The sequence below is a fragment of the Pezoporus occidentalis genome, unplaced genomic scaffold, assembly GCF_034315485.1.
Source record: "Pezoporus occidentalis ecotype Australia unplaced genomic scaffold, CSIRO_AGI_Poc_V1 ctg73, whole genome shotgun sequence".
NCBI classification, from domain to species: Eukaryota; Metazoa; Chordata; class Aves; order Psittaciformes; family Psittacidae; genus Pezoporus; species Pezoporus occidentalis.
In genome coordinates this window covers 295,312-419,530 of record NW_026916082.1, presented here as the reverse complement: position 1 = coordinate 419,530, position 124,219 = coordinate 295,312, and the positions used below count along the sequence as shown (strand labels likewise).

At 48.6% G+C, this 124,219-nt stretch overlaps 3 protein-coding genes and 1 long non-coding RNA gene across 18 annotated transcripts; 2 read left to right on the top strand and 2 right to left on the bottom strand.

The window, feature by feature from the left end:
- The first annotated feature begins 6,888 nt into the window (after window positions 1-6,888).
- LOC134155077 (solute carrier family 2, facilitated glucose transporter member 9-like) lies at window positions 6,889-14,499 on the top strand. Its single transcript, XM_062601851.1, has 11 exons — window positions 6,889-7,047; window positions 8,364-8,524; window positions 8,603-8,727; window positions 8,998-9,143; window positions 9,223-9,355; window positions 9,672-9,859; window positions 9,984-10,094; window positions 11,476-11,577; window positions 12,065-12,140; window positions 13,634-13,761; window positions 13,994-14,499. The coding sequence occupies exons 1-11, from the start codon at window positions 6,913-6,915 to the stop codon at window positions 14,228-14,230; spliced, it is 1,542 nt and encodes a 513-aa protein (XP_062457835.1). The 5' UTR covers window positions 6,889-6,912; the 3' UTR covers window positions 14,231-14,499.
- Window positions 14,500-30,292: 15,793 nt separating this feature from the next.
- Window positions 30,293-52,060, bottom strand: POLL (DNA polymerase lambda). 8 transcript variants are annotated; one of them, XM_062601830.1, is made up of 10 exons: window positions 51,823-52,060; window positions 46,255-46,311; window positions 41,322-41,465; window positions 40,758-41,055; window positions 39,955-40,123; window positions 36,573-36,896; window positions 35,839-36,012; window positions 34,731-34,859; window positions 32,508-32,676; window positions 30,293-32,130 (listed from the first exon to the last, which is right to left on the bottom strand). In XM_062601830.1, exons 3-10 carry the CDS (start codon window positions 41,434-41,436, stop codon window positions 31,766-31,768), a joined length of 1,743 nt encoding a protein of 580 aa, XP_062457814.1. In that variant the 5' UTR covers window positions 41,437-41,465; window positions 46,255-46,311; window positions 51,823-52,060; the 3' UTR covers window positions 30,293-31,765. The 8 variants fall into 8 exon arrangements, with proteins under 8 accessions (XP_062457814.1, XP_062457812.1, XP_062457816.1 ...); XM_062601828.1 differs by lacking the exon at window positions 46,255-46,311; XM_062601832.1 differs by lacking the exon at window positions 46,255-46,311 and having other exon boundaries at window positions 40,758-41,212; window positions 51,823-52,058.
- A 2,176-nt stretch (window positions 52,061-54,236) lies between these two features.
- Window positions 54,237-116,777, bottom strand: FBXW4 (F-box and WD repeat domain containing 4). 7 transcript variants are annotated; one of them, XM_062601837.1, is made up of 11 exons: window positions 116,387-116,514; window positions 113,596-113,652; window positions 110,710-110,869; window positions 103,680-103,775; window positions 100,715-100,900; window positions 99,413-99,545; window positions 96,795-96,889; window positions 68,910-68,975; window positions 55,534-55,674; window positions 55,244-55,385; window positions 54,237-55,005 (listed from the first exon to the last, which is right to left on the bottom strand). In XM_062601837.1, the coding sequence occupies exons 3-11, from the start codon at window positions 110,724-110,726 to the stop codon at window positions 54,889-54,891; spliced, it is 993 nt and encodes a 330-aa protein (XP_062457821.1). In that variant the 5' UTR covers window positions 110,727-110,869; window positions 113,596-113,652; window positions 116,387-116,514; the 3' UTR covers window positions 54,237-54,888. The 7 variants fall into 7 exon arrangements, 5 of the variants coding, with proteins under 5 accessions (XP_062457821.1, XP_062457822.1, XP_062457817.1 ...); XM_062601838.1 differs by lacking the exon at window positions 113,596-113,652 and having other exon boundaries at window positions 116,387-116,499; XM_062601833.1 differs by lacking the exons at window positions 110,710-110,869; window positions 113,596-113,652 and having other exon boundaries at window positions 116,387-116,759.
- On the top strand, window positions 116,382-118,188 carry LOC134155069 (uncharacterized). 2 transcript variants are annotated; one of them, XR_009961418.1, is made up of 3 exons: window positions 116,421-116,520; window positions 116,890-116,977; window positions 117,401-118,188. It is a non-coding gene; the product is annotated as an uncharacterized LOC134155069 (long non-coding RNA). The 2 variants fall into 2 exon arrangements; XR_009961417.1 differs by lacking the exon at window positions 116,890-116,977 and having other exon boundaries at window positions 116,382-116,520.
- Window positions 118,189-124,219: the final 6,031 nt, after the last annotated feature.

Genomic DNA, 124,219 nt, shown 5'->3' with positions numbered 1-124,219 from the left:
CGCCTCCTGCTCCAAAGGATCCTTTTTTCTTTTTCTTACTTTTTTTTGAACACTGAAAAAGCTGGAGAGTTTCATGTGCATTTCTCTGCTCCCAGGTACGTGTTTCCTGCCACTGCCACATGTTCCTTTCTCAGTCTGAGCAGAGCTCCAGGCTTGGTTCTGAGAATTTTCTCGGCATCCCAGCTCAAACGGGAAGCACATCTCCAGGCTGAGCTCTTTGCCTAACTTTATTAGCTTCCTTTAACACCATTTTAGATCTGCCTTTTGTGGCTGATGATTCCCAAATTCACTTGAGGGAGGCATATTTGTGTTTGATAAATCACAGATGATAGCAGCTTTTCCTAGCTAGAGAAGTGGACAAGAAGGAACAGCCAGCCTTCCTACTGCAGGTACGCTCTTAATTGTGGGAGGAAAAAGAGTAGACACCCCAAAAGTTTGAAAGCTAGGACAGGTTGTGGGGATGGAGATGGATCTCCACAGAAGTGGGGACAATGCTCTTAGCCAGTGTAGTTGACTCGGAAGAATAGAGGTTTTCTATGAGCACAACACAAGTCATGAGAAGGTAGTCAAGTAAGGCCTCCAGCTGTTGAACTTGCCAGTTGATGCCCCTCTTAGGTTATGCTGGGGAAAAAAGGGATGGTCTAAACTACACTTGCCAAGAGAAGGATGAACTTTGCCAGGGTCTCCAAGTGGCATGCATGATGCATCTGACATGCTGAGCCTTGCCCTGCTGTTGTTCCCCCTGAAGCAATAAGCAGCAGCTTCCCAAAAGGAGGGGGGAAGAGCAAGTGACCCAGCTGTCCCCAAAGGAGGTCTCCATATGAAATCCCTCCATCCTTCTGTTGGCAAATCCCTGCTGGATTGATTGGCATGAGGGATGCACAGTCTTTTTGTCCCCACTTTTAATTCAGATACTCACAGATGCAGCAGGTCCCTTAAGTGGGTTCCTTCTCCACAGCCCTAGCAGTGGGTTGAGAGGAATGGCTGCCTGCTGGGGCTGAGCATTTGCCTTCCCCTCCTATCCCCCTCGCCCCATTTTCTTTTTAAATGAGGTATAGCCAAACTACTGGCAAATTCCTGAAGTGTCTCTGCCAGGGTGAGCCTTAGCATGCTGCCAGGGTAAGTCATCCTCTGGCTTGTCAGAAAACTCTTATGACTTTGTGCTTGTTTCCAGAGACCACTGTGTTTCCACATTTGTTGTCCAACAGATACTGCATGGGAGTTAGCAACACTGGTGAATCCTTAGCAATGTTAGCCTGATTGATGTTAATCAGAGGGATGTTGGTGTATGTACATGTACAACAAGCGCTTTAGGTATTGTAGCCAACTCTGAAATACGTCCTTTTTTTTCAATAGCCTATCACCCTAAATGGTATCTTAATTTCTGCTCAAGCAGGAGCCAAGTACAGCTGTGGCCAGAAAATCAGTGTGAAATGCCAGCCTTCATCACAGAGTGGCTCTGCTCGTACCTGTATCATGAATAATAATTTGTTGCCTTGAGTGCTCGCACTCAAGCATTGTTTTTAGCCTGAGCAAAGCTCCACATGCAGGAGGAAGGCAGTGCAGGCTGTCCTGGGCTGTTTGCAGGGACCTTTACGAGGAACTAGCTGCGAGTAATTTGGGACAATTCAATGTGAAAATCTGGAGCTGCTTTTGAGCGTAAAACTTTGCTTTCAGCTACTTTGTCCTTATCATGTGAGGCATTGCAGGGCTCAGCCTAGCCACGGTTTTAGCATGGCAGAAAAATAATGTGGACCTCAGCAAAGTCTTGACAGATCCCGTTTGTCCCAATCGTTTTCCATCACAACATTCAGGAGAGCTGCGTGCCTGCCAGGCCAGCCTGTGCTTCATCACTCCTGCCTGCTCAGGCTGAGGAGGGTGTAGAAGTGGGAGGTGAGAAAGAACATGGTTTCTCCAGAGTTTTCTGTTTGTTACTCTGCTATATTTGTTATCTGGATTCTTAAGTAATGAGTGCTTTGAATTTTGTGATTATGTTACGGTGATGTGTAGTTAATGTACTAATGTTCACTTGAGCTAGGATCATGGTAACAGTGTGGTTTAGTTTGCTTTGGGTTGTTTTTTTTTTTTTAACTGTTCAGAGAATAACTTAAATACAAATACAAAGATCAAGCCATGAATCTCTCCTGTTTTCCTTTGGGGGGGTCAAAACATCAAGCCTGTATCTTCCTTAAGCCCCATGTATGCAAGTCACATTTCTGCAACATGCAGTGTAGATGACATTTGCAGTATGAACACCTGAAATGCTGTGGCCATCAGGTGGACAAGGCCTGGGTAGATGCAACCTCACAGGATGCATAGAGTCTGCAGCAGCCCCTTCCACCTCTGAGCTGCTGCTCATTGATGAAGCAGCATGAAAGACTGCTCTGGCAATCAGAAAAAAACATTCCTAAAACCACAGCATACTTTTTAATTAACAAACTCTCCATTCATAGCTGGTGGCCTCTGGCTGGGGCAAATGAGTCCGCCCTGTAAGCCAGAGAATGGATGTTACTGACGACACAAGAGCAGGAACCATCCTGCCCATTAAAAAAGTGGGGGGAGAAGCTATAAAGACTTTGTGTTTTTCTGGGTACTGTTGCAAGATCCTGGTAGGAGAAACATGAATTTGTTTTATAAGCTAATCAGAATCCTGCTGTTCAATAATGAGTGAGTAATTGACATATCGCAGCATCACCATGCAGCTCCGTTGCTTGGGATGCTGTCATGCTCATGGCTCACCCCAATTTTAGCACAAGCACCCTTGCCCTCAGAACACCTTTCTCTTAAAAACACTCCTCAGACAGCAGCCTTGCATCTTCCCTACTTAACAGCCCCTTTTAAAACAAAGGCCACCACAGATTTAAGATCCTGACTCCTGGGGTGGTCAGAAAACAAACCCTTGCGCTCCGCAGCCTCTCTCCCTGCTGGCTCCATTCTTGGGAGCCAGCAGGGGACTGGAAATTGCGAAGGCTCCTGCTTTTCTGAAGCGCTGGGAGCAGGATTCCCATCACTTCCAATCCCCGTCTCTCTTTGTGACAGGGTTCCCAGTGGCTGTGTGCTTTGTTTAGCTAAGGGTTTGGGGGCTGTGTTCCTATATATTTGTATTTATACCACTTTAACCTTCTCTGTTCCCTCCCTGCTCTTTCCTCCCATCCAGTAATAGATTTGGAAGAGGAATTGTGGTGACAGGCTTCATCCATCGTTTCGGATCAGTCTGTAATGCAGGATGCAGCTTGACTTGAACAACATGTGACTGCCGGCACACACAAATGAGAGCCCTTCCGTTTTGTACCCACAGGCCCAGGTCTCCGCGTGTACCCAAACAACACACATACTACCCCGTCCTACTAGAAACAGGTTCTCCTTGTGGGTATTTCCAGCTCTTCCTTAGCTGGTCCTTGATGTTTAGAGATGAAGATCAGGGTATTTATTTCCGATTTCTAATACTGGGACAGTGCTGTGCTGCAGGGCATGGGCATAGGCTGGAAAACTCCCAGGAATTCTGGCATCGCATCCAAAATCTCAGGTACTAAAGAGTCTTTGAGAAAGAAAAGCAATCTCCATTGTAAATTTCCACTGGAAAAGCACAAACACCAGACAGCTTATCTTAAATAGATTCAGTGGTTAATTACCCTTTTTGTTTAAAAATGTGTGCCTTATTTCCACTTCAAATGAAGGAGGAAAGTAATGTTTGCCATAGCTTCAAATTAACAGTGTTTGATCAACCTACAGCTTTAAAATGAAATTACTCTTATTTATTTATTTTTATTCTCTCCTAAAGATGCTTTCAAGAGTATATTAAGCTACTTCGGGGGAAGAGGAAATAGGCCAGTTCAGAGCTATGGGGCTAGAATTAACACAATTGTTACAAAAGATGCTTAGGATGAATTGAGCTGTTGGGTGGCACGGCGTTAGCATGAAGAGAGCTGGATAAGGAATATGGCCAGGAAAACCTGGGCTTGAAAAGGTTTCACCTGTACACATGAATAGCTTTCCTGCAGCTGGAGAATGGAGTCAGATGGGCTTTGAGTGCAACAGGGCAGAGCCAGCAGCCTGAGCAGTGCTTTCACTAGGGACACTGCTGATTCCTCCTGGAGGCTTCTGTGGTTTGCAGAAAGCCATGGCCCTGGTTAACATCTCACAGTGGATGTGTCCAAAACCCCTGTCCCGTGCCCAAAGCACCCTGCTGGCATTTACAGAGGCAGATCAAGCAAGGCCTCTCCCCCCGAGGGGGCAGTGAGTAGGGGGGGCTACAGGAGCCTCTCCCTTTCTGCAGTGTCAACTCCGAAAGGGCAGTGCCAGCAAACTGCTCTGACCTTTGGAGCTGTGGAGATGCCTGCGAGCGGCTCTGCCCGTGCTGCTCAGTTCCCAGCCCAGGGAAGGGCATTAGTGGCTGCTAAACAATTCATCTTTTTGCCTGCATTTGGGCCATTTACTGCTTCCTTGTGGACTTTGTCCTAGTTTGGACTAGACAGTGCTGCGCAAACACCAAGAGGTGGCACTGAAGGCCATGTTCCCCCCGAGGGATTTCCATCCAATCTCGGAAAAGGGGACAGACTCTTCCAGTGGGTCTTACCCACTGCTGCATTCCCCACTCCTTCCAGATGTCCTGGATTTATGAGCAGATATCCTTACGCTATTTTTTGTGAGTGTTTCACATCATTGGTGTGGGATCTCATGTGTGGCCCTGGGGAGCTGTGCAAGGAGGCAGGAGGCACCAGGTTGTCTGCCACTGCAGTGGTGCTGGCTCTGTCCTTCCCCTCCACACAAACTCCCTGGGGCAGGATGGATCCATCCTCTGCCCATACCATGGGGAGCTGGGCTCTGCTGGGACCCTGCACAGCACCACACTGTCAAGCTTGGGGCTCCCAACAGCATCCCCATCCTCCTGTCTTTGGCAAATGCAGGGTTTATGCTGGAACTGACTCTTGCTGATTTGCCTCTCTCCTGGTCCTCCTGGGTTTACTTGCATGCTCCGGGTGCTGTGTGTGCAATGCCTTGAGGAGAGGAGGTGCATGAGCATCCATCCCATGGTGTGGAGCACTGGGACAGGTACAGTTCTGGGGACTGGGGCAGCAGTGAGGCAGGAGTGGGATGAGAGCTCCTGGGGGTGTCAGTGAGAGGGGATGAGGGTGGTTTGTGGGCTCACAGATGCTTTCCCAGGCCAGGGCTGTGGTGTTTTAGCCAGGGAGCCCTTGCATGGAGGCAGGGGAAGAATAGGGGCACCTGTAAATCGCAGAGACGAGCTCCCTCGGAGCACGGAGCAGCGCGTGTTTCTCACCAGCACTTGTCTTACCGTGTGTCACTGTCACTGGGTCAGGCCGCAGGAATGTCTCCAATTAACCCAGCTCCCTAGTGACCCTTAATTGGCACCCCAGGCTTTCCTCCTGCTCTTCTCCCTTCCTCCCCCAGCACATGTTTCTCGCTTGTTCATCTCCTGGTAAACCACTGCTCCCAGCATCCCAGCTGCTGCTGGCAACCAGTGGCACTAACCCAGATTTATCCCCTAAATCAAGGCAGTGGCCACCCCCCTGGCTGGAGCAACATCCTGAGGATGTCCCTGCTTGGTCCAAGCACTGGTCTTGGGAATGGGTAAAGACTTCAGTGCAGCAGGGCTGGGATGATCCAGGAGGGCCATTAGGTGGGATGGCTCAGGATGGCAGGGACCACTGGACTGGGCACATTTAACCCTCCAGGTGCTTGTCCAAGAAACAAGCCATGTACCTGGCTGACTGTCGTGTGAGTATGGACACAACATAGCCTGGCTTATCATCCTGTTCTCGGTCTGATGCTTTGCCCTGTCTTAGCACAGGGCTTGGGGTGAGTCCCGGGGGTGTTTAGGGCTGCCCCCACAGCAAGGCAAGTGCTTTGGGCAAGGCTGGTACCCACAGGCTGCATGTCCTCCTCCTGCTGGGTCATCTCACCCATGGGCATGTCTGATCAATGGATCTTCATCCTGCTGCTCTGGGAATGAAATGGGACCATCCCCTGAAGGACCGTGACTTCCTGCAGGTCTCTTCCCACTGTGGCCTTGTCACCCAAGTCTCTTCAGTCACCCAGCGCACCTGCACAAAGGAAAATGTGATGAGACATGGAGAAACTGAGCCTGAGTGAGGCAGAGATGCTCTTGAGCAGGTGCCTGCCTGGGGAAAAGCTGAACGCTGGCAGGCTGTGGGAATGGGAACATGGCTGGGAGCCTCCCATGGTGGGGCCAACTCACAGCCTGTCCCTTTTAAGCCCTTGGAGCTGTTGCCAGCCCTGGCTTAGTGGGGTCCCTATCCTTTCAACTGGCTGTTCCGCAAATTAAGAGCTTGCTATTAGGCTGCTAATTAAAGGCACTTCATTAACAGCAGGGGAGGCAGCTCCTGGCCGCAGCAAAATTGGATTCCTCTGAGCTGCCATGAGCCGAGTTCTCTCATCTCTGGGGCTGGGCGCTGGCCCCTCTGTGTCCGGGGAAGGCAGCTGTCCTGAGCAGTGGCTGGGTGGGTTACCCGCCCTCCTACCCGATGGATGGGGCACATCTGCCAGGGTGGGAGAGGGGCTGGGGGGGGGGATGACGGGGGTGTTTGGTGATGTGAGGCTGCCCCTTCTCCCCCAGCCTCGGTGGGGATGCAGGGATCCTGCCCTGTTTATGGTCCCCTGGGCCATCCCGCTTTGTAGGGGACATGTGGGGCCTCTCGACGGTGCCAGAGCATCACACCGGGGATCCCGTTCTCTCCCGGCTGTGCAGCCCGGAGGTGCCGGCCTGCCCCTGCCCCCGGCATGGGGAGGGCTGAGGGGGAAGGTCCTGGGCTCCTCCTCCGGCCGCTCAGGCGCCTCCAATGAGCCCCGGGGCACCCAGGCTGCTGACCTGCCCCGACCTGCCTTCCCTTCCCTCCCCTCCCCTCTTCCCCCTCCTGCTCCCAGCTAAAAATGGGAGACTCGAGCGAGCCCGCCGGACCGGGGCTGCCTTCTCCCTCCCCTTCTCCTCTCTCCCCCTGCTCCTGCTGCAGCCTCGCCGCGACGGTCGGGAAAGAGACCCCGCGGCCCGGCGGGGACATCACTGGGGTGAGCTCCCTGCGGGCTGGGGGGGCTGCCCCATCCCCGCTCCCCGTCTGCCCCTCCCACCCAACCCGGCCCCTGCTCTGACATTCCCCCCTCCGCCACTTTTTCCCGGTTTGGGATTCCTGATGGGATTAGCGGGGATCTGCTGAGCGTGAGCCGGGAGCTGCTGGGTGCTACGGATCCGGCTACTGTGCTGGGGGGAAGCTGCGGGGCGCCGGGCCCTGGGAGCTGGGGCGCGGGGCGGCTGCCGGGGGACGCGGGCTCACCCCGCACGCATTACTGCGGGGGAGACAGCGGGTGCAGCACCCCAGGGGTGCCCCTGAGGCTGGGGGGGGCTGGATGCCTTTTGGTCCTGCTGTGAGCCCTGACCCCGCTCGGGACCCCGCTGCACCAGAGGATGTGGCAGAGGTGCTGGTGGGGGTCAGGGTGTAGGAGGTGGGTGCATTTGGGGAGGGATGGGATCTGCTGCAGGGAGCTGGACCTTTCAGTGGTGCTGGGCCTCCCTGGTGGGGGTTATGCATGGGGCAGCTCGCAGCACTGCCTTTTGGGAGTCCCCATCTACAGGGAGACAAGGGTGTCTCTTCCTCACCTACTTGCCCCTCTCTGCCTGCTGCCACCTCTCCGACTCCAGGGTAAAGCCTTATGCCACAGCCAGGAGACCAGCCACGGGGAAGCCGGATCATCTGGGCTTGGTGCTGGGCAGTGGCATGGAGCAGTGCTCAGCACAGGGCTTCATCACGCTGGGGTCTTTGCTCTGGGTCAGGGACATCCCTACTAGAAAAGGGCAGTGACCCAACGCAGCTCATGCCACAAGTGACCTTGTGCTGATCCCTCTTCTCTCTTCCAGCACCTCACCTTTCCCCTGCTGTCACTCACCCTCCTGGTGTCCTTTGGCTCCTCCATGCTTTATGGCTACAACCTGGCTGTGGTGAACTCGCCGGCGGTGGTAAGGGACAGGAAGCCTCTCAGGAGCAGGGGAAGGGCTCCGTGTCCCTCCTGGAGAGGGTGGGAGGACCGCTACCCAGCAGCCCCACACCAAAGCGCTGGCATTTCCCTTCGGCTCCCATGGGGAGCAGTCCCCACAGCTGCCTTTCTCCAGCTTTTGCGGTGCCATCTCCAAGTTGTCCTTAAACCCCTCTGGTGCTGAGGCTGGCTGAGCAACCAGACCAGCATACTCCAGTCAGCACCAGTCACATCCTGCCCCTCATCTCCTGCAGTGCTGTTAAACCCATGACATTTTCCTATGGGGGCTATCATCCCTTGTCTTCCTCTTTCTCCCAGCACATCTGGTGCCTGTTTTGTGTCTCTCTGCCCTGCAGCACATAAAGGCTTTCTACAACACCACATGGTCCCAGAGGTACGGGCATGGGCTGGCACCCGGCCCCCTCACCCTCCTCTACTCCCTGACTGTCTCTACCTTCTCCCTGGGAGGGCTGGTGGGCTCCCTGCTGGTGGGGGTGCTGGTGGAGCGCTATGGCAGGTAAGGGGGTGACATGGGACAGTGTGGTCGAGGGATGGGATGGGGCTGGGGGGCTGCCCTGCTGCTTGTGCCCCCTAGGAACGGTGCACTGAGCCGCAGCTCTCTCCTCGTCCTCCTCGCCGGCGGCTTCATGGGCTTCAGCCGGGAGCTGGGGTCCCCCGAGATGGTGGTCATCGGCCGCTGCATCACAGGGATCCACTCAGGTAAGTGCTGCCTGGGTTGTGGGACTGTTCACAGCCCCTTCCTCACGGCTCTGTGCCCTACAACCCATTCCCAGTCAGCTGCAGAAGACTTTCTATTCCCCATGGCCACAGGCTTTGCTGTGGAGGTCTCCATGGGGACAAGGCAGACAAGGCCACCTCCCTGGCAGAAGGGAGGTGTGGATGATGCTGGGCATGCACCAAGAGCCTGGGTAGGCGCTGGCACCCTTCTCCCCAGTGCCTCTTCCGCCTCAGTCCCTCCTGTCCCTCCAGGTATCTGTCTCAGCGTGGTGCCCCTCTACCTGGGAGAAATCACCCCCAAGAACCTGCGGGGTTTCCTGGGGCTCGTGCCCAGCATCTTCATCTGCTTAGGGGTTTTTTCTGCTCAGGTCCTGGGCCTCCCGGAGCTGCTGGGTGAGGTGAGCACAGTGCCCCAGCCACGTGTGCTGCACCCTGCTCTGCCCTCCCCATGACACATCCCCTTTTGACCCCTCTCAGGACAGGTTCTGGCCCCTTTTCCTGTCAGTGGTGGTCATTCCCGCCTCCCTCCAGCTCCTGCTGCTGCACTGCTTCCCCGAGAGCCCACGGTACCTGCTGATAGAGAAGGGTGATGTCTGCGGGACCACCAGGGGTGAGCAGGTGTCCTGGGGGAGACCAATGCTAGTCCAAGGTCTCCAAGACCACGCTGCACCCTCAGAGCACCCTTCTGTGTCCAGACCTGAGACCTCACCAGAAGGTTCAGCCTTTCTCTCCCACCCAGTTGCACCACAGCATTTCTGTGGTACCCATCACTGTGGTGTAAGGCATCTCCTCAGTTCCTATGGACGCCCAGCCCCACGGGTCAGGAAGGTCCTGTGGGGAGGTTGAGCCAAGACAGACCGAAGCCTTTCCCCTTCCATGTGCCATACCTGTGAGCACCATGGCTATGACCCCTGCTCTCCCCACAGCGCTGCGCCGGTTCCTGGGGACACCGGATGTGCAGGATGTGATCGAGGAGATGAAGGCGGAGCAGCAGTCGCTCTCCTCCATGGAGATGGTCTCTGTGTGGCAGCTGCTGTGGGACCGCTCCATGCACTGGCAAACGCTGTCGGTGGTGGTGGTGAACGCCGGCATGCAGCTCTCGGGCATCGATGCTGTAAGCCCTGCAGGGTCCTCACCCCGGGACCTGGCTCCGCAGGGCCTGAGCTGAGACCTGGCAGCTCATTTCAAGCATCCCATGGCTCCGTACCCCCAGCTCACACCAAGTCCCCTCCCCGCAGATCTGGTTTTACACCAACACCATCTTCGAGAACGCCGGGATCCCTGTATCCCAGATCCCCTATGCCACCGTGGGCACCGGCACCATTGAAGTTGTCGCTGGGCTGATCGGGGTGAGTGATGGACAGACAGATGGACACAGCCCCTCAGTGCCAGAACCTTGTTGCCAGCTCCCAGCACCATCAAATAGGGGGTGGTGTGGATGGACCCCAAATGCCAATTGTGCCACAGCACAGCCCCTTTGCTGGGGGGCAAAGGGTTTGGCAGGAAAATGAGGTGGAAAGATGGAATGAGAGGGGCTCAATTTGTGGGATCTCATCCAGAAGGGATGGGAGAATTTTGAGGTAAGTGGGTAACAGGGAGCTTGAGGGGGAGACACCAGGCTAGGAGCAGGCTGGAGGTGATGGAGGGGGTTAAGTGTTTCCTTCTGGCTCCTGATTTCATTGTCACTCTGTTAGCAGAGCCACATGTCCCCATCTGCCCCCCCCCCCCCCCAGACAAGCACCGGCCTGGCCCCAGGCTATCAGCCACGGCCCCCCCCAGCCAGGCCTTATTTAGCTGGAGAGTTAGCACTGGGCCAGGCAGATTTATGGCCCTTGTCCCATCTGCAAGTGTCACCCGGGGCCAGCCTGAGCCACCCGGCACTAAATCCGCTCCCTGACAATTACAGAGATGGATGGCGGGTGCCTGCTCCCAGAAAACCGGGGCTGAGAGAGGCTGCTCCCCTCTCCCTACAGCTCAACCCACAGCAGAGTGGGGCTCCCAGGTCACCCCCCTGCCCCTCCGAAGGGTGCCCCCTTCTCCCCTGCCCTGTCCGTGGGGCTGCCCCAGCTCCCAGCAGCCGCCTGACACGCAGCCAGATCGCTCAGGAGCAGCCCTGCAAATGGCCCCCGACGGACATGCCGAGATTGGGTATAAAATTAGAGGCATTTGTTCTGCTGTCAATACCCCGCCTGCTCCAGCCGTGCTGCTGCCCGCACCCTGCTCCTCTGCCCCACACACACCCCCTGCCCACACCAGCACCTCCGCTCTACACCAGTGCAAATGTGACCATGGGGACACCCCAGCCAGCCCCGACTCTGCACCCTATTGGGGCTCTGCGGGACCCTGCTGCTGCCCAGTGCATGCTCACCCAGGGACCTCAGAGTCATAGAATCATAGAATGGTTTGGGTTGGAAAGGACCTTAAGGTCATCCAGTTCCAGCCCCCCTGCCATGGGTATGGACACCTTCCTCTAGATCAGGTTGCTCAAGACCCTGTCCAACCTGTCCTTGAGCGCTGCCAGGGATGGAGCATTCACAACTTCCCTCAGCAGCCTGTAAAGAGTCCTGGCTCTTCTCATGCCCTGGCCCCAGCCCTGTGCCCTGAGCTCGGGGTACCCCAACCCTTAGATACCACTGAGAGCATCCTTACACCTTCAACTGGCTCTGGGAGTGCCCCCGTCCTGGTGGGGAGCTCCCCGCCACCCCATCAGTCTCTGCTCTCCCTTGGCAGTGTTTCACCATTGAGAAGCTGGGCCGGCGGCCCCTCCTCATCGCTGGCTTCTGCACCATGGGCATCTGCTTGGCTGGCATCACCGTGTCCCTGCTGCTGCAGGTAGGGTCTGCAGCCAACCCTCCCCAGGCCAGGCTTGGCCTGGAGCCTTGGTGTGTTAGTGCACCGGTTCTTCCAAGCAATGTTTTCCCTTCAAAGTTAAAGAAAAGTCGGAGAAAAGAACAACAAAGAAGAAACCCCAAATCCACATGGGGGAAATCCTGCCATTGGTGGTAGCTTTTCTGCAGAAATAGTTGTACCCAGGAAGGGAGGTGGAGAGGTCTGCAGGGCCCTTCCTCTGCCGCCTGCCCCTGGGGGATGCTCCCACAACACTGGGGACACCTCAGCATCACTGAGCTGTGCTGAGGCTGACCCTCACCAGCTTTGCCCCAAACCACCCATTGCTTGCCTGAGTGTCCCCCATGGGTGCGTGGCCGCCATCTCCAAGGGCCCCACCCAGCCAGGTGGTGAAGCTCCACCCCGGGGACCCTGGACATGAAGCTCAGGGCCACCACACCAGTAGCACCTGCAGCCCCGTGTCCCCTTGCAGACCACCGTGCCCTGGATGTGCTATGTTGGCGTTGTCTGTGTGATTGGCACCATCGCCGGCTTCTGCATAGGACCAGGTAGGACTGAGGCCAGTGGGAATGGGAGGGGTGGGCAGTGGAAATGGGGGTCCCAGGGAAGCAGGGAACAGTGGGGTTTGCAGGCAGGGAGAAGGACCATCTCCTTGGCCCCTTCCCTGCAGCCAGGCCCTGGTTTATCACACTGCACCCTACAAGCAAGACCCCGCCATAAGCCCCTCCAGCCCCATTAATGTCTGGGGCACACTCCACCTCCTCCTCTTCATCCCTGCTCCTGAGCCAAACAGGGAGGTAACCCTGGCAGTCTTCCCCAGGCTCTCTGGAGTTGTCACCCGGTCCCATCACAGTATGGCTATCACAGGGAGCATCGTCCTGCCCCTAACTGAGCCCAGGCTCCAACAGCGAGGAGTAAAACCTGGACTGGTTTACCCAGTTGATGTATTAGCAGAGCTGTTAACAGATCTATAATTCATCCTCAGCCCAGACTTTATTCACTGTAATTACATCTTTAATTAGGATTTTAATGGCTCATTGTTCACAAACAATGATGAATAGGAGTTTTAAAACAAAAAATATATATCTCTATTCTGGGCGAGCTGTGAGTAAGAGTCCGTGAGGGGCTCTGCTCCTCCCTCACTTCCTAGCACTTGTTTTTGATTTCTCTTTTCCCTTGGAGCATCTCTTTTGAAGAGGTCCCAGTCAGCCCTGTTCAGGGCAGTAGGACATCAGTCGTGTCACTACATCAAATACAGCTTCCTGCCAGGTCTCCATGTGCCCTGGGATATGTGCTGGACCTTGGATCGTGCCCTACAGCAAAGGGACAGACCTGGGATCCAAGGCTGCTGGCTCAGTGATGGATTGAGTCCTACTGAGAAGCAGCCACAACCTGTGTCCAGTTTTAGTGGCCAAGTTGGCTTGGGAATTCATTTTCAGTCATTCTGGTCTTTTAAATTGAACATGGGAAAAGCAGGTTGGAAATTGGTGTTTCTATGTCCTGCGGGGAATTCTGATGCTCAGAAATGTGGTTGCTGCTTTCCTGCCTAAATCAGCCTCAGCATCAATAGAAGCTGATCAATAGAGGTAGATTTTCTGAGCCATTTTGAGCAAGGGAGGATGGAAAGGGCATTATGGAAGGTGCCAGGAACATGTTTCTCTATGCCTGTGGTCTACATGAGATTTAATATATCAGCATTTAGGCAGATTACTGCAAAATGAGTATCCAGATGGTCCTCTGTTTTGACTTGGTCTGAAACTTCCCAATCAAGTAACCTGTGATATTGACCTCAACACCCAGCAAGGTGCGACTGTGGTAGGTCGGGGGGGACATCACCACCCACCGAGACTGACCCTAAAGGGAGACCCTGGTCCTCTGCTCCCCAGCTCCTCCAGCCCGCCCACCATCACTGCTTTGACCCATGGGTCTTGCTGGGCTCCAGCCCTTTGACCAAAGGACTGGGATGGGCAGGGCCTGGCAACCCCAGGGGTGCCAGAGGGACCCTGTCCCCCATATCCTGAGTATGTCCTTCCCTCCGCAGCCGGTGTCCCCTTCCTGATGACAGCGGAGCTCTTCATGCAGTCCCACCGCCCAGCTGCCTACATTGTGGGGGGGTCCCTCAACTGGCTCTGCAACTTCACCATTGGCTTCATCTTCCCCTTCTTGCAGGTACTGGTCTGGAGGGGCCATGGGTGGAGGAGGGGATGGACACATCCCTGCTGCTCCCCCAGGACAGGGGGCCAAGCCGGGCTTAACCCAGGGGATACCCATGCCCTTGGCTCAGCTCTGTGCTGGACAACCAGCCCAGGGAGGGGTGATGGGAGGGGACATTGCCTCCTGCTGTGCCCAGCTTGGGGATGCCTGGCTCCCTGCCCCATCCCTGCTCTCTTTTTGTCCCCAGATGTCAGCTGGTGCCTTTTGCTTCTTGGTTTTCTGTGGTGTCTGCCTGCTGGTGGCCCTGTACGTCTACCTCGTGATCCCTGAGACCAAGAACAAAACCTTCATGGAGATCAGCCACATCTTTGCCGCCCGCCGCTCCTTCCCCTCCATCCCAGCCCACCTTCGGATGAAGAAACTCGATGGCTATGGGGCCCTGGAGAGCAGCTCCCTGGAGGACAAAGGCTCCAGCCTCCCCTGATGTGGGTGGGCTGGGAAGGGGACAGCGATGGTGGAGGAGGATTGGGGCTGAGGAGGGAAGTGGGGAGCAATTTGCTTGGACTTGATAAGCTCTGGTTCTCCTAGGGCATCTCACCATGGTGCAGCCTGGAGCCATGGTTGCACCGACCATGGTCCAACCCCCCTGTGTTGGAAGAGATGTCCTCCCAGAGGAGGGGGGTTCACATCACTCCTGTGGACTTGCCAGGAGCTGCCTGTGTGAGCAGTTTAATAAACAGCATTGCACTCAGAGCCATCATATGGCAAGCCCAGGCTGGGACAGCAGCACGTGGGCGAACGTGGGTGCTCCCCCAGTGCCAGGAATGAGCAGGATGGGAGCAGGATGGGATGGGGAGCTTGTCTGCCTCCCCACTCTGCCTAGCTGAGCTGGTTAGACTTGCCCCACATTTCCTAGGCAGCGTGGTAGGGTGGCCACTGGTCTCTTGTGCTCATGCAAACCCAGAGCCTGTGGCTGAAGAGACATGGAGCAGCTCAGAGCTGGGGGTAATACTCCAGGACCATGCCCATCCATAGCCTGCTGCAAGCCCGTTGCTGCCCTCCTTGTGTCCTGGCCCCACAGAGAGTGCTCCCATGGGACCGCTGCACCCTCCCAAACTCTGCTGATTTCAAAGGGGACCCTTTGCTGTACCCCATGAATTGCTGTGACGCCAAGGTGCTCTCCAAGCGTGACCTCTCCCATGTCTTTGTCCTGAATCCTGCGGGTGCTGGGGGCCGCCCTGTTTCCTGGGTGCGGCAGTTGTATGATCCAGGATCCTCATAGCAGCTCCTACAAACACCATGGGCTTGGGGTTCCCAGGGCAACAGACCCTCAGGGAGCTATGGTTTGCAGGGAAACCGGGATATTCTGCTTTGGTAGGAGGTAAAAGCCAGTCAGTGGGGAGCGCTGCGTGGCCAAACCCCTCGAGTGCCAATGCAAGCACCACTTAATCTGTTGCAAATAATTCAGCCCCCTTTTTTCTACTTGGCTGCTCTGTGACAGCCATGGTTGCAGGTCTGCGGTCACTTGGTGAGGAGCTCGCCCCTTCTGCATCCCTTGGCAAAGCCTTAGGGTGCCTCCAGAGATGGGGTGGGTCCTGGGCCCACTGGTTCCCAGTGCCTGGTCCCAGTCCCTCCATCCTCAGCAGCTGGCTTGGGGCCCTCCTGCATCTCGAGCCATTTAAAGGGCAGTGCAAGGGGGGTCACTGCTCTGCAGCATCAGCCGCTTCCCACCCTGCCTCCCTCCCGACACGGCTGCTCTCGGCAGCAGAACAGAGCGGTAAATATGTGCAGCATTACATATGTATAATGGAGTGTAAATAACCCCAAAAAGTGCATTGTAAATAGACTCCAAGTTTATCCTTTATTAATGAGGCACTGAGTGCCCTGCTGTTTTAGAGCAGCGAGACTTTGATAATATCAAAACCTAAATTACACTTGTGTCTCTCATTCCCAGCAAACGACAGCATCATTTCAGGCCTCTTTGCCACTTGTATTTATTTATTCTGGTATTTATTTATCTCTCCTACCCAGCATGTGGGGTGGCTGAGAAGATGCCCCCTGCCCTCCATGTAAGAGGCAATGGCCCCCTTGGGAGCAGCCCCTCATCTTGGGCTTCTGGCATGGCCAAGGAGCCGGAGTGTTGGGTTATGGCCAAGGACTGCTTTGTGCTGGCTGGTGAGATGGGCCAGACCTGGGAAATGCGAGGTAGGACCCATTTCTGCCGGGGCTTCAGACACCACCAGACCCAGAAGTTCCGTCTTTCCAAGGACTGGAGGTCACTGGCCAAATCCGATGGTGCCTTTGGGTGTGTTTGCTCCTGGGGGCTCTTTTGAAGGTACCATGCCAAGGGATATGTCCATCCTCCCTCCATCAGGACCTGGAAGGGTGAGAGTCAGTAAACCCCGTGCTCATGGGACACTGATTTCTCAACAGCTCTGTCATTAGGACACTGGGGCAGGATCTTTGTGCAGGGCTCCTGTACACACTGCCTGGGGCTTATCTTGCAGGACTTGGGCTTCCTTCTGCTTGCCCTGCCAAGGGAGGCATTCGCAGCTACCCTATTGCAGGCTTCTCAGCAAGAATACAGTTGGGTGAGCTCCGAGCTGTCCCCCCATGTCCAAAGCAGCTCTCTAGATTCAGGCCTCCAAAAGCACTGCTCTGCTTGCTGAGGGTAAGGCTGCATTCTTTAGCAGTGTCCAAACAGGCCTTGAAAGTTTGGGGAAGGTGCAAAGAAGAACCCAAGGCATTACTTTGATGCCTGGAAATGCTCTTGATCCTCTTAAGGTTTTCAGAAAGGAAGATGAAGGTGACTCTCCAAATGCATTAGGTACCTTCTTGTGTGGCACCCAGTGCTAAAGGGTGGGTTTAAGCATTGATGTATACACATGGAGGGCTGGAGCTCACCCCAGCCAAACTGGAATGGGAAAGAAGGCTTCGAAATGGGCTCAGCAAGGAAATGGCCATAGCACATCACACCAGATCCTGCAGGGAAACTCTTCTGCAGGGTGCCTGGCTCAAGGTGAACGGTCATATCCTGACTGGGAAGCTGATGAAAGCTTGCTGGGTACATCCCAGTGTCCCTTTGCCCAGCACTGGTGTCTGGAGAGGCTCCAGCAGGGATGGGCTTCCAGAAATGTGTGCAAACATGCTATCAGTAAAGGCATGGAGAGGGAAAAACAGAGGGGGGGACCTGTTCCCTTTGGATGCAGGGTTTGTCCTGCATCAATCCCTCTGCCCTCCCCAGTGCCCCAGAGCAGAGTTAGAGGTCCTGTCTGCACTTAGGGTTTGGCAAAGCTTCGGGAGATGGCCTGGAGCTGCTCCCAGGCACCCTGGGGCTGGCTGGGGAGGTAAGTGGAACCAGCCCCACTTCACCACCAGCCTGGCCAGCTCTGGACACATGGGCACTACCTATAGTAATAGCTACCAGGACACAAGTGACCCGGAGTGCAAAGGTTGCACCCCCAAAATCAGGACACATCCCTCACCCAGATGGTGAAACACCCTTTCCATTTTGGGCATAGTGTGGGAGGTGTTTGGCACAGTCCTGGGGAATCTGCCTGGGAAGGGTGATTCCAGCCAGGAATGGGTCCTCTTGGTGCCTTCTTTTGTTTTTTGCTTGCACAGTGGTGGCAGAAGGGGACAAGGAAGGGGAAGGGGACAGCATGGTGGTGGCAGTGTGCCTGCTCCAGGCACCATAGCCCCATGCACACTCTCGCACTACGGTAAACCTGGCTTGTTCCTGGCTTAAAATGATCCCACAGTGGGGTCTACTGGGGCTGAGACCACAGAGCTCATCTCCTTAATGTGCAGAGCCGCTCCAGCCGAGCTTGTCGTTCACACAGACTCTGCTCAAGAGTTTCTTTGCAGGGAAAAACCTAAAAGAGGTGATATTTTTACTGTGTTCTGAAGAACGGGCACTCAGCTGAAACCCAGCACTTCAATGGGGTGGAGAACAGGGATTTGTTTCTTATAGAAGACTAAAGTATTGTCTTAGTGTCAACCAGACCCCCTCAACCCCTTGAAATAAATAAAGAAGAATATAATGAACAATTTAAGTGCATATTTGTGGGAAGCGTTTTACCTTATAGTAAACCCAATAATTCCTGTATTAACACCTGCAGGTCCGCGGCCGGTGCTCTGTGGGGTGCCGGGGCTGGTCCGGGTGCGGATGCCCGGTGTCGGGGTGGCCAAGGTGAGGGTGCCCATCGGTGGGTGCACACCAGCAGATGGCACTCCCAGAATTTATTGCTACAGCAAGCTGCCTCTCGGAGAGCAGTCATGTAGGAGATGTCCTATTATATGGGCAGTTGACTTTAATAGTCATTGTGTGCTTAAAGCACAGCAAAACAACAGTGGGAAAAAAAAAAGAAATCCCCACTCCACTTGGATGGCCCTTTTCCCCCCAGCCCTGCTAGTCTATTTGTACAGTAAATTAAAAATATGAATCACTTCTCTCTACTGCCTCCCCAAACACTCATCCTGTCAGGCTCTGTGTTGTCTTCATTTGTATTACCTTAATTTAATGTTAATTATGTTCTTCATTTACAAAGAACAAGCATTTACACTCCCTGTCTGGGGATTTTCCACGCTCGCGGTCTCCACAGACGGGGAGGAGAAGGGGAGCAGCGGAGGCAGCGGTGCTGGGGAGGAGGGGTGCCCTGTTAGCAGGGCCGGGGGGAGCAGGGGTGCCACCCCTCGAATGGACCGGTAAGGATGAGCATGACTGCCATTCGATTTATACAACCCTATCACCGCCCGTGCTTAAATCCCCACTAATAAATCCTTTTTAAAAGGTCCTCGGCCAATGGAGGGCAGTGATTGATGGGGTAGAGGGAGGGGTTAGTGGCAGGGTTTGCTGCTGGGGGTGGCTGGTGGCCTGGCCAGGGATGTCTTAGGGATGGGAGCCCGGACACCTCTTCTCTGTTGCCTGCAGACCTCTCAGATGCTGTTGATGATGGGATGACAGCAGAGACGAGGACTGCAGTTCCCTGCTCTGCTCCTCAATTTCACCTGGAGATAATTTCACCTTCATCAGCACCTGGAGATAATTACCCCCTTCCAGCTCTTCCCAACCCAGAGACTCCCAGCCTGGGTGACAGCTCCAGGCTGGGCAGCCAAACTTTTGGATGCAGCCACACTTTTGGACGCAGCCGCAGAAGTGACTTGGGGGATGTGGGTGTCTGTGTGTGTGTGAGCGTGTATCCATGTGCACATGCGTAAGGCGCATGGGTCTCTAAAACTCCATTCACCTCCTGCAAGCCTGGTCCTCCTGTGCACAGACCCAGTGTCTGCAACAAGGAAGGACATGAAAAGAGGAAGAAGAATATGAAGAGGAAGAAGAATATGCTGGGACCCTTCCTGGGACATGAGATGCTTGGCCTCCTTCACAGCCTGCCCCTGCCGTCCCCTGGCACGGTAGACGTTGGGGTGAAGGCTCTGTGCCACACAGCCCCCTTCTGCAATAAGCAGGGTTTGAACGCTGCCCACAGCTGCCTGCTCCCTGCCAGTGCCACATCTTCTGGCACCCTGTCCAGCCACAGGTCAGGAACATCAAGGACTTCTAAGGGACCTGCAGATTGGATGTGGGCAGAGGAAGAAGCGTTTCCAGACTTCCCTGGGCTGCACGAGCTCCCGGAGCCACATTGTGCTGTGCAAACAGGGGTTGTACCAGCACACTGTGGGACCTGGAGGGCAGCGGGTAGAGCTGGGCTGAGACACCCACCTGAAACCATCCCAAACACCCCAAGAGCTAATTAAAAAGGAAAAGAAAGGGAAAAGCCCCCAGACCTTCTTGTTACGTTTGATCACAGGAACCCCAGAAAATCACAGAAAACAGACTCCCCCATCATGAAAACTGAGGGTATCCATGCTCCTCCACATCACTATCACCCTTTTCAGTGGCAACAGCCAAATATTATGGGGTGTGGACCCGACCCCCTTGCTGCTGAGCCAGTCTCAGGGCCTGGGGCAGGTCTCCTCAGTGGCTGCTTATGGGGGTGTCACAGGTTTGGACCTCCAGACTTCTGTCCACATGCCCAGCTTGCCCTGTTTGTGGGGTGCTCAGCCCCCTCTGCCTTGACCCCAGTGCACACCAATCCTGTCCTTTCCCAGCTATGGGGCAACCCCACTGCAACGTCACCTCCACACACCCCCCATCCTGCTGCCATGTAGGGCTGAGGCCGCTCACTTCGGGACACGAGTGGTTCAAATACACCCCATGAGACAACCAACCTCCCCGGGGGCAGGGAGGACCATCTCCACCATCATCCACCAGCCATGCCCGCTTCCCTCCCGCATGTGCTCCCTTATTAACAATGACCTTTCCACCGTGCTCGCCGCTGATTCCCCAGCCCCAAATATCCTTTAAATGGGTTTCAGGAGCTGATGCGCTCTCTGTTAAAAGGCCATCGCATTGCACCCACGTCCTCCTGTGCTGCAGCCTCATCCCTATCCCAATACCTATCCCCATCCCCATCCCCACGCAGCGCCACCCGCACACGCTCACACTAACATTTTAATTAATGACAAGGGCTTTTTTCCCCCTCTTTTTTTCCCTCTCCCCTCCCCTCATAAGCACTTTAATGTGTGTTCGCAGCCCGGCTGATCCCCACAGCCATGGAAATATTAGGTTGACGGATGTGGTCTGTCGCCAGTGCTCCCTCAACGGGTCTGCCTGTCAGCTCGCCGATGATGACATTAACACGGGAAGAAAGTGATGACAAATGCCCGTTATCAGGGAACGAGGCCTGTGACAAATCGCACGGCGCCTCGCGAGCAGCCCCATTACGCTGTAATAAAAAAAGATGGATGGCTCAGCGCACCGGGGCCCCGCGCTAATGCGATTTTGCCTGGTCTCTCCGGGTTCTAATTAAGGCAGAAAACGGAGAATGAACAGGAGTCCCCGGTGCCCGGCCCCTCCTTGAGCACCCAGTGGTGATGGGTGCTAGCCCTCAGGGATGACGTCCCCCAGCCCCTTGGGAAAGGGGTTCTGGTGGGGCTGCGGGCAGACAAGAGGGGCAGATGTTGGAGGGCGGCTCATGGTAGAGGTGGGACACACCCCCCCCCCCCAGCCTGTCCCTGCCCATCCCGCCTCTGCTGGGTGGGCTCACAGCTCCTCCATCCAGGGTGAAGGGAGGAGGGGGGCACACGGCCACCATCAAGTGCATCACTCGCAGGCAGATGTCACCTCCACCATCTGCTGCAGCATGTGAAGTATGGGGGGAGCGCTGCGTGATAGAGAGTGGCTGGGACAGCATCAGCCTGGGAGGAGGCTCAGTGCTGCGGCATGGGGACACCAACACTGGCCTCTGGGTCCTGTGAGCACAGGGAGATGGTGGCCACCGTGAGGAGAAGGGGTGGGTGAACAGTGCATCAGGGTTCCGGGGGTGCTTGTGGGAAGCAGTGATTCAGTGATTTGCTTTGTGACAGGAGTGGGAGAAGGCAGCTGCAGAGCTGCAGGTTTGGGGGGGGGGGGGGGTCAGACCACTCCCCACCTGGGAAATGGACATCTCCTTGTAATCAAGGGCACAGCCATCAGTGTGATCAGTGGGTACCAACATCATCTCCCAGTGGACCCCCCCCACAAGTCCTCTCTGCCACCCACCCACCTGCCTGTGCATCCATGTCCATTCCCCAGAAACCTAAAGAGCATCTACAGATGTGGTCAGACTTGAGGGGTGTCTCAGTGGGCTTTAGATAACCCCCACATCCTTTGGTCCAGGTGCTGTGAGAGGAACATTGTGCTGCCATGGGGTCTATCTCTGTAGCTGGATCTGAGCCTGCAGACACCTTGCAAACATGCTGAGAGGCCACACTGGTGGGGTTTTGCCGTCTTCTCTGCATCTGGACAGCACCCAGCCCTTGCTAGACCTGACATGGGTGATGCCAAGTGAACGCAGCCCCCATGTACACTCTGCACCCCACAGGCCAGCATGGAGCAGCTGTCTCCTGCTGTGGGTTATGGATGGGTCCAGTGTGTGTTACTGACCTTATGCCAGGCAGTCGGTGGGCTCAGAGTCTCCATTCATTTTGCTTTGCTGTGTGCATCTGCACAACTCCAGGCAGAACACAGCAAGGTGTAGGAACCTGCCAGGGGATGTCACTGTCCTTGGGTGATGGAGAAGGAGTTCTCTGGTGCAGGCTGCTCCCTGCCGAAGCACCACATTGTGCTACTCTGGCAGTGCTTCTGAAGGTACTTCTTTTTAGTGTAGAACCGAGTTTTCTTCAGGAGAGATCCATGAGTGATTCCTGTCGTGTTCTGAGGGATTTATCAGTCACTTCAAGGAGTTTTTTTAAAGCTCCCACTTATTTACAGCTCCCCACACTCCTGCCCAGGCCTTTAAAGGGGGTTTGACAAACTTGAAATATTGCTGGAGCAAAACTGATCCCGAATGGCAACCGCGTTCAGCAGGAGCATCCCAGCTCTGTAGTAAAAGCCTCTAATCTAGATCTGGACTCACCTATCCGAATGCATCAACTTTTACATCCCAGATCTATTTTTAGCCCTGTTCAGAGTGAGAGCTGAGCAACATCCTCCAACAGCTTCTTCCAAAGGAAGCTTGGCCTCTGGTGCTGTCCAGCAGCACAGATTCAACCTCCTCTCCTGCAGCCAAAGTAAGGGCAGAGGCCATGGAATTTATTTCAAGCAAATCACTTCTGCCGAGAGCCAGCTGGGAATTCACGGAGCTCCTGCTGCTGCAGCAGGTTCACACCAAAGGCCATGCTTCCCTAGCTGGGATCAGCTTTGGATGCTTCACGTGGACCTGTCAGTGACCAGCGCTCCAGGCTGGTGCAAGCCACAGGCTGCTGCTGCTTGAATTTGGCTTAGATCTAAGAAGGACCCTACAGCAAAACAAAATCACCCCCATAGTGTTGCGAAATGACCTGCAGTGGGACCACGTGAGGGCCTTGGTAAACCTGGGGAGGGCTGCGTGCAAGGGTGCGAGCCTTCACCGCAGCCTGGTAAAGTTAACACTCCTTGGTGGAGAAATGGGGAGCAGAAATGTGTGTTATCAGCTGGAAAGAGCAATGTGTCAGTCTGGACGCCTCAGTGTGCAAACTGCAGCAGGGAGCCTGATGGGACTGCACCAGACCCATTCATCTGTGGGGTGGCCCCGCGGGGCCAGGAGAGGCTTGGGGCCAGGACAGCCCAGCCCTTCTCAATACAGCCCAGCAGAAAAGAGCCCTTCCCACCACAGTCAGATGGATATTGCTTATCTCTGGGAAAGTCCTCATGTCTTACATGATACGGTTTGCTAGCTTTCATCCTTCCCCAGCAGAGAGCAAAGGCAAGGGTGTCAGCAAGGCTGCATCACACATGCAGCATGACCTGAAATTTGGGTAAGACCAGAGGTGTTTAGCTGCAGTCAACAGCAGCACAAACATATGCCAAAAGCCTGGCACCAGCCCTGTCTAGAGGTGATCTGAATGAAGAGCTAAGTTTTGCAGACATCTTGTGGGGACGCAGTTTCCACCCCAGGGACTGTCTCAGCCTCAGGACCCTGCTCTGTCCCTGGGATCACACGTGCCACCCTGTGGGTGAGTCCCCAGCCAAAACAGCGCATGCTGTGTGGAAAATGCACTGGAGAGAGGAAGACTTCTGGCAAAATAAAGCCAAATCAGGAGGATCAGGAGACTGGGCAAGCAGGGAGCTCCTGCAGTGCAGCCCAGGGGAAGGAGCCTTCCAAAGAACAGGGCTGTGCTTGGGTTTGTTTCCCCTTTTGCCTGGGCAAAGCTGGGCTCCTGCTGGGGCAGGAAAACCCCAGCTTGGGGCACACCAATGACATTAACCATGGCAATACCAACCCTGGGGGGGGGGACGACACAGGTCCAGCACAGGACAGCAAGGATATTGCTGTGTTGTGCAAGTGTTCCTGCAGAGCTTCAGGAGCCAGGAACCTTGTTCATAGCATCACAGAACCAGGTGGGTTGGAAAAGATCTGGAAGATCATCAAGCCCAGCCTTTACTCCAGGGCTGCCATGGCCACATCAAACTGTGTCACTGAGGGCCTCATCTACAAGGCTTTTGCACACATCCAGGGACTGTGATTCCACCACTGCCCTGGGCAGCCTGTTCCAGTGCCCTTTTGGTGAAGAATTTTTTCCTATTATCCAGCCTAAACCTCCCCTGGCATGGCTTGAGGCCATTACCTCTTGTCCTGTCACTTGTTACTTGGGAAAAGAGATCAGCCATCTCCTCTCTCCATCCTCCTTTCAGGTAGCTGTAGAGAGTTCCTCTTCTGCTCTTGTCAATTTAAAGCATCACCAGATAGTGAGGAGTTCTCAGTGTCCAGACAGGCTCCTTCAACCCACTCATACCACCTATGCTTTCATCATCCCAGCATGGGGAGCAGCTGCTGGTGGGTACATGAATATCAAGGTTTCCAGCTGTGCTGCGGTCCCACCTCCACAGTTGCTCAGGCAGGGATTGGGGTGGCAGATGATACAGCTGTCCCCAGAGCTCAGCTCCCTTAGCCTGGCTGTGTTGCTGGGCTGGTTATCCGGTCCAGCTGGGAAAACAAACAGGGCTTACTCTGAAACACAAGGAGCCATCCCTCTAGGCTTGATGCTGCTGACCCAGGACCTCCTGTGGTTAAAAAAGAAGGAGAACAGAGTCAGGAAAAGCCCTCAGGAGTGTGGAACAGGGACAGTGTGGAGGCAGACAGGCTGGGAGCTCTGTCTGCTCCAGCCCTGCTGGCCCTGGCTCTGGGTAGCTGTTTCATTGCATCCAGGAGCCTCGGTAGCCCCCCTGCCCTACATCCTCCCTCCTCCACCCCCCTACCAGCCACTTCACTTTCGCTGTAGCTCTGCTGACCTGCCATTAGTTATAATGCCTGAGCCAAAGTAGGAGGTCAGCACAGGCTGGCCTGGACATAAATCAGCTCCCTATGGGCAAGGCGACTGGGGGATGGCCAGTGACAGGCACCCAGAACTGCAGGACTCCCCCTTGGCCCTGGGATGCTGCCCAGGGATGGAGGCTTATCCCTTTTACGTCCAGCCAGGCTCCCTGGGGACCCTGCTGTCCCCCCGGCAGGTCCTCAGGGTGATGGGAAGCACTGTGCCACCCTCCCTGGCTGGCTGGGGGAAGGGGGGGAACAAAGAATAAAGTGTACTACAGCCAGAGAGAAGTTGCATGGTTCCCCCAAGCGAAGCAGGAGGACTGAGGCCCTGAAAGCCCAGCGAGGGGAAGGAGGACCACCTCAGGAGGTGTCTGCAGCAGCGCTGGGTGATGGGTCAGAGCCAGAGGGGCGGCACCGCGGGGCAGAGGGAACGGTCCGCAGGCTGGGGGAAGCTTGATTGGAGGGAGAGGGTATCCCCAACGCGGGGCTGGCAGAGTTGCTCAGCCCGGGGACCCAGAGCAGGCGCTGGATGCCTGCAGCCCGCCCATCGCTGCCCATACCCGGTCCTCCAGCTCCCTCTGCTGCCCGCGAGGGTGGCGGCCAGAGCACACAGCATGGGGCTGCCTGGCCAGGCCGGGAGCAGCTTCTCAGCCGTCCAGGGTCCGCAGTGAGGTCCCCAGAGACAGGGTGGCTGCACCAGCATCCCCACCACCCCGGACCACTGCCCTGGAGAAGGAGTGCGGGCAGGGGATGCTGCAGGGATCACGGGGCACCCGTCCCTGGGCAGCCCCCCAGCGCAGTGAGCAGACCCTGGTGACCCCGCGGAGGGACAGACCGTGGCGAGAGCTCAGCCTCAGGACTAGACACTGGAGACTCCACACAGGGAGTGTAGCTCCAGGGTCCAGGCGTTTGTAAACTGCTCCTTTCAGCTTAGGCGATCTTTCCTCTCTGGGTAGACACGTGTGTCCGTGCACACACTCTGTGAGTGCCAGGAGCCGCAGAGCAGCCAGTCTATTTCTTTTTAAAACTTGACATAAGCAGGTAAATTATCCCCAAGTAACACATTTACCACGAGAGCGCTGCTGCCAGCACGGGAGCTCCTGCCTCCCATTCCCTGCAGTGACAGGAGCCTGAGTTATGGCCCTGTTGGAGAGACAGCGGGTTCGTAAATGTCTCTGTGCTGTTTTCTAGCCTGACCAGAGCCCATTGATCACCAGGAGCAGGAGTAAAGCCAGTGAAGAGAAACAGGAGTGGGAAAAGCAGAGGCACGTGGCCGGAGTTGTGCCAGGAGGTGAGCACATGCAGGGATGCTCAGATCTGGCCTTCTCCGGGACCTCCGTGTCCTTTCCCCTCTGGGATATCCCTGGTCTGAGGACACAGCCTGCATCTTTCATCTCTTGAACAAGCTGGTTTGCTTGGATCCAGAGAACAATTGCAAAAGGATTTAGGTTAGGACCCCATGGTGCTACAGGGGAAGGGCCCTGTGCTAGGGTGGTACAAGCAGGGAGCTCTATGGCACATACATACATTCAGTGTGAAACAAGACCAGCTTGGGAGTGAGGACTGAGCCTTTGTTTGGCCACATCTCGAAGTCCCTTGATGCTATCAGAAACTGGTGGCATCCTCACTGGATCCTCAGGAACTGGGATGCTGTTTGTACACAGTGAAAACCAGATCCTGACCAAAGGTTCAAGTCCAAGTTGGACAGGGCCTTGAGCAACCTAGACTAGTGTGAGCTGTTCCTGCCCATGGCATGGGGGCTGGAACCGGATGATCTTAAAGTCCTTTCCAACCCAAACCATTCTATAATTCCAGGATTTTAAAGAGCAAACAGCCTTAGGAGATGCAAGAAAGAGAGAAACTGAGGCAGAGGGTCTCGCTGTAGCAAGTGGAGATGTCAGAGCCTCACTACAGGACCCTTTTACAACCTCAAGCACTCACTGGAGGACAGGCAGTGTTGAGAGGCTTATCTGAGCAACATATAACCTGCTTTGAGTGAACATCCCCCCAGAGACAGGCAAAGGAAGGGCTGTTTGCCCAGTGGACTCGCATCTCCCAGCCTGCAGCAGCTCCAGAGCAGCATTCCAGATGTGAGCACACAGGTGGCAGCTCAGCAGCATGGAACAGGGCAGACATGGGGGTCATGCTGTATCTTTCCCAGAAGCTGTTCCCTTGGAGGGGTGGAGCAGAGCATGGCTGCTCCAGGCACAGGAGCTGTTCCATAAGAGCTGGCTTTAGGCACGTGGTTGCTCCCCCACTGTGAAACCACCCATCCTCTTCCTGAGCCCTGCACAGAGCTGGGCTGTTTCACACAAAGGTAAAGGATGGCCAAGGCGCTGCATTGAACCAGGTCACTCATGAGATCTTACCTGTGAGTTACAGACAGGTTGTTTCCCATTGTCCAAGTAGGGAAACTGAGGCACAGAGGGCTGCTAGGACTTGGGGAGCAGGGTAAGATGCAGTGGGCCTGTCCTTGCTGCACCATCACTGCTAAGCCATACAGAAAGTCACTTGTCTACCAAGCGTGAAGCCCCTTGTGCAGACCATCCCCATGGCATCTGGGTCAGTTAGGGAGATGATACTGGCATGCCCAGAGGGCACCGGCTGCAGGCTTTGCTCCTCCAGACACAGGCTCATGTGTTGCACCAGCCTCTGACGTGGTGTCCACCATCGGCATGGCACAGCATCCTGCTGATATCCGTTCCCCATCTCCATCAGGGCATCCCTGCCACCACCCAGGTGGATCTTCCTCCAGCTAGAGAGGGACTGCCACACAGGGCACTGATGCAAGATCTGGTGCATTCCCTGCTTCATCCCACACTCCTCCTGTCCTCTGGCTGCCCAGGCAGGGCTCTCACTCTGCATCCACTGGCTCTGAGGGTGCCCCACAGGGAGCTCTGCCCCCAGCCAGGCCCCCTCAGCAGCACCCCAGCAGCCTTTCCCTCGCGCTCCATGCCGCACCGCCATCGCCCCAGCCATCAATAGCGCTTGGTTAATTAATTTGATGGGAACAGCAGGGACCGCACTTTGCATTTAGTGAACTTCCGAGAACTTCCAACCTCATCTTCATAATTGGCCTCATAAATTTGAGGAAAGAGAGAAATCAGCAAAGCCGGAGGAGCGCGGGGGGCGGCCGAGGCCCCGCTTGTGGGAGGGCGGGTGCCTGAGCAGTGACTCTATTTGGTGTCCTTATTTAATTTTATTGCAGAGATCCATCTTCGCCCACCCCTCCCCGCCGAGCCCTCCCTCTCCCGCTCTCCCTGCTGGGTTCACCTAATCATGATAAATTCATATTCATTTCCCTGCCCGCTCCGGCGGGGGGAGCAGCTCCCTCGCATTCCCCCGGCTCTGCTGCCATTAGCAAATATTTACTCACGAACACGAAGCACCAGCGTTAGGAGGCAAATGCGCCCCTCTGCAACCCTCTTCCCCCATCCCTGCATGAGAACAAGCGTGATGGCTAAGAATGGGTCAGGATAGGGAGCAGCGGGGAAGAGCTGCCTAATGCTCAGAGCTGCAGTGATTTGTCTTGGGGTTTTTCTTCCTTTCACCCCATGGGCACAGATGGCTGGGAGGGTGGAGGGGAGACAGGAATTGCCTGAGCCCCCAGTCTGAAACGCTTTGGGGGTGCAGAGATTATGGGGTTCTGCAACAGGATCCAAGTGTCCAGCCCAGCTCCCTGACTTTCCACTTGGTCTCTAAGTGCTGCTGTGTTTAATTTTCAGGATGATCAGACTCACAGCCAGGGAGGGGGTGTGCTGGGGAGAAGAAGCAATAGCCAAAGGCCCTTCCCGGGCAGCAGGAACCAGGCAACACCTCATTAGAGATGCCAAAAACTATCTTTGCTCACGCTCACCCTGCCCCTATCCTGGGCGCTATCCCCTACCTCCTGCCAGGCACCCCAGGAGCCCATCCCTTGTACCTTCCTCACAGCTGTGGCATCCTGGGGTTTAGAAGACACAGAAGGTGTGCTGAGGTGGAAGGGTGGCCAGGTCCTGCCCTGCTGCAAGGGCAAAAGAGAGGTTTCAGTGCAGACCCCTGGCTTGGGGTCTGCAGCAGAATGGAGGGCAGGATTAGGGGCACAAAAAGGAGACTGTGTGAAGAAGCTCTGTCCCCTCTGTCCCGGGTAGGAGGCACTGCCCAGCCCAGGGCTGACTCATGGTGCGCAGCACAGTCCAGACCCTCACATTTCTTCCCTTGCACTAGGACTAGGGAGAAATGAGAGACCTCAGCATCCACGAATGTCACCTCCATGGACCATGTCCTTGTGCTCCATTTCTTGCCCTCTGCCTCCAGAGATCGCCCCCATCCACCCTTAACCCACCTGGCTGCTCTTGGCCACAGGAGGGCCCTCTGCCCCCTCCAAAGCTCCCGGGCAGGGATCTGTGGGATTGCAGGGGACAGACATCAGGCCCCTGCCCTCACAGAGCAAGAGGCTAGCAGCACTTAGCCCCAGCAGCCTCCACAAAACATGTATGAGCCAGGGCCCCCCTCACTGCCATTTCCCAAGGGATTGGTCAAAGAATCCTACTCTTGAGCAGCCCCACACATCCCTATGTCCCTCCCCACTGAGTAAAAGCAGCACAAACGGCAGGTCCAGGGCTGTGATGTGCTGCTGCAGCACCCATTTGACACCAGGGTGTGAACTGTGGCCCTGGAAAAGTGGGGTGGCAAAGGGGAAGGAGCTAGGGGCAAGCAGTGCCACATCTCCCATATCTCCAGTGATGTCTCCAGCATGTGGCTCTGGTGAAAGGGGCAGTCCCCTCCAGGAACAGCTCCTACACCCCAGTCCTTTCCCCAGACCAGACAGAAACAGGCCCATGCCCAGGGCTGCCAGTCATAAAGCTCTAGGACAAGTCCTTCAGGATCATCCCAGCACCACTGGAAAGAGAGGGAGCTCCCATCCAACCTCCCTTTGAGACAGGAGTATCCCCAGCCCTGGACAAGGCCAGCTGTGGCCCTGCCTGGCCAAGCCTGGCTGACCCCAAGGATGGGGACCCCCTTCTATCTGTGGCTGGTCCCTGGGCTGCAGAGCCCTCCTTGGCAGAGCATGCTCCCCCCGGACCTCCCAGGCCCTGGGCTGCGGCTGACTCCCCTTTGCTCCTGGATAACCCAGACCAGTCCTCACTGGCTCTTTCCCAGCAGCCTCTGGCCCTCTCCAGCTTCTCCATCTCCCTTTTGAGCCAATCATCATTGCTGCTCACCTCCATGTGCTCCCATGGCTTCCAGGCTGTTCAGATTCCCCTTGGACCAACCAAAGCAATTCCATGCTCAGGAGGCTGAGCTGTGTTCCAGGCACAGAACAGGAGACAGAGCAGCAGCCAACTCTCATATACCCTACTGTTTGATGAATATGGAAAAGCTGAGAGCGATCCCTTGTTGACTCCACACCTGAAGTTAGAACTCAGCCCAAGGCTCAGAGCTTGGGAATTGCTCTTTTCTCTGGGCACAGGCAGCCCCAGCTCAGCCACATGGCCAGTTGGATGCCAAGATAGAGCCAGGTCCTGCTCTGCCATGGGAGGATGGTGGTCAGCAACTCCCTGCCCTAAGAGCCAGAAGTGGCCATTCAATAGCATGAAGGTCTGCACTGCCTTCTCTCTGCCTACTGAAAACAGGGAAACCAGAGAGCACAGGAGGGGCTTCTGGTCAACCAGAGAACAGAGTCCCAACCACTGCAGGGCAGAGAGCAAGAAGACAGAGATGCCAAGGAAAAAGAGAGAAGGGATTTATTATACTTCAAATTTCCAAGCACCAAGACATGCCAGAAGACATTCATTTCCACCGTGTGTTCAGTAAAGGCTGGGTTGACAAATGACACTGCTGGGGTCAAGGCCTCTCCAGTGCCACTGCTGGTGCCCAGCACCCACAGCTGAAAGTGCATCAAGAAACTGTGGAAACCCAATGGGTTCAATGCCCTTGTGCCTGCCCCAGCACCAAACACACAGCTTGTCACTGCAAGAGAAGGAAGCAGGAGGCCAGGCCAGGCCCAGAGAACAGCCAGAGCGAGCGCTGGGGTCCTGGCACAGAAATGCCCACCATGGTGTTCTGGCAGCTCATGCCACAGAGCAGCACCTCTGCCAGAAGGAATCACTGCAATACCCATAATGGAAACAGAGCACTGAAAGGCTCTGGGAAATTCATCTCCAGAATATAAAATAGTTGAGGTTTCTTGAGAAATAAAACCTACTCCCATGGAACTGATGGGGCTAGCCACATGCACATGCATGTACAAACACACACTTTCTCTGATCAAAGACCAGATGGCTCCATGGCTTCCACACAAACACAATGGGAAAACTTTACTTCACCCAAACTAGAACTAAAATATCTCCTTGCATTTCTCCCTGCCTCCTTGCCTCCCATGCACACGCAGACCAGCTGGGTTACATTCTGTGCCATTACATTCAAACCCTTCCTGAGCTGTGAGGTCTGCTCTTCTCCTGCACTGAAAGGAAAGGAGCCCTTAGGGCCAAACCAGGGGGATCACAGCTCCCTGCACCGGAGGATTCTTGGCACATGACAAGCTGAGAGCCCGCAGGAACAACACACTGGGTCCCTACACCTCCTTCAAAGCTTACTGGGCACCAGGGAAAGCTGGTGGCACTCATAGCAGCCTGGCCCTGTGCAGTGAGATCCACCAGAGGACACGAGTCAGCTCAGATGGAGGAAGGACACAGCAGCAGCACAGGGGAACCTTTTGTGAGTCCTGCAGAAGTGAGAAGGGGAAAGGCCTGTCACAGGGCCAAGCCAGACCCCTGCTGCCTTCATGCATAGGTCAGGACGGAGCATTTGGGGTGTCTGTGCTCAGACACAGAGGAAGATACATCCCACTTCTCCCATTCACAAGCACTGGGAGTGGCTACATCACAAGGCTCTGCAGCCCAGCCTTCTGAAGCTTTCCCAAGGAGAGCAGGGCCAGGATAGCTGATGGGCAGCAAGCCCTTTTGGTAGGTAGTGAGGGGCTCCTGTGACATCGGGTAGTGATCCGGCACGGCTCCAGCCCTCCTCTGGGTGAAGCCACACAGCTCAGCCAGAAGCAGGGCCACACGTTTGCAATGAACCTCACTTTGCTGGGGTACGTCCTCCAGTTTGCAGTCACCACAGAGCAGCACTGGGGAGACCAGCACCCTTCCAAACAGCAGCACAGCAATGGGCCCAGGGTGCTGGGTGACAACTGGGTGTCACCAGTCCCGTTCGGAGGGCTCCCGGTAAGGTAGCCCCAGCTGAATGAAGACATCTTTCTCAGTGGGAGTGGGCAAAGTATGACCAGACGCCACCTTGACACCTCCAGGGCCCCGCACCACAGCCGAGCTGAGGGCGTGCTCGGACAGGCTCATGCCCTTGGTCTTGGCCAGGGCCCGCATGGAGCGGTTGAAGTGAGCCGAGCCAGTGAAGTAGAGCAGGGCACAGGCAAACTCCCTGTAGGGCACCACGATGATGTCGAGCCGGCGGTGACACCGGGCTGGCCCGGGCAGGCGACACACTCCCAGGTACTTCTTCTGCTCACCATTGTCCTCCTGACTCACCAGGTCATCCGTAAGGAAGCCTGGAGAGAGAGAACAGGCAGAGAGGAGCTGAATGGTAGAGACTGACACTCCCACCCTGAACTCCTCACTGCCCAGACAGCAGCTGAGGTGTCTCATAATGTGCTGCGGGATCCCAGCCTCAGCCCCGACAGCCTCACACAGACGGGAGAAGCCATGCTGGGCTGCAGCAGTACTCCCTCCTTAACACTGGATGTGGAGCTGTCACTGGCGCAGGGCCAGGACCAGGGGCAGTACTCCTAAGGACTTACAGGACTTCCAGTCCTTCAGAAAAGTATTTACCCACCCTCCAATGAATGCCATTCACCTCACTGCCTCCTCAGCCTGGCCATGCTAAGAACAGTTTTGAGCAGCATATACCAGACCTCAGCCTCCTTACCACTCCTGCGGAGGCTGTCAAGCAGCTTGCTGAACACCCCACGGTGAGACTGCCCATCTGGGTGACTGACCAGCACATCCACGTCTCCACAGGTGGGCTTCCCCCGACGGTAGGAGCCACATGCCACACACACAAGCCCAGGTTTCAGGGCCAGGGCAGCTTGTCTGACCTCCAAGAAGAGAAAAAGGGATGTATAGTCAGAGACTTGTCTCTTCATGCTTTTTCCATCAAGACAGCAAAGGATCTTGTGCCTGCCTTGCGGCCTGTCCTGCATCTCCTGAGTCTGAATCAGAGCAGATGCTTAGCAGGCATGGCAAACTGCACCACCTAGGAGCTGGCCTGCTGTCAGCACCCATGAGTCAGGGTGATCTCCACCCAGTCCTGCAAATGCCCAGCACACTGCCACACAATACAATCATCTACTACGGTGCTACCTACCATCAATTATCCACTCTTGGGGGCACTGGGCTAGAGCTGGTTTAGGACAAGAAGCAAGACACAGCAATGCTGAGAAGGCAAAGTACAGCACAACCTTTCAGAGCCTTTGGTTTCTGAGACAGCAGGAGTGAAGAGGTTTATCAGCTCTCTTGTGGGCCAGAGTAGGCAAAGCTAAGCAGCCCACAAAGATCAGTTCAACATGGTCACAGGTCATGTTTCAGAAGCAGAGATGGGTTCATGAAGAGCCTCCCCAGCAGGGCCCAACACAGCAGAATATCTGCAAGTGTTCATTGCAGTTCTCTCCTGCCAGGAGCTCTGCCCCTGCAGGTGAGCTGGGCTTCCTGACCCAGAAAAAACACAAATGTCCCAACATTTTAGACTCAACGGATGCCAACATGCTGCTGCCAGCAATCAGACACATATAATCAGAACTTTCCCTAATGCATCCACCTCCGGGCTGGACCCTAGCTCCTGTTTTGTGCAGGATTATGATACTTCAGTGCTAATTCTGATGGCTTAATTCATTAAATGCTTAAGAAAGGCTCCCATGTCCTTGGACAGGAGTATTCTTAGTGCGATTGTGCCAATCACCCTGCTGGCAGCAAATAATTAGGGGCTCAGCAATCCCCAGTGATGAGGCCATCAGAGGCTGGGGTTCAGGAAGGTAGTGTCCATGCCCACAGCCCCTTGTCACTCTTGGGGATCATCCTTCATTAGCAAGAGATAAACCCATTAACCTTTGCCCCAAAGGTGCTCCAAGAAGCCACAAGTCTTTCTCATGCGGAGCAAGCCCTCCTCTGGTGTCCTTGCCCCCCTTCTGGCTTTAAATGAAGATTTCTAGAAAACTCCCAGCCCCACCCGGGAGCCTAAAAGCTCCTAAGATCTCACTGTGACAGGCAGCACAGACATTGACTAATCCCTCATTCTCTCTCTTGGGCCTGGATCAGAGGTGTGTGCGTGTGTATGGAGGGGAGCCCAGTAATCCCATCAAGATAACAATAGACCCACCCCCAAGAGCCTGCTCCTCGACCCAGACTGCCTGGGAAAGGGACCACTCACTACCAGGATGGCTAATCCGGCACACAGGACTGACACCCCAGCAGGAGCCTGGCAGCAGTGTATTCTTCGTGGCCAGGCCCTGTGGCCGAGTGACAGGGTCACGCTGGCTGCTGCTTCCATGGTGATCAGAGAGCACAGGGGCAGCAATGACACTGTGTTCCCCAAGCTCTCTGCTCACATTAGGGTACACCGACTTAGCACCCCATAATCCTTGAGCACCATGGCTTACTAGAAAAAGCGACACCCATCCACAACCTGGATCCCCTTTGCTTCCAGCAATGATATCCATGGAATCTGTCCCCCCACTGACAACCAGATCACAGGGGGCTCATGCCTTCCTTTGGAGAAGCAGTACCAGGGAGACATCTCAGGGGCCTTGGCTGAAAGCACACATTTCAGAGAAGATGAGAGGCAGGAAAGAAGACCTGGAAACCTACTCATCCCACCATGTCACATGCAGCCTTTTTCAAAGCAGTGCGTAGAACTGACACCTGTGAAGTATCCTTCTCCTCGCCAGGCATTAAAACTGAACCTTCCTAAGGGGCAAAGTAGGCATCTTATGAGCCCATGGCCAAAAAGGATCCCCCAGGCACTGACCCTGCTCAAGAGGAGAGGCTGAAGAGCTCAGCTATAGCAGTGAGGGATGTTTCCACAGCACACATCCTCCTGCCACGTCCCAGCAGGTACAGGTACTCCACGCTGAGGGCTCAGGGCTGAGGTACTCACAGTGTGTTCTATTTCTGCAGCCTCCTCCCGAGGCATACGCTCCTGGAAATCTGTGTAGTGCTTCAGCCCCACAGCCTGCTGGTGGGTGAGGGTCGCCTTGGTGCGGATATCATCCAGTGTCCGGAAACCCTAGTGCAGAACATGGGGTGATAGAGAAATATCTACCAAGGCTTTGCTCTTCAAATACTTCCAACAAAGACTTGGGAAGAATGTGTTTAACCTGACTCAAGTCCAGGCCAGCCACAGCTTCTGAGATCACATGCAGATCCAGTTCTTTTGGAACCAGACTTAGGGCCTCGCTCCACAAGAAGGGATTTAGGCAATCCCACTACTCACACACACCTCCAGTACCCACCCTGCAATGAGTAGGAAGCTTAACTAAACTAGACAGAAGGCTACTGTTCTTAAGGCGCTGTGTTCCTACAGCTTGAAGGAAAACGGTAACACAGGTAAAGGAACAACACCCAGAATATCCCAATGAAGGAAAGCCTACAGCATGAACACAATCCTGTTCTTAAGACAGCAAAGAATCCAGTCACAAACCAAACACTACAGGAAATCAGGCTCCATCAGCTGTGTGCTCAGGAGACAAACTGTTTTTAAAGAAGGAATCCACTCAGTGGGCTGGGTTGCTCCTGTTGGCACCATTACCTCAATCTCATTTTTACAACTTCCAGATAAGGTGGATAGCTGCTCTGACAGCTACAGGAGCCAGCTGGGCCAACAGGACAGCAACTGAATCCGGAGCTTTCATGGCCAAGATGCCCTGATTCAAGCCTGGCTCTTAGCAGCGTCATTGCCATAAGCAGCGTGAGAAGAGCTCCAAGCAGTGATGCTAAGAGAAAAGGCAGTGTGTCCCCCACTCCTCCAATCATTCAACTTTGTCCTCTACACTCTCCCGAACTCAAGTCTTAGGTGGGTGCACTCCATTCACCCCAAACACATTCACAATAGGAGCCAGCTTCATAGCTCCTCCCACAAAAGCAGATTCAAATCCCACCCATGGATATTGGCAACTGGAAACTATTTGTGCAGGTAAGCCTCCTACACTGAGCAGCAGTCTTCAAACCACAGCCTGAGAACCTCTTGTATAAGGTACTAAACTTACCTGCTGGTACCACATCTGAGCTGTTTTAGCCCCTGCTCCCCAGATGTTGGAAAACAACTCCAGCACTGGCACACTCTCACTGATGTGATCCAGCTTGCGCAGGTGCCCACTCTCCAAGATCTCCAGGATCTTCTCTGCCATCCGTTTCCCAATCCCAGGGATTTTACAGGCTTCCTAGAAAGAAACCAGAGCTGCTACTGGAAAAGTGAAGATCACAGACAAACTGGGAAGCTGCTACCCACTCAGAGTGACTGGTATAGCCATCTGATTAGTGACTGGTAAATGGCAGGACTAGTTCTGCCTGACGGTCTCCCCTCTAGCCCAGGCTTACATAGGCTACATTGATTCAGTGCTAAATGGAAAAGGACATGCATGCAGAACAGGACTGAAACACTAATACACTCAATGGCTGGACTGTCACAGTCAGTAAGGCTCACATCCAGTTAATTTGATATATTATCTCAAATGGTGGCTAGTTGCTGATTTATCTCATGAGTGCTCAGGTCTGGCCTTAAAAGAAAAGGCTCAGACTGCACTTTTCTGCCATTCTGAAAACACTGCAGCTGCTCAATGAACCGCAACTCACACTTGCAACACATCTTACATCAAAGTCACCACACAGGAAGAAATTCCCAAGCCATTCCATGTACAGAAAGAGGAAGAGATCTGGCTCATAACAGAGCTAGGATGCTGAGTTTCTCTTCCTGCTCAATCACTCTGGGAAGATGTTTTACCTGGTAGGAGGTGACTGGTTTGTGGTAGCTCTTGAGTGCATTGATGGCTTTGGAGTAGCCCAGAGATCTCCACTTGTCTCCCTGGACAGTGTAGGCCTTTGCCAGCACTTCCAGCTTCTCTGTGATGCACTGGTTGTGATTCTCCTTCTTGCTGTTGGAGGACTGGGCACAAACCCACTTGCTGGCAGGCTGGACCACTGTGGAAGAGCTGTCACTGGTCTCCTCTGATGATTTCACAGGGTAACGGCCAGAAATCAATGCTTCCAGATCTCCCTGGGTGACACCAGCATCTTCTCCTTCACTGCCTTCATCATCAGAGTCTTTCTTTAGGGAGAGGTAGAAAATCAGCCATGTGAGAATAAGTACATGCCTCACATATGTCCCCTTGGCACAGGCTGCTCCTGAGAGTAGGAAGTCAGAGCACAACCAGCCTCCCAGGCATGCAGTGCTCAAACTGCCATCTCTGGAAGTGGTTGGCTATATGCACACCATAGCTCTTCACATCTCAAGCTACACATGCACCCTTTGAAGCTACATGCACATCTCACAGAGCACAGGAGACAAGACACTGCTGTCCACCTGTGATCCAAGCTCACATGCACCATCTAAGTTAAGCCTCTGAGACCTAACTGAGGTAAAACACTGCTTAAGTGAGCAACTGCTGCCAGCAGCATGGTATAACAATGCTGAAATGCCTGGCTGGGATTGATCCCGACTCCTTGCTCCCCCAGGAAACCTTTTGCTGGTCTGGTGGCTGCATAGACACCTCTCACAATCAGACTCCGTACCTTCCACCCCATGATGCAGATGACAGGAGATAGGCCCTGAACTCTGTTTTCACATTACAGACACAAAAATCTTAAGAGGGTAGTAAATTACAACCCCCTCATTTTCCCCATGGCTATCTGCAAGAGAAAAGGGGAGGAAGGAAAGACACAAAGGACTCCACATTCCTCAGTGACAGAAGAAAGAACCAATGTATACATTTGCTGATACCCTCAGCATTAGGATGCCTCTGTGTAGACTTAAGAAACAATGAGCCTTGGCTTCAGGTAACGAACAAAAGGGGATAGGAGTGGGAAGCTGCACAGAAGCTTTGCTCACTGGGGTCCTCCTCTCGCCTGATGCATAAACACAGGAGCCCACAATGATCCAAGAGCTTCTGTGCTGTGGAAGTAACCCTGAATGGCACAGGGCTGCTTGGGATCAGCCCAGCAATTATATCCAGCACACCAAGACCTGCTGTGATTTTTTGCAGTGCATCGGCCTAACATCAGAGCCATTTCCTTAGAACCTGTGGTTCTGCTGGCTAAGCAGGTCTGCAGACACGATTCCTGCAAGAGACAGAGCTGAGCCTTTAGGAAGAAGAGGCGGGATGTTTCTCTGTAATCTTGTTTTGTAACTCTGAAAACTGGGTCAGACTGAGGATTTGATAGACTAAAGTAGTTTTATTCTCCCTGAAACCCTTGAAACACAACTCCCTTAAGACACTGTTCCCTCTAACGGCAGCAAAGCCTCAGAGTGTTGTTGGTTAGTAAGGCCCTTAAAAGCATCGAAGTAGCATGTTATCCAACAACAACACAAAGAACTCTGCAGCTGGAGCATGCAATTCCCATCCTCTTGGTCAGCATTGTCACATAAGGTAAAAGAACACATAAACCCCTGACTCTCTAAGCTTCACCAACAAAGCTGATGGACTCTTTACAACCACGCATGCCAAACCAACTAGTCCCACTAGCTTCTAAGATACTCCAGCATCCTACAGACACTGACTTACTAGAGCTGGGCAAAACTGCGATGTGCATGGTTTGTCTGAAGCACAGCACAGGAGCCAGGATAGCAGCTGAAGCCCAGTAGCTGAGACAATATGAGAGGAAGGCAGGTAGCCTGGGATAACAGCCAAGGGTTCAGTCAGTCAGGAACTGGCACTGCTTGCAAAAGCTGCCTTGCATAAAGCTACTGCATCCAGATGCCAGTCACAAAGCAGTTGCTGCAGCCTGGTAACAAGGTTTCCTCACAGGAGTTTACATTCAAACACAGAACTCCCAGAGCAGCCCCTGTTCACTATGAAACACTGGCACACTCATCACCTCATAGTGAAAACACATTCACCCAAGCTAGAAATGCTTAAATGAAGGCTACTTCTAAGCTGAGATTTCAGCTTTGCTGTTGTAGCTGGGTTTCAAGAGTGGTTGGTACTGTGTATAAAGCATATTCCATGAGTTTTCCTCTCCTCCCCAAACTCACATAGCCCTAAGCTTGGGACAAGGGATTTTACTGAAATGTCTACAGATATTGCTTGTGTGCACCAACTAACAGAAAATATCATTGCTTGAGGGGATTTAAAAGAAAAAAAAGGCAACAAGGCTTCAGACTAGTGGCTGTCTGACCACCCAACGTAAACATGAGCAGAAAGCAGGGCAGATACCACAGGATCCACAGCAGTGCTCCTATTAAGGCTGAGATTTGATAATAACAATTGCCACAAAATTAACAGTCAGAAGAAATAGCAAAGATGGGGTAACTGCAAAGACGATGCAGTTAAGAGGCAGACAGCTCTGCCTATAGCGCACTGGATAGTAAGTCTGGGGAAAAAACATCCTCCCCACACACATATTCAAGCCAAAACCTAAATCAAAGGAGGTCTCAGTGGGCTGCCAGCTAGGGAGTAACCACAGGGGTTTGTGATACAAGATTTGGGACTGTGTTAGAAAACAGATGGCAGCATGACACAGCTGCTGCTGCTCTAAGAGGTCTGGAGTAACTTTGCTGCAATAGATTTGAAGCCAATGCCCGAAAAGAATTCAGCAAACTTGAGCAAAAGTACAGAGAAAAGGAAGCAAGCTAACAGCAGGCTGGAGAAGCTGACTCACAGCACAGGTCACTAATAACCCAGCACAGATATTTTAAGCACACCACCACAACTGCTCAAGTGGCAACCTGATCCACTGCACATGTGTCTGAACAGGGTGCTGGCAAAGGAGTGGAGAATGGGTCAGCATGGCTCAGGCAGGCACATAGGATGAAGTATCAGAGACAGATTCCTGAAAGGGAGGTATTCTCAGGCAGGGAATAGTCCTCAAAAAGATGCAGGGAAAACATGATCACCGGAGTGAGCCTTGGCTACTTCAGCTGGAAACGTTCTGATGAGGACATGAATTTAAGGGATGTTTTTTTCTACTTTTAACATCTAAAAGTGACAAAGAGAAGCAGTAACCATGTGTACAGCCCAAGTCTACCAGCACCAACCCACTGAAACATCCAAAAACCTTCCGTTTGCTGAGAAAATCTAGCACTGAATCCCTGCAGGGATGTTCCTAGCCAGGAAAAGCAGCATGCAGGATCTGCTCACAAGGAGAAGGGTCTGTGTGAGAAGTCTCACCTCAGCCAGCTGCTGCTGTCCAAGGGTGCCCAGGCCTTGCTGCAAGGAATCCTCCAACTGTGCTTTAGTATTTGGTTTCACTGCTCCCTCCTCTGCTGGGGGCTGAATCTCTTCACTGCCCAGGACCTGCTGCTGCTCCTTTTTTTGCAGTTCTCCCTCCTCCAGGTACCTGCTATGAATCAGATGTGTTAATACAGGAGAACTTCTCAGCCCCCAGAAAACTGACTGAGAGATTGTTCTGAATGTTTTGGGATGGAGCAAACAACTCATATAAACTGGGTCACAGATTAATTACTCTGGTTTTGGTTCAATTCCCCAATTTTCATCCACCTTGCTGGCCTGCAACTTCCACTCTTATCTACCTCACTCTTAGACTCTTTCTCCAAAACTCTGCCAAAACATTTGAATCCTAACCTGTGGCTGCCTGCTGCTCCATTCCTTATTTCCTCTTGTGACTAGATGTCAATCCTCTCTCTGCAATAAGTAAGAAACATTTAATTCACAACATTTTCTAAACAAATATCCTTGTATCACTGATGGATTAGGAAGAGGCGCCTTTAGCACTTGTTGCAAGTGATAGGACTCCTGTTAGCACTTCTGGGATATATTCCATGTTTTGTTACCCCACAGAATGGCAACCAGTCACGAAGTCACTAAATTTCATGCTCTCCATGGGGAAAAGTGACTTTGAGTCATTCCCACAGGAGCTGCAGTCTGAGATTTTGAGCAGAGGTCAAATTTTAGTACTGTTCAGTTTAGGACAGAAGTGCTGTAGTGAGGAACGACATGTGGCATTTGCGTACCTGCGAGGGATAAGGACACGGTAGGCAGCTGTACTCAGCAACTTCTGGTCTCTAATGCAAGCACTCAGCCAGGATGCCTTCACTAGCTGCAACCCTGAAGGTAGCTTGGTTAATTTAAGGAGCCGAAAAGCCCGATCACAGTCCATGTCTTCAGCCACAATGACATGTGTCACCTCTGAGGAGAGCTGGTTGTGTACAGCACCCCCATTCTGGACAATCTGCTTGTGGAAGATCTCCGCCCTGGCTTGGCCAATGCCAGCTTGCAGCATGTAAACAGCAACTGGATTCAGCCACTCTGCTGAGGAAAACACAGGAGCAGGAGCTCAGTGACAAGAGAAACAGGGTCCCAAACCAGTGGGGCTACATATCTCACATAGGACTTGATGGCATCCACAGTGGTAGGCAGTCTTTGGTGGGCACCAGTTGGACACAACAAAGCAGGCTGGCCACAATCTCTACAGAAAACATACTCAGAGGCCAGAAAAAGCCTTTGATGGTACAGCACCTCGTTAACAGGCTGGGGTAGGAGTATTATATTCCATGTAATGGGCAGACAGGACTTACCGTTAGGTATTTCTGTTCCTTCCTCTTTTGGGATCTTTGAAGGGATGCTTTTCCCTACGTCATCTCTTACTTTCTTCCTCTTGGGAAAGGCTTTGACAATCCCCCGTGGCTCCATAGGCCTGGTGGGAAGTTTAGCTGCAACTCCTGAATACCAGTAAGAAAGAGAGAGGTTGCTTAAACCAGTATTACACAAGCACAACTTCAGCTTCACTCATTTTGCTCACTCTATTTGCTGTTTTGGAGGTTGTTTTTTTTGTTGTTCTTGCTTTCTAAAAACCCTTGCCCTGAGGGAGATATATGGAAACAAGAATTGCATCCCCCAAGGTCAGAAAAATCAAAGTTAGAAATCACCAAAAAACCATTTAAGAAGATCCTGCTAAGACAACTAATGCTGAGTTCTTACAATAGAAAGTATTTAACTACTTTAGCATTTTGGAGCTCCTTCCTGCCCAGCCAAAAGCAGTAACTTAATTTCTCTGATATTTCTTAAGCGTTTTCCCCGGAGGGAAATGCCTCTCTTGCCAGGGCTGAAATCCAGTCACTGAGGAGAAGGGATAAAAGAACTGACTGACACCAAGTGTCAATACAGCCACAGGAGGAAACCCCCAGTGTGGCTTCATTTGGAAACAGCAACCTAATAAAGATTAACCAGCCAAGTTCAACATAGGTACAACTGTAGCTTTACTACCACGAGCCTTGCAAAGGCAAACTTTGGAGCTTTAACTACCATCCCAGGCTATTGAAAATTCAGTTTTCCATAGCCCAAACTACCCCCTGAATCACTGTATATGCCAACAGCACCTTCCACCCAGCTGCAGTGTCAAGTCAATGCCAACCTGGCTTCCTCTCTCTGCAGCACTTTGCGTTTTGCTTTGAGGTTCCTCACACACAGACCAGCACGAACCTATCACATTAAACCTGGAAGAGCTGAAAATCATCCCACCTGTGTTTTCTCCCTGTGGTCTCCTCCTCACCCCAGCATTAAACACAATCCCCTGGAAGACCAACACAGAACTGGACTCAAGCCCTTGCTTCTGCAAGGAAGATTTTACCTTAAAGGCAGAAGAAACCCCACTATGTTTCTAAATCTCAGCTTCACATAGATGTTCCTGTTTTCAGGACATTTTGACAAAAACCTCCTCTGAAAACAGTAATATTTAAAGAAAACCACTCCACAGTAAACTCCCCCAAGCTTCTACGTGCCCCAGTCCTTTTCAGGGCTTAGAAGAACACTTTTCCAGGTAGCATTTAACTGCCCAAGACCAAACACACGTGAGGTCACCATGCTTGCCTTGCCAGCACCCTCAGGCCGCGAAGGCTTCAACAGCCCCAGCCCAGCGGCACCCAGAGCCTCGGGGGCAGGAAACGATTCCCAGGAACGCCGCGGCTGGGCCCAGGGAGGGAAACGGGATCCCCCGTGCCTGAGAAGGGCGGAAAGAGGGCGAGACCCGCCCCCCACCAACGGGAAAGTAGCCGGAGCTCCCCATGACCGCGAAGGGGAGGGTCCCCCAGAACCAGACGTGGGGCGAAGGGGGAGACAGGCCCGGGGGCAGGACCCGCGCTCACCTACGGGCCGGGCCGGCGCGGAGGGAAGTACTTCCAGGTGGCGGCCGGAAGTGTCCGCGTTGCCGTGGCGACAGGGCCCGGTAGCCATGGCGGTGCGGAGCTGGTTGGAGAGGCTGCGGGCTGCCAGCAAGACAGCACTGGTGCAGGACGGTAACCGCGGCCGGGGAGACCCCTTGTGCCCCAAGGCGTGCTTTGGGGTGACACAAAGCTGGCGGAAAGGGGTGGGGTGGGGTGGAAGCTCCCGGAGACTGCCCGGCCCCCGGAAAGGACACAGGGCCATCAGCGCAGGGACGCGGTTCCAGTCAGCGGGACGGGGTGCCAGACAGTGGGATAGGGCCATACGTCCAGGGGTAGGTGTATTCCTGCTTAGCCTCACCACCCGCCTTGCCTCTAGGGAAGCGGAATATCCACTACCTGTTCGAGGATGGGAAGGAGATGGCTGAGGAGTATGACGTGAAGACCGGTCAGTTACTGAGTAAGTGTTGCTCATAGCTGGCCCCAGCAAACGTGGGTCTGTACTCCTGGGACTCATCAGGAACAAACTGCCCCAGAATATTCTGGCCATATGCATGCCTGCAGCTGAATGTTGTAGAGACATAAGTATGGTTCGGTTTGGACCCAGGGAGCTCGGACTTCCATGGCTTGGCAGATTTTGGTTTAGGGCAGGATCTCTCCCAAACAGCTCATCTGACCACTGAGAGAACTGGGGTTGTTTAGTCTGGAGAACAGAAGGGTCAAGGGGGGACCTTATCGTTCTCTACAACTCCCTGAAAGGAGGTTGTAGTGAGGTGGCGGTAGGTCTCTTCTCCCAAGTAACCAGTGATAGGACAAGAGATGACATCCTCAAGCTGCACCAGAGGAAGTTTAGACTGGATAGTAGGAAAAATTTCTTCACAGAGAGGGCAGTGAGGCATTGGAACAGGCTGCCCCAGGGCAGTGGTGGAGTCACCGTCCCTGGAAGTATTCAGAAACCATGTAAATGAGGTCCTCAGTGACATGGTTTAGTGGTGGATTTGGCAGTGCTGAGGTAATGGTTGGAGACTTGATCTTAAAGGTCTTTTCCAACCGAGCTGATTCTCTGATTCTGTCACAACAGACTTTGATATAATAAATGGGATTGCTGGCTTGCATAGCCGGGCACAGAGTCTGTAGCACATGCTGGGGTGAAATAGTTTTTTGGTGGCTTCTGCAGCCACAGACAAACAAGGTGTCAGTTACAGCTCTTGTGCAAAACTATATCATCTGCAGCGTGAACCCCATCATGGCTTCAGCACCAAGTAGAAAAAAAAGAGAAACGCTTCAGGAATAGGCCAGCTAACAGATCCACTCACACCAAAGTGGAAATGAATGGAAGTAAGATTCATATCATTTCAGTGCACTGCACAGCTTTGCCAGGCATCTGCTGGAGAAGTTCTTATAAAGCAGAATAATGAAAACCCTTCTTCTGCCTTCCACAGGTAGAAGATGGCGAGAGAAGAACACCCTTGGGGGCTCTGGCAAGTGGCAGGTTGAAGTGGGAGAGCCAACCTCACTGCTCTTGGGAGCACTGGAATCAGAGCTCATAAAGGAAAGCAGCTCCAATGTATGTAAGGGTCTGCAAGTACGACGGCATCTAAAGCTACCTAGCATTTTGATTACATCAGTAGTAGCAGTAGCTGGTAGAATGCAGATCACTCAAAGCCCAAAAGACAGCCTTAACCTGCCCAGCACTCTACTACAAATCATCCCAAAGCTGTGGGGCTGGGACAAAAAAAGGCAGAGCTTAGGCTTTTTTATGGTCTTCAAGAGGTTTGTAGTTTCCTTACATAGAGAATCTATACTGCTGTGTTGGCCAGCTACTATTCTGGCTTCAGAAAGAGTAGGCTGGAAGGAAGGCCAGTGCCAGGACAAGTCAGTGGATGGAAAGCAGAGGTCATGACAATGAAAGGCCAACACAGGCAGTCCGTAGCAGGCTGCTGCTTAGCATAGCATGGCTTGTTTCATCTTCACATCCCTGTAGCTTAGGGGGCAGAGGTTTTAGTCTCTCATCACCTTTTCTACAGACCTGAAACGAGAGCACAGCCCTGCACAGCACACTAGGGGAGAGCCAGGATTGAATCCAGCAGGTCCCTAGGTAGGCAGAGCTTAGTATTCATTTGCCTGGGAGGGAGAGGCCTGGTTTGCGTGAAAGCCTGTACTTAAAAGACACCCTCGCTGAATACTTTCAGCCTGCTACAAGCAGAGCAGGCAGTGCCCTGGATAAAGGCAGAGCAGTGCTAGCTCTGGAAAGTGATGCTCAGGCAGTTTATAGTTACTCCTTAATGCTCCTGTGTGAAAGAAGAGCTACTCCCATGTGGTACCTCTCAAGGTAGTACAGGAAGAAGGGGACAGGGAGGAGAGGAGACAGCTGGAGGGGCCTTGTGTCCTGGGTTCAGCAGTAGCAGTCACTTTTCTCCTTCTTAGTAGCAGGTGCAGTGCTGTGGTTTTGACTTTCAGCCTGGGAACAATGCTGATAATACCGATGTTTTTAGTTGTTGCTCAGTAATGTTTACTCTGACCAAGGACTTTCTGAGTCTCATGCTCTGCCAAGGAGGAGGGGAAACCGGGAGGCAGCAGAGACAGGACACCTGAACCAAACTAGCCGAAGAAGTATTCCATACCTCAGCACATCATGCCCAGTATATAAACTGGGGCAGTTACCCAGAAGGGCTAGATCACTGCTCGGGTCAGGCTGGGTATTGGTTGGCAGGTGGTGAGCGGTTGTTTTCTCTTCCCTTGTTATTTCCCTTATCATTATTATTGGTGGTAGCAGCAGTGGTTTGTGTTATACCTCAGTTACTGGACTGCTCTTATCTCAACCTGTGGGAGTTACATTCTTTTGATTCTCTTCCCCATCCCTTTGGGAGTGGAGGGAGAAAGAGTACAGGGGGGAGTGAGCGAGTGGCTGTGTGGTTCTGAGTTACTGGCTGGGCTTACATCACGACACCTTGCTAAAGGTACTTGTTTGCTGTAGCCTGTCTTTGTGAGGAAGGATACCCTGGGCAGCTTCCAGTGGCGGATCCGTAACCTGCCTTACCCCAAGGAGGTCTACAGTGTCTCTGTGGAGAAGGAGCAGCGCTGCTGTGTCATCCGGACCACCAATAAGAAGTCAGTAAGGACAGCACTGCCAGCGCTGACAGTCCCTTGGGGTGGGCTGGCACAGAGGGCAGGCCAGGGGTTACACAGGGGGTGTTGTCTCTTGCCTCCTATCCCCAGTGTGTCCCTCAGCAAGGGTTGAGGGGCCCCACCTTGCAGCTATGTCTCTTGACATCCAGTTTCCACTCCCAGCTTTCCCAGATGTGTTTACAGTAGAGTCCCTCAAGCTCTGTGCTGGTCTTTGCAAACTTACGTCACAGCTCCAGTAGCATGGTGTTTGCTCTGTTCTTCCTCTGTCAGATGTTACTCCCTTAGAAAAATAAAGAGCCTTGCAGACGTTTTGGAGCTAGACCATCCCATCCTCTCCCTCTGATATGATACTTTGATCTAGTCATTGTATCTGTAGGATTCACCAGGTCATAGGCACTCATTCAGACAGCTCTCCCTGCATAAACCTGCCCTGTAGTCGCAGTGCCAATGACATAATCTGGAGGTAGCAACAAAAAAGGTTGAATCTGGAAAGGAAGCACCACAGTGTTCTGCCAAAAGAAATTTGAGATGGGAGGAGAAAAAAAAAAAAGTAGGGGAAATGGCTTTTAAGTATTATCTTATTCTGTGTCTGTACATGGCATCTCTCATGGCAGGAGACACACTGCGCCCCCAAAGCATTTACAGGTTCTGTGAGATAAGGCTGAATGAACAGTATTACTGGGAAAAGATAGCAAGGAGCAAGTATTAGGAGAACAAGGGAGGATATTGGAAGAGAAATGAAAGCTATTTACAAACTGAGATGATACACCAGTATGGAAAGCTGGGCAGGATGCTCTCTGTTCACCTTCCCTCCCCGATGTTGCTGCAGAACAGAGAATGATCAGATCCGTGGGTAAACGCAACCCGTTTCCCACCCTGCCCTCTTTGTAGCTGGCTGTAGGTGGTGCTGTTGGCAAAGAACTCCTCCGCTTTGGCTGCTGAATGCTTTACAGATCGTAGAACCCGCAAGTCTTCAGGAGGAGGGATGTGTGAGCTCTGCACATGAACACACGTGAATGCTCAAAAGCAGGAGGGTAGACAGGAGGAAGGGAGAGCCTACCACAGGAAAACAGCAAGAAGTTACAGCTCTAAATCAGAAAGATGCTGGCCTAAATGCATACAAAGTGGCATGGTTTAGTGGGTAGCATGGTTGGGTGGCATGATTTAGTGTGAGGTGTCCCTGCCTATGGCAGGGGGTTGGAACTTGATGATCTTAAGGTCCTTTCCAACCCTAACTATTCTATGATTCTACATGAAGAGTGTTGCTTTAGTAGGGAGACCAGTGCAGGAAAAATGAAGGAGATTCCCATCAGCCATACACGGATACACATGGAGCTAGGACAGGAAGGGAATACGTTAACTGAAGTCCAACCACATACTGTCACAGACAGGCTTAGCTACTCCGAGTCCTACTAATAGTAGTGTGTATGTGGGAACTTCCTTGCCTGAGTAAGTGCTGTAAGGTTAAGATGTTGTACTAAGGCTTCACCCACATCCTACCTGACTTAAAGCTTTTTTGTACCCCTCTCAGGAAAACAGAGTCCCCCACAAGCAGCTGGCACCTACACACTTGTAGGCTAGTGTCAGAGAGAGTTGAAGGACCTGACAGGGGCTCACGGCCTGCATATGGAAGTTAAGGACTTCTGGCATTAAAGCTGAAAGTCACCTCACTGGGGACAAGAATGACTTTGCTGTCAGTAAGGGGCAGGGACAGATTCCAGCACCAGAACACTTAGTACCGGCTCCAGGATATCTTATACCATTTCTCCTGGGTCTTGGCCAGGGTAAGACACCACTCAGCAGCTAATTCCAAGATAGCAACAAAGGCATGTAGTCCACAGAAAGCACGCAGATCGCTACGGGAGAGGAAGGAAACCTCGGAGCGTCTCCAGCCCTTGGAAGTTGGCCACGCTGCTTCTGAGCAGCAGAGCTGTGCTGACCACCAGCCAGAGGCACAGCAACGGGATGGGTTGCCAAGTCACTACCGAGTAGCTCAGCTCTAATAAATTCTCAGCATACCAGTAGCAGTTTTCCCTAAAGGCTGACAAAAAGTGGGTTTCCAGTAGGAAAAATAATAGAGGTGACTTCACACACGCACTGTGGATCTTGGGCCAGGAACCATGCTCAGAGTGCAGTACTGCCCTTGGCCATGGGGTGAGAGGCGAGGGCAGAGAATCTGCCTGCCTCGCTGGTCTAACCGCCCATCTACTACCTCCATAGCCCAGACAGGAGCTCTTCACTTCCACCAGTCACTCTCGTTCCCTCTGGCCACAGCAAGGGCTGCTCAAGTGGGATTTGCTTAAAACCTCTTGCTGTAAAATAAATCCATTAAACTAAACTCTAAAAACAAACCCAGAAAGCCACCTCCCTGAACACCAAACTTGATTCAATTATTGTAGTGAGAGGCAGTGGTAATGTTAGGAGGAGGAGGGGGTGGCCAGGCAGATCTGGTTTCCTTTGATCTTGTCACAGATTTTAGTTTGAGGCCAGCCAAAGCCATTCTTCTCCCCTTCTCCTTAGTCCTGGGGCAGCAGAATGCTGCTGTTTCATTGATGACTCCCAAGGCCCTTTGAAACAGTGGTTTTTTTCTGTGTACTGCTTTTTTTTTTTTTTGCTTTTTTGTTGCTTTTTGCAGTGTTTTTTTTTTTGTCTAATCGGTAAGAAGTTAACACTTCCTTAACATGTCTTTGTGTTCATCTAATCTCTGCTGTTTAACCTTTGACATCTCCCTTATTATCCATGTCTGCCACCTTTTCCAAATACCGACAGCAGTGACAACACAGAAAGGTTTGAGCCCTGCGGTAACAAGCTGCGTACATTCCTCCCACTGCACCAGGAGAGCCATTTGCCCTTTGTAGCTGTTTCCACTGTGACTTGGAAAATAAACTGCAATTTGGGCAGAGGTAGCTAGAGAAGCCAAGCCTTACACACAGCCAGCTGAATGCAGAACCCTTCATGGTATGACAGCAGCCACTGCCTGTTTGCACTCTGCTCTGGGCACCTTGGTACCAGCTACAGGCCAAGTTCTTGGAGAAGATTGTCCATGAGAGTTCTGAAAGAGAGAGATTTAGAACACAGCTATGCCTCTAGGTGGGAATAGGACCACCAGTGTATTTGGTGCAGCCCCAGAGAGAAGCAGCAGATGCAGAGCAAGCCATGCCAAGCAAGAAAGGTCTCAGGCAAACAGATACAGGTCTGCAAGGCTCTGGTCCCCAGGTCTTAGGAAATCTTTTAGCTAAGACAGACAGCAAATAACCCCTCCCATTCTGAGACATATTCCCTTTCCATCATACTGAGCAAAGCCCAAGATTTTGCTGGTGAAAAGACACAGGTGGCAAAAACCTCTCTGTCCTCTGCTTGGATGTGAGAAGTAACCAGGATACTGGGATAGAGACCAGGAAAAGAACTACTAGGGGAACATGGAGTGCAGAGGAGCACTACAGCCACCATGGAGGCTGCATGGAGATGCTGCAGAGCAGAGGCTCAGGTGAATGTGGGCCTGGAGCTCTGTGCCCAGGAGTATGCCTGAGCACCACCATGCCACCAAAGCAGGAAATCATCTAAGAAGCATAGGAAGAGGGGAAAAAAAAAGGGTGTAGAAAGGGTTGCAACACAAAATGGTGCATCACACAGGAAAGTTACTGCCCTGTGTTACAGGGCACAAGGGCTTTAACAGCTGTTTGGACAATAGCTCATGGGAGCTGATACTTAGAGGGAATGAGAGGCCATGAGCAGGGACAAAGACAAGGGACACCTGTCCCTAACCATGTCTGGCACTACTCAAGGACAAGCTGGGGGGACCAAGCTTGCTCTCACACACCACAACCCTTCAGGAGTTTGCCAGCTCTGATTTCCACTTTGGAGGTTTGTTTCTAGTGCTCCTGCCAGCCTCAGGGCACCAGCAGGCACACAACATGGCACAGGGTCCTCCTGCCAACCTGAGAGGTCTGTTGTCCTCATCTACACCTCATAGAACAGCACTCTGTAGTTCAGTACTGCTAACAGGGAATAGGAACCCCACCTTCCTCATTTCTGTCTCCTCTTTCATTTGTAGGTACTACAAGAAGTTCTCTATTCCTGACCTGGACCGATACCAGCTCCCCTTGGATGCAGCTGCTCTGAGCTTCACCCATGCCAACAACACCCTGATCATCACGGTGAGGTTTTACCACACAGAACAGCACTTTGCCCTTATCTTTATGGCCACAAAGAAGTTAAAATTCTTACATGTGGGGAAAGGAGGCAGAGCAGGGTGATGTGCTGAACACTGATGAGCCCCCTTCTCTGTACACGGTCAGTGGGAGCTTCAGATTACACTGGGCATGCTGACACTAGCCAGGACAGCCCAGGCTGCAGGAAGGGCCCTGCTTGCTGCTCAAGGTGACTTGCAGATGGAGGAGTGTCAGCCATAGCCCATTTTCTATGTATTCCCTTGCTCAGACCTGAGCAAGCATCCACTCTCAGTGACAGGAAGTTTCTTTTGCCTCAGAGCATAATAAGGGTTAAGAGTCCAAGGATCTGCTGCACTTAGAGGTCTCACAGTCTTAAGTTTAAAATCACCTGCTGCTTTGTGTCAGAGAGGACACACTTCCACACACGTGATGGAAGTGAGAGACTAGCAAAGCAGGCACTTCCTTCTTGTTGCAAGGAGCAGACAGACACTTTTGAGCAGCAGGTGCTCATCTTAAATATAGAAGTCAGTTATCCAGAGAGCATCCCCTCTGAGGGAAACCTTGCAGCAGAGCTGGGGGTGCACATGCAGGGGAAATAGGCCAAGAGGAGCACCTTGAGTCCGTCCAAGCTTCTGTTTGCTACAGGCCAAACCCTTGCCAAAAAGCACCTGTATCCACCACTAAACTGCAGCTGGATGAGGGCCCTCTGAGGACAGAGGAACTGCAACTCTTACTTCTCTGTCTTTAAAAAGCAGGCATATTTTAGATATATATTTATATACACACACACACATATATATATATATTACACATGTAAGCATACAGTCAGTGAGCACACCAGGGAACTGCATGACACAGGTTGCCAGGATATTCCAGAGAGGTTGGTGGGGGCCAGGACTCCACATCTGACTGAGGAGTTTTACTTGCATTGTAAGACACCCCAGATTTGGCAAATATGCCTAGCTTGATGGCACCACCTCTCCAAATGGGCTTTGGAGGCAGCCGGTAACAGGAGGGCCTCATTTGGCAGGAGAGCCCCAGCTGTGCTGGCAGCACACGGCTCCAGTTGGTCTGCTTGGAGCAGAGGCTCAAGAGGAGTGCTACAGACATTTCTCTCTGTCCCACAGTACCAGAAGCCGAAGGAGATCCTGGCTGCAGAAGAGCAGCTGCAGAAGGAGCTGAAGAAGGTAAAGGCAGCTAACAGTGGGGATGGCGACTGTAAGACCCAGTAGGAAATGGCTGCTAAGAGGCTGAGGTGGGGAGCAGCTCTCTGACATGGCTTCATGGTATTTATTTTGCCTTTTCTAATAAAAATTAATCCTGTTGTTAATAGAGCCATTTGGAGGAATCTGTGTAGGCCCAGGGAGATGACAGGGAGGTCAATCTCTTTACTGCCTGGTCTGCTGATTTGCATAGACATTTATGATTCTTCTATGAGTTTTGGGAAGCTGCAGCATGCAAAGGAAGAGCACCGCATCCACAGCCAGCAGCCCTCTTCCCATCCTCCATGAGAAGTGCCATGAAAGCTGGATAGCTCCCCATGGGAATCCCCTCTCTGCCACCATTGCTGAGGGCAGTAACATTTGGAAAACAAGACACAACCTCCCTCACCCTGTTACCTGTGTGGGGTGTGCTTGGCAGCAACTCCCTCCTGCACTGTTGTGCAAGGTCCTCCATACAGCGAGAAGGATGCTCTGGTATCTCTGCACACAGCATCAATGCTTAGACCTGACTGGGCACAGGCTATGAAACAGGGTGTTGAGGAGGACACCCAACTGCTTTCTTACCACCAGCCATGTGCAGTGTGCCGTGCAGAATGCAGGCGCTATGCAAAGCTGCCTTCATTTGCATGGCATGGAGGAGAAAGCGACAGGGACTGCTGAGAAGAGCAGGAACTGAAATGCAGCTGCTTTCATCTGCATGGCACAGAGGGGAAAGCAGTAACAGGGGCTGCTGGCCAGCTCCCAAGTAACCGGAGCACACCCCTTTCATGAAGGCACAAACAAACCTTGCCACACAGACCCCATGCACAGCACAGAGACAATCCCTGCAGTGCTGCTTTAGTGACTAGCCCTCCAACCAGCTGCTGTCCCTCTCCTGCACCAGCATCCTGTGCTTTCATTTCTGCATGTCCTTACATCCTGGTTCATATTTGAACAGCTCCTACCCAAACAAACACTACTTTTAAGTGAGCCAGTCACAGGCTCCTAGTGTAGCTCCCCTGACGAAGACTGCTTTCAAACAATGAAAGCTTAATGCCTGGGTGGCATCCCCAGTTAGAGCCTCGCTGCTGGGTGGCTCCAGGACCCAACGAACAACATGGTCTTCCCAAGACAACGGAGGTACTATCAACTAGCAGAGGTCATCAGAGCCAGTGCACCAGCCCCACTTGCAGCTTCCCCCTTCCCCAGTGTCACCCAAGATGTGAGGGTGCATCCTTCTACCCACCAGCACTGGCACCACCATTGGGCTGCAGCTCTGCTTCAGGCTTCAGCCAGGAAACACCCAAAAGTAGCTAGGAGGGCAAAGGACCCACCAACACAGGCTGCAGGAAAGAAATGGCAGGACTAACAACAGCAGTGTTGCAGGCAGGCCTGTCATGGGAGGAGTCTCCTGCACCACTGATACTTGTTCACCTCCTCAGCTGACATGCTCATTCCTACTCTGGGCCTTGCCCAAGTCCCAGTGTAATAAAAAACCTCTCCTCCTACCCAACAGTTACTCTCGTTCCTTCACAGTCTCTCCGTGGGGATACTGCCAAAGACATTTAATATCTCCATCCCTCTCTCCCAGTTTCATTAAAGGACCTGTAACACACCAGGACCTGAGAAAAGCCAGACTTCCCCTACTCCCAAGCTCTGCCAGCTCTCCCTCTAATCTTCTATCTCCTGCCTAATCACTTACCTAAAGCTCTCCTCACATGCACAGCCCAAGATACTCCAAGCAATACAGCAGCAGTATTTTGCAACCTTGGATGCAAAGCACCATCTTTTCAGCATCAGTGTTACCAATAACCCAGAGACTCCCACAGGATCATTATCTTTGGGATCTATGGCTTTGAGCTGATGGAAGATTTTTCCAGCCATAGCATCTTTTTACAGCTTGGGGCACTTACACATCAATTCTGCTACTTACACAAGGAGACTATGTAGCACTGTGGTAGCAGTGGACTCACCTGTGTAGCAGGCACAAGTGGCAGCAGAGGAACAGGCACAGATCAGGAACTGTGACAGGGAGCTGTGCTGGAAAGATTCTTGTGAGCACATAATCCTGCAAGAAGGCCATGCTTTTAAATTACTTTGCACCCCGAGATGCTGTCTCACATCCACTGGGAATGGAGGGCTCCCTTCAAGAAGGTGAGGATCTGGTTGGTTCCACTCCCTCCCTGCTCTTGCAGGGGCTCCAGCAAACATCTCATTCCAATTTTTGTGCATCACACGGGAAAAGCAGCCTCTTGACTGTGGAAATTACATTAAGTTCCAACAAAGCACCATTCTGGGTGCTTTGCCCTAGAAGTGTTCCCCCACAAAACCTCTCCTTTTACCTATCCAAGATACCCAAACTCACAGGTAAGTAGGGTTCACACATCTCCTTCCACTCAAAAAGGACCAAACCCCAAACATGGCTGCATCCACCCACAGCACATCTGTCCACACACATCCACATTCATCCAGACAGCACGGAGCACACTGAAAGCTACAGTTGTTCCGAAATCCAATTTGGATTCAGATGGCTGACACAAAGAGGAGTGGAGCCCACTTGCATGTGCCCACAGGACCCTTCAAGGTCTCAGTGTTTACTGCTTCATTATGCAGACAGCAAGCGAGATGCAGATCCTACTTCTTGAATTCTTGTTTGGAAAAGTGACATGAGATCCAGGATCCCAGGAACTGCCTTCAATGCAGCAGTGTCACAGGATCTAGTTAGGGAGAGAGATCTGTAAGACAGCATCTGAAAATAGGCCCAACCTCCTCTGCCCAGCCAGGCCTCTGCAACCAGCCCATTTTGAACTTGAAACAAAACATACAGTCTCTTTTGTTTCCCTTCAGAGTTTTTATTTAGCAAAATGTGAACACTTCAGCCCTGCCAAGTGCACAGCCTGACCTCACGGCCAGCTTGGGGAGGCATACACTGAAAGCAGGGCTGGCTCTGCCTTTTAGTTTAATTTTTGCTCTTAGTTGCAAAAGACAACACAAGCAGCTCTCAGGAGAGCAAGCACAGGTGAAAGGTGGGCCTGGCTTCAGGCAACTTTCCCTTCCACCAAATCCCTCCACCTCACACACAGCCTAGACTTCCTTCACATGGCTCAGAGCGTGGCTGATCCCAGCCTGACCAGCACACACAGCTGACAGGGCATCCCAACTCAAGTGCCCCTCAAATGCTATATCCCCAGCAAAAAAAAAGAATAAAAAAGAAAAATAAAAATGTTAAGAAACCAAACCCTGATTTACACAAAATAAAAAGGTTAAAAGGTAAAGGACAACAGGCTGTCATTTCCACTAACAGGCAGGTGAGGTTGAGAAAGTCTGGCCCTTTGTGCACTCTTCATTGTAGCTTTCTGGTAGGCAAAAAAAAATCATCCCTTCAAAAGCCTTGGGGGCCATTCTCACCTCTCCTGCCCTGTGGTTCCCTGAGCCAAGTGTTAACTCTGCTTTGGGGTGACCAGAAGCAGCTGTGGTGCCCTTTCATGGGGCCGTGAAGTCTAGGACGTGCAGGGCTGATGCCAGGGCAGCATACAGACGGGTGGTACTGAAACGGAGGCAGTACACTGGGCTGCTGGTGGGTGAAGACAGGTGAAAGCTCTGCAAGAAAACAGGAGAAACCACCTTTCAAAGAAAGGTCAACACAAAGACCACAACCAGTATTACAGACCCAGTAGCTGAGATGTCAGAGGCTTTTCCCTGCTAGTTTCTCCATAGTGGGCTTGCTGCAAAGACAGTCCAACAGCCCCTCTCCCTTCTTCTAGAGAGACATGGGCACTGGGCTGCCAGAGAACAATACAGAAGCTCTGCTGCTGCCCAGCCTCCAGTAAGCTCTCACCTGCAGGCACCGAGTCTGCCGCTTGTCCCAGAGGCGCACCACACCATAGTAAGAAGAGCCACTGGCAATCATATGGTTCTTATCACTCCTTATGCAGTACAGGGCGCTGTCATGGGGCTCTTCCCACTCCTGGACGCACTTCCTGGATGGGCAACACAAATCGGAGCTGAACCTCCACTCCACCACCACTGGAGCTGAGCCCCAGTTTACCTGAAGGAGCTAATTCAGCTGCAGGTGAGTCCCCAGATACTGCCCAAGGAGAGCCCCAGAGGCCAGCAGAGTATGCTCACCTGGTGCTGGTCCGTATGTCCCAGTAGCGGATGTAGGTGTCATACCCACAAGAAAGGAGAAGGGAGGGTGTTTCGTAGAAGACATCAAGGACTCCAGCTCCACGGTGGAAGTCAGTCCCTAAACAGGTCATCAGCTGACCACTGCAATGAAACACAATAGGGGAAGAGTCATTCAGAGCAAAGTGCCCTTCCAATTCAGCTGGCCACAGCAGAGATGGCATCACAGGAGTCTCCTAGATCTTATTTCTGTGGTTTAACAGAATGCAGAAGCCTGCACAGTCTTCCTCTCCCTCCCCCAGCTTCTGCTGCTGGTTCAGCCACTAATTGTCATGGAGGGTGACCAGTGGGAGTCACAAGTGTAAGAGGACAGGCACAACTGATCCCCAGCAGAACAGGATCATTCTCCTTGGGAGAAGTGACCAGTACTCCATGGAAGACAATTATCAACTTAGTTGAACTCCAGCACTTTTGTGCAACAGCCACTTACCTGGTCAGTCCCAATCCATCTCAGACTCCGTCCTTCAAAATACTGCCCACTGGGCTTTTTCCCAACATCTCTGACACACAGCTCTGATCCACAGGCAAGTCAGACTCTCCTGGCCCAGTCTGCCATGGCTGCTCTCCTCAATCCCCTCCAGTTACACTGGCTACCGCAACCACTGTTCTCTGGGGTTGAACATGACAGGTCAAGAGTGACCACTGCAGGGCTGCTCCAGAAATGACTTTTCAAAGACTAGCTTTTCTTTTAAGACCCCCTTCTCCTTCTTAATGCCCCACTTGCTGTGAAGAGCAAAAGCAAGAGCTCCATAAAGCTCTAAGCCAGATGCTTTCTCACCACACAACTCTGCTGCTTGTTCATGTGCTGAACCAGGAGCAAATCAGATGGATGATGCCTGGGGAGGGCAAACCCTGCTAGACTGCAAGAAGGAGCTTGAAACCTTTCCCTGGGCCATATGAAATTGCCATCGGGCACATGGCACAGCCCGTCCCCAGTATCACTCCACTTGCTCAGCAGCCAGCAACCCCCAGCCATAGCAGACTCTTGCAGGGGACAATCTGTCCAGCTGCTTATTGCAAACCCTCCATGCCTTCCTCCTCATACCCTCCAAATCCAAAATGCCGGACACAATAAACCTTGAAGCACCTGCTTTTCAAACCCTGCTGCACGGCCACCCCTCTCCAACAGCCTCTTGGTTCTCAGGACAATGAAGCGGTCCTGAAAGCCAACAGCACGGATCCCGCAGTGGGGTCACTCCCAGCATCTCCCCCCATTATTTTGTTACTTTCTGCTCCTTGATCCAGCATCACACAGTTCTGAGGCACATCGCCAAATGCCTTAATTCTGTCTGTAATCTGGGCTAAAGCCCTCGTCGGGGGATAAAGACCACACAAAAGGAGAAATAGAGTCCCGGGAGATGTTAAAACAAGTAAACACCTTTGTGTCAGGAGAGAGAAATCGCTGATAAAGCAGATTAGCGCCTCGAGCCCTGGTGTCCCCAGATCAGAAGGCGAGCCCTGGCCGATCTTTGCAGCCAGCACGCTTCTATGATCACAGAGCTGGCGGCATGCTGGGGCCAGCCTGTTTCCCCACAGTCACTCTCCAAAGAGCAGATTATGTAGAATAACAATTTCTTTGTGGCTGTGTAATTCCCTCCGTGACCGTGGCTGTGGGCAGCTACATTGGCCCTTGATGCCAGGGCCCTAGCAACCATTTAGAGAGGCCAACCAGCCCTAGCGATGCCCCCCCCCGTGCAAACCTCTCGGACAAGCTTTAACATCAAGTGCATGAATTAATCCCCCCCAACACGAATCCAGGGGTGCTGGCTTATTGGACTTTGTGTTTCTTCAGGCAAAGGATCGAGGGGATTCCAGGCTTCAGCCCTTTGCAACCTTCTCACAATACATTAACCCTTGGAAGGTTACTTACAAACCAACCCAGCAGCAACTCTGCACCTGTGTGCAGGTCGAGATGTTGAAGCATTTGCAGTCTGAGCATTGGAAGCAAGAACTGTGGGGTTTGGCTGGGCAGATGGGTCCTCAGCTCCACCATGAGAGAAGCATGGATGGGCATCTCTGAGCTCTGGCACTTTCCTGCCCCTCCAAGCACACAGATCTCCTCCACCTGCCATTCTGCAAAGCCAGCAGAACAGATGGAGGTGCACACAACCCTTCTCAAGGCTTCCACAAAGCTTTCTTCACCTAATAGGTTATATGTGTGACCCAGAGTTGTAAGATGTACAACAGAAGTGTGAGGAGTCAGCTCCTCTCCTCAACAAGCACTACCTGTGAGATGCTTAAGAGGCCAGACTGTTCAACAAGCCATTGCTCAACATCCTCTGCCCATTGCTCAGGCAGGAGCAGGGAGTTATAGGTGATAAGCAGTCTCAGTGAGCTTAGACCCCTCTCTCCCCACTTCTGCACGCTACTTGCATTTGTTTTGTTTTGCAGGGTAGCTCCTGGACTGATGCTCTGAACACGTGGCAGTTTGGGAGAGAAAACCAGCATGGTCAGCTGCACATGTGCCATGCATCCCAGCAGTATATCTGGTATCTTCTGCTCACTTGCTGAAGCCTGTTGATGTTACTTCCCCTCCACCATTTTCCCTGCTAATACACCTTTAATATGTAAAGGGCTAAGTGAGCTCAGGGAGAGAGAAGCATTATGCTGGGGAAAGGTAGCAAGATGCAGAAGCACATCCAGGGATCTTTTACTCACTGGGACCTCTTCCTCTTCTCAGATGATTGATGCAAATCACAGCAGATCTCCTCACAACTTCCCACCTCTAAAAAACCAGCCATCACACCCAGAATGAGCCTGGCCATAGTAAAGCTTGTCTTTCATCTGCCAGACCAGACCTTGTAATGCTGCAAGATGGCAGCAATTTTTAATGGCAGCCTGGTGACATCTCCAAGCAAAACATTTCAGCAACAAAGGGACAGGAGAAACCAGACTCTGGACTCCTGCTTTCAGAGCTTATTGTTCAACACTGACTACCACCCAAGTGCCTCTCTCCCAGCGTTTTTCCATGCCTTCACACCTCACTGCAGTGGTTCCCAAGTATTCCAGAGTCACTCCTGTTTTCCTCCCTCCCCTTTCCAGCCTAGGCAACAAAAAAGAAGAAAAAAAACTGTGTGCATGTGTGTGTCTCTGGGAAGGATTAGTTTTTCTTTATAGGCAGGAAAGCAACAGGTACTTGCAAGTTACTGCAGCAAAGCAAACCTTGCTTAACTGGTTTGTTCATCAGTTCAATTCTCCTGCTCCAAGAATAGGTCAGCCAAAGCGGCTTTCAACTGGGAAGTCCAGCCCCTGCACGCAGCAGTGGTGCTTCAGCAGTTTACAGAAACAACACATTAGTTGCTACAGTGAAGCACTTACAATCTGACACCAGGGGAAGAAAATCATACTGTGCTGTACACTGGGCACACATATCAAAAGACCTGAGTGTTCTGGCACAGGCACACTTAAATTGATGAAGATGCAGAACACGATTAATATTTCCCCCATGTTTCAGCAGATTAAGGTGTCTCTGGACCAGCTACCACCATGCCAGGCTAGATCCATGTAGCACACACGGCCATGCTGAGCCCATGCTGGGAAGGGAACTCTGCTACCACAACTCTCACAGCCTTGGGATCTCAAGTTAGTACCCACAAATTGCCCACTCTTCATTATCCCAACTACTCTCTGCCATCAAACCCCAGTCCCCAACAGGTTCCACATCCTAGGGAGCAAAACCCACAGCCTTAATAATCCATAAAGGATCAAGATAAGCCATCAAGGAGCAACAAGAGCAGCAGATACACAAGCACATCACCCATTGTTTTCCAACTTACATGGGCAGAAAATATCTACTCAATGAGGGACAGAAAGAGATGTGATAGTTAACTTGAACCTTAGTTCTCACTGGGATCACAAACATGACAGGTTTCCTGGAAAGACCAGTCTAGAGTTAGAGCTCTTGGCTTCAGCACCTTAACCACAAAGCACCTGGGCCAACACGCAGCCTACAGACACACAGGTCCTGCTGAGCCCCCAGTGCTCAGCAGGAAACTCACAGATATTCCCAGTATCTTCCACTTTCTCTTAAGCATCTAGACAGACTGATAGCATACTGGCAGTAATTAATCCAGTACCAGCCCACAGAGAACAGAGCCAGAGCAAATGCAGCAGCCCGTTTTGTCCCTAGCACAGGAAAGCTGTGTTAGCACCAGGCTCTGGACTTGTTGCCGGTAGAACAAGATGTTTAAAGAAAGTCCCTGTGCCTGGGAAATGTATCAAACCAATGAGTCCAAAAATGAAAGGCATTTTGTTCAGGCACTACAGAGAATCCTTTGATACATCTCCATCAATTCCCATGTTCTTCAGAAAGCACGACTTAAAAAAATTACTTTTCAAATAAGCTATTTGTTCAGGATTTCCACATTTCACTCTTTTAATGCTGGAAATCCAGCCACAAGCACTGCTATCATGATACTTCCAGAAGACAGGAGTCTTCTAAGGCTCTATTTCTCCTCACCCCGGCAATACGCAGACCAAATAAAACTGGTCATGGCAGAACCCAGATGGTTACTTTCCAGCTAACCCATGGGATGCTGATATCGCCTAGTTAAAGCCATCTACAGCCTCCCAGGCCGCTTCAATTATTTGTGTTACCATAAAAGCCCAGATTTCTCCAAGACCTTGCTGATAGCTGGAGTCCAAAAGAAGTCTGCACCTCCCTCCCTGTACCCTGCCCATTTGCTGCAGGTCTTGGCCAGCTGTCTCCAATACATATGAACTACACTCCAAAAGCTGGGATGAAACAGTAAACACATTTCTCCCCACCCTCAATTTCTGGTCACCCCAATTCACTAAAACCGATATTATGCAAATATGCAAATTCTAGGAAACTGCTGAATCCAGAACATCTGCTGAAAACAGATGTGTGAAATTAAAGACATACTCATTTGCTCTAGAAGCCTCATCTGTAAACTGTGATCATCCACTGAAGAGAAGTCATTGCACATGAGCAGGTGACTATTCAGAAACCAAGCAGAGCTCTAAACCAGTATTTCAGCCCCAATAACTACTTGCAACAATCCAGGTGAGAAGCATATACTTTAAAAAAAAGTGGAAAGAGCACCATTCAGTTCAAAACACTGGGATATCCGGACTGAGTATCAAGCAGAGGAAGGAAACAAAACCCATTTAAAAACCATTATCTAGAGTGCAGCATTTGCACAACTTCCATCATTCAAGTTGGAGAGTTCACCAAAACCAAAGGGAAGAGCTGAGCTCTTGACTCTTCCAAGTCGTTGCAACAGCAGCTGGGGCACCCAGGGAATGCATCGTCTTATGCTAAGAGGGGAAAGTCTTGGTCAAACAATGTCTATAATGTGAATAGGGCAAAGCACAGGTCCTTGGCAAATACATTCTTCATAGTTACCCTATGCCAAGGTTACTCCTGCACTTAGCCAAGGCTACTAATTCCTGAAGGGAGATGTGAGACTGGCTTAGGGAATTTTAAAGGAGCACCTCGATGTGAAATGGCTCAGAGATGCTTTTGTAAGTGATTTGCAGAAGAAATGCCTCTCTCTGCTTCCTCAGCACAGCTGAAGGGACTCGAGGCAGTAGGGGGGAATGACACCAACGATGGTTTGAGATTGTGTCAGGGGGACACAGAAGAGGGAGTTTTGCCTTCTTTTCTTCTGCTTTCTCTGAATTGGCCCACACACGCTTTAAATGGTCCAATAAAAAGATACAATTTCTTTACCTTTCCAGCTCTGGGACCCTGTGAGTTTTTGTTGTTCGGGTTCCCGTAAGGTTAAGTTCAGAGGATAAACTGACACACTGGGCTATGGGAAAAAGCCAGTTTCTTCAAATAAAGCCACAACGGTGCAAAAGAGACCCTGCTGGGGCTTTTATTTGGGAAAACAAACAGAAATGGCACCAAGCCCTTCTGCTTTACGAACCAATTTAACTATAAAACCAATGTTCTCCCTCTCGGGGGTGAGGAGGGGAGAGAGACAGGACATGACAATAGTCCAAAACCTTGGGGGGAAAAAAGAAAGAAAAAAAAAAGAAGATAGGACAAAAAAAGGTTGTCTGTCCTCTTTTCTTTCTTGTCCATGGCTCCTTTTCTTAGCACACGTGTGTTCTTGTAAAAACGATTAGATTGCAATTTGTATAACATGGTGACCCCCAAATTCAGACATTTAACCCCTTTTCTCTGCAAAGAATGTCAAGAATGTCTTCTCTGTCTTTCTTTCCAACGGGAGGAGTAGGGGGGAATTCTCTCAAACTGTGATTTCTTGGGGGAAGAGAGAAAGAGGGAGGCGAGGAAAAGAAGCAGGGAATTCTCAAAGCCTCTCGCCTTTCGCCCCACTTGTGTGGGAACAGGCGGCTGTATTGCTCCCTTTCTGGACAGAACTCTGCAGGTCTCCTTTAGTGGGGAGACAAAAAAAATGGAGAGTCCAAATCAAAACAAAGCCATCTGTTTAAATGAGCCACTGCTAGCCAGTGGCAGAGGGGGTTCCTCATTCACTCCTTCCCATTCTTCTCTCATGCCACTGTTGATTCTCTCTCAACCCAGGGAAAAATAAAGATTGCTTTTGCTTTGGCTCAGAGGGATGAAACTGATTGATGTGCTTGGAGTGTCCTGCCCCCACCCCACACTCTCCAATTGTTCAATGCCTTGTAAAGTTGTCATAAATATGCCTGAACAGGAGTGCAAAGGCCACAGCATGCCCTGGACATGCACACATCCAAAGGGCAGTAGCTGGCCTCATGCTCATCTCCAGTGAGACAGGGCCAGATTGTCATAAGGAGGAAAGGACTTGGGATATGTTTTTCCTTTATACAATGGTTTTACATTTAGGTTAAGATGCACCAGAGCCCTCTTAACAGAAGGAAAGCAGAAGATGTCCAGCTTATGTGAGAAGGTTCAGAAAGATGATGTCAAAAAAAAAAAACCAAACCCAGAAATTACTAAAGAACCACAAGGCCACAAATAGTTTTGTGAACACATGCATACCATGGGAAATACACTGCATGTAAGACTGGAGTTATCCATTTATAGTTAAGAGACAGAGCTCTGAATGCAACAAAGTCTGTGAAAAGGAACAGTCATCTGAGACAACGCCACTTAAGAGGCTCCTTGCAGCAGCAAGCTTTCTGCAGCATTGGCTCAAATAGTTTGCCATAGGTCTGATACTCTGCCTCCAACAACACCCAAGATCTCAGAGCAAGGGAATCAAACCCTACAGTTCCTACTGGAGTAGGAATTTCCTCCTGGCCTTTTCATGTGACTACTTCATGCCTGAAGGCAGGAGACCTATGTATATCTAGTCTTGCTGCTCAAGTCACAAGTGGGATTGTTAGCTCCATGAAGAAGGACCTGCTTCTCCCTTTGCCTAGATCTACATCCAAAGTCTCCATCCTATCTACCTTACTGCAGAGAGAATGGTTCCCAAGGACTAAATTAGAAATACAAAGACAGCTGTTGTGCAAAACTGATTTAATATGAACAGACCAAGAAAGAGTTTGCCTGAAGACAAGAATTTCTCCCCTATGACCAACCCCAGCCTGTCATTTTACCAACCCTTTTTCCTTTGAATTTCAGTAAGAAGGCATGACATTTGTGTTCCTGATTAACCCAAGGACATATAAATGGGAATAGCCAGAACTGATGCTTTAAGAAGAGTAACCAAAGCCGTCTGTGGACAGGATAGGGAAACAGCAGGGCAAAAAAAAAACAAACCCAAGAGAACCTCAGAAGCGGAGAACAAGCAGTCACCTGAGGAAGGGCAACTACCTATGGATCATCCCACTGCAGTGAGCAGAGGCAGCAGAAGGCACCCATCTGTACTCATTTACCTGATGTAAGCACAGCCCAGGAAGCTGTTTAGCTTACTGTTAGACAAGTTTTGGGTTGGTTATTGTGATTTAAAACTGTGTTCAGCTAAGACAGAGATACCGAGAAAGAAACCCAAGCCTGAAGACGTAGGGAGCCTCCTTCCCATAAAGCCTCGGGAGAGCTTCCTTGGCAAAAAAAGATATTTGGCATAATTAATCTATAGGAAAGAAGGGTAGGAGAGGGGATTCTGCATGTACAACATGCTATTATGATTCTTCTGCCCCCCAAATCCTGTGAGACTGTTATCAGCGCCAGGATAATATTTGCTATTGCTTGTCTCTCCTGTTACCAGCGATAAGCACCCACTTCTCTGTGCCTGGATAAACCCAGTTTAAATTCCTGGATGAAGCAGACTCCCCACAACTCTAAGTGTAACTTACGTTTTCTTTCGATTTAGCACCTCCAGTTCAGGAAACCATTTTCTCCCTTCATCCAACAAACTCCTTTTGTTATTAAATTAGAGGGTCTCAAACTTGTTTAAACCTTGGAGTTCAAAGCTGTGGAGAGAATGATCTTCTACAGAGCTTGTTTTAGGACACAATGTTAAGAAGTCTGCTTGTGTATCTTGGGCCAAGCTTCTACATTAAAAGCTTTAGTTGAAAACATTCAGCAAGCTTTACAGCAAAGAACTAGACCTGCAGATTCTCACTTTATTTATCCACTTCCCCATATAAAAATATCTGAGCATGACAAATTACAAAGCCAAGAAGGACTGGATTTAAACAAGAAGGTATCAGTAGTGACCAGCTAATCAGGGTGTTCAGTACTATATACCACAACTGTCAAATTGCACTTGCTGTTTAAGAACATCACAGAGAACTCAAGTTTTATAGCTCTCCCTCCCTGTTGACAAGTGCTCATGTTCACTCACTCAATGGCTCTAAGAGCCACCAAAGTGGATGCAGATCAACATACACTGAAATCTGAAAGAGAACAACTAATTCTTGCCCACCCCACTGCACAGACAGATGGAGTCTAAGAAGGGTCCCATGGAAGCACATACCAGAGATCACGCAGCAGCAAGTTAGCAAGCTTCAGCTGCTTGTGATGGTAATGCTCATGCTGGCTCTTGGAAAGAAAGAGCACAATGTGATAGCACTAAAGGTAAACACGGATTACTAACCTGCTCCACAGCTGCCTAGCTACCCTGGAAGCCTCATCCCCACCCCTCTGCTGAGGGCACCAGTCACACACCTGAATCTCCTTTCTCCTCCACTCCCAAGCCACTCTCATGAATCCTCTGCCTCCCACCTCCCCAAAACTTGCAGACATCAAAGGCACCTGCCTTGAACACCTGAAGAGCAGAGGGGCCTGACGGTCAAGAAATGCAACTATCTTCCCCTTCCATCCACTCTATTTTTTTCCTCCCTCATCCCTTTGAAAAAGGTGGCAGAGATAAATGGAGAACAAAGAAACAAGAAAAAGCCACAGCTTTGGCCCACACCCTGCCTATTACTTAAGGGGGAAGGAACTCTTCCGAAAGAGGAGGAAAAAAAATGTGCTCAGACACAATGGCTCAAAAGGCCAGGCAGCAAACCGGGCCACTTTGTACTGCTAACAAGGGAAACCTAATTACAGGAAGAGGGCAAAGAGAGACAGATAAAAGGGATACAAAATTTCAACATCTGTTGCCATAAAGGGATAAGAAGTGGGGAAACGCAAAGTGTCAGTTTGGTGTCAGTGACGGCGTAAAGCCACTTTCAAAGGACTCAGGAGAGGGAGAAAAACCGAACAAGAAATTAGAGGGTTCTTAAAAAAAACCCCAACAAAATACAAAAAAAAACACTCTGCCAAAAATGTTTTCAAAAGGGGAGAGGAGATGGACAAAGACTGGATATTTAAAAGGTGGAGGATCTGGGTGGCTTGCAGGGCACAGCTAACTTTGGCTCAGTTTTCACAACAGCTCTTGTGCCCTGCATCTGTCACGTTGTGTCACAGGAAAGGACAATATAGGACTCGTGCATTCAAAGTTTACAGTGTAAGGACTACCACGCCAGACAGATCACTGGTCCATTTCAAATATCAGGCTTGGCAGAGTTGCTGCAAAGAGACCTCTGGAGTATCCTACCTTATGGAGAAGCATCCTTGAGGCAGGGGCATGTGTCACCTAAAGACATGCAGACCACCATGACAGGCTAGGGAGCATCAGTTCTCTGCAGGCAAATGACAAATGCTGACCTTGGAGCTGTTCCCAGTGGTGCATCGGCCTCATCTCCCAGGGAGATAAACTCCCAAAGGAGACAGGAGGCAGGAAAAAAAAAGAAAGAGCATGATTTGAAGAAAGTATCCTTTTCTCTTGTTTGCCATTAACTGGCTGTTCTGCTGAGCAACACACTAGCACTGGCAGGTATGACAGGATGGTCTGAGAGAGAAAGGGTACCTGACCTGCATGAGGGGCAGCTGCCATCATATTCTTCATTGGCACTGAAGGGCAAGGGGACTGCCAGGTGTCAGCAAGGCCTGATACTAGATGCAAGGATAAAGGTTAGTATCTAGTACTTCATACTGCTAATCATTCTCCTTTTTTGTGCAGACCCTTAATCACCAAAGCTATTCATAGCCCCCCTCCATGAACACACCTTGATCCTGAATGGCAATAAGTACACAGCAACTTCCCCACATCTAAAAGCAATCAGATGGCATAATGTAGCATGTGCGGGATGAGGTAGGTCCTGCAGAGGTGCAGCTAGCCAGCTTCAAAAGCATAAGGGAAAAAAACACCCTCCTTCATTACAGGAGAAAGGGCCAGGTGTAACAGCAGCTGGAATTTCAGCCATCAGAGACAGTGTCTTGGCATTACGCGGTCATTCCCCTCCTTTAGACTCCTCTTGACAATTGCTTGTTGCTGCCTGTTGTGGCTTTGATCCAACACCATCATCTCAGCAGAGTCAGAAATGAAAGACAGTTGTGGGGGTGGGATGCAGCAAGAGGCGTTTCCTTTCCCCAATAAAAATTTCCTCACTGCCAAACCCAACCAAGCCCTTTTCAAAGCCCAGGACATATTTCCAGGTGAAGACTTTATCCCCTTCCTCTTGGAGGGATGAGAATGGCTGCCCCAGGGTCAGGGAACTGCAAAGGTCATAAATATGAAGCATACCATGACCAACAGCTACAAGCACCAGCCAAGGACTTATCTGGCCTGGAACTAAGATGATCAGTACACAAAAGGTTATTTAAGCTTTAAATCCTTTTGTAGCATGTTCCAGCTCTCAGCTGTTGGGGAAAAAGACCACCTACGCCAAGGGAAGAGAATGCCACAGAAACTGCTGCAACATTACACAAACCCCCATGGATAAAACAACCAGCTAAACTGCACTAACTGTTCTTGGACAGCATTAAACATCTAAGTGGTGATAAGGATCCTGTAGTTTTAAAGAACACATCTTAAGCACTACTCTACCCTGCCTGATTTTTTTGACAGAGCAGTTGCCTGGATTTTGCTCTTGGAAATAAAGTCCTTGCCATGCTCAGGATCTGCAGGTTAGACTCTGGCCCTTAGTGGTCACAGGAAGGGGTAAGCAACAAATGCGGGAGGCCTGGCTCTGTCTTCCAGATGCTAATAGGACACACTGGGCACAGGAGAAACTTTTCAGTCCTGGTAGCTTTAAGATTTTGAGTTTCTATGCCATGCAACCACTTCTGGAGTCTGACCAGGGAGACAACATGCATAAACTTCAAAGGAAGAAATAGCATTTCCCTATGAGATCTCTTCTGGAAATGACCGGCGCCTTTGAAAATCAATCCAAAGCTCTTTTGGGAAGAATGGTTTATGGAGAATTCAAGACCTGGAAGGATAAGTCTATACTCCCTCACTATAAATGACCACAGCAAGCTTCATGTGCTAGTTTCCCAGCCATGCTTCTTACTCAGCCTCCTGCCCTGCACGTGCTGATAAGACTTCCAGCTCACAAACAGGCCCCAAGAGAGGAAAAGACCCAGTGGCATGGTGCATTCCAGCTGTGACAGGTGAAGAGGGAAGAATAAGTTTGACACTTCAGCCATTGCAATAGAGGCCCAGTGGCCTAGGTTGCCTTGGCTTTTTTATTTGCCTGTCAGTCAGGCTTTGACGTTATTGAAAGATCAAACTCCGTTGTGCCTGTTCATTACCTTAATCCTATTTTCTACACAGCTTTATTATCTCTTCAGGCTTCCTTGGGAAAGGCTGTCAGAGAGGCTGAGGCAGGGGGGAGCAGGTTGCCTATCTCCTCACCCCTGTCAGATGCTTCTATTCAAGAACAGCCGGAAGACCTGATGGGCAGGGGTATCACAGCACAACCCGCATCCTTCTGGGTTACTCCAAAGGCACCATCAGACTAGGTCACCAAGAAAACATGCACCATAGCTGAATGCGCTGGTGCTGTTTTTCCTACTCTAGTTTGTCCTTTGTGGGATGCATCCTTTGCAGTCTGTTTTTGTTACACTTCAGAGAAAACCAAGCTGGTTTGTATTGGATGCAGTTGACTCAGACAATCTGATCTAAACTATAGATTAGAAGGCAACTGGCCTCAGATGAGCCCTGCACACACACCGATCCTTCTCTACCTCCTTTCCCCACACACAGCTCTGCTGACACCCCTCAGGCCCCTTCTGCCATTGTCCCCCTTCTCTCCCCTTCCCAAGCCCACCAGCTCACCTCAATCCTGACGACCCTCCACTGATAATCTGTGCTGTGCCACTCCTACTCAGAGCATACCAGTCCTGGAAAGCTGAGCTGCCGTTCAATAATCCTGCCAAATATTTGCTATCTTTCCATCACTACACAAAGGCCCCCAGGCTGAGAGTTTCAAATTTGTCAGCATTTGAGTCTCATGTCAGGCTTTGAGCCCAACATTTCCCCAGTTGCTAAGGTCAGCACCTTCACCAAACAGGAACTACTCAAAGGTCCCAAATCAGAGGCCACAGCAATTAACCTCTTCAATGCTTATTAAGGCAGGGAGAAGACAACACTTCCATAGACAACCTGTTGCCACCCCTCACCTCCCAGAGCTACTACCTCTGGCTTCTGAGCACCACAGACTGAATGGGAAGATGAAAACAACCTTCCTCACCCCTCTGGCTCAGGCTAAAGCATCAACTGATAGATCAATGAAAAGGAAGGTGTCATGTGCATACTCTGATTGTACATGGGTAATGGGAAGAAACCAGGGTAGCTGTGGAGAACTGGAAATGCTGGGAAGAAAAGTCGAGCTGCTCCCTACTGAACCAGAAAAAACACACTCCGCCCCTCCCTGTCATCTTTCCACACCAGTTTGTTCTGTCCCCCACTCCATTCTACATCTCATATTTAAACACAGAATTATAGAATAGTTAGGGTTGGAAAGGACCTTAAGATCATCTAGTTCCAACCCCCCTGCCATGGGCAGGGACACCCCTTGCCTTCAAGGACAAAAGGAATGATTTTACACCATCTCCAATATTGCATTTCTCAATGTTACTTACTTTCCCCATCAAGTCCCTCCCCATAACCTGAAAGCTCACTTACCTCTCAAGGTCCCAGATTCTCAGAGGTGAGGTGTGTCCACAGCAGGCTGTCCCCGTCACAAATGAGCTGCTTACAGAACACAAGCAAACAAAAAAAAACCTTACTAATCCTTGTATTCTGAAGAAATAGTGCATAAGCAAGACAGAAAATAGGCTACAAGACAGACTGAATTTTGGTCCAAGACTATGTCAGCATGTTCCACCACATTTCACAAGGAGCAGGCAGCAGCAAAGGGAGAAGTGCTTCAGAGCTCTCAGTAGCTGAGCTTCCCAGATTCAGCAAGTCACAACTGCAGAGAATTGGCAGGGCATAAAACTGTATTTGTATATGCAAGGGGAAAACCTAAAATAGGAGCAGCTGTAAATTGCAACAACATTTTCTAAACAGCACAGTACTCAGCAAGTTTCATGTGAGTGAATACATGTCAGGGCTGTAAGCTCCAGAAAGACCTCGTGGAAAACTCCCTGTTACTTCCTACTCATGTCTCGGCTTCTGTTTGTTGGCAACTTCTGAGCACAGTCATGAACTGGCTGCAGCACCACAGGCCTAAAGAATCACAGGAAAGAGGTCTCCAGCCCCGGTTGCTCAAAGCAGGGCCAATTTCAAAGCTGGCTCAGCTTGCCCTCCCCAGCACTCAAGCACTATTAGAGGCTGGACAGTCCTCCTGCAACAACATTTGGCTCAGCAACATTTGGCTCAGCTCACACTCTCCTGCAGGGTCCATTCCAAAGTCCTCTGGTGATGCTATGTCCCTGCTGCACGTGCTGGTTCCAGAGGTTGTCTGATAGCCAATGGCCTAAAGCTAGTTGATAAGACAGGAACAAATCTTCAAAATCAAGCAGCAGGAACATGGGTGCTGTGGCTCTCCACACCACACTGCTGGTTTTATGCCAACTTCCTATCCTCAGTCCAAATAAGAGAAAGCAGCTCACACAAAGGTTTCTAAGTAAGCTATAAATGACCTCTCACAAAGCCATATTTATTGCAGCTACCAAGAATAAAATGTCAAAACTATGTTTAAGTCATTGCAACAAGGATAGCAAGAATGCAGGAAACGGAACCTGCTTTAAATAAAAGCCAGCTCTATCCTTTGCCTAAACATCTTTTGCAGCATGACATGGAGCTAGCAGCTAAAAGAGGAAAGCAAATTAAAGAAACAATGTCACATCTCTAAGAATAGCATTTTTAAACATTTCTTTGAACCTCTCAAACATCCTTTCTTTGGAAATCAGGTGTCTCCAAGCTTGTATTGTACCAGGAATGGATTCTTGCAGCATTCTTGACTTTTGTAAGAAGCACTACTGCTGGTGTTACAAGGCACCCAGCAGCAAAGTAGCAAATATGCACTCACTCACTCAAAGCCAGAGAAGAGCCATGTACAAGCAGGGCCAGAAGTCAGGACTTCTAGCTCTGTGGTTTAGGTGAGCAATTGGTTTCTCCAAATCATAAGGCCAAAGCAGCACTGTCAATACACTCCAAGAGAGGCAAACAGATACATCAAGCTCCCTGAAAGAGCTAATGGAAACCAAGGAAGATCTACAGCTATGAAAGCTTTCTCTTTTGTTGGCTTTATCACTTCTATCTAAACTCACATAACTGCAGTTGTCCACAAGTCCTGTGATCCTTAACTGCCCTTTAGGCCTAGACAAGGCCTGCAGCACCAGAGCTATTTCAAAGTCTCCTCAACAAGGCTGTTTTACATGCAAAATCCCAGGTTCATTAGCAGTGCACATGCAATTGGCCCAATGCATCTATAGCACAGGGCTCTGCTGCAGGGTGCACACATTCTTCTCCATGGAAGTCTGACCAAAGTCTGACAGTCTAAGGAAAAGCCAAAGGCGACAGCATTTCACATTTGGAAACAGGGTTTCTGCCCAATACCTGCTCCACCATAATGCAGGACAAGAGGGAAGATATCCCTTTGGTCAATGTGTCCCATCTCCGAGGAAAAACAAGCAAAAGACAGCCACTCTGACAGCTCACCAGTCAAACCCCATGTCTGGAAAACAGCACTTTGGTCAGGGAGTCCCTCAGCTACAAAGCTAGGTGTTGGGTTCTGTCCCTCCCTCCCCAAACATAATCCATTAGTAAGTACTAAAGCCAATTACCGTGGTTAGAAACATAATAGCAGTCAGGGAGTCAGTCGAGCAGGCAATTGGGTGCTTAAGATTTTTCTTTTGGGGGACAAACTGACTCTGTCCCAGCAGAGAACGCCCTCACGTGGGAGACAGGCCCCTTTGTGCAGAAGGTATGCACAAGGCTTTGATGGTTGCCACAGGTCTAAATTAGCATGGAGGCACACCAACAGGGAGAAAAAGGTGGGAGGAACAGCAAGGTCTAATCCCTGCTCATGCTGTCAATTCTGGACTTCAGCTTTCCCTCCTCAGTTCTTACCCCCCACCCCTCCAAAGAAAGAAGAAAAATAGCATTAGATGAAGAGATTTGTCTCCAGGATCACATACAGGCCTCAGGGCCACAAACAAGTTTCTTCTAAGTAAAGCTGACTCCATTCAGTCAACAGGAATTTTGTCTCATACTTCAGCAGGATCAGGTTTGCAGGCCTTATCTTTAACAGGCTGGAGCCCATTAGCAAGCAAAGATAAGACTTCTCCCAGAAGAGCAGGGCACCTTCACTGCCTGGATTAGAAAGCAGCATTCACAAGACATGCACAAGAAGTGGTGCCAATGAGAAATTCCCAAAGCCTTGGAGCAAACTGACCCGGAAGTCTGGATCCCCAGGGCCCCTCACCTTGAGCCTGGTCTGCAGGAATACACCTTCCACCTCCAGGCCTCTCATAACTGGGAACCTCTCAGAGGTGACTGTTCCATTCCAAGCAAAAGTGCAACACATGTCAGCTTGGTTATGTCTAAAACAATATTCAAATTGGAACTAAGCATGTAAAGTTTAGCTCCAAATCTTCTGCAACATTGTTCAGCAGAACTGAAGCCTTCTACCAGGCTTGCTTCTTCCAGTTTACTTTCAGCAAGCTTTTTGTCTTAGAAAGCACAGAGCACACACCAAACCCCTGTGATCTAGAGAAGTGCAACCTCTCCACAACTGTTTTTGCCAGCTGCTCAAGAGAAGCAACTCAAACAGAGTTACTGGTTTACCGAATGTCATTTTTCTTGCCTACAATGCTCTCAGGAGTCAGAGCTACTGAGGAGAGATGAGATTGGGAAGAAGATACCCTATATATATTACTGCAGGGATGACCCATCTCTCTGATGTATATATGATACTACTGATGTACATAGACACTACCCAGATGTATCTACATGCTACATAAAAAAATGGTATTCCCAAGCTTCAGATGGCCTTGGAAGTGCAAAGCCCTTTCCTCAGTGAAAGCTGCTGGGTATCATGACTACAAACTCCCTCCAAAGACTCCCCTAACAGGAAAATGAGCTTCTGCAGAGCTTCTGTAACAGGGCATGTTATCTTCACTGGGATCTCCTAGGAGGTAAAACAAAACAAGCCAACATATCATTTCCACCTCTGGGGTACCAGGAAGATGACGATTCTGCAGACCATTGAGACACACATACTTCATATACAACATGTTTTTGTTGTCCAAAGCAAGGCATTTTCCAACTGATTTGATACTTTGATGTTCTCTTTCCCATTTGAAACTCCCTGCTAAGAAGGGGGAGGGGGGAATAAACCCCCCAAAATGAAAAAAAAAAACTGCTTCTCCTGAAGCCAGACCTTCTCTATGCTGTACAGGAGACATTTCGTTAGAGATCATCCCCCCGCAACAGAAGCTGGGCCAGGGGATGAGAGAGAACACACATCCTGGCAGCGCTTTTGGAAGAAATGCAAGAACTGTCCATCTGACTGACTTGTGGTTGTTGAATCCCATGGCATTTCTGGCAACAGCAGTAGTGCTCTGGCTACAGTCCAGCTGCAATGATCCCGTGCCTGCTCACAAGGTGCCAAGTACACCATTTCACCCCACCCGTAGCATCCCTCTTTATCCTGTTCTGGACTGAACATTGCCAGATGTGGATGAACCAGAGGGAAAGAGGCAGCTGGCCATCAGTTTTTTGGGGAAGAGGCTGTTTGTCATGGGGCTTGGAGACAGTCTCAGCTCCAGACATACAAATCCCATTCTACAAATACACACCTTGCTCACTGTCAACCTAGCCTTCAGATCAGGCACTACCTGAGCTGGGAATCCTGCAATGCAAAGTCATTGAAAGAACCTAGGTGAAACAGGCTCTTTCCAACCTCTTCTCTCTAAACTGCCCCCATGCCTCAGGCTTGCACCCTTCCCCTGTACTGTAATCAGATTGCTTCTCCAGTCCCATTCTGCTCTTTGGGGATTTCAAATGCAGAATCTGCTTGACGCGTGCAAGAGTCTGTTCCTTCCTCCTCACGCACTCCCCCGCCCCCTGCATTGGACATCGTTGTTCCATTTTGGAGACTATTATATACAGAGACTCACTGGACTGGGAAACAAAGAAGTTATTACATGACAGAGCCCTGCAGCTGGGAATGTGGAAGGCGGGGGGGAGAGGAAGGGGAGCACCGAGGGAGACAGGGACGCAGGGGGCTGGTAGCAGCATTATGAAAGCTATCAACAGAAAGGACAGCTCAAAGATGGGAAATATCTGTTAGAAAGCCTCAAGTGAGATGAGAAAAGAAGAGAAAGCAAGTCCAGGATGGAGAGTGGATGAGAGAAAGCAGTTGGTGCCAACGGTGCCGCGGGTTAAACACACGGGTCTGTGGGTTTGTGTAGCCTTTGATTCAGCACTGACACGCTCTGGCAAGGGAGGCCACCAGAGCTGTCAAATCCTTCACCAACGTGCCCATCAATTGTATTCAGCTCTCCCCGACCTGCACTGGCATTTTAATTACTGTTGGGTAAACTAATTTGTACAAATGAAGGCAACTCTGCCTAATAGAATATGCAAGCTCTCTGACCTCTGACAAGCGATGACACAAGATACAAAGGAGGCAGAGGAAGGCTTTTTATCAGAGCCTTATTACTCTCTATTACTCCAATTAGTTAAGCTCCAGTGCTCCTAATTGGGGGAAAAAATTGCAATTAAATCAATTTTTGATGGGCTGAAAGTGGGTTACCGAACCGCCCTGCCTGTGAAACACTGATATTATAGCAGCAAAGGTCAAAGTCTTTGTCGGCACCTGTGGGGCCCCCACCTTCCCTCTCTAAGTCCCTCTGTGCCCCCACCCCCCCCAGTACACATGCAGCTCGCTAAGGCAAATCATTAGAACATGTCATGTCTTATCGCGGCTGCCACCATCCTGCTAACCTCATCAGTTGACATCATTATGGAAGGTAACTCCTCCAGCATGAATACAGTGCTAAGGTCACACAAACTTGATGGAGCCCCTGCTGAAGAGCAGATGCAACAGTAACAACATTGTGAAGGGGAGAGGAGGGGGTCAGAAACTCAGCGCGGGGAGTTTCGGCACCTCCAGCGCGAGGCTTCTCCAACAGACCAGATACACAGAAAGGGAGGGAGACTGTGGAGAAGCAGGTGCTCCTTCCTTCCCCAGGGGCATTTAATTTACAATATCAGTTTAGCATTTTGATCTCCATGAGAAAGTGGGCACCACAAACATGCAAGAAGTCCCACCTGCCTTTGATTCAGGCAATGCTGGACAAAGCCAGCATTGGTGGTCATGCAGAGCTGGTGCTACCCCTTCGCTGCCCCTTTAGTCCTACTTTGTGCCTCTTGCAGGATGACCTTCAGTATCTCAAAAGCAAGTCAGGACAGGTAGGTTATATGCTAACAAATCAGTAACCTCAAACTGAACAAAAAACAGCAGGTAAGGAAGTTGCAACAAAAGTCCCAGCCATTGCTAATGGGTCAAAATTACATCTTTCCAGAACACAGAACATGGGGAGTGGAAGGCTATTTAGAAGATAAGACTGGAAAAGCTAAAGAAACCAATCACACATGGTATAACTGTCCAAAACCTAAAAAAAAATGCAGGTTGCATTCAATTTACTACAGCTCTGCAATATCCCTTTGGCTCTAGACTAAGTCTTTTCGTATTTTTCAGTTCTCAAGAGCCTTCCTATCCTTCCAGGCTCATGTACCATGTTCCTCCTGAATCCCTGCCATGCAATGGTTCTGCTCCAGGCCTTCAGTGCAAGGCAAAGACAAGGTCCATCAAACTGACTTAAACATTTTATTTCTGTGTTGCTGGCTGCTGTTCCAGGCTCAAGGGTACCCACACCAAACTTTGTTAAAGCCTGGTTTCAGCAAATGTCCAGGACAGGACCAGCTCTGTAAAAGTTGATTGATGTTCCTGTGTGTACCCATACAAGAATAATATTCAAACAGTGTTTTTCACAGAGTTGCTGTGATTTTTCAGAACCTCAAATGGAATTGCCTTTGTGGATGCACAAGTATCTTTACTGGGTTATCAGTCCTACTCCTTTATTAAAGGGAAAGGCTTGATAACCCATGTTTAACCATGCAAAATACTTGTTTGTACGGTATGTCCAACACTCTTCATCATCCTTCCTCATTCCCCAACCCTCTGCGTTTGCTACGCATGGAGCAGTTGTACACGACAAAAACCTCTATGATAATTCCTGCATCCATAGATTTCTCCAGACCCAGTTTATTCCCCAACTGATGCTCAAGTTGTTACTGTTATTACAGGAAAAAAAGAGACTCCTTGAGAGAGAGAAATGTAATGTAGTACGTAATCAAGACACTGGTTTGAATAAAGTGTACCAAACATCAAGGGGGACAGAAAGCTCAAAAGCCTGTGCCAAAACAGTTTTGACTTCGTATGCTTTTGAGGCCTTAGTGTGAATAGTTTTCTTTGGAGGCATCCCCTGGGGTTACATTTTGGACGATGAATCATAAAGAAACATGACTCTGCTGAGAAACCACTCCTGAATCTCAAAGCTGGGCTGTGCAAGAGGTACAGATCTCTATTCCTACCACAGAAAGCTTTCTGGGGAGAAAGAGAAGGGAAAAAAAGAAAAGAAGGAAGTCTAGGGACTTCCATGTCAGCCCAAGACTATGTGGCTAAACACTCCTACAGTAGGGTTATTTCAGCTTATCAGAACAAAACCTCACAGGACATTTTTCATTCTCAGAAGCTGTAACATTAGAAAGGCAAAGAAAGCTGCTACTAAGGTTGCATTTATATGTTAAGGAGTTTAGGGTTGGGTTGTTGGTGGGTTTTTTTTCCCCCATCTTTTGCAAAGTGCAGGTGAAGTAACCACAGCTGGTACATGGACTTCTTTAACTGCACTATGCATTCTCCCTTCCAGCATCACTCAAGACATCTGCAGGAACTTCATCCTATATTCTTGGCTCTACACAAGAGAGCAGTCATTCAAACACAGACAGGCAAGACTCCTGCTAGGTACCTACCAACAGAATGCAAGGTGACTTCATAAAATCTCCATCTTGAGTAAATACACTGACTTCTTAGAACTGAAGGGAAGAAACAAGTGAGGCTGCTGGCTGAGCAGCAACAAAGCGTGGTCCCAAAGATATGAGGCATTGGAGACCATCTGGGATAAGGCAGGCCATCTACAGACTGTCACACGTCAGGCAGATCTCTGAAGGTCTGGCACTCAGATCTCACCCACCTGCACACCCACTTCAAGCTTTCACACTCAGCACAGCGCTTATGTCCTCCCTACTAGTCTCAACACCATCAACCTTCCCCCTCATACCAGTGGGGAAGACACTCTGAGGCTGACCCTCACCCACTTACCCAGCACCCCCCTCAAATGCAGTGCCAGGGGCCCACACACAGCCTTACAAGAAGCTGTGAACTCCAACCCTTGCTTTCTCAAAGCCTGCCCAGGTGTAAAGCTCCAGCGATTCCTTTTTCTTTGCCATTTTCCCTCCCTCCTCCCTCTAGCCCCACCAACACTTCCAGGCCACACAGTGAGCCAGGAGGTTGGAGTACACGAGGACCACTGCAGCAGTCGCGCTGCTTCAGGCCCCCCCAACTCAAGACAATTTCTAAGAGCCATTTCTTATTCTCCCCTCCGTGAAATGATTTCTGTTAATTGCCTGGTGGGAATCAGTTATAGGTGGGGGAGACTCTCCCCACACACACACCCTGGCCCCTAATTGGCTTATTGAAGTTTTAACGGGGCTTTCACCTGGAGAAGCTGGTAATTATTCCCTTCATTCCCCTCTTGCTTGTACCTGTAGCTTCACACTTGGGGCCTGCCTGGCTCCACGGGGGGTACTTTGTTCCCTCTAACTACAGGCCCCACACAAATGGGCCCAGCAGCAGGAGAACGAAGCAAAGTGGTAATTTTCAGCCTAGCGTAATTAGCCAAGGTTCTTTCAGCCCAAACTGCTGAATGGGGAGGGGGCTGCCGAGGAGGGTGCGCGTGTGGGAATGACGGAACAGGGGCTGCTCTCAACAGGCTGACAAAGACCTCTGAGGGGCTTCAATCTGGGGTGACAGGAGGAGGGGGCTGGAGTGGACAGCCTGCCTGGCAGAGCAGGGGCACAGCCAGCAGTGGGACACACACCGAAGAGGTCAGCTCATGACAAGCATCTTTCCCCCAGCCCATAGAACAGGGCTGTGCAGGATGCCAAAAAAAAGGGGTAAAGGAGAAAAGAGATCCAGTGATTCACAATAGGAGCATGTGAAAAGGTGCAATGCATGACAGATTCTTGAAGGCCTGATGTAGCCTACGCTCCCAGGGCAGGATTTCTAGTCTAGTACCTCTGCACTGAGATGAAGGCAACAGACCTGGGTAGGGGAAACTGGACAGTGCAGGTCCAAGACAGGACAGCAAGAATTGTGCCAAGGATGAAGAACTCTTACTGCTGATAATAAAAGAATCAGGGAAGAATCATTCACCTCCTCCAGCATCTGTCCCAAAAGCCAGAGAACAAGCAAAACCCGGAGGACAGCAAGAAAGGCTCCAGGCTTTTTTTCTGCTGAGCCATTTTCCATTAGCAAAACAAAACTTCTTGTCATAGTGGGACCTCACTTACTCCACCTCCTTTTCTGCTACAAGCCTATGGTTTGCAAAACCCACCAGGAAGCCTCCTGCATGTGGGCTGACCAAACCACTTGGGTCCTAGTGTATCGCTCCTGTGTCGCATCAGACTGGCATCAGTTGCCCCACAAGCCAGAAACCAGCATTCTGTGGCTCAGTGCTTCTGTAGATTTTGAGGACTTGTCAGCATCTTTGTTAGCTTTCTTTGAAATACCACCATCGCCTTTAGGATAGAAACCCTTGTCCTAGTTGGTCAACTCTAGAGCTGTAGACAAATTAAACCTGCTCAGCTGACTTGATGGTCTCAGCCCCAGCGCAATGTGATCTTTTTTTGTTATGTTAAACTATGCTTTGAAAAAACTCATCTTGTGTCCTTTGTGACTGCAGCATCCTACTGGAAAGCAGAACTAGATGGAACTAGAACTGGAACTGATTCTAGTTGGGAATAGATGATCTTAAGGTCCTTTCCAACCCCAACTATTCTACGATTCTATGATTCTATGAACTGTCACAATCTAAAAGCTTGATCCTTATTCTGCAATTTAGACTGACTGGCAAGAAGGCAAGTGAAAAGATGCTCATTACTTTCATCAGAGCACCAGTTACACAGGAATGCTGAGTAAGCCCTAGGAGATGACAATCACTACCTTCTGATAAGAAAGAAAGGAGATCCCCAGAGACTCCATACATGTCAAGGAAATGGGCAGCATAACTCCCAGGGCACAGACTCATAATTTCTGAGCTGCCCAAAATACACAAACATGGCCCAGCGCTGCAACAGGTTGCAAACTGGAGAGGCTTGCCCAATTCTACCCCACAACACTCTGATTTCCCTTCAGATCATATACATCTTCCACATTTTACTAAGGAGTCCCACAGAAAGGTCAATTTTTTAATTTCAATCCATTTTTTTTGCAGCCTCGCACAGACTGCTGTAAGTACTTGCCACAGACATGAGTTCAGCTAGATACTGTGTGCCTTCAGCTCATCGATGCTCAAAGTTTTTCCCTTAAAAGCAGCCTTGGATATTTCTGAACAATATACACCTGCCACGACATCTATGCCAGCATCTGAGAAACAGACCCCAAGAATAAATATAATCAGACACAAGCTGACCAGGCCAGTTTCAAGACTACACAGACAAATATAGCAAATGTTCCCAGCACCAGTGGGAACACATACATTGCCTATGCTCATACTTTATCACAAACCTTTCAGTGTCCAGGGCTTTTTCTTCATACAACCCCACACCCTACAAAGGGACATACAGAACTGATTTAAGTAAATACTCCAGCTGTCACTGCTGTGGACAAAAGTCTAAACTCATGCCCATGCTTAGAAAATGCTTAAAGAATCATGATGCAAAAGAAAACTATTTAAATATATCTCCTTTCTGTTTTATAAGCTTCAGGACTGCCAAATCCAATCCCAATATATTTTCAGACGTGACTGGCAGGATTTGCAGTTAACAAGTATTCTTTTAAAAATGCATATATATATAATGACAGCTTATCTAAACTTTTCCATTAGAACATATGACTTTTGAAAATGAACACATGACTTATTGAAAATGACTTTTCAATAAGCCAGCAATCCAGGCATGCCAGTGAGGTCAGGGGGAGGGGAGAAGCCTTTCAGGTTTGCCAAAACAACTAAAACCCAAGAATGTTTTAGTTTAAAAGCAAGGGTGGGAAGGAATCTGTTTTTCTGGTGCCACAAGCCACAAGTTATTTTTGTCTTATTCCTTTTGCCATATGCACACACATGTACACCAAATTCAAACTTCCCAATTTAGGAAAATTTTGAAAAAAGGGATGAAGGTGGTGAGGAATATGAGATTTCTCAACAAAAAAATACTCCCATCATCTTCCCACAAAGGGCAGCAGCTCTTTCTCCACATCATGCAGAGGCAGGAGCTGTGCTTGTACACACTTCTAGGGAAAAGAAGCCAAATCACATAAAACCAGAGTGTTTGATCTTCCTCCTCAGCTCTACGATATTCAAACAATTTCCAAATCAAATCTAAACAAGTTGTTTAGAGGGTTTTAAAAAGCTAAAGATGAGGAAAGGTGAAAGGGGAGAAGTGTGCATATGTGGCACATACTGCACATAGAGAAGTCCAGGACACTGAGCCATGGAGACACAGGTGCTCTGTGGAGGAGGTGAGCGAAGCCTCATCTGCGTTTAACTCAGCCATGAAATGACTCCTAGAGCTTTCCTGCTCTGATCATTCCAGCCCTGACACGGACACGCTTACAACCACTTCAGCTCACTTGCCCTTAAAGCTCTGGGCAGCTTCCCCCTCCCCAGCTCTCCACTCTATGCAACATGATTTGCTTCAGGGTTTTCATGCTAAGTGTTTGGAACGTGTCAACTGTTTGCCCCTAAGCGACCAAGATACAGAATAAAGCTCCTGCTCTCCATCTGCAGGTTCAGGGCATACTTGGCTGTCAGCGAGCACCAGAGAGAAAAAACCTGCCAGTCAGGGTAGAAAGCCACAGCCTTGAATGCAGATAAAGGCACACAAGATATCATTAAATGGTGAGACAACACACATCTAGGCATAAGAATATTTAGTCACCACCCACCCCCCCTAGATCCTGCACTACCAAAAAAACTGCTGAAAAAGTTTTGCAGGAGCCAGAGCTCAAACAGAGGTTTACAGCACAAGTTATCATCTTCAGTACCTGTAATCAGGCTGGCCTGTGAGACAGACCAAGTAGTATTGCATTTTAGTGATAACTGAAGTTAGCCAGATGAAGACAGGAAAGGGATCAGGCAAAACAGATGTTGCAGAGACTTGGAAAGAACAAGGCGGCAAAGAACAATTTAATATGATGCTTGATGTCAGTATATTGAAAAAAAGATGACAGAAAATGGAGTAGGAGGGAAAGGATTGTACTGAAAGGACTGCAAAAAAGCCCCTTCAGGCACATATCTCTCAAGTCCACAATGGAACAGAGGATTCCCAAAAACGCATCATCAACTGAAGTCAAGAAACAACTGATAAAGGGATATGAAGCACCACACTGCCTCCTGCACCTCAGTAAGTTGCTTCTAGGTGAAGCAGGACAACCTGCTGTCAGTTAGTCCTACACATCAGGGAACAGAAGTCTGGAAGCTTTAGATGCACAAACAGCTTTGTGGGTAGGAGTGTGAAACCACAGTTTCCTCCTTTCCTATGGCTTGCCTTATTCCCATGTGCTCTGAGATTTTAGGAAGTCTCATCCAAAAACAGTTATTAAAAGAACCATTTCTCCTTGGCAAGTCAAACACCCACATGAAGAAATGCCAGAACCAAGCTCACACATCCTCCACTGAAATGAACACATTACTAAAGTGACAGTATTTGATTCTGCATCAAGTTAGGAGTTTCCCAGTCAAAGCTGTTACTGACCTTTACCATGTAGATAAACAAGATCCAATTTCATGACCATCAATTCAGGTTAGGCTGCACCTCTATGGACTCCAGTCAGAAACTGCACTGGGAGGAAATTAGGATCTTACCACATCTCAGGAATGTCACATGCAAAGTCCACTCTAAGAAACAACTGGCCAGCAAGCAGTCATAACAGTCGTGGATTGCTGCTCCTGTGTACAAGGCTACTGACAGCTGGGGTGGCTTGGGAAAAACACTAAAATACTAAACAGAGCAGAGAGCATCCAGAGTATACTCCTGTAAGATAGTCAGGCAAAAGGTTTAGAAACAGAAGTGTTTCTTCCTCAGGACATAACACTGAATTGAAAAGGAGCCTACAAAGACCAGAACAGGTTCAGAAAGAAGAGATGAGCTGCTCACAGAGCTAGCCTTTGCAAGTATGAAAGACGCACTGGTCTGGATGCAAACTCCAGCCAGGGAAACCCTAACCTCCCCATCACTGGAAGCTGGGAAGGAACAGGCAGGAACGGATCTTTCTGTACTTGTCTTGTTTCTCATCCTTCTCACAAGACATCTAGTACCGACCACTGCTGGACATCAAACACTGGGGCAGATGAATGCTGGACTGACCCACCACAGACAGCAGAACATGAGAAATGCCCACCTTGGTCAAGCCACGGCCCACCTAACTCACTGCTTTGTCTCCAGCAGTGGTACTAGTACATGTTGTTTAGGAAGGATATGTGAACTTGGCAACTTTATGTGATCATTCTCTTTTTACTACCCCAGCATCCACAATTGCTTATACTAAGGTTTTAGAAAGTGTATTCCCATATAGTCCTTCATTACAGACCTGCTATCCATGAATTTACCAAATCCCTTTCAAAACTGCTGGCATTACCCACCTCCACAACCTTCTGGTACAGGAAGTTCACTACATACTGTGTGAAAAAATACTATATTTTGTCCATTTTAAAGTAATCTCCTAGCAGTTTTAAATGCCCCTAGTTCTACTATTGCAGGATTTGGTGAATAACACTTTCAAGCTTACCTATTACCATCTTACTCTCCATATTTCTTTTCAGGATGGTTTTACCAGAACTGCCTGATGGAAGCAACCAAGTATCAGCACATTAGTAAGCTCTGCAGAGTATCTGACTTGGGACCAAATGTGGGGAAAGACCACAAAACCAAGACACAAGCTAGTAATGCAGCCATTTCTTTGGTACAGAACAGTGTTCCTGTGCTGTATCTCCTCTTCAGACCTTGTTGGTTCATTGCCACTTTTGAGGCTCAACTCAGTGACTCATAGACCATATCACTGGCTTCATATCACTGCTAGAGAGCCAGTACAGGCATGAGCATCTCGCAAACCATAGTTTGGGAAGCAGAGGACAGAGACACTGTATGGTGGGAACAGTACTGTTCACCTGCACTCAATACTGCTAAAGTACCCAATATGCCTGCTCTGCCAGGCCACAGACTTATCTGAGGTGGTCTGCACACAATCTATGTTCCCAGATTGCTCCAACACCATCAGAAGACAGATGCTAGAGAAATATTATTGCTTTTCAAATTTCTGGAGCAGGCTCCCTTGCTTCTCCACTGTCAAAGAGGAAAAAAAATCCAGGGGGAGTATATGGAAAAGAAAAACATGCTCTAGGACACATACACTAAACAATACTCTGTGCAAGACAGAAAATACAAAGCAAGAGAAAAACTGTTCCATCAGACAGTCCTGCTCCATCACCATCCCTCACTAAACCAGGTGAAGCAGATCACTGAACAAAGTGCAGGTGCAAAGCTGAAGGCAGCTACACTAGGAAACAGAGACCAAGCAGAGCAATAGCAGCAGTTGCTGCTTGGCCCAGCTTAGTCTGTAATTGCTTCCTCTGATGAGTTTCTTTCTGTAGTCTCCTTTTTTTAATTCCTTGATTTTTTTTCAGGGTGTGCACACCGGGAAGAGGTACACACACAGGTGATCACCAGACTTCTTTTCCCCCTGAAAAAAAACAAGCTGTCGAGTTCCAGTTTGGAAGCCTCTATCCAGCCCCCACACTAATAAACCTCTGGGACTATCAATCACCTTGATACAGGTCTCCACAAAGGAAATGGGTTCTCTCTCTTCATTAGCTGCCTGTGTCTACCAACCATAGCAGGGCCTCATTTCAAGTCCTCTTTGATGGACGGCTAGACTTAGAGGAATATGTACCTCAATCTCAGAGGAGAGAAAACAAGGATTTACTAATTACACAGGGCAACACACATTAAAAGCTGGTTTTAATACCTGGTCCCAAATTAGCCCCGTACATGTGAAGTGTCAGGATGCCTGCACAGCAGCAAGAGTACATTCCACATGCAGGGCATGTGCAGAGACGGTGAATGAAGCCTCATGAACACACAAGACCTCTTTAGAGCAAGAAAGTGTTTGCAGTGGTTGTGCTTCATGCAGGTGGAAGGAACAGAGAAGGCCTGACAAATCCTAGATAATGAACCACAGAACACTACAGGCCAACGCTACACAGAGGGAACACACTTTCCAATCTACCTTCCAGTCTGGAGCAGTCTCACACTGCTCTGAAAAGAAACGAGATGCAACAGAGCCAAGGAGAGAGTCATAGCCACACAGTTGTGTCCACACATTTCCAATGTCTGATTCCACTCACAACAGAGATGCAGGATGCCAGCCATTCAGGGCAGCTGAAGCATAGCTACAGGCAAGAAGCACTTTGGCATGCTGTATTTTAAAGTATATTAGCACACAAGCCAGATGCACAACTGCACACATTGAGGAGAAATTTCCATTCTTCAGAGGAACCAGTTTCCCTTCAAGCCTGACTATCTCCTAGTCATTTGCTCCTCTCCAAACTCCGGCCCCTCTGGTCCTGCTCCCATCTTCTCTCTACCTCCCACACTGTTTCAAAAGTAGTTTGCTTTACTAATCTAGAGCCAGACTGATGCTTTTGCTCATTTTTAAACTGTCTGGCAAGCATCTTTTGTGAGAACTGAAGTGACTGGAGAAGGCTGGGATAGGAGACATCATCATCCTGATGTGTGCCTGACCCAATATGGGAGAAGCCCATCTCTGAGCCACGCTTTCATTTTTAACAGTATTTTTTCTAGATATGCCTGAAGATATTCCTGTGGGCAGTGCTATGCTGTCAAAATACCAGGGTTAAATCAGAGATTTACATTTATGAATTCTGTAAATTCATATCATCTGCAACCTTATCCAGGGCATACAGATGATAGAGCCTGCCCAGGATGAAGGGACTACTGCTACAGACATCCTCCCACTTTGCTAGGAACCAGCCTTCTGTGAAGACATGACCATTCAGGAGTATCCTACAATCTACATTCCTATACTTGTACATTGCCTCTCCTGAGCTGGAACAGAAGATTGTAACTGTAGATTGGCAGATCAATATACATTGCACACCACACACCTGAAGCAAGTCTGCTTTTCTTTTTTTCTTCCTGAGAGCACTGGCTGATAAATAATCCAGTCCCTGCTTGGAAGAAATAAACTGTCTCCCCCTATTCCTAATCCAGAAATGCAATACGAAACCTTGTCCCAGGAATTCTCTCTAAATTATTCTTCACACCCATTTATAAGTAAAGATGCACTTATACGAACAACCATGCAGGCCTGTTTCTCAAGCTGGCACAGGCTATTTGGACAACAAAGCTACACCCAAGCCTCAGTGCAGCCCCAGACATGCTGTGCTGGAAGTTGGCCATTACCTGCCTGGGGATATCTCCAAATTCCTGTTGGATGCAACAGCCCTAATTCAGAGAAAGAATCAGAGAGATGACCTGAACAAGTGCTTTGCACAGCATGGACTTGATATGCAGCGTAACACAGGATTGAATTAACTCCACTGATCTTAGTCATAAAACATATATCCCTATGCTTCAAACTAGTGCATTTTGGATAAAGTCCACAAATTTGATTCAGCAAGTACTAGCACCAAAAAGTTACCATCACCTGCAGCCTCCTATAAACTTCTTAGTTTTCTTCAGAAAAACTAGGACTAGCACCTGACTTCATGTGCACACAGCCATCACTTCCTTCCCTTAACAAATAGAGAATGATGCTTTACTACTACTCCTCTTCCTGCAGCAGTCTGAAACCTTCACTCTGATAAATTCAGTCCTTTCTCAGTTCTACCCCAAATGTACTTTTTACTTTTAGAAGAACTGAGTGCGGGGGGAATCCCCCAAAGAGGCCCAGTGCTTCCCTCCATGTAATGAAACCCTGTAATGGAATGCCCTGCACTCCAATTAGGAAGAAATGCTAATTTTCTCCAGTTGAGCACCCCCTCTAGATGTATCTAATTTGTTTCACTGCTTTCATCTCTCCCCTCCATCACATTTTCATTTAAAGGTTATGATCTGTTTGTGCCCTCCATGCCGCGCCCTGACAAGACACCCCTATGAGAGGTTGCAGGGGCCACGTCGCCTTTCCTAACCCCCTTCGAAACAAAAACCAAAGCTCTTTTTCCCTCTGCTGCCTCTTTAAGAAATGCAGAAAGATGAAGGGGAGGAGCACAGATTTGGGAAGACAATAATTAAAAATAAAAAGTAAGCCCTCTTGCCAGTTGGGTTGTTGGTCGTTTCCAACAAAAGGTTAGAGACCTTTGCACCATGAGCAACACCAGTACAACCAGTGCAGGCCAGCTGGGAGAAACAGCATTACAGAGCTTTGCTGCTTCTGCAGATCCATTTAGGAACAGCTGCCATGCAAGTATACCCTTCTGCAAAGGTTCTGAGATGCAGAATTGTTTAGCTCCTTGCAGGGCTGGGGAATACATTCTCTCCCACCTGTCACAGAAAGAGCCTGGTCAGAAAGGACAAGGAAAGTTGGCTCAGCTGAGGAGAAAGTCTCAGTGAAGATCTTCCCACTCCTCTCTAAATGGGTTATGCCTTGTTCTGGAAGCCTGCATTTCGTAAGCTCCTTCAGGAGAGTAGAGGCTTGAGCTGGGTAGCATGAGCTTTGGAACAGCTCTTCACCGCATCTATATATTTGTGCTACCATGGCTCTGGCTGGCTGCTGGCAGGCTTGTATATCCACAAGGCAGAACCCATCTGGACAGAACACCTGCCCAGACAAGCTTTCTACGAAGGCTGTATTGGTAGCAGACATGAAACAGGCACCCAGATCACCAAGCTGGTGCCACACCACTTCCCATAGAAATTTCAAAGGGCATTTTCACCAAAATAGTATTATTTAAAAATAATAAAAATCCAGCCACCAACCTACCTCAGTTTCCTCCAATGAGGCCCCTTTGCAGCCTGCCCCAGTATTCTCAAACAAAACAGTATCCCTTGAGCTGAACCCAGGGCCTTCTATGTGAACCACCCTGCCAAGCCATTCATTACTTATGTTCAGCATCTTCCTCCCTTCACTTCAATTCTCACCTTCAGATGCTGTCCATTAGAAAAGAAATCCTTGATCTACACTCTGCGACACAAGTTTCACCACACATCTGTTGTCAGCACAACACTCTACAAGTTCGAAGTGCCCAAAGAACCTCTTTGGAGGCAACACAGCTAAGCAGTCCCCATCTGAAACAGAGTGGGAATTGCTGGATTCCACCTGTGGCACAGCCCAGAACAACTACCCTTTTGGAAAAAAGGAGAGGACCAGCTAGATACATAGCCCAGGCTGACCATTGAGCAGCCTCTTCTTGACAATAAGATGAAGCTGGAAACATATTGCAAGAGTACTTTCTGTTATTAATAGGCACTTTGCTAATACTGCCCAAGATAGCCAGCTCCCTCTCAGTCATTTCCTGCTGCATCCACTGAATCCTGTCAGTCAGAGCTATATGCTCCATTACATGCTATTTCCTCTCTACGCTTGCAATGCCTCCAAGAGCTTTTCCAGAAAGTCCTGATGATCTCTTCTCTTCCCAACTTCCACAGACAAGATTCCCTCATAATGCAATTTTCTGGGACCACAAACGGGGAAAGAGTAGGAGGCACACAAAGATTTACTTTACATAGATAGCACCCTTGCTCTTTCCTCCCACCCCTCTGTCAGGCCCCCTCCTCTATCTGGTTCATGCAAACAAACCCTGAGTGGGAAAGAGTGTTTGGAAGAGGCTTGTGTCTGGGCCAGCCGCCTTTCATCCAGAAGATGCCTCTTCCCATTGGAATATACAAGCATTGTGTGAAAACATTTTAATATATTCATGCACATTCCTATAGCTTGCAGGACCTAATGGGTTCCAGCACCCTCCCCTCCCTGCCTTCCAAATGATTTCATAGGCAGTGATGCACTGGGAATGCCACTTGTCTTCTCGAATGCCCACGAGTATGTAAATTGTGGGAATATGCGGGCCAAGGGCCGCGGGTTTATTGTGCTGCAGAAAAGATTTTACTAATTACTTGCCTAAACTCCAAAGCAGTACGCCTGCTCTTTTACAAAGAGGGAGAGCGGGTGGTGGGAAGAGGAGGAGGGGGAAAAAAAAGGAAGGGGGGGGGAAGAGAGAGTAAAGGGAAAGAGGGAGAAGGAGAGAGAGCAAGGGATGCATTTCAAAGTTTCTCCAGCAATTGGATGGGGGGGAGCTGGGCCCAATGTGAAATCATAGAGGTCAAAGGTGGGTCTCCCTCCCTTGTGAGAAAGTGGTGAATCAGGACGGTTTATCAAACGATCATTTTCTTTTGAAACTGGGAGGCAGCGGCTGGGACAATTCTGCAGATGTGCTTGATGAGTTCGGGACAAAAATGGGCCGCCTCCTCCCCCCTCCCCCTTTAAGGTCTCCCATCAGGGGTTGCTTCTCCCTCCACTGCTTCCAGGACCCTCCCCTCCCTTCTTCAGTGGTCAGCTGAGACCCCCACCCACTGACCGCCTTTGTGTTCCTGGCCTTTGGACACACTGACAGGGCCCTTTATGAGACCCCAATCAAGACCCCCATGTCACAGGTACCTAGTAGAGATACCAGACCCTTTTCAAATGAGGAACAACAAGGAAAATATGCTGGCCCATTGTCCCAGCACGGCACCAAGGGAGATGAAAGGGACAGGCTGCTCCCTCTCTGCAGACCGCCTGCCAATCAACCCCAGTTATTAAGGTCACGATGTGGAAATTCTTTTGACCTACACCTAATCAAAGATGCACCAAGGCCTTTTGAGACAACACAGGGGAAGGTGGGAGGGCAGGCATCCCCCTGCCCTCCCCACCCATAAATACAGTGGAGCTTCCAAAGAGAATTTAGTAGGAATTACCCCAGTTAGTATGGCAGCACACTTGCCCCAAGTACCACTGGGGCAGCCAAGGTGGGCTCCATGCTGGCATCCGTCCTCAGGAGGGCTAAAGTTAAAAGCTTTCCTTGTTAAAAAGTTACAGACTGAGCAATGCTGAAGGTGGCTCAGAAGTCACAACCAAGAACCCTGTGTCACTAGTACTAAGCATCCTCTTTCCCATTTCCAATAGCTTTGGTTTGCTCAGGCTGTGGGCTTCACAAAATGTTCAGCACTATCCGACACTGGGCCCTGAAGAAGAAAAACCCAGTGAACATGAACCTATAAGCCTCCAAAAGCTGAAACACCTGGAAGAGTGGATAGATTTTAGCAGTGCAGAAGTCATTCTGAATCCCCCTTGCATTATACAGGATGAAGATACCAGTATGACATTGATGGTGGCAGTTCTTGGGACTATGCAGAAATCTATCAGTGAGAGGAGTTAGAACCTTCCTGCAGTGATAGATATATCAGATTGGTGGCACAAAACAGAGCATGGCTTAAGATGGGATCAGAGAAGCAAAATAGGATCAGAGAAGCAAATCCCACCACACAGCTTCAGAGTAACTGAAATATGGACAAGATCACCTGGCCCTGAAGAGTTGTTCTGTATCACTCACTGTCTGAGTCATCACCATACACTCAGTAACAGAACAGTTAGACACAGTATTTCAACCTGACAATAGTGACAGAGTAGTCTGTGGTAATTCACACAGAAAAAGCAAAACAATCCAAACCCCAGAAGAGAAACATTTTAGGTACATATAGGAGGCTTCTGCAAGTGCATGATTTTGAATTAGATCTTCCAGAAGAGCCACATGGTGTAAATCATGGCCACCTAAGACCAGTCTTGAAGAACAGAAACTTCTGGCACACCTCTTCACACACAAAGCAGGGAATACCCTTCCTGATTTCATTACCAGCTTGTTGCCCCTCATCCTATTGGCATCATTCAAAGCCCATGGGGATCAAGCTCTTAGTGAAAAGCAAGCAAATTTGGGGTGGTGGTAGACTGAAGACATGAACAGCGTGAAAATGACAACCACCAAGACACAGGTTTCATTATGTTAAATACTTTGCTCATGTGTTGGCTCATTTCCTCTGCCTTTTAATCCACCTTCAGCTCATGAAAGACACCAGTTCAGTGCTACTGAGTCCCCCAACTCCCATCAGAGAGCCTGCAGAAGATAACAGCCTACCAGCCATAACCAACTGGGTGAAACGTGAGAAGTTGAAGATTCCAAAAGAGCTTTGGGATGAAGACTCATGTGTTTACACAAATCCTACTATACTACTTCTCCACTGCAAGTTATTGCCATTCCTTAAACTGTCCCCTTGTTCCCTGGCTCTTATGCAATTGTTGAAGCAGGTGGAAGACAGTTTTTTTCTTGATGTTAAACCAACTAGCTCTTATACTTGAAATTGCTTGGCAACAGCAAGGCATGGTTTGTTTTAGGCTGCTGTGAGCCAAGAATCAAATGGACATTTCAAACAGCTATCTTCTCTAACATTACAGTAAGCTGCAGTGCTCAGAACAGACATTACTTCATCAATGCAGCACGAAAAGACAGGGGTGAGTTTCTTACTTCAGGGCAACATCCTCCACTATGGCCCTCCTTTCAAATGTCAATGGCAGGCTGAGGACCAACCTCCTGCTGTCCTTGGAGTTAATCAACACTTCTTTAGAGGGCTAGGCTGCTATCTTAGGACACTACAGCTCCACTTCCTACCTGAGGGCATGAGCTCACATCCTCTGACATCTCCGGCCTCATATGGGAGGAGTAACAGTAGAAGCTGAGGCTGGTTAGAGGCATCTGCACCTGGGGCTCTCACCGTGCAAGAGAGGTCCATCCCTCTCTGTCCCTCCCCGCCCCCAAAAGCAGACTTTGAAAGGCAGGGGAGGGAGCAGACACCACTCTAATTGTAGGAGTGAAACCTGGCATCCTCCTGCTCATCTACCTTTGCACTCCGTTCCCGATTCTCTTTGAACCTCTGGTACAGCTTGTCAGGTCGCTGCCCTCCTGAGAGATCAGAAAAAAATTATGGCAGTGATTACTATTGTACACTGATTTGCAAGCTGGAAAAAGAGAGAAAAAGAGAGAGAGAGAACAGCCTCCATGTGTCAGGCTATGAAAGGGCTGTGACTGAAGCCGCCTGGAAAACAAACCCTTAATTTAAATGTTAATGAAAAGTGCTGAAGAGACATCAGAGGCTTTGGTTTCTCTACAAGGAGCAGAATCACCAGGTCCAGAATTTATGGCCCCCTTCACCTCCCCTCTCGCCTTCTCTGCTCCATCAGCCAGAGAAGTTAGGAAAGGAAAAAAAAACCCTAATTTTAACATTAACTCCACACTTCCACCCTGGGATGCAATTGCTAAATTATCTGTTGGCAGGACACTGATCAAAGGTGGAAAAACAAAGGCACGCTGCACAACTGAGCAAAGGTAAACAGAAGCCAAGGTCTGGTGAAGTTCCCTTCTCCCTCTGCAAAGAGGCAAAGAGAAAATGATCGCAAACTGGAAATGGAAACCTCAAACCATAAGGCAGCCAGCCCCCTCAACTCAGTTTCTTCTGTCACATCGATTAAACAGACATGGATTCTCCTGTGCAAACCAAGCAGCACAAGATGCTTCCTCCAAGCTTGCAAAGACAGACTCTCCCCTCAAGCAAGGGACAGATGAAAAAAAACTGCAGGGGGAGAAAGAAAAAAGAGATTCAATATGCAACACAGCTCGACAGGATTAGAAACAGATGTCTGGGTTCTAACGCAGTTAGCTACTGCCTCCCGAAACCTGCTCACCTGCCCGCAAACACCAGTAAGCCAATTCAGTCACAGCGAATATATACATTAAAGTATTGGCCAAAAGTGGCAAAAAGGGAGCAAGTCATCAGTCATGTGGACTTCAGAGGGCAAAGGAAAAAAAGTGCAGAAAGGTAAGCTGCGGTTTCTCAACCTACAGAAGTGTTTACACATGTATTTGTTTCTAGATGAGTGGGAAGAGATACATGTGTGTTCATGTGTTCACCCATGTGAAGAAGACCAGAGTCATCATCATGCAATTAAAGAATGTAAACCAAGCCTTCTTCCTCTCAACATCAAGGGAACAGTCAGGGCACACAGATAAGACACAGGTGTCATTTTAGCTCCAGAGGGGAGAAACTGATACTCATTTCCTGCTCTTCAGCTTTGGGGTGAAAGAGCACCAAGTCAGTTATGACTGTTGCATATACCTAGAAACCTGCATCCAGATCACTCCCCGAGGTCAGCAAGAGATGGTAGTTAATGCCACCACTAACTCTGCAAGTCCACCCTGGGATCTCACAGTTGAGCAGGTTCTTCCTGCCCCTACTTAAGAAACAGCTGCAGGTCAGAGTCCCCTCTCAATTATTCAAACCAACCAGGCTCTACAGGGATCCCCAAGGACAGCAGCGCTATTGCTGCCTGGTATTTTGCTGGCAATGCACAAACCAGAATAAACCCGTTACTTATCCTAACTCCTAGCAGACTCAGAGAGGTTAACTGCGCAAAGCTAGGTCACAACAGAGCATCACTACAGCCAACAGCTCATCTTGATATGCAGTAGGGGATATCTGCTGATAAAAGTGGAGCAGGAAATGGGGGGTGAACATTACAAAACATTTTAACTGCTACACATTAGGGCTTCAATTATAGTTAAAACTACTGCAAAGTTTCTCTGACTCAAGTGGTTTGTTTTGCGCTAATGCAATCTGCAAGATCAGATTGTTTCACTTTCACAAAAAGTTTCCAGATAACCATTAAAAAGAAGCCCTCAGAATTAATCATTTTGATTGTCCCCAGTGGAAGAGAGGCCCATTCAGTCAAGGTGCCTGTCAGTAACCCTTCTCTTCCTTCCTTTCCCCAGCAAGTTTTGGGTATGTTTTACAATTTGTCTGAGGTTGTCCACAGGGGCAGAGGTCTCCCCGGATATTACTTCCCCATAATATTCCATGGGAGAAGCAATTATGTTAACAGAGATACAAATTAGCATGTTAAAACAGGAGTCAGGTCTCAACTACAATGCTGCATAAGCAAAAGAGAGAGAGCAAGCCTGGCTTTTTAAATTCAGCTGCTCACAGACCTACTCATTTTCCTTTACATTAAACATTCAGTGCAGATAGCTATTGTCTTTGGTACAAGCTTTCCTCCTCTCTGGAGTAAACCTGCAGTTCACCAAAGCAACATTCACAAGAGGTCACTGCAGTAAACCAATGATGCGTTTGGAAAAGGAGAGACCATCTTCTGGGCTTACACACCCAAAGCATCTCTCTGCCACAGCTGGGCACATCATGGTTGCCTGATGTTGCCCCACATTGCACCAAAGGTTTCCTAGCTCTTTATGTATACTTGCACATTGAAAACCACTTTTGTGCCTCTGTCATCTCTTTTACTGGTTTAAAATCTGACACACTTTGCGTACAACATGGGAAGACAGCTCTCGTGATAAGTATTTTTAAATCTAAATAGTAAGTGTCTGTGGCCAGACCCAGGAGGAGAAGCCATCTTAGACCTGAATACTTATTTTAATCCAAAACCAAATAATTTCTGAATCCAAGATTACTAATTAATTTAACATCAAGGTCCACTTTTTCCTTCCCTGTCCATTTTAAAAGCTTCTCTATCATTATGGGAAAAAAAAAAAAACAAACAACAACTTGTAACTATTTTTCCCCTAAAAAAAGGAACATTTCAGTAGCACAACACATATAGTAAGCCTTATGGTTCTGCAGCCATAAATGCCAGCCAATTAGACCTCATTCTCTCCATAAACCTATCTCTCAAATTAAACAACGTACAGTGGTAACTTCTCTTCCCTGGCTACTGCCACCTCAAGGAATCACAAAGCATGAAGGTGCCACTACTCCAAAAGAAACCCCTGGGTTTGCCTCACTTTGCACATTTGAATAGGTCCACTGCACTCAGGCTTGCCCTGGTCCCTGAGCACACATAAGTCACTGCAGTAAGCACCAGTAAATGAAAGTTTAACACCTGCATGACGCAGGGCTCAGAATGCAAATAACTCAGGGGGAAGGGGATTACAAGCAGCTAAGAAACATGGTTTAGGGTATACAGCCTTTCTGTAAGTACAGCCACGGAGGACAGCCAAGGAGACCAATTAAACCAGAACAAGTTGAGGCACCCTTATTTTAAGTATCCTATATGATCTCAGACTCTTCTCTAGTCCCTGATGTGACAAGCAATGCTGGACCTGCTGGCCCAAGTGTATCAACCAGCACAGCTATGCAGAAGACCTCTTGAAAACCCAGAAGCAGCACAATGTCTACCCTATCCCCACTACCCTGCAGGGCGCTGTTAGGGATCCCCAAAGCAATGACACTCCAGTAACACACATGAATGTCAAGGCACTTCCATGGCTGAAAAGGTTATACAAAAGGCTAAGTGCAGTTCTCCCCTGCACAGTAAAAGGAGAAGATCCAGTACTACCTTTTTACTGCCTTTTACCCTACTTAATCTCCTTCATGGGCATCATTCAGCTTGCAGACCCTCCAAGCATCCAGCCCACCAATCACTACATCAAGAACAAAGCAGCCTCCTCTTTAGCTCAGCATATCTATAAGAGTATCTCTGTAGTTAACACAGGGAAACTGTGGACAAATCAAAGCAGAATATCCAAGAAAGATGCCAAAAGCCAGAGGAGCTGCATATTAAGACCACAAGTCTCTGAAGTTTAGCTTGGGTGTGCAGACACCTTCCATTAGAACAGCAACCAGCAGAGCAGGACTACAGCAGAAAACCCAGCAGTCAGGTGCACATGGGATACTTTCTGAGTAAGCTTCACATGGAGGAAGATATAACTGAAAAGCAAGTTCTGGTCTACAACCCTGACTACTCTAGAAAGTCTTAGTGGCAAACCTCCAGGTCAGGAAGCCGCAGCCTCTCCAAAGCCCTTTTGAATAGCTAGAGGTAAAGGAGCCCTCCCTGCTCCTGCCTTACTGCACACAACTGCTTTGGGCTATTCTTGAGCAATACATGTCCACAGTGGTGGGTTCTCCGCAACACTGGGCCACAATACTTAAGTGGTTGGAGCCTGATTCTATAGCAGTTTCACATCATCAGAACTATCTGTTCATATGGAAGAGCACTCATTCTATACCAGCACAAGTGAGAAGAGAGAACTGGGAGGACACATCAGATGTTTAGGAGGAAGTGGAGGTTATAGGTCATGTTCAGCCTCACTGAGGAACAAATGCATCGAAGCTCAGGCAAGAAGGATGGGGACTGCAAGGGAGGAGAAGCTTCACACACAAGTGCATAGGGAAAGCATATGGGTGATATATGGGTTCTTGCAAGTAAAACAGAAATCACAGAGCTCCCCAAAGCAGACCTTGCTAGAAACCAGATATTATCTTTTTGATACTCACCCTCATTAGAAACCAAGCAATAAAACCTATTAGTGAAAAATTCATCTCCCCTGCCCCTTGCCCTGGCCCTCCCCCACCACATGCCCTCCTGCTCTGATCCTCTCTCTCTTCTGGGATGGCTGTGATTTGTTCTGAGCAGCGACAGGTTTATAGGTTAGCCGACACCTTCTCTCTGTGGAATTTTAATTAACTTCTCCCAGTGTCCATACGTGAAGGAGCAGGGCTCCCATTATACGAGGTCAGCAGCGTGTTTCAGGCTCTGCTATATCAGCCGTCAAATTGAAGAATTAATGACGTGGCTAATTGGCTCTAATTCTCCACCCACCCTGTCCCCCCCCCCAAAACACAGAGGGATGGGGGGCGACAGTAGGGAGGGCTAACAGGGGAGGCTGGTACAGTCCACAGTCTCATAAGAAAACAGGAGTGCACAATTTAAGCCCACTTGTCCATGGGGTAGGTGTTCTACCACCTCCCATTTATCACTCTGCAGCAAGGAAAAGGGGTGCGAGGAGACTGTGGGTAAATATTGTGACAGAGAGTGTGCACAAGCGTGCACACCAGGGAGAGGAACACTGTCCTGACAAGAGGCCACCTCAGTAGGTCATCACTTAGGAGCAGTAAGCAGCATGCCACTGGGCTTTAACCAGCCATGGTGCTCGAGCCAGACCCTGTCTGCTAGAAAAGGGGCCCTTGCAGCACAGAAGACAGCAGAGGGCTTCTAACAGCTTGCAGCAGCATTAATGCACATGGCACTTCTTCAAAAACACTATCTCAATCACAGCAATGGGACAAGAGAATGTCAAAATCATAGCAGGTCTCAAGGGTCATTTCCCTGATAATGCCATTAGGTCTGTACCACTAAGTTTCTCCTGACTGCAAAACAAGCCTGGAAGTCTAATGAGGACAGCAGTTGTGGGAAGTACTTTGGTTTTGCACAAGTCTAAAATTCATCAGTTGCAGACAGCACATGGCCAGAAACAGCAGCTCTTCCTCCCCTCTTCCTTGAGGAAGGAAGAGGGAGAATCTCTGTTGCACACAGAAGACCAGCTTAACCATGAACTGAAGAGACAGATTGCTGCTGCCAGTGTAAGATTTTAACAGTGAGAGTTTAAGTTTCTCAGATTTTCACTTCAAGAATGAGAGCACTTTGAAAAACACTGTAGAAGACACTAGTGTAGGTACAAATTTGTGGACAAATGATTTGTGGACAAATCCAAGCAGAATATCCAAGAAAGATGCCAGAAGCCAGAGGAGCTGCATTGTAAGAGCACAAGCCTCTGAAGTTTAGCTTGGGCGTACAGAAACCTTCCATTAGAGCAGCAACCAGCAGAAGTTGTAGTTGTAGCATTACGCCCATACTAGAAGCACAGGGCTACAGGCAATAGAGGCTGGAACACTTCATCCCTGAACTCCAACTTAATCTTTCCCAGTTCCACATGCTCAAAGAAAACCAAGCCCTAACCACTGCACATGGCTCCCAGGTGGGCACCTTTATGGTTGGCATCTCTTCTGTCAGAGAATAGAAACACTAGTTGGCACCTTTTCAGCACAGAAAACCTCAAGAGGATCTCATTCATTCCTTCTAATTAGCAAGTCAGAGAGGTTGCTCTGCAAGTAAGAACAAACAGGTATCACCTAAGACAGTAACAGGAACTTAGGGCTATTCTGACAGCCTCTTTATGAGGGGACCACTCCACTGTTATGGGGAACAAAGACCACATAGTCCTCCCTGAGCTCCCACTGCAGGCACAAGCACCTGATCAGCCTCCGCCCAAATCAAGTCCCTGGAAGCACCACACTGGTTCCTTGGAGAGATGTGTGGACACAGCCTATCCAAATCCTCTACTTCTCTCTGTTGGAAATTGGGAATAAAGAGATCTCAGTTACCTTAACAATGGGCTGATAGCAATGGACCAGACTCGATCATCTGTCTGCACTGTATGTAGACACTGCCCAACTCTGCCCGCGGACAGGGACCAAACCTAAAGAAAGAGATGCATGTTACGCCACATCACCCAGAAGGTGCAGATGGTAGGATGCACACTTAATGTTGTGCTGGAAAAGCTGCCAAACTCACCTTCCCTGAGATGCTCTCCCTAGTTCCCATGATTTATTTCTGAGGAGCAAAGCCTTCAATTACTTGCAGAAAAAAAGCACTTAAAAGTCACACAAAGATTCAGCTTATGAGTATGACCTTCCATCCCACTGGTAACAGAGTGAGCACCCCTATCATCACATGCTCTCTAGGGCAGCACTCACCACAGCAACTTATCATCTTCTGTAGTTAAATAAACAAGAAGTGGGATTAGTTTAAATCGTTGCTGTTCAATTGAACAGTGTGGGAAGATTTTGTACCAGCCCTGAAAAATCTCCATTCATATTATCTATAAAATTAATCGTTCACTACTGTGTAAAATAAGTTTTCTATAAACCCACTCCCTTTCGACCAAGTTTCTTATGTGTACCTCAGGCTATTTTCAGACTCCCCTTGCCACTGACAATATGAGAGTGTCTTCCCTCCCCCATGAGTGCATAGATGCACATCCCCTTCCACCAGTTCACCACACACCCCTTTGTTTCTAAGTCCTAATAAACAGCCCCAGATTCTTGCTGGGACCTCTGTTTGTGGCCCTCATTTTCTCCACCTTGCCTTCATTCTTGGCCCACAGGGCTGGAGACCCCCAGTTCTCTGCATCCCACCCCCAATGTTTTACTTCAAGACTTCAAAGCTGGGAGTGCCCTATTTGTTTGTTTGTTGATAATGCCCAGGATTGCAGGCTATTCTTGTCAGCGGGGAATTTAGCACCTAGTGTCAGCAAAAGCAGCAGAAAAGCTTAACTCTTTTAAGGCATCCCTATCTCCTACAGGTTAAAAATATTGCTCAGAGCACACTATCTGGTGCCTATCACACAGGAATGTACATTAGCAGCTCTTCAGGGCTTAGTCCTAATCAACACTCAGCAGAGCCCTCAATAGTTTAGACACTTAGAGCCCCTTTAAAAGGCTGGTAGGGATTCCCTTCCACCCTCCAAGAGTTTCATTCACGCAAACAAGGCAGCCTACAAAAGAGATGATAAAAAATAAGAAGTGAGCATCCCTAGAGCCTATGCTGTGGCAAGCACTGGGTGGGCAAGATCTCACACTAGCCCCAAGAAAAACAGCCTTAAATTCCCCTCTGGCCTTCAGGAATTTGTTCTCAAGGTCGGGAAGGTCTGTCCTCTGGCTGCCAGGGAAGCAGCAAGAAGGCACTCTCCCAGCAAAGAGGCTCCACAGAACATAGTGAAGCAGTCTTGCTTAAGTGTGAGACAAAGCAGCATCAAGGCATTGCTCCCAAAAGACAAGCAGCATCCCCAGCAGTGCCCTTTGCATCTGAACACTGCTCTGCTTGGGAGTGATTTTACCCAGGAGTACACCCATACAGAGGGAAAAACAAGAATAGATAGGGTCATGATGCTCAGCAGCCCATCAGAGAGTTGCCCACTACCACACTTACAAATCTTTGAAAGAGACATTTAAGTCTTTCTTTGCCTCACCTTCCCCTTTTGCAAAACAGGAATAACAGGAATTCCTCCATTAATACTCTACAGTATGTACCAGGGGCCAAGAGTATCTATCAGCAACAGCCAAAGTTTTCAACATACAGCAACCACTTCCAACAATGAAACAAGTGGTTGTGAAGATGTTACACCATGCAAGCAGAACAAGGACACCTACATACAGTTTCCTAAACTAGTAGAACAGAGCTGGTTACAGCTCAGGACAAAAACTCCCCAGGTCCATGTAGGAATAGAACACTCCCAACCAGATCCAGAAGGACAAAAGTCAACAAGGTCCTGCCTCAAAAATAGATAGTCAAAAATTGTGTGATAGGATTAGTGACGCCAGCTGGAAGAGAAAAATGGGAGCTAACAGTAGTCATAGTCTAACTTCACTCCTGGTTTGCAAACCAAGAATGATTAAAAAAAAAAAAACAACAAACCCAAACAATAAAAAAACCCAAAGCACTAATAATAATAATCATAAAACCCACCACACCACCACAAACCACAAATAAATAAACCACAACCCCCCAGATTTGGAAAAGACATCATGCTATCCCTTAAAGAGACTGAATATACAACAGAGAACATGTGAGGCAGAACTGCATCACAAAGCAAGGATGTGCTTGAGACAAATACAACAAATTTCAGACTACCTGCATGGATCTCCACTGCAGTGTTAGACAGATGTACAGCAAAAGAAGCAAAACATCAGCTGCTGCCTTCTGCACCTCCTAGTTTAAACCAGCAGCTGATGTCACGAAGTGACAAATCTCTTTCTTCAAAGCTTGGCACAGTAAGCATCTTTTCAGAGACCTGAGCCTCAGCAAGATGCCCTGCACTCCTCCTGCAGACACACAAGACAAGGCTCACAACGGTTCTGCTGACACTTAAACATTCATGGCACAAGACCTCTGAAGTCACCTCTGCAGCAGCACCTGCAGCTGCTGGAATGTCACTGCTCACCTTCGCTGTTCTGTCCCGGGAGCCGCTGACAATGAGGCCACCTTGGAAGTCCACACAGTTCACCTCCTGTTCATGTGCAGAAAACTTGATGCTGTAGGAGCCATGGATCTTGTGAAGGACAATATTTCCATCTCTGAAAAACAAATCCCCAGGAAGGGAGTCTGTATCAGCTGCACCTCCCGTGAACATACACCTTCCATTAGGGCTTAGGAGTACCACAAAAAGACCAGGACTGATCTCTCACGGGAGCTGAAATTCATGCAGCATTATTAACCCTCCACTCCTCACACATCACCTGTTCTCTTACCATCTCACATCTGGCCAGTCAAAGGCTGATCTGCTACACATGAAAATTTTCCTGGCTCTCTTTCCACCCTCCACTTGGTGTTAAGCTGCAGAAACTAGCAGAGCAGCCATTCCTCCTCCTACTGCTTTGAGCTTGCCAGAATCCTGGCTGGATGCTCAATGACTGGAGTAAGGGAAAAAGTGAGAGGTCATTCTCACCCATGTCCAAGCCTCAGCTTTTCATTCATTTCAGAGCAGCCGTGCAAGGTATTGCACTATGAATTAACTAGAAAGGTATTTAGACTTTTTTTTCAACCAATACAGTTACCGGAATTTTAAATGCATGTGTTTGTTTTCACCTGAATTTTGGGCTACAGTTCACAGGGGAGAGTCTCAAGATATCCAGGGCAGACAGCCATGCCTGAATCTCTGAATTCTGTGCTTAAGTGCCATGTATATTAATAGCTAAAACTTTGTAAATAACAGTTCTGTTATTTGCTGTAACTGAAAAAGGCTAGTCAGATACAAAATTACTTGGAGAAGTGTGTGTGTGTGTGCTGGAATACTTGGCAGTCTTCCCCCTCTCCACGATTATACCAGTACTTCTAATAAACGTACACTATGTGCCACTGTGGCCCGAGTTAACCAGCAACTGCAAATAACAGAACACTGTTGGGCTATCCTGACTCTTAACAGGGACAGAAATTAAAACTGCACATCAGCTGGGATTGTCCAATCAGTCAATCCTGATTCAACAATCCTGTGGATATATACACAAGTTCAAAAGAGAAAAGGACACTTGATAAGGTCAACAGCACAAGACTCTGCTCCTCTACTGCTGTAGTAGAAACTTTTTCAGGACAGAACCAAATCACGAGAGGAAGCAGCAGCAGTTGAACACAGCCAAGTATGAGGACACTGTAGCAAGACTGACCTCTCTGCTCTGGGCTGGAGTTACACAAACCCTTTGCAACTTCACTGCCACACTCCTTGGGCTTCTTCATTCACCCAACTTACCCCCCTCCACTGACGATGTGAGAGTTGACAAGAACAAAACGACATACGTCCTCCTGGTGGCCAGAGAAGATAGCTTGAGGGTGACGCTGCAAACCTGTACCATCGGGACAGAGCCTGTAGGCCTGGATGTTCTCTGCTTGAGACAAGTAGAGGTACTCGCCATCCAGCTCTATCCAGGGCATCAAACTGCAAACAGATAGCAGGTTGGGAAGAAAGCTAAGAAGCTACTAGGAGAAAAATTAACTCTATCCATGCTTAAACCCAGGACAGGGGGTACAGAAGCAGGCAGAAGACAACAAAACAACTTCACAAATAAGATACGAGAAGGAAATAGAAGATTGCATATGTAAACATATCAACAAAAGCAAATGCCCGCTCATGAAAACTGGTAAGTTGGAGCTGCTGCTCACATGCTTAATATAGCAGCACAGCTAACAAGTGAGGCTTCTCCAGCAACATACAAAGCAGATCACATTGCTGGCATTTTTCTAACCAAGAGCTGAAGTAAAGGAAGCATGGAATCTCTGAAAGAGAAGATGGCCAAGAATCTACTGAGTTCTGATAGGAAATACTTAAGGCTCCCTGACCCCTCTTCACAAGCCCTGTACTTTTTAAGAAATGATGCTATCAGGCATTTGTGAGCTATGCTGAGCATTTCTAACACAGCCTTCGATATGAGGCTCCTGATGCAGTCAGTCAGTCTTGATCCTGCACATTATTTATTGATGCTCAGCAGAGACCACAAAGCTGCCAGTATTTCACATGCATCTGAGCAGGTCACATCAAATAACACATATCTTCCTAGAAGCAGAAAGTCTTTCACCTCTTCCATTCACTGTATGCTGATATGTAAAGCAGCAGGGTAAGTCTCAAGCTATCCAAGCACTTTGTGATCATCATGTAGAGGAGGTATTTTTCTACATTCACACCTCTTCCACCTCTCAAACAAAAGCAACTGCAGAGCAATCTCTTGATTTCTGTTGTCTTTCAGAAGAGCACATACACCCTTTCTGCCCCATGCTGTCTATGGGACAGTGGCAGGTTCCTACAGACAGGTGCCATGCCAAGGGCAGTGGACTGCTAAAAGAGCTGTTCCAAAGTATTCTGAAGATTGAAATTACAAGGGGAAGAAATGCTTCACTTCCTGGGAGACCAAGAAGGAGACACTCCAGCAATGTCTGAATCAAGTCTGTCATCAAAGTTTTGTTTATTTATTCTTGAAACAAAATCAAAATACAGAAAACAGAACAGGCTATACTGCACATTTGAGCAGAGAGCACTTTGTTCTTAAGCACCAGAGAATCAGCAAATATGCCTTCTGCATCTGGCCTTGCCATATCCAGAGAGACAAGGGGCTTGTGTCCTATTGGGCATGGATGTGTAAAATTGCCTCCGCTCTGCAGACATTGCTGAGTGCACCAATAACCCATGCAAACTTTGGGCAAAATCAGAGCCTTTCCACAGAGCAGTCTTTCAATTTTCAAACTATTCAGGAACAAACTGTTTTGAAAGCAGGGAAGCTTCTCAAAAAGCTGTATCCCTCTTTTTTGCAGATCATTCATTCTCAGAGGTCACAGTTTTCTTTGTCAGAAGAGTCATTACACATAGCCACTCCACATAACATCACAATTTAGAACCAGAAACAAGCAAGAGGACAAGATTACTTATCAAATAGAAGGCTCCTGCTCGCCTGCATTTATCTCCAATAACAGGGTTTTAGTCACATAAAGCAGTTGAACATAGGCTATAATGTTCATCTGGGACTTGATCATATGCATGGAAAAAGAAAAAGGCATCTCTGGAGCAGAAGCTCTGGGTTTAGGCAAGCTTTGATTTCCTTTTCCTTCCTCCACTCCTACACAGTCCTCTAAAAGCAAGTGAATATCCAGCTTACTTAGGCTACAGCCAGTTTCTGTGGCTCTCCTCCTGCTGCAGTTTAGCTTTTTACCTTTTTCTATGGCTTTTTCGTAAGGAGAAGCAACAGATTTGAAGCAGGACAAATGAAAATTAGAGGATGCCATTCAGATGGTGGCCTCATTAAATCAGTCCTTGCTTTTTCACTTGGGAAGCTGGTTTAGTAATGATCTCTAATATCCACAGAGCCTGTCTTCACAGATGGTTGCAAGCACTTCAAAGGCAGGTATACAACCTGCACCAAAACCCATTCTGCTCATTACAGTTGTTCCCAGGACTTTAGACAAGCAGTGGCACATTATCCTCCACTTCAATCTACATAGCACAAAAAGCATGAAAAGCTCAGTAGAAGGTCCCTGTTCTTCAGCAGCTAACAAACCACAGTCTTGCTCATTTTATCTACTGTCTGATGATGTGAAGGCTGAAAATGTAGATGTGCTGTGCAGACAAGGGACCTACCTTATGCTTTGCTTTGAAAGCTGAGTACACCTTTGCAAGAAAGAATTTAACAACAATCTCCTCTCACTAATGTCAAATATACTTTTTTTTTGTGAAGGAGGAAGCATAAAGTAGAACAACAGCAATTAGCATTTCAGATTTGTACAGCCAAATCAGGGGCCATGATAAAGCACAGCAGACAAAGCAAGTATTTTGAGGGGACACAAGTTCACATTTGGGATCAAGGTATGCTCATTGTGAGAGCAGGACAGAAAACTGCCATGGCATACAGCAACAGATAGGAACATAACAGCTTAAAGCCTGTAGTAAAGATTGCTAAATCCAGCTAGAACTGCACAGATCAGAATAATGGCAAATTCAAGCTCTTAGTAAGAAAGTAACTCTCAATTCTCAGAGTGAATCTCTAGGGCAAGACAGAAACTCCTTTTACCCCACATCCAGATAGCAACACCCAAAACAGGCCAGCAACATCACTTGTGATCCACAAGGTCTTACAAGGAGCAGGAAACATCTCATTTCAGGGCACAGACAAAAACCCAAGACCCGACAGCAGCTGACACAGAACAAAGCAGAAGACAAAGGAGCCACTTGCTTGCATTTCCATTTCAGGACTGTCTCCCTCCGGCACCGTCCGTGACTCCAGTTCTGAGATACTTTCACCCTTTCCTTCACTGGAATGCCAGGCGCTCTGCAGACAGAAGAAGAGAGATGAGATTAACAACTGGGACTGATGCTGTATGAACAACAAATGCACTCAAGCTGGTCACAGGTTCCACAAATGATGAGCAGGCAAACACTGGTGGTGCCTGAGCCACACTAGAGTAAGCAAACTCCTAAGAGTTGACAAGAAAGGAAAACTGAGAAGGGTGGGTGCTTTTCAGCATGGAAAGCCATCCCTGATGATCATTAGTGTACAAGCCTTAAATCTGATCAAGACCTATCTAGTACACCAAATGCAACACAGGTTGACACAAAACGTAATCAAAGCAAGACAACATGGAATGAAGCTACCAGAACAACCAGAGAAAAAGGACATCACTTTTCTAAATAGAAACTAAATTAAACCAGTTAACAAATGGACACTACCACACACGAACAGATGGAGGAAACACTAGTCAGAACATTGAAACTAGAAGCCAGGAGAGTGTGTCTAGACAGAAGACCAGTAAAGAAACTGCTCCAGACCCTGACCTGCCTGACAATCACATAGCCAGATACAAGAAGTAGAAATCACGATATGTTCAAAATAAAAATAAAATTCATTCATCTGTATAACCAACCACCTGATGCACACATGCCCCAAGATAGACTTTCTTTTGCAGCAGTTCACCAAAGGATAGAGAATTCCACCACACTGCTGGAAAATTCTTTACCCACAGTCAGACAAACTTATGAACTGTAGTCTCTCTTTTAATAAGCAGTTGCTGGGATACAAGTCAAAGTTATTGGGATAAGCTGGGAAAAGCCAAGATCAGCACAACTCAAGAGGTGACAAAAGGTAGGTACCACCAAGACCTGGGACCAAGGTCTCAGAGTCTACATAAACATACTCAGTTCAAGCAGCTGCTCAACATCTGTCTTGCCTTCACGATCCAGAGTGGATTAAAGAGGGAGGGAGGGAGGGAAAAGACAGCATTAACTCCCATCTTTCTCATATCATAAACTTCATTATTCAATATCTTTGGTGGAGCTGCTTAGGTAGGAAAGATCAGAAAAGTACAAGAAGAAACTCTTGAAGTTATGCTTTGTAACTAGGGGTTGTGAACCACTGACTAGATTATAAAAGTTTATCCTCCATTCATTTCTCAAGATCCAATGTTCTCAGATGTATAGGGATGAAGGGAAGATCGTTGAGAGGTGGGTCTTGGTGCCTGATCAGAACAAGTTCCCTTCTCCTATCCCTACTATGCCCTCAACGCACTTCCCAAAAGTGGGATCTGGGGACACTCTGTCATTTTTAAAACAAAGATTACCTCTCTGTAAATAAACATATCCTGTGGCTGTTAATGGGTGTAGGAATCTCTAACCTGGCCCTGGGGTCTGGCCAGATTCTCATTTTCCCAGCCTTCCTTCCCTAGCCTCAGGCTCCTTTTTTTTCTGCTCACCCGTCCCTCCCCTTTTCTATGCTTTCCAGCACTTAGTCACCATTATAATTTGACTGCATTCCTGAGCATGCGACCCATTTTAACCAAAAACAGCAACCACACATAAAAAAGCTTCTTGTCCCCTAGAAAGCTTTGTGACATAAGTTTATGATCAGTAGAGCCACACCAAATAAAACTGAACTTAGGAAGCTATGAGCTCTTTATTTCTCCTAACCCTTTCTAAAAAATAATAGACAAACCCATAGAGTTAGCCTAGGCTGCAGGAAGAGGAATTCCTATTTTTAAAGGTAGCACTTGAAGGAGCTTATGTGACCAGATGAGGAGGTCTGAGATGACGAACCCACACCACTGAAATGTCAGGTCAGGTCCAGCAGCCTCCTCTCCTCCTCACTTATTACTCTCCCAGGCAGAGCTCAGGCTCTCCGCCCACATCCAATTCCATTCATTATTCCAAAAGGCTTCTCCTCCCCACACTCAACCCTCAGTGAAGTTCTCACCATGTACAGATTTTAAGTCACCAGCTTGCACAGTGATGGAAAACACACTCATGCTACAACCCCCTCCTAACCCATACCGGCCCATCCAGACATCCTGAGCTCAATGCACAAACCCTACTAAACCTAGATGTAATTTCCAAGGCTCCAAGAAGGGTGAATCTATGGTCAAAAAAGGCAGCCTCCATCTTACGCTGCTGGTCACTTTTCTAACTGGGGGCAGGTCTTGATCTTCCTGCTGCTGAAAGAGGAATTCCAGAAGAGAGTCACAGAGTGGCTTGGCCCAGAGTACCAGTTCACTACTGCAGTTACGCTTGTAACAGACACCTCTTCCTTTCACATGAATCAAAAGCTCCTGACTGGAAAGGGCGAGGGTTGGGTGGGAAGAGCTATAGCTGACTGCGTTCAGCTCGGGGGGCCCCCAACGTAAGAGGTTGTGGACCTGTTGGATTGAGTCCAGAGGAAGTCATGAAGAACATAATGAGCTGCAGCATCTCTGTTACAATGACAGGCTGAGAAAGTTGGGCTTTTTCAGCTTGGGGAAGAGAAGCTCTGTGGAGACCTTAGAGCAGTTTTCCAGTACCTAACAGAGGCCTACAAGAAATCAGGAGAGGGACTTTCTACAAGGACATGAAGTGATAGCACAAGGAGGAATGGTTCTAAACTGGAAGAGGGTAGATTTAGATCAGGTATTAGGTAGAAATTCTTTACGGTGAGGGTGGTGAGGCACTGGCACAGGGTGCCCAGAGAAGCTGGGGCTGCCCCATCCCTGGCAGTGTTCAAGGCCAGGTTGGATGGGGCTTGGAGCAACCTTGTTTTGTTGAAGGTGTCCCTGGCCTTCAACTTCAGCAAGTTGGAACTAGCTGATCTCTAAGGTCCCTTCCAATCCAAACCATTCTATGATCTCTATGAGGGAAGGCTGGTGGGCTTTTGGAGGGTTATTTGCTTGTTTTGTCTTTTTGTTTCTTTTACTGTTAATAAGATACATTATTCATCCAGCCTGCCTCTGCCATACTGCAATTCTGGATCCAGCTAATTTAAACATGTCTTAAAAACATCCATCCTTTATTTCTCAGACATTTTATTTATTCACAATAGAGGCAAGAAAGGGGACAGAACATATGGAGGCCATGAGAAAGGGAATGTAGAAATTGGACGGATGCATCCTTCCCCTTTACTAATATCAGGGCAGCAGAGGCTGAACTGCAATGATTTTCACGTTTCCGTCAGAGACATTTGATCCCCTATAGCAGAAGAGAAGTTAAATCAAGCCCAGTGATGGAATCAAGTGCCAAGATATAATTTGATTTGTTTCCTAAACAGATTCTCCCAGAACAACTCCCAGAATACATCAACAAGGTGAACATCACTGCAATGCACCTGAGAAGTACTCAAATATTAGAGTCAAAAACTGCATCACCATATAAACTTAATCATTTGATAAAAAAGACCCTTTTCTCCCCTGCAAAGACTGTTTTGCTTCAATCATGATCAACCCATTTTCTATACATGTAAATCTTTAAGAATTGTTCCATGATGACCTGAGATAATCAGCAGACATCACACATCCGCACCAAGTGGTTGACTTAATTGAGTACCTCTCACTTCAGCAACTGGATTAAACATTCAAAGAGTCAGGAGATAAAACTACCTTATGAACACAAATGTTTTGTACAATACCGTGGAGGGGCCACTATCCACCAGTCAATTAATATCTTGACCTTTCTTACTATGCAATCCAGCAAAATACAAAGCCACACGCTTAAAATTCAGTACATGCTTAAGTACACTGAAATCAAGATCTTGGCATTCATGTTCATGGAGAAGCCATCCAACAGTGAACTTCAAGACTGCTGAAAGCTGACTCACTGAGGAAGGACTGCTATTTTACCAGGACCTACAGAGTCCTGCATCAGGGGGCAACTGAAGTACAGCCCAACATCCTAGAAAGACGGCAAGAAACAAAGGATGAAGAAAACAGCAAAAACTGAATGTAAAAACTCAATGAAATTCAAGCAAAATCCACTATCCATCCTATTTCAGAAGTCATGACAGTCTCGTGAAGTTCCCACTGACTGGAAACGGGAAACATAATCCCCATTTCTAGAAAGGGAAAAAAGGAAGACCCAGGTAACGACAGGCCGGTCAGTCTCACCTCAGTGAACAGCATGATCATAGAACAGATCCTCCTGGAAACTATGCTAAGTACAGGAAAAATAAAGAGGTGGTTGGTGACAGCCAATGTGACTTCACTAAGGATAATCATGACTGACAAATTTGGTGGCCTTCTACAATGGGGTTACAGAACTGATGGGTAAGGGAAGAGTGACAGACATCATCTACCTGAACTTGTGCAGAGCATTTGACACTGTCCCACATGACATCTTTGTCTCTAAATTGGAGAGACACGGATTTGATGGATGAACCACTTGGTAGATAAAGAACTGGCTGGATGGTCAAAGAGTTGTGGTTAACAGCTTGATGTCCAAGTGGAGACTGGTGACGAGTGGTGTTCCCCAGGAGTCAGTACTGGGACCAGCAATGTTCAACATCTTTGTCAGTGGCATGGAGAGCAGGATTGAGTGCACCCTCAGCAAGTTTGTCGATGACACTGAGCTGTGTGATGGAGGTGACACTGGATGGTACAGATGCAATTCAGAGGGCTCTTGACAGGCTTGAGAGGTGGGCCCATGCAAACCTCATGAAGTTCAACAAGGCCAAGTGCAAGGTCTTGCACCTGGATCAGGACAATCCCAGACACAACTACAGACTAGGCAGAGAATGGACTGAGAGCAGACCTGAGGAGAAAGACTTGGGAGTGTTGGTTGATGAGGAGCTCAACATGACCCATCAATGTACACCTACAGCCCAGAAAGCCAAGCATATACTGAGCTGCATCAAAATGAGTGTGACCAGCTGGTCAAGAGAGGTTATTCTTCCCCTCTACTCATCTTTCATGAGACCCCACCTGGAATAATGCATCCAGCCCTGGGGCCCCAACATAAAAAGGGCAAGGACCTGTTGGAGCAAGTCCAGAGGAGGGCAGTGAAGACTATAGAAGAGCTGGAGCACCTCTCCTATGAAAACAGGCTAAGAGAGTTGGGCTTGTTCAGACAGGAGAAGAGAAGGCTCCAGGGAGACCTTAGAGCAGCTTTCCAGTACATAAAAGAAACCTACAAGAAAGTCGGTGAGGACTTCTTACAAAGGCAGGTAGTGATAGCACAAGGAGGATGGTTCTAAACTGAAAGAGAGTAGATTTAGATCCAATATTGGGAAGAAATCCACCACCCACTGTGAGGGTGGTGAGACAGTGGAACAGGTTGCCTGAAGAAGCTGTGCCTGCCCCATCCCCAGCACTGTTCAAGGCCAGGCTGGACATGGCTTTGAGCAACCTGGTCTAGTGGAAGGTGCCCCTGCCCATGGCACCACAGCTGGAACTAGAAGATCTTTAAGATCCCTTCCACCTCAAACCATTCTATGAGTCTATGAAAATGTTCTTAAAGCTTATCAGAGCAAGGCTATCTTTTTTGCTAGCTAATTAACCCCAAAGCATTCTACCAGGACCCCAAATCATGCAGTGCAATACATGACCTGAGATAACAAATGCTTCCAACTGCAGACACTCCTGATGGAAGCTCCCTTTACAAAGACTTTGCTACATTAAGAAAGAGAAGCTGAACATTTCTTTCAGCCTGAGAGAATGTTCCAGGATAAAAGCCATCCCAAGCAACCCATCATAAAGGATTTTTCATTTCCCCCTTCCTACCTCACCCCACCCTACAAGAAAAGTTAAAAGTATTTTGCTCAAATTATGGATTTCCTCTCTTTCTTGGCAGAGTTACTAAAAGAAATGTAATATTCCTTCTGGAGCCCACTTCCCAGCTGCTGAAGTGAGAGACTGGGACTATCCCCCCACAGCACCACTGACCCAGGTGACCTCAGCCACCATGGCAGTTGTTGGCCTAGGCCCCAGAAGAAAGCAATGAAAGAATCACTCAGCCAGACAAAGCACATCTCATCCTAAAGCTTCACTTCCAACAGCTTTTGCCTTCACTGATTCCCTCCCAAGCCAAAGTCCTTCGCCACCAGAAATGCTATTTCTGCAACTGCAAGAGCTTCTGTGCTTTACCACATACTAGGGAGATTTCTACTAGCCATCTACAATTTCAGCATGTGCCAAAACAATGCTGCCTGCAACAACACATACCATGTTACACAAGATAACACCAACATGCCATACTGTGTATTTTCCCAGCTGCATGGGGCATCCTAACCCATCAAAGTCCTTCACGTTTTGCTGCATTTTAAGAAGAGCTCATCTGGAAATGCAAATCTGCAGAGACCTGCTGAGACCGAATCTCTTCTGTGGACAAAATCTGCTGTGTGCATAAAAGCTGTCACCAGTCTGCCTTAGGCCTGACTGGAAAGGTCATAGAGAGAAGCAAATAGGTCACAGTAGCTAAGCCCCAGTTTCAACCTTGGCCCTGTGGCAGGGATGGCTAACGCAGGGACCAACTGCACTTATTTGTGTAATGGGGACACACCTGTTGAGTGGCAGGGTCTCAGTGCAGTTACAAGTCACAGGCCACCAACAGACAGCCGAGAGGGAAAAGCTATTTCTGTCAGGAGCTCCTGTTGCTGTCCTCAACAAGTCAGCCAGCTTTCAAAAAGACTCTTCCACAACAAAAATTCCACCTGAATTCCTTTAGCACGTGACCCATACTTAGCCTACTGCCAGGTTCAGTCTGCCTCCTGTGCTCCCCTCCTTCCTACCTGACATGGATTCAAACAACTCTGCAGACTTCTCTTGCTGTTTCTTGCCTCCTCTAGTGCGTCTACATTCAATTAGATGTCACCAGTCTGTGCAGATTTACCTCTACACCTCAAGCTCTGGTGAATGATTCAGCTGCATGAGGAAGCCAAAAACTCTAATCAGAATCACAGATGCGGAAAAAAATCTGTACATGCAGACATACACGCCTTCACATAGGCTTCCCAAAAAAACACCATCACCAAGGCTTACCCAGACCATTCTGCCATCAAATGCCTTCTCCCCTACAAGTGGTCGTGATGGGATCACGACTGGAAACTCCAGGCAGGGTTTGGCCTCTAACAGGAACTTATGTAGGCTTTTTGGAGATGAAATCTGGGCTGCTTCCAAAAAGGCATGGCCCTGGGAAGACCTGAGGAAATCTGCAGGTGCTCAATGGTTGTCACATATACTCTCATTTGAAAGAGCAGACTGTCAGGGTAGTACTTGGATAGAATGAAATAATCCACAGCTAGCTCACTTACACATGTTACAGGGATAATAGCAGCAAGCACAACACACATTTTTTAAGCCCTGAACTAGATAAAATTCTTCCTCCACTTTGAAATCGTTAAGATTTTAAGGGAAAGGTAGTCAGGCTTTAAGAAACTCCCACAAAAAAATTCACATTCCCAGAACAAGGAGCAGTAGTTTCAATACTAGGGAGGTGTCCTGGCAGATCTGACTTGCCCAGAACTAACAGCTGAAAACAGAATAGGAACAAACATTATGGGAGTTTCTAAAAACCACTGACTTTTCCAGCACAAAGCAATAGCTGTGTGCCCTCTTCCAGGATTTTGCTGTTATTGCAATATCCTCCCCAGAGTATTCCCCTTTGCATCATCTGCACCAGTTCATTGCCTACTCCATTTCTGATGAAGTAATGAAACCTTGGTAAAACAAGTTTTAAAAGATGAAGGAAACTGAAGCAGCTTTACAGGCATTCACACTCCCTCCCCCGCCAGCACTGGAGGCAGAGGTCTCTTGTGATTGCTGCAGTTTGCATTAGGATTTGACTTGCATAGATTGGCCATTTCCTGCTCCTGCAGGTGTATATATTTTTCCAAGATCTGGAGAAAATACAGCTTTTATTAACTCACAGAATTGCTTGCACAAGCTCTTAAATACTCAAAGATGATAAATTCGTAAGTTAATGAATCTGTTTCTCTGAACTGGAAAATATACCACGTTCCTAGTGGGCAAGGCAGGACAGGAGACAGAGAGAGAAGACATCCAGTGAAACATTTCTCTATTTTGACAACAGCTATTAATATATTACAAAGAGCATACTGCCAGGCTATTTAGGCTGCAACTTTTAAGTTGACCTCTAAAATTCCTTTGTAACTAAGGGGAAATAAGTTTAGGCCAGCTGCAACCTTATTCCTTTCTTCCATGCTTTAAATAAAGAACCACCTTGCAATGAGCTCTTTGCCTCTCCGATTTCTTCAGTCCAAGGTGGTCCAGCAGGCAGGCACTGCACGAAGACTTAAAGCACCCTCTGCTATTCCTGGCTCTGACACTGACCTGCTGCACAGAGGGCAGCTTGTTGACATCTCTCTGCCTCTTTTTCCCCTCCCAATCCTTGTTTACCCCGGCTATTTAGGCAGCAAGTAGAGACTGCTCTTGCTGGGCCTGTACAACAGCTGGCAAAATAGACACAGGCTACCAGACACAACTGTAATATCACTATACTCACCAAAAACCCCAAAGCCTTTATGCTACTGCTCAGCTGCAGTTTAGCTGCAGAAGGCATTTTTAAGCCTTAACTTTTCTGTGATATGCTGCCATGCATTTTTGGAACAAGAAAGCTCCTTTCACCTTATGTCACAAAGATGGGGCTCAACTCTTTGCTTCAGCTGCTCTTACAACCAAGTGAAGCAAAAAATCTTCAGCATAGGGACTATCTTTTTACCATCCCCATGACAAAGTCTTGTTGCAGTACAGGAATTAAATTAAATTAACAATACATTAAATAAACATGACTATACAGAAAAAGTGGCAGCCTGACATACAGAGACTTGTAGGACAAGTGCCAAGAACCACATCCATCTAAACTCACTCTATACTTCCATAATAGTGACACAGCATCCTATTAAGCATTTACTTATTGCTGATTCAAAGAAGAAACGGCACATTTTTAACTCTAAGAATGTGCTTTGAGAACCCTTCCAAGTCAGGCTCTGCTGTCCCTCACATACAGTAATTCACACTCATGTGAACCTAGTGATCGCTCCCCCCCAAAGGAATGAAGCATACGGAAACATTGATCAAATCCGATTTCTCTCCTCTTCTGCAAGTGCACAGTTAAATCAATACCTTAAATACTTAACTTTGCTTGCATCTGCAGCTCCCTATTAGCTGAATCTACCAGAAAGGGCAAATATGAAAGATTGCCAATGTTGTGAATATGTTTTTTCAGCATAACAGCCAGTGTCTGGGATTAAGTCCACATCTTCCTTTGACAACATTAGCAACTCCATTTAAAATTATTTAAACCTGTGTCCCGAGATTACCAAACTGGCAATATTTAAAGGTACGTAGTCAGGATGAGAAATAGGTAATTTTAAAAACCAAAATCAAATCATTTCAGGTATACTACAATTTCTCTTTTCCATGCTGCTCACAAGAGTTTGCAAGCAGTAATAAATTTTCCACTCTATTTCAGCATAAAAAGTTTTATAAGCAAGCTGACTGTGCAAACAGTTGTTTCACATACAAGGTAAAGCCTGTTCCCTCCCATCTTCTCACTACAATTATATGAAGATACACCTAATAGAAGCAACATTTTAAAGGAATGGTGTCATTTTCAAGTTAATCACCCTTTAAAAAAAATGGAGAAGTGGGGGTGGGGGGTAAGTTTCACAGCTATTTTACACTCCAGGCTCAAATTTATCTCTATTTACAAAGCATTAGCAGATGGCTTATCAGAAGCCATTTAACAGCAGAAATGATCAAACTATTCTGAGATGGGGTTTTTTTTTTTGTTTTAAACAGTGAATACTCCCTAGGCTAGTTTTTAACTTCTGCCAGCCTCCCAGGGACCATCAGTTTAAGATCTAATGTTAGAACCATGCATGCTACTTCATTAAGTACATTTACCATAAACGGTTCCAGCCGTTGCTTTCTCAACTGCGGACAGTATTGCACAAAAAACTCCTAAAAGGAAAAAACAGTGTTCACCTCATGCAACGTTATCCAGAATATGCAATAGAAGCTTCAGCTCTTGAGCAAGTCAAAGCCAATCTTGACAAACTCAAGATTTATGCCGTATCACTAAGAAAGCACAGTTATCAAGAAGGTCCAGCTATCCATCATCTTCATCACCATTCTGTTTACCCAGAGATATTTTAGCTTAAATACCTACTCAGCTCAAATCTAACCTCCAGTGAGCAATCTGACAAGTTCTTACTTAGAATTACTATGAAGAAAAACTGCATGCCCAGAAGCTTACTTCAGTCCCTCCCCAACCCGTATTTGCTAGTTAAATAAAACACAACCTCTCTCTACAAATCTCAGTTACAAGAGCAGAAATCTTGAAGACCGCTCTTGATCTTGGAGATCTGCATGAGGAGCAAGTGGTATAGAAGAGACAGGGTTATTTAAAACCTTTAAGCTGCCACAAAGACTAAACTCTTCTTCAGGTAAGCAGAAATTTTACAACGGTACCACAACTCAACACATGCACTCATGCTGGTTCTTCTGGAGATGTACAGCTATTCAGACCCCAAAGATACAGCAATATGCCTTTGTCTTTTATCTGTTGCCAGAACTGTCTACACTGCTGGAGCAGAACTCCTGCAACTGCCCCCAGATGCTGGAACTCCACACAGGGAATGCAAGTGCTTGATTTTCAGGTACTCTTAGTAAGATCTGGCATGCCATTTCAAAGAACTGAAGATCATCTGAGCCTTCCAAGAAGTTAAAATTAATTGAAGGATTCATCCTCCAGATATATCTCAAGGTTCCTGCATAACCAGCTTGTAATAGTACTCTGTGAGTTACCCATGACTGAACTCCCTAGGACCAGGGCAGTGCTAACCAATACTAAAAGCAGCACTCAGTACTAGAGGTGTTTAAAGAAAACTTGAAAATAGGACCCAGCATAAAAGCACATCCTAGAATTACTAAAAAAAAACAACCCTGTTCATAGCAAACCTAACAGCATTGAAATCCCTGGGAGCTTATGATACTCAAGCAGCCTCCCCTTCACTTAAACCCTCTGACCTAGCAAACCTCTTCTGTAGCTGTTTATAGACCTGCATTCCTCTGCAGGGGGAAGTGGTGGTCCTTATACATGCTGCACCTGCTCGGCTGTACACCTGATCCCTCCTGCAACTTAAGTAGCATAGTATCACCTTATTCTTAATGAAAAATACAGAACTTCATTTCCTCAGGAGACAAAATCATATATCACAGTAGACAGAGTCCAGTGCACAGCCATTCTGCAGCACTCATTCTTGCTGACTTCCAAGGAATCTGTTCTTAACTTTCAAGCTGTGAAGACGGAATTGGCCTGAAAACCCAACACAAGGATTTTCAGCACAACCAAAGTCCTGCTAGCAGAAGCCATAATTATTTCTCTAAAGTCTGTGCCATTAATGAGATAATAATATGACACAGCAAAATAGAGCTCAAAACCTGACATCCCATCTTTCAATTCATGTCAACGTAGTATTTACGGAAACAATACTGAATCACTGGATGACAAGACGTTGGGCTAGCAGCTAAAGGGAAACCATAGGAAGGGATTCATATGTGCTTCAAACATAAACAACTTCTCGGTATCCTCTAAGTATCAAGGAAAGCTCACATTGTGTGGCTGTCTCCGAGTGGCGTTTCATAAACTGGCAATTTTGAGAAAGGAAAGCAATCTCTGGGTCTTTATCAACCACTGCCAAGGCTCAAGCCCCAAAACTATTTCATCTAGAAAGATGCTGGTGTCACACACAGCAAAGCCAAGAGGGCTCACACATATTCTCAACCTGTGATGTGCTGTTGAACTGGGGAAAAAGCCAGTAACAATCCCTACCCACAAGCCTTTAAGGCCCAGAAGCCACAAAGAGCCTGAGAGTCTCCTTCTCTACAACAGCCACCACCAGTTACACCTGCAAGCTGCTCCATGAACAGAATCTAAGAAATGTGTGCCTGGGGCCCCCTACCACGAAGGCTCTTGTGCCTAGTAACATACATAAGCCCACTCTAAAGCCTTTACCCAAAACACCAGTGCAGGCCTTGCTCCCTTGCAGCTTCTTCCCTGAGGTGTCTTCAACCACATGGCAAGGACCACTGCTCAGAAACAGGGAGGGTGCATGGTCACACGGTAGTCACCCCGATAGCACATGACAGCTCCCTCTATCTCCTCGTGCTCCCAACTGCCCCAGCTTGAAGCCCCTCACCCCCGAGTGTCTTGTTAGAAGTTTGGGAGACAGAGACAATCTAAAGAGGCCTCAGGCCCCAGTAGTTGACAGGCCACTCACGGGCTTGGTGCTTTAGGGGCCCAGAAAACACCCGCCATCCTCGCCCGCTTCCTTGCGGGAACAAGCTGCACCTCACCACAAACCCCTCAAGCCTCCAGGGCAGGGCCGGGGTCAGGGCCCACCACACATGGTCCCTTCCCCTCCCAGGGGCGGCACCCACCGCGGGCCCGGCGCCACGGCCCCTGCCTCTGCCTTCGCCTCCCCTCTTAGCGCAGACTAACGACAGCGCAGCCGCGTTTCGAGAATAGCTTCCCCTTCCCTCCGCCCTCTCACGGCGGCGGGGAGTCCCTCGTAGCGACTACGCCAGGAGCGCAGAACGCCCCTTAGCAACCAACTAGGCCGCAAGACCCTCGGCCTTTCCCAGCCGCCGCGGCCGCCTCCCCCCGCCCTTCCGCCGGGAAGGCCGCGCTTACAGGTCGGTGCCGAGCTGGGTGAAGCCGGAGTTGAGGCAGCCACGGGCTATGCGCCTCCAGAGGAGATCGCGGCTACTGAGGAAGCACAGGCGGCGGCAGACTTGGCCCAGGCGGCCCAAGGCCTGCGCGTCCAGGTAGGAGCAGATGAGGAGCAGCAGCTCCTCGGGTAAGGCCCAAAGCGGGGAGGAGGGGGAGGAGGCCCGGGATCCCCCCTCCGACTGGGGGGATCGGGGGCTGCCCTTCCTCCCCATGGAGCAGCAGCTCCTGCCCCTCCTCCCCGGGAGCCGGAGCTGCTGCTGCCCGGGGGAGGCCAAGCCATGGACGGGGCAGCCGCTCCCCAGTCACATGGGGCAGGAGCCGCTGCTGTCACTCCCCCCCTCCGGGGGAGGAGACGGCTACCGGGGCGGGAGGGGGCACAGGGCTGCCGAGCCCACCCTCGTTAGAGAATTAATTCGTTAACGGGAGCCGCTGGGATTCTCCCTGCCCAAATGTCCTCCCCGCAGCATCCGGCACTCGGGTCCGTATTCTTCCGAGCTGGGATTAGTAACATCGCCTGATCCACGTGTTCATTAGTAACGTGAATAATCGATGGTGAGTACGATGATCGCAGGTAACCAGAGCATCTGCTCCACCACCTGGAGCGACCCTAGTAGACACTACACCCTTTCCTGCGAAGGGGAACTGCAGGGTGATTAATGCTCATTAATTATCCTTAAGCAGTCGGGAGTGCCTGTCACCCACAGAGTGACAGCAGGGGTCATCTGGTGCTGCACAGCAGTTTTAAACACTCCCAGATTCCTGGGCCACGTATCCCTACGTAAGGGCAGGCCCTGCTACAGTGGATTTAAGGCTGTCTTTTCACAGGTACCTTTTGACACAGTCAGTTCGGCTTTCCAGGGCTCCCTGTGACAGGATCTGAAAAGTGCTCTCACTTCACACGTTTGGGTACATATATACAAGCACAGCCTCCCAAAGAACAGTTCATAATAACTGAGTCATTGTTGCCATCCACAGGAGCCTGGAGTACTGACAACACAGAAGGATTCTGGTCCAAAATGGCAAAGTAGCCCTTCACAGATAGTGGAACAGGAAAATATGAGTACTGTTGTGTTGTTCATTCTTACAGTACTTTCCACTCTACAAAAGCTTGAAATGCTTGGGGAAATTTCTCCCTCAAAATTAAAAAAATAGATAAATTATAAGTTCATCATCTGCTTAGAATGCTTTGAACAGGTATCACTTACCCACTGCAGTCTGCATCTGCTTTTGCGCAGTGGAGTAGGAAAATAAATCTGAGTATATAATGAGGTTACCATAGCATACAGGCCTTTAGACAGTACTTGCATCCTTTCCAGAAGGTCATCTTGTCTATGTAATCTCAAGCACTCAAATATTCATAAAAATCACCAACTCGGGAAGCTTCATGTTTGAGAGATTCAAAACTGCTGTCTGAGGAGCTGTGGTCCATTTACACCAAGTTTCAATACACCCTGGAAGTCAGGGAAGTTCCAGAAGGCAGCAAATGCTCTATCAGCATTTATGATGAGTGAATCAGGTGGCCCAAGTAATTAAAAATTTCTCAACCTAAATTTGAGCTCAGGTGAAGTAACAGCACATCTGGTACACAACTTAAGTAGCCAGCTGAAAAAGAGGTAATATAACAAATTTTGCTTAACATGAGATTATGGAAACTTGGTATGAATGCAGTTTTGTATTAACTTAATATCTTTTTGATGACATTAAACTCTTTTGTAATAGACTTCAGCAATTTCTGAAACATTAAATTATTAAAATGTGAATAACTTCTCCATCTTCAGTTGTTACTGTAAAGACAGATTTATTACCAAGTTGGTCTTTCTCTAGTAGAATCCCATGGAGACAGCTTATGGACCCTACACTAGCATTTAAAAATACACATATTCTTACTAGCAACCTGAAAAAAAAATCAGAAATCATTATTAACAAAGCTTTGTAGAAGGCACAAAGCATGGGGCAAGAGGCAAAGGATGCTTGTGGCTGCATAACCCTATGTTAAGTTTAAGCATAATCAAATCATATGTATTTCAGTCAAGCCAAATGTAAAGGCTCACATCTAGGAACAAAGAATGTAGGTCACCCTGAAAGGACGTAACTCTATCCTGCAAAGCTGCAATTCCGTAAAGACTTCATTAAGATGAATAATCAGCTGAACGTGAGCTCCTTCTGCAGTGCTGTGACCAAAGGGCTAGTGCTGTCCTGGGAAACAAACAAGAGCCAGGAGGTTCTTTCACCTCTGGTTTTGACTCTGTTGTGACTGCTTTGGAAATAATTTGTCCAGCCAACGTTTCAAGAAGGATGTTGAAAAACTAGAGGGGTTTCAAAGAAGAGTGGTAAGAATGATTACAGGACTGTCAAACATGTTTTATAGTGAGACCCAAAGTGCTCAGTCTGTTTAGCTTTCTAAAGAGAAGGTTAAGGTGTGAGGTGATCATACCTTATGAGCACTGAAACAGGAAGAAAAATCTGGTAATACCAGGATCTTCTGTTTAGCAGACAAAGAGATAACATCTCTTGACAGAAGGCGATGGGAAACAAATTCATAAATAAAGCATGCTTTTGTAGTGAAGAAAATTAACTGTTGAAACAGTTTATCAAGATTTATGGTAGATTCACCATTACTGGATTAAAAACAAACAATACCAGCCTTTTTGTTGGTTGGTTGGGAATATTTTCCCTTAGAGGGAGAGCCTAGCAAGACCACAATGCTAAATCATAAACCAGGAATTGACCTGGTGAATCCTAACTTAGGATATCGGACTAAGACAATCAAAGGGGTTCCTTCTGGTCTTAGGCTCTGCTACTCTACAGAGCCAACGTCTGCATAGCGTGTGTTGCGCTGCAGTGTGTGATTCCCATATTCCAGTGTACACCAGTTTCCAGACTATGGCTGTGCCACTTTACCAAGGAAACTCCTTGGTGTAGTCCAGAAGGAACTTAGGTGCAAAGTAACACATAGAGGGTGATCCTCTGGAACACTAGGACTAAAGTGTGGACAAGTGCGTTTGTAGAAGTGGGGCCTTAAGGCTCTCCAATTTGTATAAACAAGGTATAAACAACTGTGAAATACCTGACTAAGACGAAATGTGTGTTTGCATGCAGTAATCACAGGGAGGGTCAAATATGGTCCATACAGGGGACACAGATCAATGTGAAGAAGAATTATGATAAGTTGCACTTAAATGTATCATTGTTTTCTAAAGTGAATAATTGCCTTACAATATAGTAACAGTAATTATTCTTTGTCCAAAACACAGATGCCATTATTTTCTTAGGTTTTTGGTTTGGGGTTTGTTGTGGTTTTTTTTCCCTTTTTTAAAGAGAAATGGACCTGGAACTGCATACACTTCCCAGGCATGGGTTCAGCTACTGTTATTGCTGTGGAGCTTTCAAAGCTCTGCATCACAGGCTAAGAACCCAATAGCCTTCCCAGCAATGCCAAAGTAAGTGCATGTGTAGGTGTCTGCAAGAGAAAGAACCAAGGAAGATTCTGAACCATTACTGAAACTGTATGTGTAGCATGATTATTTCCATTACGTTGTTCATACTCTTAATAAAGGACTCAGTGCAAGAGCTCGCTGCTGTATAATCATAAAATCAATAATGTAACCTTCCCAAATCTTGCAGTAAAAGATCCCAATCTCTTCATGGCCCACAACCACTCTGAGCCTTTATAAAATGGGGTAGGGTTCTGTGCTGCCGTAGTAGACCCTTCCAGTATCATGGCTTGCAAGGTTTCTAAGCTAAAAACTGGGGGGAGCTTTTACCTCTGAAGTTTGTGCTTTAACAGTGTAAGTCAATGAAATCCTGCTCAGAAGAAACACCATTTCAATACCTGTCTGTCAATTTTTATTTTTTTTCCTGTCTTCAAGGGGTTTTATTATTTGCAGTGCCCTCAAATACACCTTTCCAGCTAAAGACACAATCATGTGGACAGCTCTTTGTTTTGTTTTTCCTTCCAACCAATGCTTTTGTGTATTTCTGAAACTTAAGACACCTCCTCTGCTACTACAGTACTTATCTGTAACACCATCGCTTTGAGGGATTAAAGCAGGTTACTTGTTACACACTTAGATCAAGAGTTACCTGAGTAGAAAGTCTATCCCGTTAGGGTTGGCGGAATCTGTTTTTGATCTTGAGTTGTTTTGATTTTCTCTGAGAGCAAGTAACATGTTATTTTAACTTTCTGAATAAGGTGTGCTACCTGACTGTGTCTCTTCTGTTTGGCAGAAAGGATTAGAAACCTCCACGGAACTTGCACTCTATTAAAGCAGAGTGCTCACCATTGAGAGCCAAGGAGCCGAATTGTTTTCAGATTATATGTGTGTGTGTGTCTTTCCCACATCAAAGACTTTGATGGAAGCTGTTCACGCTATTGTCAGGAATGCAGGGATTGGCACAAAGGTGATTAGCAAAATTGCTTTTCTGCAGGAGAAGCACAAAAATTATCGAAGGATTAAAGGGGATAAAATTAAAAGGTTATGCTGAATTTGTGGGTAAATTTTCTCTTTTTTTATCCCGAATTATACATATTGATTTAGTTTTACCCATAAAAGGTCTGCCAGAAGAAATCAGGTTTAGCAGCTATTTGGTATGGATTCTGTTAAAGGGCAAGGAAAAACCTTCCCTTAAAAATAATCCCAACAGACCTTACCCTGTGTGCTTCCAAATCCCATCTACAAGGAGCTTTTAATGAGTACTAAGGGCACCCAGATCCCTACAAGGTTCTCAGCAGCCACAACATCAGGACCTTCAGTCATAATTATGCTGAAAATTACGAAAACAATTCCATAAATCAGTTTGTAACCAGTGATGCTGTTTGTTTACTTTTCTCGTTACACTCCGCTGACAAAGATACTAAACTGGGGGAATCGCTTTCATTATCCACTTGCTAGACACATGCAATGCTTTTGTATTTTGATCAGCAGCTGAGCTGCTTGAATGGTTAAGAGAAAAAACAGGCAATAAAAAGGGATTCTCAAATATTTTAGTGTATCAAAATGAGCAGCCTTGCCTTCCAGAAGCTCTCTTGCTTGGCAAAACCGGTGCAATAAAAAATATCTGTCACCTCCCAAAGCCAGCAGAATTGTCTCATCTTGCTGATTCGCACTCTGTCTATTGTTCATTTTATTTTGAACAGTCCTCTGTGATTTGCTAAGTACCAGCCATATACCTGTTTCTTGTCTTTGCATTTTGGAGTTTGTTTGTTTTACTAATGTATTATTTTCTGGAAGTCACCCAGAATATTTTATTTGTTTTAAACCTCATTTATCAAAGTATTATCTAAAGCATCTGTTCAGAAAATGTTCATTTTAGCTGTTTTCCCAACAATGACCTTCTTCCTCCCCCCCAGGCCACATCAAGTTGTCACTCACCAGACAGCTGTGGAATTTGGAATCATTCCTTTTAAATGCTTTACAATTCCAAATGGTAGATTTCTAATGGCACAATATGATTGCCACAAAGATCTTTAAATTTCCCAATCCTCCAGGCTTCAAAGGCTGGACCGTCCTTGATCTCCTGAAGGAATGCTTTTGAATCTTGTTCTTTTATAGGGACTACCTATGAAGATATTTTAGGGGCTTTTTCCTTTCATACTTAGAGCCTGAGGAACTAAACATTCAAATACCCACTGGCTTTTTTGAGAGTAAGATGAAGACTTACAAAGTTGTTTCTAAAGATTTTCAGCTTTCACTAATTCCACAGGTTGTTCCAAAACTTTTTGGAGCATTTATAAAGCAATATAAGAGTATCCTCAGTGTAGCAGTGACTGTGATAGTGTTTTATCTTGCATCTGCCTTTTACCTACATGGCTACTTCATGAAGTTCTTAGCCTGCCATGAGCAAGTCTGACAGTGTCCTGACCCATCATACATCTGTGGGTGCAGAGGGGTCCCTTACTCTTGAAGGATGCTCTGCTGTCATATCACTTACAAGGTAACAATTTGCTCAAGGAAAGTGAGCAAATCTAATCCTACAAGCAGTTTTGGGTCTGCCTTGACCAGGCAACCAAGACGGAGCCTAATTACCTGCAACAATTACAAATGTACTTCTTTCTCTCTTCCCCTACAGCCAGAGGAAACATTTCACTAGTACTCCTGTCTTGCACTGTAGGATTTCTCAGTCAGGAGGCTGACATTTTTTATTTCTCACTAGTTAATTCTGTTTTCTCTCATTACTGAAATCCAGAATCTGCAGAGATTTATAGTGCAGCAACAGGAACCCGGATAGTTCTAAAAACAGGCTTTATTTCTATTCAGTTCTAATATAGCCAAGCTATCAGGCAAATTTTACCCTCTATCTTATTAATGAAGCATATATGCATATAAAAAAATTACAGAATAAGGTATCCCCCTGCCCATACACCATAGGTCCTCGTCCTGCAACGGAGCAGTGAAGGAGTTCCACCTAGCAGATTCAGCTGTAGATTTGGGACCTTCAGCTGTAAACCCCTTTGGGAAGGTACTAAGCTAAAAAGCACTGCCACAGTACCTCGCATGACATGACCTCTGTTGTGACTGCAGGCTCTCAGGTATTATTATAAGGAGCAACTAATGCTCTGTCACACAGTAAGTGTATGTTTAGATATCCTGTATTGCTAATGCACGTGATTTGTAAATAGTCCTCAGCCTAACCTCGGGTTTTGCGATGACAACAACAAACTGCAGGAACAACTGATGACTAACCTGGTTTATGGGTCAGGGAACAGGCCTTAGATCCTCATTTACACAGGTTTCTTATGATCATGTAAGTCCTATGTCTCCAAGACTATTTTTGTTTGTTTGTTTAAATCAGTTAAAGAAAAAAAAAATCCCAGGTCCCAAACTAGAGAATGTTTTCCTTTGGAACTGGAAGCAAACACACTTGATGGCTTTAACATCTGCTGGACAATGCATGAATGGGTGGTGGGCACCTCACACAGTTTTGTGACAAACACATGTGCGTACAGCGTGTCAGATTATAAATCCAAGAATAAAGAGTCATTAAAACCTCCCTTCTGTAGCCCACCTGCCATGAAAATAGGCTTTTCACTCTATCTATTTAAACTGAAAATGAGGATTGGGAAGGAAAATGCCGACATTCCAGGGATTCAAGTCAAAATCTCCCCCTCCAGTAAAGGAGGTCTGTCAATTGAACTTAAATTGATCTATTGTCCGTCTCCCATCAGGACCCACAAGCCACCCCATGCACATGCTTCTGTTACTGCTAGAAACCAGGACCTCACAGTCCAAGACCATCACAGTAACATTTACATCTGGTGCTGGCTTGATATGCAGCTTTGCATAATTCTCAAATACCTTTTCTGCCTTGCAGCCTGTTAGTGCCTAGTGCAACTTTTGGGTGCAGATTCCAGTGAAATTAGCTTACTACCCAGCAGAGCACAAGCCCTCTTAGCTCCACCATGAGTGCAAAACTTTCTGCTCTTGGAAGGCAGGAAAGGAGAAAGAGCCTCTTGCACTCTGGATTGACTCTTATGGGTGCCATGAGTGATAAGTTTGGTCCTGTTCTTTTCCTCCAGGCTTGCAGTGGATTTACTATCATTGTTAGTATGTCTGAATTATTAGTAGCATTATATTGAAATGCATCTCAAAGGACAAAACAGCCAGGCTGCACAAGATGCCCATGACCCTGCAGAGGAGATGGGCATCTGACTTACAGACATCAGTTGTGGCTCTTGAAACTGAATTTACTACTATGTAATTCATGAGCGGCAAATCACAGTGCTTCTCATAGATCATTCTCCTTACCTGTAACTGTGCTTCTTCATCCATTTACACGATGTGAGCCTTGTAACAC

Bases quoted from the DNA above. Each gene is read 5' to 3' on its own strand.
- POLL (XM_062601824.1), bottom strand. From the start codon at position 43,485: ATGTCTCTACAACATTCAGCTGCAGGCATGCATATGGCCAGAATATTC. The intron at 34,860-35,838 runs GTAAGTTTAGTA...GTTCTGCACTAG, and splicing joins CTCAGATGTGGTACCAGCAG to GGTTTCCGGACACTGGATGA. The intron at 32,131-32,507 runs GTAAGGAGGCTG...CTCTCTCTCCAG, and splicing joins TGACAGCCTCCGCAGGAGTG to GCTTCCTTACGGATGACCTG.
- LOC134155077 (XM_062601851.1), top strand. From the start codon at position 6,913: ATGGGAGACTCGAGCGAGCCCGCCGGACCGGGGCTGCCTTCTCCCTCC. The intron at 8,728-8,997 runs GTAAGTGCTGCC...CTGTCCCTCCAG, and splicing joins CATCACAGGGATCCACTCAG to GTATCTGTCTCAGCGTGGTG. The intron at 9,860-9,983 runs GTAAGCCCTGCA...CCCTCCCCGCAG, and splicing joins AGCTCTCGGGCATCGATGCT to ATCTGGTTTTACACCAACAC.
- FBXW4 (XM_062601833.1), bottom strand. From the start codon at position 116,637: ATGGGGAGGAAGGGCAGCCCCCGATCCCCCCAGTCGGAGGGGGGATCC. The intron at 100,901-103,679 runs GCAAGTGGCTCC...ATCTGTTTGCAG, and splicing joins GTCCTGAAATGGAAATGCAA to TTTGATGCCCTGGATAGAGC. The intron at 99,546-100,714 runs GTAAGTTGGGTG...TTTGTTTTTCAG, and splicing joins CACATCGTCAGTGGAGGGGG to AGATGGAAATATTGTCCTTC.